At 47.0% G+C, this 121896-nt stretch overlaps 1 protein-coding gene across 6 annotated transcripts; it reads left to right on the forward strand.

Annotated features, from left to right (window-relative positions):
• Positions 1-26935: 26935 nt before the first annotated feature.
• ADAMTS9 (ADAM metallopeptidase with thrombospondin type 1 motif 9) lies at positions 26936-113547 on the forward strand. 6 transcript variants are annotated; one of them, XR_012653878.1, is made up of 40 exons: positions 26936-27107; positions 27240-27628; positions 28914-29076; positions 42294-42580; positions 43547-43630; positions 43733-43854; positions 44266-44306; positions 44428-44533; positions 46491-46637; positions 47465-47606; positions 47820-47927; positions 52587-52732; positions 59486-59667; positions 59773-59909; positions 60529-60646; positions 60912-61007; positions 64403-64569; positions 64678-64807; positions 65394-65520; positions 67110-67320; positions 68085-68249; positions 69390-69554; positions 70428-70547; positions 72328-72432; positions 72578-72745; positions 72941-73225; positions 73878-74039; positions 74643-74819; positions 88584-88751; positions 93947-94120; positions 99719-99889; positions 101402-101596; positions 103612-103744; positions 103980-104074; positions 104232-104326; positions 104420-104519; positions 106094-106185; positions 108211-108315; positions 110265-110359; positions 110684-113547. XR_012653878.1 is itself a non-coding variant. In XM_075053443.1 (40 exons), the coding sequence occupies exons 1-39, from the start codon at positions 27014-27016 to the stop codon at positions 110352-110354; spliced, it is 5796 nt and encodes a 1931-aa protein (XP_074909544.1). In that variant the 5' UTR covers positions 26936-27013; the 3' UTR covers positions 110355-110359; positions 110684-113547. The 6 variants fall into 6 exon arrangements, 5 of the variants coding, with proteins under 5 accessions (XP_074909544.1, XP_074909545.1, XP_074909546.1 ...); XM_075053443.1 differs by having other exon boundaries at positions 104420-104553; XM_075053444.1 differs by lacking the exon at positions 88584-88751 and having other exon boundaries at positions 104420-104553.
• Positions 113548-121896: the final 8349 nt, after the last annotated feature.

Below are 121896 nucleotides of genomic sequence, written 5' to 3' on the forward strand. Positions count from 1 at the left end.
TGCGAGCTCACGTAACCCAGAGCGTGCGCAGCGCCTTTCAGTGCGACGGCCTTGGGGTTACCCCGAGCTGTTCCTGAGGTGTCCCTCCTGCCCTCGTCTCCGAAGGGCCCCTGCCTTTCTGGGGAGCATGTTAGTCGTGCTTCTGCTGGCCCCATCCACCCTCGGAACTGGGCTTTTTCCGCACGGGAGGAGTGACAGGCTCTGCTGTTTGTGTGGTAATTGCATGTGTTGCCTTGTCCTTGCTTCTCTGGGCTTAGTGGTTTATTGTAAAATGGGAATAACTGCATTACCCTACCTGAAAAGCGACTAGGTCTCACAGCAGCAATTACTCTTCTAATGTGGGCTGAATGAGCGAACTCGTTAGATGCCACTACCGTTTGTATCACAGGAAGGTCCAAGGGACGTCGTGCTGGGCACCAGGAGCTCAGCACGGCGTTCCCACCGGGGTACAGTGGGGTTGCCCGTCTCTGGAGCAGGGATCCTGGCCCAAGTAACAGCCCTCTAGACTTTCAGATGCTTGACACTTGATATTTCCCTTATGGAAAAATAGTCTGCTCTGTATAAACAGTATAACAAGATAAACATTGCGCTCAGCGTGACAACCAAGAAAAATACTGCAAGGTCAACTTAAAGGCTGGGTTCAGAAGACAATGCCGACTTTGTGTCAAAATCAGGGGAGACTCATTGCACAGGTCCCAGCAGTTGCAGGAGATAACGCAGCACTTTCTATCGCACGTGGGTCAGCTAGCATGGACTTGTTCCTTTTGTTTATTCTATATGCTGGCTAATGACAATACAGTTATTGTTCTTACACCTGTTTGTAAAGGGAAATGAACTGATGACAGAATTTTAGTGCCTCTCCATGAGGCAAATGGGTCAGGTTTCTTTTTTTTTTCTTTTTTTTTTTTTTTTTGCCATTTAGTGCAGTACATCTGGTCTCGCAAATCTGAGCTGCAGCCCAAGATATATATAGGCAATTCAGAGCCTTGTTTTATCATCTTCTAAAAGACGATAAAGTCAGTCATGAAAATTTCTACCAGGGTGAAATAAGAGGTGAGTTTCTGATAGTTGTAAACCAGGCAGCCAGCTAAGGTGAATCCAATTATTTGTGGCATTGCAGGTTTTTGCTGCAGAAACACATCACACGTGGTAGCCAGCAGCACAAAACTTACTTCGCTTTGGCTTGACACTTGTTTTCACAATTGCTATACAAACAATAAAAATGCATCATCTATTACTGTTCCACCCTCCTTTCACCCTCTTTTTGTTGCATCGGAAAAGATTTATCTTCACCCTCTATCAGGTGCCGCAGTGGTTGCTGCGACTATTACTTTACTATAATTTTAATTGCCTATAGATGCTGCACTGATTTTCTTTCTGACAATGAAAGATTTAACAGTGGACTTAAGCTCCAGAATCGATGTTAACAAGTCTTTATTTGGGACTATTTTATTTAATAGACTCTCGTAGCTACTAGGGGTGATTTACAAAACTGACCTTCACCGACTGTCTGGAAAACCAGAGAATCAGCAAATACATTTCTTCAGCAAGTAATGGATTCTTCCTTACAGGGAATCACCCTGGCCCCTAAGTCATGGCCACCACTTTACCTGCCCCAAAGCATTACTGCTCTTTTAACCAGATGATTTATTGCCCTGTGAAGGGCAAAATAAAACCAAGCTTCTTGTTCAATACACTTTAAGATGCAGCAGCAGAGATGGAAGTAGCTGATTACTCGCAGTGCAGAGCCTCTTCCCACGTCTAGCTGAGCTGATAGTACAGTTTTAAATGTCTCAAGTAATAGGAGTCTGAACCAAATGCCGTAAAAGATATGGTATGGAACAGCAAGGCTTTGATGGAGACATGGCTGGCTAACCTAACAGGCATTCTTGGCTTTAACAACCCTGCTACAAAGCGCAATGATTTGTGTGGCTGTGAGTTCAATATGAAGGTTTCTGCTTTAAAAAGTAAAGGTAAAAAAAATCGCATTGGCGTTCTGTTCCAGCAAACAACATGCCATCGGGACGATGCTCCCCAGTGAAAATGCCATAGAGACAATCTGTCCGCTCCTACCCATCACATTGCTTTCCATGCCAGTGGCTGGCAGGGCACTTCTATCTGTACGCAAAAGCCAGGCTGCCAGCTGCAGTGGTATTTGCAAAGGTGAAATCATGCAGCTGTTAGAGAAGATTGCTTGCTCCAGATCAGAAAAGTCGATGAGCATTTTATGCATGATAGGTTTGGGCAGTTCCTCTGAAGTGACTCCACTCTGCTTCCTTTTGCCCTGTGATTTGACTGTGGTAGATGCTGTATGTACTTCATAGTAATGATTTAATAAAAGGCTATTAAGTGATACAAGTGTGTTAAGAAGTGCTATCCACAAATCAGTATAAAATATTCCAGGTTATTATTAGACCCTATTACAAGAAAATTGAAGGATTTTGCATCAGTTGATTAACCAATTATGAAACTGCCTCTTGTTAAACTTTCATATGACATACTAAATGTACAGCTGTAAATGAAAGGCGACTAGGCTATTTATTGCAAAACAAATGGATTGATATGATAAAAAGGGGGTTGTGCTTTTGTGTGGGGATACTGCCAAGAGGAATAGGAAGAGCAGTCCCAAAATGAGAACACCACAATGTGCTTTTACTCCAAAACAGAGTCCTGAATTTGCCCTGTTAGAAAAATCTATCGCGGGGACTTGAGTGAAGTATTATCTAACCATCTGAGACACAGCCCTATAATTCATGGGTCATTGACACAGTAGAGAAGATCAGTTCTGTCTATTGTAGCAGCAGAGGGACTCTTAATCCATGGATTATTAACGTGGAAAATTGAAGGGGCTGTTACAGGCTTGTGGTTTATTAGACTATTGTGGATTTAGGGAGCTTTAATTTGAAGATTATGGACACAATGGAGTGCAACAGATCCCTTGACAATGTCAGTGGCAAGGCTTTTGTACAGAAGAAAGCTTCTGCCTGAATTCTGGCCTTCCCTATCCCACAGGATACTGCTTAGGGAAACGCTTATGGGGCTGTAATCACCTTTGAAACTCATTCGATCAAAGCAACTCAGAAACCCACTTCTCTTAAGATAATGTTCCCTGAGCTCTCCAGTCTGGAAATTACTTTGTTCTAGCAACGGTTTTCTTGCTAGCACTTGATTTGCACCCGCTGTTGCTGTTTTGTCTTGCAAAAACTTGATGCTATACATCATCAGGTCCATGGGATGTTTTGCAGTCCTAGTGAGCTGAACGTATGTCACGTGTTAGAGGAGGATTAAGGAGCAAAACCTTGGACTTCCACTAGCAACAGCTTTAAGAAATACCCTCCTGCCCCGATCACCACCTCAAAGGAACTGAGTGAGCTTATCTCTGCTCTGCAAGTCCCCCGGGGAGAGTTTCTCCCCTGCCCGAGCATCTTTCAGGTTGCATGTTCTCCTTTTGTCCTCTTCTGTTTCAGAAGCAGGGAAGGGAACCAGAAATCATTACAGGAAACACTGCGGGAAGGGTTGGGCTTAAAGTGTGGGGAGTGAGACTCGGAGTTGGCATTGGGTAAGCTTTGTAACTGCAGTGGTATTTGAGAATGGAAATGGTTTGCCCCTGGAGGGCATGGACCTCCATCACTGGCAGTGTCTGAGAGCAGGTAAAACATCTGCTGGGAAGGTCTCAGCAGTAATGTGCTCCGCTGCAGAGCAAAGGCATGAACCGGACAACCTTCCCGCTCGATTCTCTGATTTATGCGTGCAAGGGAAGAGGAGGGAGCTGTGAACAGAACTAGCATAAAGTGGCTGGTTGGATCAAGGGTCTTGACGTGTCTTCTGTGCATGTACATGCTCAGCTCGGGGAGTCTGTGCTTCCACGGATCGGATTTGCAGCTCTTGCGTGAATGTCTGCAGCTGTGGGTAGACTGAGGGGAGCGGGGAGGAAAGCCAAAATGCCATCTGTCCCTGGCATTGTTCGGTTTATTGTACTGTTTTCCAGAAAAAGCACGATTCGGTCGTGGAGCCTCCTTGCTGCTAGAAGTTGAGGAAGCCTAAGCATGAATGGGATCAAAAGGAGCTACACATGGTTAATGGGTTGTGAATGGCTTTTGAATGATGGCTCAGACACAACCTCAGGACCAAGATTTCTAGTAAATGGGGAGGACAACAGGAGAACAGCCATGCTTGTCCTCTTGTCTAGGTTATTTCCCTAAGGTGTGTATTGCCTATTCTATCTACAGGATTTCATTTTAGGGCCAGACAAAACCTTAAAAGCTTTCCCAATAGGGAAAGGATGAAAGGAAGAAGACAACTATACAAAATAAACCATAAGGTATGTGAACTGGGGAAGGGGAAGAGAAAAGGAAGTGAAGAGCTCTTCCAGGCCAAGCGAGTAGCAGAGAGGTGAACTCGAATGCTCCCATTTTCTTGCCCAGCACCAACAGGATAGAGTCGCAGGGAGTATGCAATGAAGTTCACAGCATGAGGACAGGCTGAAGTCAGCAAAACTCTGTTTCTCATATGTGTCTCTACTTTGCAAGAAGGGGATGCTGGAGGAGAAAGCATGTGCAGGACTTTAGAGACTGGCCCAAGAGAGTTTCTAGGGACAGCCTTGGGCACTGGGACAGTTTCTATCCTCTGATGCTGCAATGTGTACTAAAGGCTTGGTTTCTATGCAGAAGCCCAGCAGTCATACAGAGCCTGGATTGTTTGAGGTATTTCACTAGCTTGAGTGATTATTTTAGTTGAAAAAATATATATTTACTTGAAATAAACTCCCATTTCTCAACTAAGCTTACGTTACACAGTTAGCTTGGTTTATATTTAAATAGAAAATGTTTAATATTCAGCCTGGGATAGTTGTTTAGCACAAATAACTATTTCTTCAATATTAATTTCCACTTCAAGTATTTACATTTGCTTGCTTCCCCTCCCTTGCCCTCTTCCATTCCCTCCCCCCACCAAAATTTACTTGTATTTCCAAGGGAATATATGTGGTTTAGAGTAACGCAAAACAAATGATGGAGTGAGTGTATTTGCAATGGCCTTTGAAAACTGTCCCAGTGTCCAAAGACTGCTCAGTTTTATTCCTTTAAGTGTTCTGTGCTTACTGCTGCAACATGTCATCTACACAGCCAGGAAGTTGTACAAGATAGACAAGATTCAAGCCAACAGGAAAAAATCCAAGTGATCTTTTGGCCAGCTTTTAAAATGAATAGAATTTTGTGACCCAGAACTCCAGAAATGAATATTAACTGAGTGGTCAAGCACAGATGGTCCATATGAAGTTTTCTGTGTAACTTCTAATTTGACATGTGAAACGTTTTATATAATTTTAAAATATACAGGGATTTTGAGCACTATGCTATTTAAGGAAACACATATTGTTGCAAAGGAACAAGGACCTTCTGGGAAGTGCTCAGTTTTAGAAGACAGCTCGGTTTAAGCAGCTTTCAGAATTTGTGTAGTGCAGTTATTGAGTTAATATTGCAGCCTTAACCTACGGATGTACCAGCAGTGAGATATTCTGAAACTGCAGATTGTAAAGTCTGCTCAGTTTGAAGATGTCCTACAAACTTGAAGATTTCAATGTTTGGATTTGTGAAGGTAGGACATGACTACGAATGCTTCTGCAAACTCAGGTCTGTAGTCAGGCATCAAGGTGTTCAACATGAAGCTGGGGATGTGGGCCAGGGCTCTTGCTGATAATGGTGCAGAATCAATGCCAGAAAGTGAACTTGCGCCTACAGACCTTTCCAAAGGGAGGGGAAAGGCTCATATCAGATTGTGCCTGAGCCCCCTCTGGCCTGCTTCACTGAGCACACGTATCTTCTGCTCAAGCCAAAGATGCCTGACTTTTGGCAAGCACTGTACGTGCAACTATATGAAATGGGAGTGCACCTTTTAATGGTGATGCACTGGACACCTGCAAGGAGTTCTTAAAATTATGGTTGCTCTGAAGCCCTAAACTCTAAAGTAGTGGGAATCTTTCCTTTGACTTCAGCAGATGAGCCCCACAAGTATGCAAGAAAATGTTTGTCTTAATATTACCAGTCATTTTTAGGTTACGAAATAGCTGAAGGTCAGAACTTCATTTTCTCTTGAGCGTGGTGCTAAATGAACAATACCTGAATAACTTTTATTTGGTATTTGCTGTCGCTGATTACAGTCCCTCAAGATATTCTCACAATCGCTTATTCTTCCAGTTCTGCCTAATAAAGTGGCTGGAGTTTGGTAAACAGCTGGAGTGAAAGGGGTGTGGGAGGTAAAAACACTATAAAATCGAGGTAGGTGAGATGCTCTCCTGGTGAGTATATGAAGGAAGGAAAGACACCGAGTTCCTGGAGCTCCGGGCATCACCCTCCCTGTGAGAGGATTGTGAAATAATTCATGCGTTGGTCATTTGGCTGCTAACATTCAGAGTAGAATTATACCCTAGCTGTAAGTTTTTTGCCAGCCCATGAAGCTTTCCTACTGAAGTGTAGAAAGCGGAATGGTCCTGTTTGACACTCACCTTCAGAGGGGATACCTGGGGCTGTTTGTTGGACAACTCCTCCCCGCTCTGCGTGGCGAATAGGGGGTCCCCTTCCCATTGCTGTGTAAAACACTGAAACTTGTCCCTGAGGGTGCAGGGGAAAAACACTGCCTGGACAACTGCACCAAATTACTCCTACTCAGGCTACTGCTCTCCTCTGTCTCGTGGCCTTCCTGTACAGCAGGGTCAGATGGAGACCCATCAGGAGACTGCTGACACTAATTCAGAGCAAGCCTAGCCATTTGTCCTCCTCAGCTTTGCCAAGACAACCATCTCTGCTGTAGAGATCCAAGGTGGGAATTTCCTCTTCGCTTGATCAAAGCAGTCCAATTATATCCTTTTGGAGCTTTATGTATTAGCATCGCATAACATCTCTTTTCACTTAACTGCTCCAGCCATTCATTATCCATCCAAATGGAACCTGGCAGCGCTTTCTGTATTCAAGTTTTTTTGGATCAGCAGTTATATCTGTTGTTGGTCCAGAAAACGTCAGCTTTCATCTGTCCTCTCCCTCGCACAGAGCTTTTCCTTTTAAACCGAAATTTTTGTTTAAATATTTAAACATTTATTTGTTTAAGTAGCAAACCGATGCATCCTCTACTCATGTCAAATTTCACTAGACTGCATTTCTCTGGCTTTGCTTGTTGTCTTATGGCTCAGCAGATAACGTATTAATGGCCTGTAAGAAAACCCAGCAGGATATATCCTGGGGAGAAAATAGACTATGTCTGGATTTTCTGATGGTCCTTCATTTGGAAATGTTACTCAGAAAGATGTTATGACTCTGATGGAACAAATACACCTGCTTTTTTGCAGGTACTGCATCCACAAGGCAAGATCTTCCATGGTCACTTCTCTTGTATCAAAAGTTGCTGTCATTTCCTACAGGAACGCTAAGCTCTGTGTTTATTAGTCCAATAAATGGCTGTCATTTAATGCTCCAACCAATCCTCCTAGTAATTACAATCAGCAGGGTTCCCATGCTGTGCATCAGTGATGGTTCGTGAACTTGCTTCAGTAACTTCCCATGAGTCATCAGTAGAGTTGACACAGCTGAAGAAGACAAGTGAAACTACAATTACATAGTTTTGCTGGGTTTTTTTTTTAAGCCTGGTTTCCTAAAAAGATGATTTCCACCATCACACTAAATCACACTCTACATCTGAATACGTTGCTAAGTTTCATCCAAATTTGACAGACAGCTAGATATGTCAGCAACAGCCAGATAAGCAACTGAGGAGAGATTAAATTCATGCCCCCCAATCAGGAACAAAAGTTCCCCTCTAACCTCAAGTAAATCTCCAGACCCCACAAACTACTCATAGGAAAAGTATTCCCGCTATAAGAGATGTTATGATTTGATTTTGTGCGTTATGACCCAGAGACTGGCCCAACCCTGAGCCAGGGAGCCAAAGGAAACAAGGCTTTGCAGCTCCTGTTGCTTACAGATTGGCTTCTTGGTAAACGCTTTCCTAACTTCACCGTCAGAGATGCTTGTCAGCTTTTGGGTTTTTCTTTTAAACATGCAAAGATGGTTTTTCCATTAAATATTGTGCAACTGTCCTGGGAGGTACATTTCCAGTACTTTCTTTACTAATAATTCTTGAGTACGAAAGGGAAATGGAACCTGAGGGCAGGGAGCACAGAAAGCTTTATTGCATTAGATAGGATGGCAACCTGAGAACATCTCTGGTGCAGGGCAGAGGCTTGTGTAAGATCAAAACACAAACATGCCAGATTCATATGATATGGTGCGATGTTTCCGTGAGCCCAGAAGTCTGCCTGGGACATTGGCGTTTGGACCATAATGGTCCTCTGATGAATGCTGATAAAACAGTGAGTGTTTGCCAGACACCAGGCCTGTTGCATGACGGGGAACAGACGGGGGTTGTTTTTCAGCTCTACGGTTTTAGGAGACCCTTATGACCAACTGCACAGCCTATCGCTGCTGAGAAAAGGTGTTGGAGCTGAACCCTACTTTCGGGTGTGAAGCTCTCCTCCAAGCCTGCACAAGCATTTGTTGCGAAGTGTAAAAGAAGGAAAGCAATGTATAGGAAACAACAATGCTGTATGGACTCTTACCTATAGACTCTATAAGTAATGTTGCCTAACATGAGGACGGTGCTTCTGATGATAAATATTTCACAGGTCATTCACATCTGGTAAAGGTGAGCAGCAATACATTCAGCTTTTCATATTCCTTCCTCTAACTCCTTTTTTTAGCTGACTTGTTTGTTGGAGCGCCTCACTCTCCTGACGGGGGAGGAAACCACTGGTTTTGACATTTTCTAAATAGGAAGAGCTGAGGCAGAGAAAACTGCATCTGTTGAAGCAAATTACGAGAGAAAGAGGCACACAGAGCATTTCTCAAAATTCTCCCCAGATGTCCAGTTCCCCTTGGCACCAGGCATTAAAGAAATTCCTGTAAGCTTTCTATCTGCATCTTTGCAAACCTAAATCCCTCTGAATGTCTGGCACTAAATCATCTACCCATGGTTACAGAAGGAATTTGCAGTATCACAGGGAATTGATCCTTCTTCAGCAACAAAAATGGTGTTTAATTGCTGCCCTTTCCATCTCATGTAGTGCATTCAAGAGATTTTGCCAGCTTCAACTGGGTGAATTTCAGCTGACAAATTCTTTGTTGAGGGAAACTCCCAAACTGCTTTGCATCAGGAATAAGTGTATACGTAAGTGTGTGTATATATACATAAAAATATACATACCGTGTGTATGTGTGTATACAAAATATATTTACACTATCAAGAAAATAAGAAATGAGACAGCTTCCGAGATTCCCAATTCTCCTCCAGAGGAGAATTATGCCTGTTGCTAGTGGCTCATGAAAACATTTGAAGTGCAAGTGCTAGGTTGCGCTACATCCCTCCTAAAACTTAAGGATGGTAAATGAACACTAGTAAGTTCCAAGTAGCTTTTTTCTTTTTTAACTTTTTTAATGTTTCTAGTAACCTCCCTCCCACCAGAAGCTCAGCTGGGACTGCTTACTTAAATTTATTTTGCTTAAAACAGGAACTGAGCCTTAAACCCATTATTAATAAACAGTTTATTTTTTACTGTGAGGCATCCAATACAATTCATAAATTATTGTCCATTTAATTAAAGACACTCACCTTTCCAGCTGTTTCTCTAATCAGCTTAATCTAAAGCCAATAAATTCAATGGGTGCTTTGCCAGTAATGTCAGGGACTTTGGTGCAGGCACAAACACTTTCAGGGCTCCTTCCCTCGTCACCCCAGGTGTTACCGGCTCCTGTGGGAGCTGATTTGCAGAGACCCTGAGACATGCTTGAACTTCTGGGGACTCTGCTTCTTCACCAGCAGGTTGTCCAAGGTGGGGGCTGCCATGCCTGGCCAACATGGTGGGCCCACCTCTCATCTTTTTTTTTTTTCTTACTGTCCTTGAATTCAAAAGTGGACCTGTGAGAAATTAAAGTAACTTAGCCACAGCTACCCTAGAAGAACAAGTCTGCCATTGACATAGCCAGCAACTTGCTCAATGACCCTTCAAGCTAACCCATATACAAGATCATTCCCTATGAAATGGAGTGGGATGTTTCAGGCAGCTGGCTGGAGAGAGGAGCCTGTCTGTGACTATTACCCATAGCAAAAAAAAAAAAAAAAAGAAAAAAACCAGTCCTTTCTACAGCTAGCTCTCTGTGAGCCTCCTGAGCTCAGGAGTAACCAAATGAGTTCATGGAAAACAATTCTACTGCGGGCTGTGAAATACAAATACAAAGATACCACCCTGACTCCAGAAATCACCTGTGAAGTTTGTTACAGAGGCTTCAGGAGAAATGAGATGGGAAACAGAAGATAAAGGTAGCTGGAAATGTCTGGGTTTTCAGAGTGACCTGCAAAAGAGAGGGAAGTGGGTTAACCTTTATTTATAGAGATGTGCCAAAGATGTGCATTTTTCTTCTCTGCGTCTCACCTTTAATTGACTTCTATTTCCAGTCCTCATGTGCTCTAGTGGTGTCTGTGATTCAAACAGGGCTAAGAGAGAGCCTGTGATGCCTGCAGATAGGAGAAATGAAGACGTGTCAGTAATTACAGGTAGCTAGGTATTATTCTGAAATAAAGCAGAACATGACCAGCCAACTCTGTGATCTGCTCTAACTGTGTCAGGCCCCAGAAAGCTGCCTTGATCCTCAGTGTTTATGCGTGCATGGCAGGCAGAAGAGGGATGAATTGCTCATTCTGCAATGTTTTTTCAAGCATCTGAGCCATCTTTGCTCACCAAGTAGCTGCACTTTAGTGACTGTATCATCTGCACGGTGACATCACCACTGGTTTGCCATTAGAGAACACTTCTCAGAAAGGGAAATTTAATCTCTTGGATTACTTTTCCAAGTAATTGGGGGAAAAAATACAAACAGGGAAGCTTTGCAAGGCCAGAGTTTGTTTTTACTTATGACGTCCTTTAAAATAAAGGTTAACCATCTGCTCAGACAACTCCTTGTAGGGCTAAGGTTCAAAATTGAAAGTAACAGCCCAGCAGAAGTGTGCTAATAGCAGATGCGATTGAGTGCTGTGTAGCAAGCTGGGGGCTAAGATAAATCTGAATTGTTACAAGAATCTGTGAGGGCTTGAGTGCTGGCTATTTTTGGGTTAGTTTCTCACTTTCTGAATTTTTAATGTTGCTTACTATTGCAGTTGAGTGGTTTGTTTGTTTGTTTATTCTTTATGAACCCTATACAAGAAAACCTTTTTAGGTTGGAGAGAGCTGGAAGAGAAGGATGAAGGCAGCCTGGGAGGCTGTCCCCAGCCCCTCTCTCCTCGGAGGCAGATGACCTCTGAGCCATTTGACCTGGTTCGGGATTTTTCCCCTTGGCAGCCGTGTCCCGGGGTTGTTCCCATGAGGCAGGACCACTAACAAAAGCCTGAAGGACTGTGTTGGGACCGGGGACTTGCTTTGCAGAACGGCCCCTTCGTGCACTGCAGCAAAACAGGAGCTGGTGCCACTTGACTGGATTGGGTCCTGCGTTTGTGGATTTAACCTCATTTTCTGCTACAGGCCTGCTGGTATGTAAGAAAGTAAACTCAAGCATGCCACTGTGTTCACTGAGGCAGCAAACTTGGGAGGGGGAGAAAAATTCCCTTCCTTCTGCAGTTCATGGTGTTCTAAGCTATTTATAAATAGGTCTAGCGTCGCCAGTGTTTGCATTTGGACGGCTTCACTGTTCTCGTTTTCAAGGCTTCTCTCAGATCTGAAAGTAAAGGTCGGGTTGACTCCCCTCATTTGAAAGAAAGAGGGGTATAAAGTTAACCCTGTAGGCAGGTGGCTCTAACACGGTAATTCCCAGGAACTCCCTCTTGCGTGGCAGGGGCAGAGTTCTGATCCTGCGCTCCCTTTTGCTCCGCTTTCACTTCCCTGCCCTCTTCATTAGCTGATGACAGTTCTAACTTCCTGCATCCTTTTAAAGAGATCCCCCTGCACGTCATCTGGGATTCATGAAACGCAGAGATCTGGTAAGCAGCACAAATCACACGCTTCTGGCCCGCACTTGCCAGAAGCCCTGGATAAGTTTTCAGCTGAGTTTATACTTCACCTGCCTCCGCTCTACAGAGCAATAATATATGGCTCCATTTTCTCCAGAAAAACTTGCACCAAAACCCAACAATCTATTTTGTGAAGGATTATTTTTTGCTGATTGAGAGGTGTTTGGAGATGACAGGCACCTGATCTCATCTTAAGCCTTAAATTGCAGTAAATCCTGTATTTATTTACTTTTTACTTCAACCAAATAGGACATTATCCTGCCTTTGAGTTAACGCTTTCAATGCTTGCCTTAGCTGAGTACTGTGTGCCAGAGGCGTTATTGTCTACCATCACTGGACAAGGAACAGCACAGAGCCACAGATTCATGTATGGAACAGCTAAAACACTAAATAGGATTCCATGGCTCATAAGACAGAATCAGAACCAGCCTGTTAAGCAGTCTTTAAATTGTACTACATATATGTACCAATCATTTTGCTTCTGCATGGGGCAATTGAAGGACAGGTAAAGCACTTTGAGACAGCCTGAGATACTGCGTTGTGTGTATGGGCAGAAGATGCGATGCCTCATCACCTTCCTGATGTTGGCATCCAAAGGCTGGGAGTAAGAAAGGTCTCAGTGGATATTTTCTTGAGGTCACAACCGATATCTGAGTGAAGAAAACATGGCTTTGAAAAAGGGTATGCAAAAGTTCACTTCTGAAATGGAAAACACTTTTTTGTTTTTGTTAAATAATCAAGAGCATCTTGCCCTCCCGTATCCACAGGACCTGGCTAGCAGCCTTCTTCAGAACAGACTATCTTTGACTCAAATGGTACATTTACTTTGGGATGGGTTACTAATAAATAGAGGTTTCTAGGTGTTCTGAATGTGGGGAATGTATGTGGTAGGTTGGCACATCATGAACCTAAACAAAGAAGACTTACAAGACTAAATATTGTTTTATTGCCTATTTAAGACTTTGAGATGAAATGTTTGTATAAAAGAAGGTGCATTCTCCCAAGACAGGGTTTTATTTCTGCTGTTAGTAACACAGTGTTACAGAGACCCGAAAGGTCTCTGTAAACTCTCTGCTCTTACTGAGCTATGAATTAAGGCCAAGATGAACTTCTCCCAGTAAGCCCCAGTCACTGAGACAAGGCACTTGCCTTCAAACAGGTGTCCTGGGCGATAAGGCTAGAGGTGGTCAGATCAGTAACACAGCTAGTTCATGTGCATTTTTACCGATGTATGGTTTTTACACCCAATGATAACGTGTGCGGGTGTAATTTATTTTAGTGCAGAAGCATTACGAAATTAATTGCCGCTGTTCTCCTTGGATGTGTTCAGCTGCTCCTTGTTCTGCACATCCCATGGGCTCTGAGGGACGGCTTCTGTGCAGGCAGTAGCTGTTACTCTGGCAGATAAGTGTTCACCCTCTGTTTAGAAATCTAATTTTCTTCCCTTATTTGTTGTGGGAAAAAATTGTATGGCATCCTTGTCACAGAATTCCTTTTCTAGTTTTCCTGTGTTTTGCACTCTCGCAATCTCTGCAATTATCTTTGGCACAGCAATTATTATTGTACCAGCTGTAATTTTTGCAATAGGTGATCCTAATGAAACATTGCTAGGTGTCCTGTGAAATTCCAGCACTGGTGAGTACAGACCCCACCAGAGCTTTTATTATGGACTTTTGCTAATTTGTTTGGGTACGCACATGAAGGCTTTGATGTGATTTAGCTCACATGCTATAGCAAAGTGAATTGCCAAAATTATTTACCTCTGAACTGTGATCTTTTACCTAGGAAAGTGCAGTTTATGGCAGGTATTTAGGGATGAGTTTCTGCACAGTGTGTTTTTCAGTTGCTTCGTGCCTCAGCTGAATGGCACAGGTTTTAGTTTTACACCTCACTAAAGAAAGCAAACTTTGAAAGCATTGTTCATGAGAACTATCTCTGTATTTCAGCAGCTGTTTTTAATTATTACAAAATCATTTATTTTAATATATTGTCATTGCTAATTTATTTTTTGTAGATCTATGTCAATTATAGAGACTAGTCAGATATATATATTCATGGAGACGTTAAAAGTTGGGTTTGCTTTTATATTTCTTCCGTTTACATTGATTAAATGTCATACACTAAATAATTCCCATACCCATTAACATATGATTTGCCCACTAGTAATTACTTTGTCATCCTTACTTCCTCAGGCTATTTTCAACTTTAAGCCACTGTTAATCCATGACCTTAGTGCTTTTGTCTCCAGGTCTGAATTATATAAGTATTATGGAACAAGGATTGAAATGAACTACTCTTGGCTTTATTGTACAATTACAGTCAGCTGATTGGCTTTTCTATTTCCACTAACTAAAATAATAGAGTAAATTTAATTCCTTTATGAAAGGATCATAGGAATTTTTTTTTTTGCAGGGTGGCAAGGCCAAACAAGAAATATTTCTAAGGGAAAAGTATAAATGGAGGAAAATAGCAACTGTCTGCTTTTCTGGGTGTTCAGGATTGCTGCCAAGTGGACACAAAGACGACTGAAGCAGGAATGTACCCCGCACTCTGCAGTGGCCACTGCAGTGGTAATTGAATAAAATCCGCTGAGACCAAAAAAAAAAAAAAAAAAAAGCCGTTTGGTCATGGAGCTGAAATGGAAAAGTAGGTGCCTTTAAAGGACCTTTTTGTAGTGTGTCTCCTCAAATTCTTTCTCCCTCCATGAGACTACCCAAAAAGCAGAACACCTGTTGAATGTCAGGTTTCCTTTTGGATGCGGGAGCGCAGCATTGGATAGCATGGTCGTGTCTCTAACAGGCTGGGCAGTTTGCTATTGCTCCTGTTCCAGGCAAGCCGTCTGATTCTCATTTGAAATGCTATCTCTAAGCTGCTTTTGTTCAATTGCTAACTTTCATGAAAGGTTATAATCAAGAGGCCAGACTTTTGGAAGAGTTTGGCTCCCTTATATGATACTGCTTTCCAAGTGGCATGTAAATAAGGGGTCACATTTTCCAAAGAGAGTACTGCCCCACCGCCAGTGCTGTGAGAAATCTGCTTTGCAGCTCCATGGCTGTATTTAGGGGGAAACATTGCTGACAGGCTGAGTCAGTGGCCTAAATTTTCCTCCCTTTATCCATATAACCACATGAAAGCTTGTGCCTCCTATCCACAGAGTGTGCATGAATAATATGCTTGGCATGGGACTGGAGCTAGCTAGCACAATAACTGTGCTTTTGTAGGCTCCATATGTCCCTTGCCTTGGAGCTTTTCAAATGATACAAAACTCTGGTACTGTGACTAAAATGAGAAAAGCCTGGGCAATGACTTCAGAAGCAATTGGGAGTGACCTAAAGCTCATGAAAGGACTCTTGGCTTCAATGGTGTTGACCCAAGTCCATGAGACTTACAAGTTGCATCCAGACCCTATGGAGATCCTGGAATGACCCCTGCAGTCTGCAGAGAGTTTGAGGGTTTAATCACTGCAAGTGAGTCCTAACTTCCAAACGCTTCAGAAACACCGGGCTCTTTAACTGTACTTCTCAAAATATGTTCGAGAAATAAGTGTGCACACACATTGCTTATCCCTCTCCTCCTCTATACACTGAACATTTTTGGTGTAGGAGAGTTCAGTAACGGAAGCATAAACCTTCTGTTTACATCTATAAACTAGATAAGGTACAAATTGCTGCAATACAAACTTCCTTGCTTTGGCCGCCCACTGACCTCAGCTATAAACGACAAGGAGCCTCCTTTCTCGCAGCTGCAGGAGACTCTAGGACAAAGTTTCAATGAGCAAACGTGCTTGCAAAATCTTCTGTGTGAATTTTTCTGATTGCCATGCTATTCATACACCGCCTGGGGCTGGACACTCATGGCTGTGGCACGAGGACCAGACACTGCTGTACCCACGCTTGCAGGGTACTCCAAACATCTCCGACTGCAGGGTGAGGCTGGTTGCGTTTGCGCATATTTCCTGAAATCAAGAAACGAGCTACACACGCTTTTGCCGAAGGGCTTGGATAGAGAAGTGCACGCTGGTACCACATTTCAGACTAACTGACAGCAGATATCCGTGTCACTGTATCACATGCTCATGTCTTCTCCTGGAAGCTCTTTGCTGGGTCAAATAAATTGGTTGCAAAATATCTAAGATTCTGCCAAGTAAACACAAGTATAATTAGACTAAAAAGTTACTCGTGCATTGTCTTATTTTGATAGATTCGATGGACACAAAGAAAAAGAACTGCTGGTAAGAGAAGAGCTAGTTTCTAGGTATGGGAACCCGACTCCTTAGTGACCTGGAGAGATGACACATGGCCTGAAGGAAGGACACAAGGAGAGGGCTGGGGCATGAGAAAAGTCTTATGGAATGGGGCAGAAAAGCGAAAGTGACTTCTGTCCTCGACAGCTGTAATTATAGCTCCATGCACTGAGAGATCTCGCAGCCCTTTTTGCTAAAAGCTCACAGCCATTGGCAATCCTGGTCCAGCTGCACACACATGCTACTGAGACTATGGTGGGGTTTTTTTTAATCGGAATTTGTTAATCTGGGATTTCCACAGCCCTGTCCCTTCTGGGTGCTTAGTGGAAGCTAAACTATCATGTTTGGTATCGACGTCAGACCGTAGGGCAGCGCAAGGTCAAGCTTTTCAACACCAACGCTACCTTTGCAAAAGGGTGAGAGTTATGATGATGTTGGTTTCTCCCCAGGCAGGACTCGGGTCCCTCTCCTCCTGGAGCAGCTCAGCAGAGGGGCGCAAGGCCATCACTGCTGGCGTGGGTCACCCAACAGCACATCCCGCAGGACGGACTGGTGCTCAGGTACGGCACTGCTGTAAACTTACCTTGTTCTGACCCTGTCACCATCGAATGGTCACCATTGGCATGCCCCGGAGATGGCATGAAGTGGCCCTAACAGGGCAGCAGTTCTTACGTGTTTAAGCAATGCAGAAGCTCCTCTTTTTGTTCCTCGTGGTGGGCAGTGGGTTGCAGGAGAGTGGTTTGGGGGTGGCTGCAAGAGAGAAGGGCCACGGAGACTGTTCTTGGTCAGAGCTGTCATGTTGGTACCAAAGCAGCAGAGAGGTGGTGACACTGGGTCCCTCCTGATGCTCTCAGTAGAAGCACGTCAGATCTTGACAACTGCTGACTCCTGGCCCAGAGGCCTATTTTCTCTTCATAGCGGTGTTCAAAAAAATGTCATGCAGCCAGTTAGATACTGCTGCTCTAAACCAGATGGGTTTATATACACATCACCAGGGCTACAAAGTTACATTCTCACTGTTCAGAGGGGTTAATTAATTCACAGAATCAAACAGGATAAGCATGCGTTTGTTTTAATGAGCCCAGTGCTACGCATCTGTTCTGGCAGGGGTGCCCTTTTGGCTCTTGGGGTGTTTGGTTGACCCGTGGGTGCTGGGAGATGCCAGCATGGCTCACAAGCTATGATGGGACCAGGGCTCCCAGCCATGGGCCAACATCTCCCTGTCCTGGTGTTAAATGAACACAAATGTCCACCTTGCTGGTAGATGAAATGGCTCAGGTTTGGACAACTCTCTGGTTTGAATATGGGCTTTGAGTTACAAAGAGCCGTGGGCAGAAATCTGCTATGAAAACAGTAGAGAGAAACAATGCTGCTGCTATGTATGAGTTTTCCCTCTCCCTGTAACGAGTGATACTCTTAGCTGGCTGGTTAGCGTGAAGTAACGCATTAACTGAGTGTGATAAGGCAGGGGAACTCCGATACCAGCTCCGTTTTCAGTCCCGTGTTTGTTTTGCAGTTAGCACAAAGGGGTCTTGGTCCCTCGGTAGGCCCTGTCATGTCAAAACAATGTCAGTTAAGTCAACAAATCCATTCATGTTACAGTCATTTCCAAGTCATGCTTCCTCCCTTTAAAAATTCTGGATGGAAATGCTAGGGATATTTAAGAATTAAGCTGATAAAACATGGGGAGAAAATGTGGAAACAGCTGGCTCACAAACGTGAGCCTGATTCCCACCACCAACATTCAGTAATGTTATTTATATTCTAGTGTGTAGAGAAAGTAGAGAGGCCAGAAAAATACGACATGTACATCCCAACATACATGCATTGTAGGACAGAAAATGACCTTCTTAGCAGAGCTGCCATATCTCCAGGCATACGAGACATGCTGACCATGCACATCTCCTCGGGTCTGCCACGCACTTGCAGGTGATGAGGAGCTCTGGCAGGGTTGTGGTTACCTGGAAGGCCTAAATTGTCCAAATCCTCTAAATAGATCTACGTAACACTTCTGTCTGGCAAAGAAATGTCATGCCCTCAAACTGGGCATACGGAAGCTCTATTCCTGGTGTCATCAAATTTAGCCCTTAATATTGTAGGTAATAGTGCTATAATCCTTACTGCAAACTGATCACACTTTGCTTTAGACGTAAGTTGGGTGTTTGAAAGCAACATCTAGATTACTGGCAGGTTGCTAGCTAACTCTTTCAGCCATACTGCTTATTCCTACTGGCATCCTTACGGATCCTGTCCCAGCTCATCCCTCCTCACAACAAAAAGACAAAGTAAGGCTTGGTTTAAAAGTCTTGGGAATTTTGAGGACTGATCCATGTTTTTGTGTGCTTAGAGTTGGCAGAATAAGCTGCTTACTTCGCTGACTGAAAGCAGATAAAAAAAAATACCTGCTTGTGCAATGAATAATTCATCAGTGAAAGAAAGTGCTGCAGGATAGTATTAGGGATGAAAACTGCATAATGTTAGTCTCCACGAGCCAATCTGCTACCTATAAAGGAAGGGATTCCTGCTGGCTGTCCTCTCTTCAGGAAAAAAATGAAGATAGAAAAAACCTCCTCTTAACACTGTCTGCATTTAGAAACAGCCCACATTTTAAGTAATTAAAACTGATGATCCTGACAAACACTCACCTCCAAAGAAATAGTCTATTGTAAAAGTAAACTCTCAAGATCCTTCCAGGCATACCAGCACAACTGTCTCCTAAAAATTCTTCCCAAGCCATCTGGTGCCTTATCTTTGTAGCCAAGCCATACAATAACTTTAAAAGAGGATTGCTGCTAGCAGGCTTTAGTCTCAGGACTACGGATTTCCTTGGAAGTATCGCAGCTAGCTCTAAACCCCGCAGCCAGGCAGCTCTGGCTGCGTGAATGTTCCACTTCTTTCTATCGTGACCCAAAACGTCCAGCTGGGACCCTTTGGGGAGATCCCTTCCTCGTGTGGTTTGCGAAGGGAGTGAAGGAGTTACAGGGAGAAGCTGGAGATGCTGTGTACTTCCAAACAGGGATTTACACTCCATTAATTCTCCCTACGGCGGCCCAGCCTGAGTGGCATGACATGAATGTGGTTACGAAGGCTGCAGCCAATTCACATCATTCGTGGAGCTCTCCCCGCACCTGTGAGGGGAACGAACAGATTCCAGGTTTGCTCCTGCACAGCCTTTGCTATCAAAAAGGTATTTAGTGAGCGAGAAGGCAGGAAGGTGTGGAGCAGAGATGGCTGATGGAAAGAGCTGGGAAGGAGAGCACAATTCTGCTTCAGCTCTGCAGATCACCCAGAGATTGCTCTCCCTTGGTTGCATCCCGCAACTGAGCCTGCTCCTTAACACCTCGCCTAAACTCCATCATTTAAGAAACACTGAATTCTTACTGTTAAGCGCCCTATTTTGGTTGCAAAAGCAGAGCTTGACGGTGAAGTGAAGTCACAAAGCCAAGGCTGCAGCCACCTGACAGCAAAGCAATGATCCAGGCGCAAACCGGAGCGAGGGTTCCTCTGTGCCCAATCGCTCAGGCGAGGCGACAGCCATCGTGAGAAACAGGCAGGTTGTTGCAGAGCGTACGGCTGAAAATAGAACTTGCTCACTGCTCGCTCGTCCAGGGCAAACACAACATAGTTGGGGAGAGACCAAGTCCCTTTTTAGATTTTTGTCGCGTGTTTATGTGCTGACTCTCTACCGCCTAAGCACCCCCGGTCTGTTCCTCATCAATGCTGCTTTCAGAGGAAACGAGGAAACTGGGTGCAAGAGCGTAGGAGCACGTGTAGGAGGAGAGCTCCTTCCTCAGCACATCCTGCACTCAGCGAGTTGGAGACTTGCTCGAAGTTGCATCTGCAGCATCCCGTTTGAGCAGCGTCTCTTACTCCCTTAGCATCGGGCGAGCAATCCCACATCGCTGCTCTGATCCGGTGCACATTCTGGCTGTAGTAATGATGTGATGCCAGCAGTTGTACCAAGTGATGGAGCTACTATTGGATTATCTTCTCCCTCCCTGTGCCAGTCTGTGCTGGCAACCCTCAGCTACCTGGGCGGCATTTTAAAAAGCTCTGGTTTTCAGTGCTGCACCTTAGGGAGCAGAGCCATTTTTCAAAGTTAGAGAGAAATGCTTTTTCAAGCTGTTGCATCTTGGTAATGAAATATTGGGTGTTATATATGCTTGTCAGGTGGATATTAATGAGCATGATGTGATGCTGTAAAATAGCTCCTGGAAACGACACAGAGGCCCTGATTCTGCACTTCTCCAAGTCACTGGGAGTTTTGTTGATGAATTTTGACAGGAGCTGGATTAGGCCTAAAACATTCTCATTTTTTAGCTATTGACAATTTTTTTGATGGTTTTATAACCCATACAGGCTTCCTACCACTGCAGAAAAACAACAACATCACAAAGACTTCCCCCAGGAAGATGTCTTTGCTTTTAGCTAGCTACCTTGTGACACCCCTAGGGAAATCAAACACTTTAGGGGAAAAAGAACTCGGTATCTGTAAAGCTGCTTAGCTTTTTTCCTACTCTAATGGATATTTGTATTTTATTATCTCTGGAGACAATCTACTATTTGGGGAAAGAATGAAAATAACCCTCCTAAAATAGAGTTTTACAGTTTAATGATCCCTGCACTGAAATATGACATTGTACACTTACGCTGCATGCAGGCTTGGGGGTGGGGGGGCAGAACTGATCACAGAGTCAGAGCTCCACAGCTCTGTGTCCTTTGCCAAATTGACCATCTCAGTCTCCTCTTCATATGGTGATGGTGATACCTCACAGAGCTGTTATGATAATTAGTTTATATGAATAAAAGTACATGGCTCGAGGGGTAAAGCTTTTTGTACCTGCAGATCTTCCAACATTCCCAGGTTGCCTTTTGGTGTGGGGCTACAGAACATCTGCTCTGGTTAGTCCTCCTAGTATTACTGTTAACATTTTGGCAAAGGCACCTGGAACACAACATAGATGCACATGTACATAATATCCCAAGTCAAAAGGAGTATATTCAAGTCTTGTTTGATTTATAGCATGTCAAACACAAAAGATAAACCAATATAACGTTGAGCTTGATGGCTTAATTTGCACAAAAATGGGAAGATCCAGAATTAAGCCATCAAGCTTAACGCTTCTCAGCTACTTTAGGACCTGCCTCAGATTGCTACCTGTAGTAAAAAGGGTAGGGGATGGGATCTATAATGCTCGTTAGGCCAAAGGAACTGCCAGGCTGCAGCCAGACCCCGAAGTTGGGCTACTCTGAGCATGCATTTTCCACAAAGCAGATAAGAGGTGTAAGCAAAAGGAGCAGTGTGTGAATGTTTGGAGCAATGCTGGGAACTGGGGAGGGGCGAGCTGGAACCAGCAGTTTTAAGTGGAAAGCCTCAAGGGATCATTATGTCCATCCATGATGACCTGAAACCGAAAATCCCACACATTTACAGCCTCTACGTGGGCTTTCCTGTTCCACCCTCCCAGTCCCTCGTTCCTACTCACGTATCTGTTTTCCAGGGTCAAAGTTGTTTCTAAGGCAAACTGAGAGCCAGTTTCCTTGCATGTGAGCGGAGCCATACGAGAGACTTGCTTGCTTTTCCTCTTTCACCTTCTGTTCCCAAATGGCGATTCCCCACCCAGGCAAGGAGCAGGGCTGATGTCTGCAAGGACAGGGTTATACTTGCATTTTCACTGCACTCAGCTTGTGCCTCTACGCAGAGGGACGGCTCCCACAGGACACAGCTCCTGCTGCAGTGCACTGGCTGGGAAGACATTTGAGTTGCACTTTTTGACCCAGGAGCAAGCTGAAGGACATTTGGGTCTTATTTGCCTGGGTGACCTTGGATTAGTCACTTCTAGTGCACATCTCGGTATTCAGTGGACCAGGATAGGACCGAGAGTTTAATTCTGCTCTGCAGCATCCTGGCACATCTCTTCACATCTCCCTCTGCCAAAAATGGGGACTTGGGATATGGGCCCGCAGAGGGCAAGCTGTGACAGCACTGGTAGCAGTGCTGTGCTGGTATCGCTGTGAATGCAGGTACCACTTCTCAGCCCTCTGCAGGTTGGAGGAGCAAACCCCCAAACAGCCAAGAGACTCAGACCTCGCTGGCAGCAGCATGCTACATGGGACACGGCTCGGGGTAAGAACAGAGAGCCCCCCCGGAGGAAGCAGGAGCTTAAACGGCTACCGTAGATGAGTTAAACTGTGTATTTAAAACCTTTTAATGAGGATCAAGGAGTTGGCTTGGCACAGATAACAAGTTTGAAAATTATGTATACACCAAGAACTTGCAAGTCTTAGTCCCTCCAAATAAATGCAAAAGGCTTAAAACAACTTAAAAATCCAGCCTTGACACAATTGCTGAAAACATCCTTTAAAGAGAAGCCTTTATAGGAGCAGAACAGCTTCCTAAACTGAGAGAAAGGCAGCACAGAGTGGTATCCTTGTTACCAGCATAGGCAGATGAGCAAGAAAGGCTGAAATCCAGCCAGCAAGCAGTCAGCTGTTTGAAGGGAATGAAATCTTTCACTTTCTGACCACACAGATTAGACACAAGGAGAAAATGTTTGCTATCTTCGGTTATCTTGTGGCATTGAAGAGCAACCATCAAAGGGAAACAGTCTGCCTTCTGGGATAATCCCTGGGCAAGCGAGTGGATGCGGCAGATAAAGGAAGATGATGCTTACCCGGGGTAGGGCGTGCGGCAAAGAACAAAGATCAGTGACTGGGGATTGCCCTCACCTACAGGGAAAAGGAAACGGTAAGGAGGGTGAAAAGCAGTGCAAAAAACTTAGGAGATTTGGGTTGCTTGAGTGTACTCTTGCAGCAGCTTGCACTGCCTTGAATTTCCCACTGAAGCTTTGCTGTTGTGATCAAGTTCTCATTTTGTAGTTTATGGAAGAGGCATTTGCGGCTCAACTTTTGCAGTATTTATGTAGGCAAAACTCCCAGTATTTTAAGGGGATTTTTCCATGGGTAGGTATGGGCTCTTAGGGGTTACTTTTGACTGGGTGAGGACTTGGAGTCTGCACAATTACCATACCGTAAGTATTAATAGATCCTTCCTAATAGGAAAGTTATTTGAATTTAAGATGGTAGCTTAGTTTCTCTAAACTCCACATAATCTATTTACTTACGCTACAGCTTTCCTTCTGCACCTCCTAATCTCCAGCTGAAAAGATTCAAAATGCTGCACAACATTCAACTTTTCTGTATATCAACAGAAACAGCATTGTAAGTAGGTAATGCCACGCTCCTAGAATGTATTCAGTGCCATTGCAAAGCCAGGATTTGGTCCCGGGAGCACTTCGGTCCACTCCCAACTCTGCCCCAGAATTGAGACCTAATTAGTCCCTCCATGGGTCAGCTCCGTTCTTCTGAAAGATGGGGGGGTTTGTTTCTTGTCTGCCCTCATGTCTGTACGTGCCAAGGTTTCCGATCAGTGAGTGAGCCCATGAGGATGCTCCTCTACAAGACGGCCTCATTCCATTCAGCTCAGTGCCCAAAAGAAAAGGGTCCTACCCACCCCAGTAGCAGGTATCTGCTGCCACTTCTCACCCCATGCTGGCTCCTGAGCTCCTTTGAACCCTACTCCAGAGCCAAACTAACTGGTTACCTTGTGGTAAACTAAAGAAAAAAACCAAAGCTTTGCTAGGTTTTCCTGTGTCAGTGAGCTGAACGGAAGCAAGGCAGCACCGGACCGGCACAAAGGGATGCTGAGGCTGGGAGCAGTGGAATGCGGGGTGCTCGTGAAATGGGGACGGCGGCTGCCCTGGGGCACTCTGCAACCCAGATAAAACAGCAGCAGACCTGTTTCCCAACACCATCCCGATCCGAGGATGAGGAGGCGAGCGAAGGCTGCGCCCCTCTCCCCCAGGACAGCGGCAGGACTACCTCCACGTAAGCCTCCCCCCCTCCCCTCTGACTCAGCCCTAATGCTATGCTCAGCTTTTCACCCTCTCCTTCCTCAGGCAACTCGGTTCACTTCTCTTCACTCCCCCTTTGCTGACCGGCAGCTTGATATCGCTCAACACGCCCAACTGGCAGCGCCGGCTCGCCCCGGCACTCCTGGGATACGTGTCCGCACCCACCCGAGCACGGGATGTACGGCCTCCCCCTCCCCTGCCGTGACTTCTGGGGCCGTATCCCAAGCTCAGGTACCCTTTATCCCTCTCCCAGTGAAGTCTGAAAGTTTTGGGGCACACATGGAAGTTGTGGGAAGGCGCTAGAAGAATGTCAGGGGTTCAGTAACGTAGAGGGTGCTCCTGCTAGCCTGGTGGAGCAGCACCGCAGCTCAAGGAGCTGATATTACTCCTGCTATGAGTTAAGTCATTTATTTGATGACGAGACAGAGAAAGCCTGAAGAAAAGAATCGGAGTGAGAAAACACGCCTGGAAGGAAGCCTGGGCTGCTATGCGATGATGTTACGAGATTCCCCTTTTTGTTCATCCAGCAGCCCAAGGACCTCGGTGGCTTTTCCGACTCAATCAGGACACAATTCAGTAGGGGACGGGTGGGGATGCCATGATCTTTCATGCCGAGCCAGGAAAGGCCATGCAAGCCGAGGGTTTGTGTGGCAGCCCCAGTAGGCTTTGCAGATTGAAGTTATTTTAGAACAGTTTGGTCTTGCTCCTCTTCTGAGGATTTCTTTCTTAATGTGTGTGCATGAGCAAGCAATTGGCTGCAAGGATAGGAAGATGTCACCATGTGGAGCCTTTTGCAGCATTAAAAGCAAATTTGGTCTGGGTCCGCCCATAAACAGGTGAGTGCGTGGGGATACAACCACGTTTGGCTATTGGGAAGAGCTGCTCCCAGTAGTAGGTGACACCTACCAGAATGGGCACATCGCTGCTCCTACACACCCACGGTGGAAGCAGGGAGACATCTCCGCTCCCCAGAACTGGGGGACCATCAGGCAGCCGTGGCTGTGCTCACGCCAGCCCTAAGGCTGGACGCAGCGAGAAGACCCATCGCCATTGTCCGAGTTGACTGCACGTGAGGCAACTCAAATCTGGAAGCATCCCAGCTTTGCCAAGCCCCTGAAGCCAGTATGGGTGAGTTATCTTATTGTAAGCATCCGAGACTCAAATTAAACATGGTTTATATGCTATGCTGGGAGGTTATGTGCCATTACACCTCGCCCCAAAAGTGTGCTGACTTGGGTCTCCACCAACGTGGAGATTCCTGCACGGTGCTCTGCTGTGCAAAACTGCTGCCGAGGGCCTGCCTAGCAGCCCTGGCCAGCCAGCCGCAGAGTCGAAGACGCGTGGCTTTGCAGGTGATGCTTCGCTTACTTTGACTTTCATATTCGTTGTACAAAATTAATAATTTAATGCTAATGGTTGAGGTTTGTAGGGCTTCACCAGTTAGTTTAGAAGAGCCTGGAGGTGCTATTTTGCCCAGAAGTGGATTCTGAATTGATGTTTTTTTAAAGCTTTCCCTTTCTGCAGCAGATACTGGCATTTCTGTTCTTTGTCCCAAAGTTGAGTAAAGAAAGTACAGAACTTTGAAATTGCCTGTGGAAGTACAAATACAAACCTCCAACTACCTATTTTCTTTTGCCTTGCCTACAGGCTTTAAATTTCATTGCACCTTCCCCATTTTGGAAAAAAACACACCAACCCCCCTCCCCAAAACCAAGGTTTTGGGTTTTGGTTTGAGGAAGTGTAGAAGACAATGCTTAATTACATTTAGCTCTAAAGGATGTCTTTGAATTTTTACAGAAAACTTCCAAACTGTAAAACAAAACAAACTAAACTCAGATAAGGAAATAATCTTTCTTTTCCCTCAGGGTGCCTGAAAACTGCGCAACATAAAAATAACCCTAAACAAAAGTTGCTTTAAGCGCCTCATATCCAAGCAGCGCAGAAGAAAATCACTGCTATAAAAAACGTCACGCCGGGGGGGGGGGGGGGGATATTCTTCGATTGTCGGTACGCTTCTTTGAGCTGCCTTTTAAAAAAAAGAAAAAGAAGGAAAAACATCAATTATGTAAGAAAACTCGGCTCTCCTCCTGGTGAGTGACAAAGCGGCTCTTCCCCCCCAGGACCTGGCAGATCGGGCAGCAGCCGGTGCTGCTCTGCCCGGGCCACTTTGCCTTTTTAAAACCACTTGTAAGGAGCCGGCGGGGAGCGGCTGCGCCCGGGCTGCGGGGCTGCGGCTCGCCCGCCCCGTCCAGCCACCAGCGAGGGCTTTTCTTGGCGAAAACCTGCGATTCCGGCGTTCCTCGGGAATGAAAGAAAGTGACATGTTGGAAGTGGGATGGAGGGGGGGGGGGGGGAGAAGAGGAGGAAGGGCTGTCCCTGCTCCTGCAGGGCGGGATCTTTTCTCCTTGCTTGATCTATGGAGCCCGCCCCCTTAAATTGGCTCCCGGGAGCGCCCCGTCCACCAGCCCGACGGGGGGAGAGGCGGAAAGCGAGGGAGAACGAGGCAGGCGGGCGGCCGGTTCCCCCGTCCCGGCCCGTCGGTCCCGGCCCCGTCCGCCCCCCGCGGACCATGCGCGGCCCCCAGCGCCCCGCGCCCCGCCGGCCCGCCCGCCCCTAACGCCGCCCGGTTCCAGCGCTTTGCCCCCCCCCGGCAGCGCACCGGGGAGGGCGGGGAAGGGGGGGGGGGGGGAGAAAAAAAGGAGAAGGGGAGGAAAAAAAAAAGGGGGGGGGGAGGGAGGAAGAAGAAGGAAAAGAAGAGGAAAGCGGCGGGGGGGGGGGGGAAGGCTGGTCTCCTGCGAGGACAGCGCGCAGCACCATGCAGCTGGCGCCGCTGGCGCTGGCACTCACCACGCTCTTCATCGACGGCTTGAGGACGGGAGCGAGGAGGCAGAAGCTGCACCCCAGGCAAGGTAAGGGGGAGCCGGGGGGGTGCTGGGCTGCCGGCCCCCTTCCCGGGTGGGGGGGGGGGTGTGTGTGTGTTGGGGGGGGGGTTTGGTTCTCGGCCTCGCCGCTCAGGGGCATGTGCTCCTCTCCCCTTGCAGCCAAGCTGCTGGAGAAGCTCAGCGAGTACGAGATCGTGACTCCTACCCGGGTGAATGAGTTCGGCGAGCCCTTCCCCGCCGATGTCCACTTCAGGCGGCGGCGGCGGAGCACCGGCGCTGCCCCCGACGCCTGGACGGCGGCGGCCGCCGCCTCCCCCAAAGCTCACTACAGGCTCTCCGCCTTCGGGCAGCAGTTCCTCTTCAACCTGACGGCCAGCTCGGCCTTCATCGCCCCCCTCTTCACCGTCAGCCTCTTGGGAGAACCCGCCGCCGACCAACGGCGCCTCTACGCCGAGGCGGCGGACGCCGACGTGAAGCATTGCTTCTACCGGGGGCACGTCAACGCCCGCCCGCACCACACCGCCGTGATCAGCCTCTGCTCCGGGATGGTGAGAACCCCCACCGACCCTGCCCGGCTCCGGCCCCGGCCCCGGCCCCGGCCCCGCCGGGCGCCCAGCGGCGGCGCGCCGGGGCGGAAGCTCGGAGGAGGAGGAGGAGGAGGAGGAGGAGGAGGAGCAGGGCGAGGGAGGCTGGGCAGAGGGATGGGGACGGCCTCTTCCCTCCGCCCCCCCACCCAACCCGGCTGGGGCTGCCGCTTGGCCCCGGTCGGTTTTTTGTTGGTTTTTGGTTTTTTTTTTCCCCCCACCCCGATTTTATTATTCCGTCGGGTTCACGGTACCGGGGGTGAACCCCTCCTGCTCGGTGGGGTTTTGGGGGGGGGGAGGTCAGAGCCCGGGGACGGACACCCTCCTGCCCCCGGGGTGCCGATGAGGGCTGTAAAGGGGTGACTGGGGGTCCCCAATAGCAGCGCGGACCCCCGGAGCAGCCCTGCAGCCCGGGAGAGGGGCACGGCCCGAGGGGAGATGAGGGCAGGGTTCCCGGCAGCCCCTCCTGCCATCCCGGTGCTGTTCTGTGCAGGGGGACGCTGGCAAAGGGATGAGCAGAAGGTCCCGGCAGGGCTGATCCTGCTGGCTGCCCTGGTGCCTTCCAGCACCCCGGGGTGCTCGTCCCAGGTGCCCCCCGGGAGGTCTCTGCTGGCTTCAGTCTGGTCCAGGAGCTCACCTGGGTGAGCGTGTTCATGTGTGCGGCTGGGCAGGCCTCCCTCCCGCTAACTGGTCACGCACCCTAGTGTAGAATGGCTGAGGATGTTTTTTTTCCTCTCGGCTATCTTTTATTGACCTGCCAAATCCCTACATTTGTAGTCACGTGCAGCTAGGAGCGTTGGTGTCTTCTCATAAGCAGGGCTTTCACTGGCTGGATGCCTCCCTCTGGTCCTTACATGGGGGTTTAAAGCCTGTCTTGGGGAGAGCTGCTCTACAAAAACCAGCACAACGTGGTGGGGTTGCACGGAGGTCTCCAGCACCCTGCAGCACCAGCTCCCCTTGGGCAGGGGTGGCTTGGTAAATGTCACTGGCATAGGGATCAGGGTCTGGCAGACGTGCTCCCTGCCTACGGATTAATAATTTGCTTTCCGTAAGTTCCCCTGGGATGGCTGTAGGGAGCAGTGCAGCTTGGGGTGGGTGTAAGCGGTGTGACGGGGGCTGGAGCTCCAGCCTGGGCAGAACCGGGCACTCGCGCACCTCCCTCGCTAACCAGTCCTTTTGGAGGGTAGTCCTGCTCCGTGGTTTGTCATCGCCTGAAGCTGACCGCCTGTTCCTCTCTGGTCCCTCTCAGCTAGGCACATTCAAGTCTGACGATGGGGACTATTTCGTAGAGCCGCTGCTATCGCTCGAAGAACAGGAGTATGAAGAAGAGCACAATAAACCACACCTGGTTTACCGACACCGGACGCCTCCAACAAACTCTTCAGGGGACAGGCAGACTTGCGATACTCCAGGTACTCGTTTTGTTACTGCCCTTGATGACTTGGCACTTTATGAAAGGGAACTGATTTGCAGTAAGATGCCAGTAGGTTTGTGTGGGGCAGAAGGGATGCGGAGTCGAGGGACCCCTCTAGAAACGGTACCGTGTGTGCTAGGACCGGGCTTGCAGTGGTACTGCTGTCCTGGAGAGACGTGGTGCGCCTGTGCTTTCTAGTAATCAGTTATAAGGAAGTTGCGGTCAGGAAAAATGTTATGGTTTCCATTTCATCCCTGCTGTAAGGCTGGCAAGAGATCCTTTGGGCCGTCTTGCCTTAAATATCCCATGAGCCTTTAAACTTGCTTTCTGTCCTCTCCTATGTGCAATTCTTAACCATCCTAATCTGATTTGCTCTCTGCCTGAAATTCTGTTTCTGTCCTTTAAATGACACCCTTCTGTCTTGGTCTTGCTGTGCTCCTGGTCTTCCCTCCCCAAATCTGGTTGTGAGTTCCAATGTCCGATTTCTTTCTAGTGGAAATGAGAAGGTCCTAACACCAACCCTGACAGTTCTTCCCCTATTAATCACTTTTCCATGGTTCATTTTCAAAGGCTTTTTTTCCCTCATGGCCCTTCCTCCACCAGCACCATCTCCCTGACCTCCTCGCTCCCTCCTTCTAGTCTTTGCACATATGAAAGAGCACAAACCTTTTTATCTCCCCTTCATGTGCCTTGGTGAGCAATAGCCTTGCTCCTACTGTCCCTATTATCTGCACTGGCCTCCTGCTGCTCTCTGCTTCGTTGACTTCCTGATTTTCACAACTAATCCTCTCCTTTGGCAGCAAATACCTAAGTTCTCTCTGAAGAAGCTTATTCCTTCGGTCTCCTGTTTCACCTGCTGTTTTGCCCTCCTCCTTTGGCCTGCAGCTAGATCTACAGGAGCTTTAAAGCCTAAACAGAGTAGACCTTGACTGGCTTCCCTTGCGCGGGCTGCGAGCCACTCATGTGCTGCAAAGTAGGTGGAGTTGCTCAGGGAGTGAAGGTACCGCTGGAGGAGAAGCGTGGTGCCAAACTTAGACTGCGTTTAGCACGCGTGACTCGTTTGGCACCCATGACTGTGGATCGCGGCCGCGCTGTTGAGCTGTCGGTCTGTTCAGCTTGCACTGATCACGCTAAGTCAGAAGATGCTCTGGTGCTCTGTGACCAGCCAGAGCTGATGCACTAGCGACGTGTGTTTCTTCTAGAAGACGTGCGGATACGTGTCCGCATGCAAACGTGTGCTGGGGGACAATGGTACCTCTCACAAGGCTGTCGTTATTTGTTCTTCCAAGGGTTGCTGCTGGACTATGCCATTCTGGTTTCTCTCTTCCAGCTGTTTCTGCTCCCTTCTTTGAGATCAGATGCAGGAGACTCAGAACAGTTGGAAAGAAACACGGAATCTGGCACATTGCATCAGTAGCCCTTGGAGGAACGGAGCAGCAGATCACAGGACTCATTGAATCAAAGGTAGCTGGGAGGGCTCTGACGTTCACTTGTGGTCTTTACTCTGTGCCGTTACAAGTCTCCTGTGTTTCACCCCACTGTATCGTAGCTTCCATTTAGGGTATTATTCTTCTGGATCGTGATTCACAAGGATAATACTCCATCCGTGAGATTACCTACGTGGTGTATATCTCTTTCTCCTCTTTTCCAACGTGCTTTGCCTCTTGTTTGTCTTTGTTTCCTTGCTTGTCTCAGTTGCTTCGTGTAGTGGAGGGAGGACATCTCGCCTCTTACATACAAGCTTAAGGGTTCCAGACAGGCGTGACGGTCTTACTTGTCCTCCTGTCCTCTTCCCGCCCATCTCTCCCTCTCCCTTTTACCGTTGTCCAAGTTTTTGAAAGGGAATGATGCTTTGGTCATACGTGTATGGTGAAGAAGTCTTGGTGGCTTCATTTAAAGAGCAAGTACAGGGTAGCTAGGGCGATGCTGAACCTTGGTCTTCTCCGTGGGGTTACGTCTGGTGGAGAGAAGGTATCTCACATGTCTTTGGAGCAGAGGGGAAAACGCAGAATCTAGCAGCACTCACTGTTCTGGACAGGGCGCATCTGTCCCTCCTACCGGAGAAGAATGGTTTCCTGAGAGTTTGGGAGTTTGTTGTAGCTGCAGGGTGTTGTGCGAATCCAGTCTTTTGTCAGAAGAACGTGTGAAAAGCTGTGTTTGCATTGCAGGCTTCTGGCAGGGATTGGCTTTTGCTCAAAGAGGAAATTCGTGCAAGGGAAATCTTAAGTACCCACCCTGCAGTGAGCAAGGGAGCCCACGTTGCTGGGCAGTGGTACTATTAAGAATGGCTTTCTGATAGTCTTCTTCCTGGAAGTGATTAATAAGCAACATACTGATGTGCCCTTGCCACGATGATGTAATTATAGACTTCTTGCAGGATCCAGGAAAAGTTTCCCTTGTGAGCTGACTGACAGATTGAGTAAAAGCTTTCATTGCCAGCAGTCTCCCTGGTGTTACTTTTAGTTTTCAGTGTCCTCAGGTCAGCTTAGAAAAACAGGTATTTGATTTTGTTAAGTTTTAATTAGCAGTTTCTGATAACAGTTTTAGGTCCTCTGACATATGAGATACTCTGCAGATGTTCTGAAAAAAGATCTTTCTCCTCTGAATGCTGATGGATATCAAATGCAAACGGTGCTCTGCATATGAACTTTCATAGCACAACACCGGGGTCTCCTGGCAATGCACTTCAGCCGTCTGGCGTATAGCTCAACTGCTGCAATAAAAACTTTTGACAAAGTTTTCCTTGGGGTAACGAGTTAATGTAGTTTCAGTCATAGGAAATGGTGCAATTTCTCCTCCTTCCCTTCTTTTAGTTAGTACCGTGAATCAATTTGTCATCTGGTCGAGGATCTGGCAGAATAATTAGTTGCATTTTACTGAATAGCCCTGACGGGATGAAGACTTGGCCAGGCTGACAGCGTGATGTCACTAGGTGCAGCGCCGCTACCACCCATCGCTTCACGATAGCAAGCTTTTCCGATCCGAATTATTAAATATCCGCTTTTTTGAGGTGGAGGAGGAAGAGAAAAGAAATTCTGATCCTAAAAAAAGAAAAAAAGGAAGTGGCTTATTGCGAAGCTGGAGAGCGGAGCTTTCCTGCGCCCCGTGGAGGAACAATCTGACTCCAACGATAAAAGGCGCGGAGCTGCATCCTGCGGTGCTGCGGGGAGCTGCGCCCACCGTGCCGGCTGGCTTCGGGAGGTTGGCAGCAGCTCTCCGACCCCCCCATCCACTCTGACCTCCCACCAGGAGCAGACTGGTGAGCTCTACCCACCGGTTTCCATGTGAAACCCCGAAGGTTTGGTCTTGCAGAGAGATGTGCAGCTCCACATGCCAACAGGATGCTGCTGCTGCTGGTCGTCACTTAAATAAACCACTTTGGGCCACCTCTTGCTCTGCCTCTTGTGTCCCTTTCTGCTGTCTCTCCTTTCTCTCACGTTTCCCACGGTTTTTGTCATTGATATATTTATACCTCTGTTGTGGTTGTTGGCTTCTCTGGAGCTCTTCTCCTCCAGTTTTGTTGGGTTTTGTGATAGCTGCAGCCTTTTACTGAACTTCACCCCATCCTTCTGCCTGTTGGCCAACCCCTTGTTCTGAGACAGACGTGGCCTCCACCTGCCTGGTGGCACCAAGCCACAATTGCCCTGTGGCCAGGAGTGTAAACGCAAGAGTTGGGCTTTCTTGTCTCCCCACTTCTGCTGCGTGTTCAGCTCTTTATTGCTCCAAACTTTGCAAATCCCTTACAGCTTTTACTGTGACGCTGGTGCAGGAATCCCGAATGAACTCTTTTGGGCAGCTCCTTCTTTGTTCCCCCTGCGTTCACTTTTCTGCTCTCCTGATCTGTGCTTTCCCTTCCCTTCCCAGCTTCCTTATTAAATACCTCCCTGTTCTTGCCTGATTTGTCATAATTCTTTTCTATTCAAGACCCACCTGTGGCCGGGATGAATAAATCAAGGACTGACTATATAGCGAGCGCTAGCTGTTCCCATGACTTGTTGCTGGTCAGCCGTGCCTGTCCTGAGACCTGGGCTCTGGGGCTGCATGTGAGGATCTTGCGCAAAGTCCTGGCTCCTTAATGAGAGCGCTTAAAGTGGGAATATCCACCACGGGCAAAATTCCTCACGCAGAAGCAGCAATAACACTCTGATGGTGCCAAACTAGTAGGAAGATGATTAGAGCTTTTTCTATTTCTGGAGGAGAGCCAAGGGGCCGTAGCCAGCAAAGAGGCCTTCCAGCAATTCGCGCTGAGGTGGTGAGATTTTTGGAAGCGGGCTCAGATGAGCGCAGGACGGAGCAGATCCTACCTGCGCAGAGCTGGCCGTGCCCCTACCCGCTGCCGGCGGAGGTGGGAAAACCCGGTGACTCAGCCACTGAGATTGCTTTCCAAAAACCACCAAGCATTACCAGCACAGAGGGCTGCTGGGCACAGCCTGGAGGCTTAACGCATCCCAGTACCCACCAGAAACGGATGCAGAAGGGTCTCAAATTTGCAACTGGGTATTCAGTTGCAAGGCGTTAAAGCAGCTTGACTACTCGGGAGGCAGCACGTGTGCAGCCAGGCACAGCAGCTCTGAAAAGTCAAGGCCCATGTACTCACCCGGGCGAGGAGGAGAAAAGAAGCTCTGTGCGTGTAAGTTGTGTTGGGAAGGTTGCTATAAGGAGCACAAGACAAATCAGCAGCGTGAACCGAGTCTTGCCGCCAAGCTAACATGACACGGGCATAATCAGTAATATGTCACTGATTTTTGAGTTGCATTAATGAGTAATTTGTAATAGATTACCCTTTCATAGTAACTTTAACAACTCTTCCCACTGAACGTGACGCTGGGAGGCCACCAGAGCAGAGGAGCGCTGCCCTGTGTCTTGAGCAACCAAATGCCAAGCGCTGCCAGCTCGATGATTGCGATCTTGTTTCCTTGTGATAATTAGGACCAGCCTGCTCAGCCTTTACAGATGGTTGTCATCTCTCTCCCAGTGCCACCCAGCTGCACGGGAAGTCATCGGTGAGCCCGCGGCACAAGCAGGAGGTGGTCCTGCCGCCGTGTTCCCACGTGCTTGGGAAGGGGTGGCCGGGTTGAGGTTGCCAGGGTGTGGGTTTGTTAATAAGTCATCAGTGTCGTGACCGGGGAGGTGACCTGGGGGAGGATGTGTTGGGGGTCTGGCACCGTGGCTAAAGCCTGACTTTGTCCCTTTCCGTGTAACGTGGTCTCTCGTTGGCACAGGTGGGTGATGAGCTCTTGTTCCTGCCTGAGCTGTGGTTCGAGGTGTATACCCGGCGTTAGACTTGGCAATGGTGGGGAACTGGGCCAAACAGGCCAGAGGTGGAAAATTTCATGCTCGTACTACAGACCATTTACATGTGTTACATTCTTATTTTATAGCAGTTTTGAGGCAGAAACTTTGAATGTCTTTTCCACAGGACTCGATGTTTGTACTCTTGTGAGCGGTCTGTGGTGAAATCCCAGATCCTTTGCAGTCAAGCTGTTGGTCTAGAGCCCTTTTGTAGTCTTGCTATTTCTTTTGGACTGCTTGTCTTGCTTCCAACTGCGACCTTATTTTGGTTTTCAACTTCTTCATCCTGCAGAACTTCACATTCTAGGTGTCTGGTTTCCAGGCAGGTCTTCAGGCAAATTCTGTACTGCTGGGTCTCACGTAACCGTGGGGTTGCAGAAGATCTTCAGGGAGGTTTTCCTAAGCCTTTGCTTCCAGGTTGAGCAATCCTTGAGCTCTTTCAAAAGTCTGTTTAAGCTGTCAGCTTTGCTTTTGGCCTCAGGGTGAAACATTGACTTCGTTCTTTCCCTCAGAAAAGTTTCTCATCTTAAGGAAGTGAATTGTAATTTATAGTCAGATAGTAATTATTTCAGGTTTCCTTCCCTCCCAAAAACAGCAAATGAGAGAGTTACGTCACAAGTCCCATATGCTAATGTAATTAATTCTATTTCTGGCTTCCTATTGAGGTAATAGTGCAGTGACAGTCAACTAGTACTTGGTCAAATGGGCCTGGGATGTCGAACACAAGCTTTTCCCATACTGAGTTGGGAAAGGGCGCAGGCTGTAATGTTTGTGCTATCTTGCTGTGGTGTTGGCAAGTGAAATAAGGTATGAGACTGACTTCAGTTAAAAATCTCGATCGCAGCCGATGATACAGATCCCATAACTGTGGTTCTGTTTGAAAATTTCTTAATGTGAGTTATGAGCAAGGTGCACGCGTTTTGTTGTTGTTACTCTTAGTATTGAAAGCGTGTCAACCGTCTATCTGGCACCCTAATGGTGGAAGACCAAGATTGTGACTAAACAAATTACTATTCATCAGTTATTGGTTTGCAACTTAGACGTGGTAAATCAACAGAGTTAAATTTTTCTCCTGGGATCAAAATGGATGTACTTGCAGTTTTGCATCTACTTTTACGTCGTCTGTGTGGACATCCACTGAAGAAGGGCAGGTGGGAGAAGCAGGGAGGTATCACTTTGATACTTTCCATCTGTATCCCGTGGCATATGACACCGAAATTAAACAGGCTAACTATTCTGTGCCTTCTCTTCCCATGTGCCTGTATTGTCATCCCTGCGGCCAATTGCTAAGCAAAGTTTCTTTCTTTCTAATGGGATATTTTTTTTCTCATCTTTCACTGAGTGTCAGTACAAGGATCTGGTGATCTCAGTGTTGTTCTTGTTGGCATGGTACTTCATAGGTATCACCAGACACGGGTGCGGCTAAAGCGTTGGCATAATTGCGACTGTTACGCATTGAAAATTGCAAATAAGTAAATAATTTGCCTTGAAAAAGGAAACAGGTTCAATTAGCCCAGGCAGCACAGGAGGCAGCAGCTCTGGCTGTTTTTCTGACGTGCTGAAATGCCACCAGTGTATGTCAGTGTGCCTGTGGTATATTCGCACCAGTTTGACCAACAACCTGGCTCAGATGCGTGTCTACTCATAGGTGAAACACTGGGATGTACTTTAGCAAACTGCCCAGTGCTTTGCAGCATCAGGATGGTTTTCAAGGGTAGTTTGCCACGGTTTTTTTAGTCATTCTACGGGGCTAGTTTATTTTTCTTCCTGAACCAGTGGATTATGGAACTGGTATCAGTGATTTTTCAGCACTGTAGCTTTCTGTCAGCCATACCTTAAACCAATTTTGTACCAATTCAATGGTGCTTTTGTGCCTTGCGGTTGTGAGGTGCAGTTATTTAGTTATTTTGTCTGTAAGATGATCTTGAATCATTTTCTGCCACATGCTCAGCTCACATGCTACTATCTGCTTTCTTGAAGATGCAATTTATTGTTTTGTTCATTAATCTAGTTTCTGTCTACTGTGCAAAATTGATAGTTTTCATGTACAACTTTTTACCTTAGGCAGAAAAAAAATTCTTTAAAGCTGGAATGCATTCTCGCATACATCATCAGAAAAGGAAACGTCTAGAGCATGTGTGGTCTTTGCTTGTTTGCATGTTATAAAACCAGGGAATGTTTTCTTCCTAAGGGATGTTGATTGGTGCAAACTGCAAGTCGTGGTTCTCAAGCGTTCTGGTTCAAGCAGCAGGAAGAAAAGCAGATTCACCCCAAAAGGCATAGGTGGGTTCAGCATCACCTTGAGCTTTGGCGCTTCCAAGGATGGAGTCTCCATAGCCAAAGCCACCACCCTGCTCGCTCCCGTGCACAGACCGCAGTGGGTGAATGGAGATGGGGCTGCTGATTTTGGTACCAGCCATGCTTCATGGTGGTCTCAGCTGCTCATGGCTCTATAGCTTTGCTTGCTGGCCTTAGAGTATTTTCACATATTACAAACCCAACTGCCAGGCTCTGGACTTCAGCTGACTTTGGCAGCAGGTCCTCCAGGACATGGACCTTTCTGAGGATCTGAGCATTGCTCCAGTTGGGCACCTGGGAAGCTATTTAGTGAAATATATATGCAAAATTCAAAGTGGAGGAAGGCAAGAAAATTAACAAGCGGGTGTGCCTGGGTCATGAGGGCTTATGATCTGTTCATGCAACTGTTTCTCTTAGTAGCAAAGAAGACTTTTCTGTAGAAGCCCAGTATTTTGATTCTCCTGGAAGAGTTTGGGAGGGAATTTTTCTGAGCCCAGATTATTTCCTAATTTAAAGGGAAGTATGAACAACAAGGGGAAAATTAAAGTTTCCCTGCTTTGTATTGCTTTAATAGTGGCACTTCAGAAAGGTCTGATATTTTACTGCGTTTTCAATAGTTCCAACCATGAAAGTTTGGTCTATGCAGTTTTGTCCAGCTCTTGCTGACGAAGGTTGGAACTCCAGTTGGTCTCTCTGTTAAGTGGGTTCAGATTAATTTGTATTTGAACAGTTTCCGGTTTGCAGATTAGAAAAATTGAGCAAACTTTCGTTTTCACCCTTAGTGCAGAATATCTTTCTCTTTGCATCCTGGCTGGCCCAGATCCTTCATTTCCCTTCCAAATAGGTCATTGCTCTCTCTCCTCTATCAATAAAGCCTATTTTCCCTTTCTAGCTATAGCAGCAGCTCCGATTGCACAGTCAAGGCGCTATCCAGAGGGAAGGCAGGATCAGTCCTGCTCATAGGACTGGACATCTCGGTGTGGTACAGAGCAAGGCAGTTGCTGCTCCCCTGTTATTTTACCGTTCCTGGCTGGCATCCGAGCAGGGCGAGAAGCTGCTGGCGGCGAAGGGGTGTTCAGCTCTGGGTTATGCTGGCCACAACAGCACACCCACAGTAACAGAGGTGAGAATTTGGCCTCGTGCAAATTCGTCTGAGATATATCTGTAGATATATTGAAAGATAGATAGAGACATAAAACCTATCGATACAGAATTAAAACAGACCCAGGGCTAGAAAAATCCTTTGGTCCAACTTAGGACCTGTTTGGGTCCTAAAGAGGAGCCAGTTTCCATCCCATTTCCTGGCATGAAGAGCCTAAAAATACAGTTTGATTTCAGCCAGTCTGACCCCTGCATGAAGAAAATCCATTTTGCCTCTTGCCTTTCCTTTCCAAGTGATGGCAGTCACTTCAGCGGCTGCCGTTGTACCAGCTACAGGCAGCAAATTCAGGCCAACCAACTGTAGCCGGAGCTTGTACCGAACCATTTGGGCAGGGTTTACTGCTGCGGCTCGTGCTTGAGTCGAGGGAGGCAGGTCGCACGCCGACTGACTGCCTGGAGGGAGCTCAGCTGAATTTTGGTCTGCTTTATGGAGGTGTGCAATAAATAATTAACTTCCAAATGATAGTTTTATCATTTGCGCAGCCGGATCAGAGCAGGTCTAGGAGTGTTATGGGCCAACTGCTGAGCAGCAAACTTTGTGGTAAAAATCCTAGGTCACACATTCAGAAAAGGTACGATAGTGAGTTGGTTTGAAAGAACCGTGCTCCTTTTCTAGCGGGGAGAAGCTGTTAATGTCATTAGCTTGAGAAATAGATATTTTTTTTCCCCTTCTCTTTCTTGCTCTCTCTTTTACGTCTGTCTGGTTTTTTTTATTCTCCCCCCTGCTATGTGCAGCTCTCGTGAACTTGGAGCTGAACTGGAATTGCTTGCATTGTCACATGTCTTATTTAATTGTGCAAATTGCTTTCTATTCCAAGGACAAGTTAATGTAGAAATGGAAAGGATTAGAACTGTTGGGATAAGCGATCGCTCTTTCTTTTAATTTTGGGGTTTAGCATAACAATAGCTACTATTTCAAAAGCAGTCCCTGGCTCTGCCTTGTCACCCTTTCATGCAGGCAAAGTACTCACGTAGGGCCTGAGTCTCCCCTGCCCTCTCCCTTCGGATAGATCCAAAGTCCATTAATCAGCAGGAATCATCCATAAATCAGCTCAATGGGTTCTAGGCTGAGGCTTCTTGCACAAGCAAAACTAAATGGCACAGGTGGGAAGATGCCATCAGGAAGGAATATCCCTGTCACAGGACAGGATCTCTTTTTTAAGTCCCATGTAACAAAGAAGAAACCGAACAGGGGAAAAAAAAAAAGAACATACACTTCCAGGTCTGTCTAAACACGGTGCAAATACCATAGTCTTAGTAAAGCAAGCAGTAAAATTGGACATTATTCCAGCAGCCTTTTAGCCTCCTCTTTAATGAATATTAACTGTTGAATAAGTGCATAGGCTTGCCTAATACTTGAATTATTGATCTGTACTTTACTTGATTTTAAAGTGTTTGTCTACTCATTGGGGTTTGGGTTTTCTGCAAATTAAAGAAAATGTTCTGTTGCTTAAACCCATCCAATTACTGCCATGTGTAGGTAGATGTTTTTCAGGTCATTTGTAGAGGTTGAGAGCTTGCCAAGCAAACCGTTTTCCTTCCTGATTTCTGCTAGTATATTAACACAATAGGAAAAAAAAAAAGGCAAAACCAGGTGGAAAAATATTACACCCTTTTTTGGTGTTGTGTGTGGCAGTAGGAAGCTGTCACTGTAAAACTGTGGTTTTGTTGTGTAATATGAGAGATTTTCACTTCTGCTTGATTAAGCGGCAGTATGCTGCACCATTCAATAAGAGCATTTCTGTTGTGGCCATCGTAATGGGGCGAGATATCAACAGCATCAGGGACATGGAGTACTGGCAGTGCCTGTATGCAACTCCCATTAATGCTGATGGGGGTTTTATGGATGGGTTGAGAGCAGTGCGCTGCCATCAGTGTTTAATTTTTTACAGGTGAATGTGCACCATCTCTGAGTGTAGTTATATGCAAGAAAGATGGGTGAAGATAACAGCTCACTGCTATCAAAGTCCAGGAGTGGCTTTCCATGCAATGGATCCCCACTCATTTGTGCTTGGTTTTACAGTAACTAGGCTGGCAAACATACTATACGTGACTTGTCCAAATAGTGTGCTGTAAGTGTTGGAGTGACTTCATACCTGGAAAAAAAAATGTTGTTTTTTAAAGGGATGATGTGGCTGACTTGATTTGTGTGCTGGATGGGGGAAGTACACTGATATTGTGCCGACACTTGGCAGTGTTAGGTTAACAATTGGACTCGATGACCTTAAGGGTCTTTTCCAACCTAAATGATTCTATGACACTGTGCCAGATCTCTGCAACAGAAAGAAAGGTAGTTTTTCCTCTGTGCTGGGTGTACCTGGCTGTGTTGGGCTCTGGTTCTCCTGCGGGGTTGATCAGGTCAGGGCTCTCGGAACCAGACCTGGCATTTCATGTGGACCTCTCTGGTTTTTGGGTGGGGTTCTTTTTTTTTTGAGTGTCTGACAACACTAGCTGCAGGATTTCAGTGCAAGCCTGCTGAATATCAATTAATTTCTTTTAAAAGCCTGCTGTATAACATGTGTCTCTGCAAAGAATCCTTTGCATTTCCCTCTTCTTTTGCCATCTAACCTCCCTCTGCCAGCCTGGCCGGAGGAGAAGACGCCTGAGCCCCATGGTCCCATTTGGGGCTCTGCAGAGCCGCGGTGGCAGATGGTGCAGAGCTCTGCCTCCGCACCGCAGCCTCGCCTTCAGCCTCGCTCGAGCCCTGTTGAGCATCTCCCCATCCTTAACACATTTTTCCTTGAGCACCTGCTTCTTTTGGAAGTTAGTTATTTAAAAGGGAAATGTAAGCAACTGGCTGAGGGCGCAGAGAGGAGGGGAACTGGCTGAAGGGCTGAGGTTAGCACTTTCTCCTCCGTCTGGTTGTCTTCTCACCTTTAAGTTATTTGTATGCATAGTTGGCTTCCCGTGCTGATTGGCACTGAACGAGTCGGGATAATGTCACGGTTGCCCACGAAGCCGTGCCAGCATGAGAGCACAACCTTGCCAACACAAGGGCATTGATTAGTGCAGAGGAACTAGGGCAATCCAATTATAGCCACGAATGCCATTGGCTTTCTTGAATTCTTACTCAAATAACTGCGGGCTCTCTGCTGTATTAAGGTGGTCTGGACTATATTGAGAAAGGGGAATTCGTAGGACTTAGGTAGCGCAGAGTAAACAGGAATTAACTCTTAGATACTCTATTGCCTATTTACACATAGGGCAAAAGGATAGTATTTTTCAGAAAGGTAGAAGCTGGCTGACCCCCCTTTGCCTGCCTTGATATTAGAGAATATATTTTATTTTTTCTTTTTTTGGAAATTATTACAAAATATCCTAAAAGGAAGCTACACAGGAAAAATAGCCAAGAAGTTTCCTATCGTTTCAATCTTGTTTGAGTATTGAATATTCCTTTGTTCCCTAATATTATGCTTCCTCTAACCTACTCAGTGGGTCAGATAAGGAAATGTGATATTTTTCACCACCATGACGAAATTAAACTAAAGCTACAAAGAACGTGAGGGTTGTAGCCTGGAGTCTTAGATGAGTAGTTCAGATCTGGCTTTATATTAAATGCAGAAGCGAACAGTCTCTCATGGATGAATCACATTCAATTAGCTACTTCCTATGATAAACTGATTAAAAATTAAGTGGCATCAAATAAGACTGATTTTGCTCTTACATTTAAATAATGCTATAATTACATACTAATCAGATGGTAAATCTTAATTGTACACTTTCCATATGTTTTATTTGCCTGTTCTCCCTCTTCACTTTGTCGTCTTTGTATCAGCATGGAGTATATTTTCAGGCTGCTTTTATGTTTAGCCTAATTGAATATCAAAAGCAGTATATGTGAAACTTCCTGAATTCTATTCTTTAGCCAGTGGCAGCTGTGCTATTAGATGACCTTTACCATTCCCGTAGCACAGAATAATAAAGGGAGGGGGGGAATTGAAGCCCAGCCGTGTTATTGTTAGAGACAGAAATAAATCATATATAATTGCTTCGCTATGAAGGCCAAATCCTGCCGTCCTTCATGCCTGAGTTAGAAATACAGGATTTGGACCTTTGTTTCCTGTGGTTTCTTGGCCACCTTGGACGTGCCCAGAATCCTCACGCTGCCGTTGCGGTGGCTAATTACCATCACGGGGCTCGTGTCGCGTTCAACTGAACTGCAGCCCGGGCTCCAGCCCTCCTGCGCGGGCAAGGAGATGGCTCTGGTGCAGGAAAGCCTTTTTGTGAACGTTTGCCTTTAAGAGCCGTTGGCTTCCGTAAGATGACTCTAAAAATTAAGAAAAGCCTTAGATGTTGGATTGCATGGTGGGTTTCCACAGAGCGCTTGTGTTTTGGTTAGCTGTTTGGAACAAGGCTGCTAACTCTTCATTGAAGTAAATAGGTGTTTTGACATATCACGCATGTAGTATTCACTTTATTCACTCCAGAACGTACTTTATGTTTTTGCCTGCTTTTTAATCATAGACCATGAACACAGTCATAAAAAGAACAAGCGGAAACACTGGAGAAGGCAGTGGGCAGAAAGCAGCTTATTATCCGACATGGAAATATTGAAACACAGCCTGGAAGTGAATTCGTTTTCTGCGGATAGCAACAAGACTGGGAACGTCAGTGAAAAGAAGAGCCACAAACGAACAAAGCGGTTTCTCTCCTACCCTCGGTTTGTGGAAGTGATGGTGGTGGCTGACAGCAGGATGGTCGCCTACCACGGAGCTAATCTGCAGCACTACGTCTTAACGTTAATGTCAATAGTGAGTATTCAACTAGGGGTAGTACATTCACCCACGGATCATTGTCTAGTGGCATCAGAGCACCCTTTCTGCTGCGTTCATATTCAATACCATCAGGTTGCCTCAGCCGGGCATGGAGATAATGCTGGGATTAGATTAAAGCTTGGTGAAATTTGGCTGGGGAGCACTGGTTGGAGTCTTCCTCCTTCCCAGGTTCCCACATCTCTCCCTTCCAGCTTTCTGAATCCCAGACAACATGAGAAATGTCACCAGCCCTTTAGTCCATATGCTGTACTCTTCTTTTTATTTAAGCCCATGTGAAACAGCAACTGAATTAAAAAGGTACTTCGGGGGCTGTGCCTTTCAAGGGACTCACGCTAGTAGGTTATGCAGTTGCCTGACTTCCCTTGCTGTGGCAAGGAGAAGGAGCCTGTGGTCACCTTGATCCTTAGCATAGTGCTAGGGTTGGCTTTCCAGGCTGAGGACAAGCATTTTAGTAGCTGCTGGTACTAGGATGCAGTAGTCCAGTCCCCAGACAGGCAGCTCCGTAGATGCAGAGTGACTGGAAGTGAGTATCCAGCATAGTTGTGTCACTGGAGGGATTTTCATCCCATTTGAGGGCAGAAGTGCAGTGAATATGTGGTCTAAAACTGTCCATGTCAAAATGAGGCACTTGAGAGAGTAAGTTGTTTTTGACAGTCTTGGTTGGTGGTCATTGTATCTTAGAGCAGAATGATCCTGTAATTTGGTGAAATGTGCGCTAAAGCAACAGGAAATATTGGGCTTCTGCGATACCAGCGGGTTTGTTTCATTCTAAAATTGTGCTTCTGGCAGGAGGTCTCTCCAAGTAGCCTCAGAGCACTGAGTGGCTCAGAAGAGCAGCCTAGGAGAAAAGCAGTTGCAAAATGGAAAACACGCGTGTGTTGTCTTGAATTGTTTGTTTCCTTGAATGTTAGCAATAATTCTGAATATTTCTTTTTGAAACAGGTGGCTTCTATTTACAAAGACCCAAGCATTGGAAATTTAATTAATATCGTTATTGTGAAATTGGTCGTGATACATAACGAACAGGTAATGGAAGGAATTTTCTTCACCTTCTGTTTGACAGTGGCATTTGCAGTGAGCATTGCAATGAATAATTAAAATACCTGCTTTCTGTGTGTTGCTTATTAGGATGGTCCTGCAATATCTTACAATGCCCAGACAACATTAAAAAACTTTTGCCAATGGCAGCAATCCCAGAACCACCCTGAAGGAAGTCACCTTCAACATGATACAGCCGTGCTTGTTACCAGGTATGGTGAATATTCGCATGAAAACTGTACCCGGTTGTGTGTCAGAGGCTGTGAGCATGTAATATATCCAGCTGTGGGAAATGTTTGGGTTTTGATGTGGGTGTAATGACATTTGCAATTGTGGGAGCAGCATAACTGTGAGCAGAATTGGGATAATGTGTCCACCAATAGCGGTAGATGACTTTGAGAGGTTCAGGACCGTCCAAGGTCTGCCCATGGGTTCAACTTAAGATGAAGAACTCTGACTATGGTAGGGAGTTGGTTCAGACTCTGACTGGACAATGTGGCAAACCAGCATGAGAAGGTCCGTTTGAGGACCAAGAACTGCTTTTGGATGTTTTTATTATTGTGCTTGTACCTTAACTCACTGCTGCATTGAAAATTAATGTGTCAGGTCTGTTCTGCTTTCAGACAGGATATTTGTAGAGCGCACGACAAATGTGATACTTTGGGTAAGGAAAACCTTTTCTTTGTCTTTTAATAACTCTTTTTTGTAGTGACAATGTTAGTTGCCTGTGCTGAACCGTGGGCAATGTTTCTTTTTCTATTGTAAACCTCTTTGTTCTCTCCTAGGTCTGGCAGAGCTGGGCACAGTCTGTGACCCATACAGGAGCTGTTCAATTAGTGAAGATAACGGACTGAGCACTGCTTTCACAATAGCACATGAACTTGGCCATGTGTATGTTTTATGTAAATACATTTACATTTAAATAGCCTGAGATTTATGCTAGCTAGGGCTTGCCAGCCAGGCTGGGACTTGGTACCTACTGAGCCTAATTATTTGAGAAGATAAATATACTTGGGTAGAAGATGCACCACTGAGGAAGATTAAGCTGTGGTGTGACTCTGGGAGGTGGTGGGGTGCTCTGGCGCTGATCTGAGAGCAGCAAAACCAGCAGATCCACACGTTGGGGAGGATGAGTGACAGGGTACCCCAAACGGCACCTAAGCAAGGGAGGAGAGCTAACAAAATGTCCCTTATTACTGCATCTTCTCACATCTACACGTGGACGTCAGCAGAATCTGCCCCAGCAGCCATGATCTCCTGGCCAAACCACTGGGACTAGCCAGGATTTTGGCCGGAGCTGGGTGCCTTGGGGAGGACCAGGGCGAGGGGCACGGGCACGTCTCACCTGGGGTTTGGGACTGAAGTCTTCTCCAAAAGCAGGTCCTCAGCCTGCCGCAGCTCGTCCCACCGCCACGCGTGCTGCTACTGAAGGCAGGGAGGAATTTACCCAGGTGATCAGGATGTGTAAGTGAGCCTGACCCACCTCCTGAACTATTTCACGAGGGAAGATCTCATGCTGCTGCACATCCCCAGAAGAGATGCTGTCATTCAAGACGCACCTCCTCCAGTGGAAATTTCTTTTAACTGATTTTGACTTTTTTTGAGAGTGGTAGTGGGACAAATCCTCTTAGATCACATAGTCCTTTAGCCCTCAGCCACAGCTCTTAGGCAGCTGGTTCAGTCCCAAACCACCTCACGCCTGGTTTGCAGTGGAGATCTGTAGGTGTGGGATGGATGAGTACTTGGGAACAGATCCCTCATTGTTTTAGCCTCCCTTTTTCTTCACGGAGAGCTGGCCGAGACGGTCTATTTTTAACCACAGTAGTATTTGTTTAAATGAGATTTCCTGACAGAAAGTCCCCGAAGGTTTGGAGTTCCCCACACCTAACCTGTGGCCAATTCCTTCGCTAATGCTGCCCCAGAGCTGCCGGAGGGGTTAGCGGCGCTCCCGAGCGGGAATACCTCTTTGCTCTTTTACAGGGAGCAGAGTGAGAAGGTGGTTCATTGGAGGTAATCTTAATGGGATATAAACTTCCCAGCCTTCGAACGCAGGATCACACCGGGTCATTTCCCCTTCTCCACTTCAAACAGCAAAGCGCTTTAAGCCGTTCTGTCTCCGTTAGCGTATTTGCCGCATTCTTCAGTATGTCACGTGCTGCAAACTTCGCGTGGGTTTCTGCTGATATTGATGCTTGGTGGCATTTTGTAAACCTAACACATAAAGTATAGGAGCCAAGTCTATCCCCGGTGCAACCCTATTTAGGCAACAGCGTGAGGGATCAGCGTGGCCCAAGGCATTCAACTGAACCAGAAGACCTTTTGCAGCCAACGTAGGGTGCTGCCAACGTACCCGAGGGACTTTGGGCACCGGTGGTCGGTGGGCTCAAGTCATTCATCTCCTTCAGAAACTTATTCCCCGAGATCAACTCTTGGCTCTTTGGCTCAATTCCCAAGAATTTGCCATTTTTATGAAGGGGGGGCCAAACTCCAGCCTGCCTGCAGAATCACAGCTGTCAGCTGAAAAGGAAACTGCAGCTGAAATTGCATCTTTCTCCAGGCTCCCTCAAGGACTTGTCTGGCTAAATACATGCAGTCACGGTGTGGAGAGCTTACCGGGGTGCTACGTAGCTTTTTGCAGACAAGTGCTAGGAACCCCGTTGGAGCAATGCTTGTTGACACTTATGAATACGTGCACGTTAATACTTCTATTCTGTAATATCTGCCAGTAGCATATCTAGGAAAAATTCTTGGGTTTGCTTACATTTAGTTCACGCTGTTGCTCTTGCTGTGCCAAATACTTGACATTTGCCACTTAACTGACTGCTTTTCGCTGCTGTTTTTCTCTTAGATTTAACATGCCACATGACGACAATCATAAGTGCAAAGAAGACGGAGGTAAAAATCAACAGCATGTCATGGCACCAACACTGAACTTCTACACCAATCCCTGGATGTGGTCAAAATGCAGTAGGAAATACATCACTGAATTTCTGGAGTAAGGCCTTGCATATGCATGTTGTTAGGCTGTTTTTACATGTGCGTGCATCCCATGGGGTTCATCAGTTAATCTGAAGTCCCAGTGTGCAGCGTTTGGGGGAAATCAGAGGGATTTGTGTGTGCACGCATCCTTTACGTAAAGCAGGAATGCACCCCTGGCATCCAGTGCCTGCCAGTTCAGCCTCATGATAAGCTGGCAAGGACCGGCCTCTCTATGGGGAGCAATAAGTCTTCCCCCATGGATATTGCTTTTAAGGAATGTGCGTTCTCCTCGAACCTGAAGAGCGAGTTTTCCAAGCCCGGTGGCCCAGACACGGAGCCGTGTTTTAGGAGGCAGATTGAATCTGCCTTTCTGCTCCACAGGTCAAGATAAAGCCCTGGCACTAGTCCGTGGTGGGAACGCTGCTCCAGGAGCCCGCGGGTCGGTTTGATGCACAGCGGTCACCCGTTTTGCTGTGATGCCTTCCCATGTGTTGTGATGGGGACGGGAACGAGAGCCACGATGGTGTGCTGGCAAAGCCAGGAGCTCGGTCCCTCAGGCAGTTCTTTTGCTCATCAACGATTTTCTTTCTAAATACGTCCCAGCGCTTGCTCAGCAATTAAACGCAGGTCGTGCACACTCAGAAACGCTTTTGCCAGGGTAGCGGACTGCACTGTGGTGGATGGTCATTAGCACAGCACGGGGGTCTGCAGTAGCTGTTGTAGTGCTTGCTAAATACGGCAAGTGTGGTGTGCCTCTGCCCTAAGGCTAATTCAGGTAAACACCAACGGGTTCTAGTCTCGTTGCCTCCTGTTTAACACCATTTTTTCCCATTTGTGTTGTAGCACCGGTTATGGGGAGTGTTTGCTTGATGAACCTTCATCAAGAACTTACACGTTGCCTCAGCAGCTCCCCGGGCTGATTTATGATGTCAACAAACAATGTGAGTTAATTTTTGGACCCGGATCTCAAGTGTGCCCGTATATGGTAAGTGAAATTCCACACCTTGGTTTTCCTGGTGTTGCCAGAGCAAAATAAGACCTGGGGTTGGATGAATGGGAAGCTCACAAGCCATCAAATTGCTGTCAAGCTTGTGAGTTAATGATAAATCCAAAGGGGATAATTTCATAAAGGATCATCTACCTGGTAAGGCATGTGGCACGTATTTATTTAACATTTGGATCTTTTCAATAACTTCAGCAGATGCAGTGTCGGCGACTTTGGTGTATTAACATCGATGGCGCACACAAGGGATGTCGTACCCAACACACACCTTGGGCTGATGGGACAGAATGTGAGCCTGGAAAGGTCTGTAATACCTGGTGTTTGTGCCTCGTAGCTGTGTTTCCTAGGGCTCAGGCTAAGCACATTGGTAAAAAATCATCCTGTCCCAATGGCCAGTTGTATTGAGCACAGCTTCTGACTGCAAGGGTGGAAGCCCAAATCAGCTCTGTGTATCTTAATGCCTGGTGTGCCTGGGTCAACTCTACCGCAGATAATGTGATTAAAATCGATCGCTTGGCATAATGTTGTTTAAAGCAGGTATTCCTTCTGGAGCGCTTATCTTTTTAAATTAATGCCCTTGAGTGAACTCTTGAGCAAAACTTTTGCAAAGCTTCCCTAGGCTTTTATTAGAGATTTCCTATGTGATGCGAGCAATTAGTGATTTAGTGTAACATAAACTTGCCAACTGGCTTCTCATCTCGACAACTTCAGAGTAAAATATAGAACTGGTTGACATTTTCTGTATGGAACATTTTTGGCAGTAATTCATAGAAACTTTCAATTTCCATGTGCAATGTTAGTTTCCAGCTAGCACTGTGGTTTCTAGAATAAGTATTTAGTTTTTATTCTCCAGATCTGGAGAAAAATAGTTGAGAGGATTTTCCTTTTTCTTTTATTGAGATACTGAAGCTTTTAAAGAAAAAATGCTAATTAGTTTTCATCATTTTTGTCTCAACAAATATATTCTCCATCTGGGTCTATTAAAAAAAGTGTGATATTATTCTACAAGGTATAGCTTAAAATTTGCTTTTCTGGCTGTTAATGATCAACAGTTAAAATTTTCTTTAGAAAGAGTTAACGTTTTAATTCATAGTCTTTCAGATGTATTTTAATTAAAATATCTGGATGCTATTTTAGATATAATTTTCCATACAGGCTGTGGATCTCCTTAGTAATTAACCTTCCGTTGCATGTGTCGGAAAATTCAATTGTTCAATGACACTTGACTGATTTCCTTGAAGACAATGGACATAATGTATCAATTTGCCTTCCTTTCTTAGGGAATAGAGCAGTCAACACATTTGTTTTTATTGTTGAGAATGTGCATTAGAGATGTGGTTGGAAATCCTATTCCTGTGCTACTCCCTGGAGCCAGTGGTGCACCAGTATTTAATGTTTTTATGTAAAATCCCCCCATTTTTGAGACTCAGGATAAAACTTAGGCAGCTGTGGAGTCCCTGTGTCTTGAGACCTTGTGTCTTCAACTTCTCTGTTGCTGAGCTTGGGGTCTGCTCACTGCTGGAAGCTCAGAAATAACTATTTTCTTGAAATTCCCAAAATCTGGGCTGCAGGGTTTTTTCCGACAAACCTGTTGTTACCCTTGGATGTGACCAGAATGATGTGCAAACAAGTGCAACTGAGCAGATTAGCACCTCCTTAGAGTTACCCCGGGTCAGCCGAGAGGCAGTGTCCAGCTGCATGGCTCTTAATAAACACTGTGTAAGCAAAAACATTCCAGTCCACAAATTTAGACAATTTGACAAGTTTAGACAAATTAGACAAGTGTGACCTGAACTTCTCAGCTGAGAGCAGATGGGCTCTTAAGAAAACCTAATGCAGTCCAATCGTGTTCAAGCATTTGAATGTATTCTCACAAAAAGGCTTTATGCAGTAATTCTTGTATCTGTGTGTTGGTCTAATTCAAGCTTAAGCTTTTGATCATTATAAACTCTCTTCCTCAGTGTTTACTTGGGCTCGTAAAGTGCTGAGGTGCGAGTCTGGAGTGCTTTTCGTTGGAATAAATCACTATTTTGGTACTCTGCTGTGGCCAGGAGCCCCATCAAACTGCTGCTTGCTGACTAATGCCTTGCCTCAAGTCTGCATGTTTAAAGCCTGTGATATACGGGTTGGCAGATGGAGAAAATACCATGCCATTTTTTATGGAGTTATCTTTGGAAATGAGGAAGCCTGAATAGCTAAAAAAAATTCTAGCTAAAACTACTGGGATGTAGATTTAAGCAGGCTCTAAATTTATTCTTAAATCAAGGACGCTAAAACAACATGGGAGTATTATCTTATGCATATTTTGCATGTGAGGACACTGAATTTGATATCGCTAAATCAAGCAATAAGCCCAGCCCAGAGTTTGGCCTTTGCTGGGCGAGCACCAGTCATGATGGTTTACAGTGTTTCACAGCACCAGTGCATTGTCGGGTGGAAGTAAATCACTGAAAGAAAATAAAGAGGGTTGTAAACTTGGGCCTCCATCTCTTGTGGTTTTCAGGGTTGTTTAAAGAATGATAAAAGAAGAGTAGGCGAATAGCGATCATTTCTGTCTTCTGCCGTATGGCAGCAGGTAGCGTATATGTTATGCATGCATGAAGCTTCACAGCACTTGTCTGCCCCCTGCTAATCTATTCAGCCAAAGTCAGCCCAAGGATGGGAGCTGGATTTGGTGAATTATCTGGGACTCCAGTGGCAAGACAAAGGAAAGGAAAGTCTGTTGTAGCGTCTCCCATCCCTGCCATGGCTCTCCTGCTCAACTGTGTGTCTAAGTTATTTTGAATTTCCTCCAGACAAAAACTCTTTTATTCTCTTCATTCTCTGATCTGTAAGCTCATAGGAAAGAGAACCCTGGCAGGCTTTTTAGTTTTTCTGTTGTAACTCAACATAGAAATTATTTTTAAAATAGAAAAGGCATGAAGGTTGCACAGCCAGACTATTCACAGTGTGGTTCCAAGAAACACCATTGCGTTTCCATAAGATAATCTTGCTGCTTATTTAAAACAGCTGCTCTTTTTTTTTTCCCCTTTGATTTACCATCAAGTCATACCCCCCAATTTTTAATAAAATCAAGGGATGTAGGTGATTTCCTGGTTAATTCTCAACCATTGGATGGGAGACATATAGGTCACGTCACGGTCTGTTAGGTGTGTGTACATTCACTGGTTAGCTATTCAGTCGTCTCCTCTGGGTCAGTGGTGCCAAGCATGACTGTGGTTATATATTTAGCTGTGAGTATCAACATCGCTGCGAGATGTTCACCAGGACAGCACTGTTGGACTAGCGTCATGTATTTTTGTACATTGATGATAGCTGTCGGACTTCTTTGTCCCTGTACAGGACTGGCATAGGGGTCCCCATCCTACAGGTTTTCAACCCTCTAAATGCCAGGAGGAGTTGTGCATCGTAAGGGTTTGTCCTTCAGCAAGGAAACAGGCATTTCAGCTTATTTTATTCCTGTTCTTTACTGTAGCAGATATTTTTCAGCCAGTTTCTATCCGGGGAATCAAATCTTCAGCTGAAAGCAAATCTAGGGCACATTGCAGCCTAGAGACCATGCTCATCTCTGAGCAAACACCACATTTAGGGCCCAAGCTACAAGTTGTTCAGCTGTCCTGTAAACCATGCCCATAAGCAAATGCGCCTGAGGTCAGCTTTCTTCATCAGCAAAGCAATGTGACAAGCCGACCATCGTGGGCAAAAGGTGATAAACGTGCTGCAGAGCCAGTCTCCTATGGGCTGGGTGCACAGCCCCCACGATAGTTTGATTTTGCTCTGTTTTCCTAGATAGATTTCTCTAAGGTGGTTTATAAGGTTGTCTAAAAAGGGGGGATGAGCTCATGGTGTGTCTTGACACAACCTTGTTCCGCTATTAGTGAAAGGGCTGGAAAAACGTGGTACATCAATAAATTCAATGCCATTCCCATGAAGATCATCAGGTGTTTTCCTGCCTGAACAGCATCTGGTGCAGAGAAATATTGCAAGGGAGTATATTAATGATGCGCTGCATGTTTTCTTCTTTAAGTCTGTAACCTCTTCTAATCTGTGAGCAATCAGCAATGTTTGGGCTTCCCATAATTGCAAAGATTTAGGCATCTGCCAGCAAATGAGCACGTCTCTGCGTTTAAATCTGCTTTAGCGAGCAGTGTTCAGTGAGAAGGAAGCCCTGCTCTCACGGGTCTTGGGGACACTTTTCCATCCACTCTGGTGGGGCCAGAAGAAGGTGACTCTCCCCTAGATCTCACCTCTCCAGAAGTCTGTGTAGTCGAACTAGCAAACGTACCCCAAAGGGGCACAATTTATACCATAAAAATGGGGGATGGGGGCTTGCCAAGATACTTTAAGCCAGTTTTCCAAACAAAAGAAAACAAGAGTTATAGCTGGAAAACAAAAGTGTAGGCCAGGCCTTGGCATGCCTCTTGTTATGGCTGAGTGAAAAAAAAAAACCAACTTTGGATTGAGGAATTCATTCTTCTATTTTATTTGCCCTTTGGATTTGGAAGTTTCTTTTCCTGCTTTGTTCAGCTGTGGGGAGGTTTGAGTTTTCCCTGGTGTTTTCCCCATTGCCCGTCTCCTCCTCTGACACAGCACGGTTCCCGCTGCTCTCCAGGAAATCAGATAAGCCGCTTTTTGAAAAGCCAGCGCCGCGAGCCTTGCCGTGCTGTTCGGCACCAGTAAACAGGGAATATTCATTGCTTGCTGTTGTCTTCAGTCTTATTCCCGTAAATCACTCCCTTGGACGCCATGTAAGGGTGCAGAGAGGAAAAAAATACGGGGGTGACAGACAAAAAGTAGAGAAGTTCAATTTTATTTGATTGCAAAATCTTTGCTGCGTTTTGCGAGGAGTGGTTGAGAAATAAATAAGCATGGGTGTTGGCGTTCGGGCTGGTCGCTGGCGGTCGGCTCGTAATGCAAAAGCAATGCAAACCCACCTTTCCCACCTCTCTCCTTCGCACGCAGCACTGCCGATTTGGGATGTGCGTGCCCAAAGAGCGAGAGGCGCCGGTGATAGACGGAGCGTGGGGGACGTGGAGCCCTTTCGGGACCTGCTCGAGAACCTGCGGCGGCGGCATAAAGACGGCGATACGAGAGTGCAACAGGCCCGAGTAAGTGCACGGAGGGGAAGCGCCGGTGGGTGAAATGGGGAAAAGCAGCTGGTTTGCCCAAATGGGCTGAAATCCCCTTCGGTTGTCCCCAGCCCATGTGTGCCCCGGGGACGGGTGGCTTTGCCTGGCACGGATGAGGCGGCATGGGAGCCCAGGAGGAGCCGGTCACAGGTTTGGTTTGTGGGTAAAGTGCACTAAAAAGGGATCCCTTCGATGGAGAGAGAACGAAAAAGCTGGTATCTGCGTGGGTTTATTGCCTTCTGTTTTCCCGGGAAGGCACAGCTGGGGTCCCACTTTCAAAGGTGTTTTTCTTCCTCCAAAGCTGTGGATCAGAAAGGAGGGAGAAGGGAAGGAGCCATGTTTTTATCCATTTTTCACTATTTTACCCCTGCTTTGGCTGCTATTGCAGCTGTTCCTACAGGCCAGATCCTTTATACAGTTTTCTACCATTTTACTCCTGCTTTGGCTGGTTTTGCAGCTTTTGGCTGCTTTTGCAGCTGATCCTTTATACAGTTACATGTCAGCTGGTGCAGACTAGCCAAACCTCAGCAGAAATCTGTGCCCCATTAAAAAGTGGCACTCAAAAATGTTTGCCGTCAGCCCGGAATGCAAAATCCTGCACCCTTTGAAATGGTAGGGAATTTTGCCGTGGGCTTCAAGGAGACAAATGTGCGGCTGGCGAAATATTAGTAATAGGTTGAGCAACTGGTATGAAAACAGCCTGTTTACACAATTTGTGAACCGTGCTGGTTTCTGTTTAACTGCCTCCTTTCAGCCCACGAGAGCAAGGAGAGGTGGGCAGGATACTTTCTGGGCTCTCATTTGGGACTGAGGCACAGAAAGGAGAGGGGTCTGCGGAGCTGGTTGGACTGAGGGGTCTTAAAAAGGTTGAGCAGGCTCATTCCGTTTTCTTATCATTGGTGTTGGCTGGCTTATTGCTGAGGAAATTGCCATTAGTGATGCGCCAGTGACAGTTTCATCACTGCTAATGGGAGAAGGGAGAGCTTGTACCAGCAGCACCGGTGGTGAAGTGACGGGAGAGGCTGGCTCAGCGCGGCTGGGCGAGTGTCAAAAGAGAAGAGAAGGGCTGAGGCTAAGGGAGTTGGACACCAGCACGTTAATTAAAACGATGCTGAGAAACACACAAGCGCAAAGGAGTTCTTGTCTCGCTGTGCTGACTCAGCACATGCCATATGGTCTTCCTGTAGCCATGGAGACACAAAAATAAAATATCTTTCCACATGCAAAAATAGCTATGCTGCCAAACCTTTGGATGCTGTCAGTGAGAAGTATTCCCATCTTCTGGAGAGGCATCTGTTTGGACTGATAGCTTTTTGTGATAGAAAATCTCTTTTATCCTAAAGGCTAGTCAAGGTATTTTAAATTCCATCTTCTCTTATAGCTTGTGTTTTGTATCTTGGTGTTTCGTGAGGTGTATTGCTTTGGCTGGGATTTGCAAAAGCACCTAAATACGCTCGGCACCAAGCTGCCTGTGAAATCCCCGGTGCTTATCGTTAATAGCGGTTATTTTCCAGGCCCCCTTTCGAGAGCCATGTAGCTGGCACTGGCCTCTTCTCCAACCCCTCACAAAGTCTCTGCGAGGAGTTGTCTCTCCTAGCCCTGTGCACGGAGCTTTACATCAGGTCTCTGGTTTTGTCCCTGTAATTTGACATCGTAGCGTGGGCTCCCACCACCTGCATCCCCGTTATCGTGGGGCTGCTGATTCGATACAAGTGGATGAAACACTGCTGGGTACTCTCCTGCCTCTCCAGCTTTTCAAAGTACTTTGAAAATATAGTTTCTCCTCTGTTGTAGAAGGCAGCAAAACCAACCCAGATACCTTGAGTAAGGTCTGAAATAGTTTTCAGTAAGGCTTTTATATTCAAAGATGGTTTAGCTTTTTCTGTATATGAGGATCTGGGGTGGGATCTTGCATGCCAATAAAATACTGTATTAAATCCGGCATTGCAAGTGACACACACACTCACACACCCCTCCCATGGTACAGAAAATAAGGCTGCAGCTCCTGCCTCTAATGCGCTCTGACACATACATGGATGAGTATCTCGCAGGGCTGTAGGAAGAGCTGTAAGCCTCTGAAATGGCCGCAGACTGTGTTTTGACATACACTGAAGGAATGTATTAGCTAACCAGACCAGACCCTTCCAACCAAGATTGCCCACTTGGGAATTCGAGGCTGGCTGGTACAGACAAAGCCCACGGCTGTGGCACGTCACGTAGAGGGTCTGTGGTGCAAGCCCTGGTTTTCAAAGCAAGGCATAGCTGCAGAATTACGGGGAAAAGGCATATTTCATAAGATGTCAATACCAGGAGCCCTGTTTTCAGGAATGGCCTTCTGGATGGGGGAGTGTTATCTCTGGATGCGAGTTGGATCACGTCTGCATTTTGGTGCATCACAAAAGTATCCACCTGTGCTGAAAGCTGTCTGAGCTTCCCGTGTGAACACATCTATAGATAACTGTGCTGGCCACTGGCAGCACACCTCCCAGTTCCCATCCCAGGGCTTTCTGGGATGCTGCGAAGAAGATCTCAAACTGATCTGTGCACGCGAGAGCTTCACGGATTTTTCCCGCAGTCGCTGCATGAGCACAGCCACATAGGCAGACGTGCAGACGAGCACGTGTGCCCTGCAGTTAATTCTCCAGGGGCTTTTCATAGTGGCAGAGTGGCTGCCCGTGGGGCTGAGCACGTGCAAAGCACCCCAAAACAGTGCTTCTTGGTGAGGTACCTGTACCCGGTGCTCCTGGACCGCTTGAGAGTTGGGTGCTGCCTCAAGGTCTGCAAGGGAAAATGTTCAAGGTTAGTAATTGCAGATGATGCATTAAGCATTGCCTATTTAAGACCTGTTGGGGTGGGAGCGGGGATAAGACCCCACCGTTCCCCAAGCCTGGCTGCTGTGTCCTGGGAGTTGCTGGTGTGCTGGGAGGAACGCAGCGAAGCCGGGCTGTGCGCAGGAGCTTGTAAGGGGAGCGATGGTAGATCGAGAGCGGGTCCACACCGGCTGTTAGTCGATCAACTAGAGGATTCCGAGAGAAGGGAAATTGAGGCAGAACAAGGGGCTTCCTATGCAAGCACTGCTTTCCCTTCTGTCTCTGTGGTACATTGTTGATGATTATCCATAAAAATATTACATAGCGGGAAGTATCCCGTATTTCTTTGTGACACTGAAAATCGATGTTATATGAGGCCGACTTATTTTTTCAGGGTCACCTCTTTCTGTTTACTCAGACTCTGTGAAAAGCAATGCTGGTTTAAAAACACCCTAAAACTGTCAGGGTGGTTTGGGGCTGTTTTGAAATGTCAGAAACGTGAGTGTGCTTCAGCCCCAAACACTGTTCTGTGGGGAGATTTACTGCCACAGTTACAAAGCTGACAGTTTGCAACACGATGGCAAGTTTTAGCATCCTTCAGTTTGTGGTGCGTCCATGTGTTCAATATTGTTTCAATCTCACGGGTCATGTCTATAGAAAAGGAAACTATACAGTAGCTTGGGATCTTTGAATTTTGTTAGACGTAGTCTTTAAAAAAAAAAAAAGGCTCCTGCATGTTCTTCTTAACTAACTTAATATTTAGAAGTCTCATTTTAATTAAATTGATTTATACTGGAAGCAATGTGGTTACCATAAAAATGTCGTAATTGCAATTTTTTTTAAAGAAATGCCCTGTTAGAGGTTTGCATAATTTAGAGCCTTTGTCAAACCGCAACAGTCCTGCTGCGACGTAAATGCTTTTGAAATGAAAATGATGAATCCTGTGAACTCCCCCATGAATACTTCGGACTCACCGAGGTCTGCAGTGTGCTGCTGCCACGGCTAAGAAGTTTCCCCATGTGCTGTGTAGGTACATGGTCGAGATGTCCCTTTGTAGCTGGAGGTAGATAACTCCTGCGTGGGAATAGTCCACGGGATGGGCTCCAGCAGTGGGAAACCCCCAGGAATCGCCATCGTGCCTGCAAGGCAGGAGGAGCCCGGGATGCATCCACAGGGACTGCTCGCTGGGTTGTCTCTGGAGCAGTCCCAAGTGTAATCAGTTAAATTATTTCAAGTTGTTTGTCGTACCAAGGTGGAGAATAGACTAAATCGGTAGAAACGGGGTTTAGACTTGCTCCACTAGGAACTGGTGTAAAATCAGTCTGTAAACAGGAATCTGTGCTGGGCACTGTGTGGTTGCTTGGGCTTTTTATCACTGGTACTTGCTTAATTGCAAGCGCCAGAAACCTTTGCAAGTGACACGTTTAGTTTCCAGATGGCACGTGAGAGCTGCCCTCAGAGCAGGTAGAGCTGCTGTTACCAGCTATTGCTCTGGGCTGTGCCTAAAGACAAATCATACCCCTCGGCTTTTAGGATAGGACTTGAGGGGTCTGCACCACAGCAATGCGTATCTCGGTGAGGAGAGGCTGCTGGCAGGAAAAATCCCCTGTGTGTAGCTGGTGGTGCTCTGCATCTCGCCCGCGGCTGCTGGAGGAGGTAACTCCTTCTGCCAGACGTGTGAACACCCCTAGTACGGTGCTGATGGGGTGGTGGGAAGTCTGCCTGCCCTTTGCCACTTTACAGGTAATCTTTTGGCAAGTGCAAGCTGCTCTGTGCCTCTGTCTCTCCACTTATTTCACTCTGCTACTTGAGTGACAAATAGTTTTCAAACGTAAGAGTGAAGAATTTTTATTTGTGGGAGAAAAGGCGCTGCTGGGCTTCCTAGGTGGTTGATGTGTCGAGACGCTAAAAAAAATGTGTTCAGGAGTAGGAACTTGTTTGACTCACTGTAGAGACCTTTGTACGTGTGTAGAGGATTTCTGTCTCTGTTACATTAGGAGACACTGACTGCATGCAATGTGGAGAGCTTATGGTGGGCACCTCCATGCTGAGGGCAGGGATGGTTCCCGTTTATCACTTGCCGGTTCACGTTTTGGAGGGTCTCCAAGTGTGCAAAGTGGCTTCCTTCCCGAGGAGGCTCAAAGGGAATACGGGCTCTGCCAGCGTCCCTGGGGTGCCGATGGGCATCGGGTCCTGGGGCGAGGCAGAGCCGATCCTGAAGAAAATCCCTGAAAGGCAGGAGGTGTGGGTGCCAGGACTGCAGCGCCTGGCGAGTCCCTTTTCTGACCTGCCCTTCTTGCTGGCGCAGGCACTTTTTTTGTTCAGGGGTTGGGTCGAAGATGTAGGTTTAGTGGTTATTTTGCAGAACAGGCTGGAGCTGGGCACAGATGTTGTCCTGAGCTTCGAGGGCCACTCTCTGCCTCTGTACACGTGCCCTGGCACAGCACGGTCAGGACGCGGTGGCTCTGGCAGCTCAGGATGCTCTTGCCCTCCGCTGACTCCTCTGAAATGGTCTGTTAAAGGAAGAGGCTGGGGCTAACCTCAGCCAGTGGAGGCTTTCCCATGCTGCTGGCCGAGATGCATGTTAACTTCGTCTCCCTTGAGTGCAGGTCTTAACTGGTATAATTTTTCCTTTTTGGATAATTACAGCTTTGCCCAAGTTGACCCTGGCAACATTTCATCCAGATTGCAATATCTTTCCTTCTGTAACATCAGGCAAAAGCAAAGCTGCTTGGGTGGTACTGCAGTTTTTATTAGGCATGTTAATAGTGGTAGCTTGTGGAAGCCTCCACCATGCCCTCCCAATTTCATTTGAAGTTTCGGGAGAGAGCAGCAGAAATGGTGGGGGTTTGTTTGGAACATTTAAAGCACGGTGCATCCTTTTTTATTTTATTATTATGATTCATTATATACATAGAAGGCTGCACATAGATGGGTATATGAAACCTTACCTGAGTTCCTAGAAGAAATGTCCTTTGAATAGACTGTAAATAGGATAGCTTGTATCCCAAGGGTATTTTTCTTTGCAGCATTACTATAGCTGAAAATGAGTCCTCACCGGAAAAGTGCCTTCTGGGCACTTCCAATGCTGTCCACGTGCAGCTCATTCCCGCACCACTGCTGACAGTGGCTGGAGTGGGAGAGGCTTTTTTGGTCCCCAAAGTGAGCTGTTACCTGGGAAAGGGTCCATCTATATACGAGGACAAAAACAGCTTTATGACTACAGCTCTGAATCTGGGAGTTGGGAAATTCAAAATGACAATTTCTCCTAGGCTTATCCGATGGCTTTTATGTGGCTTGGATGATATCGGTGTCCCCCGTTTATACCACAGTCATCCTACTATAAAATGAGGGTAAAGTATTTATTGGCCATCTTTGGTGCTTTCTGGAATACATGGAGATAAAGTTGTTTAAAAGTGTCTAGCATTACCGTTTCTACCATTTGGGGCCAGAAATCCCGAAGGACTAAGTGCTGCCTGGCCTTTCAGCCTCTGCAGGGAAACCGTTTCTCCTTTGATGTTTAGTTATTTGCAACCCAGTAGATCAGATGCAAACTCCCAGCCACCAAATCCATAGGACCGATGGGGTTGTGGAGGGATGGTCCCGTATGAGATCCCTCAGTGTGAAACTAAATCCTCCGGTGGGGAGGAAGAAGTTCCTCTTCCTCTCTGGCTTCTTTCACGACCACTGCATTCATCAGAGAGCAAATATTCCCTTTTTCATCCCTTTTTAGCATTGCATATATGGTCTTTTTTTATTAGACACCTGCAGCATGGGATATTAATTAAAAGACATGCATATATGTAGACAGAGCCATCAAAATGGTGCTGCAAATACTGACTGTGCTGAACAGGTTGCAGAACCGCAATTACATCTCATTTCCAGCTCGATCCCAGCCAGCTTCTCTTTCTTGTTTTTGCAGGCCTAAAAACGGTGGGAAATACTGCGTGGGTCGTCGCATGAAGTTTAAATCCTGCAATACCGAACCGTGCTCGAAGCTGAAGAAGGATTTTCGGGATGAGCAGTGCGCTGACTTCGATGGGAAGCACTTCAACATCAACGGGCTGCCCACCAACGTGCGCTGGGTTCCCAAATACAGCGGCAGTAAGTGAGGGGGGGACGGATGCGGATCCTGCCTCCTGCATCACCACGTCGGGGTGATGGCATTCAGATAAACGTGCTTCTGGTTTTCCTCCCTGCCATGCCCAGTCCTGATGAAGGATCGGTGCAAGTTGTTCTGCCGAGTGGCTGGAAATACGGCGTATTACCAGCTGCGGGATCGCGTCATCGACGGGACGCCCTGCGGCCCCGACACAAATGACATCTGCGTGCAGGGCCTTTGCCGGGTAAGTATTTTTCCCTTCTCTTTAGCGAGGGCGATTGCCGTTTTGCCTTGGCAGGATGGTCCTTCTGCACCTCGCTCCAGCCGGTCGTTGGCGTGTCCTCTTCATTTGGGGGCTGCCGGCAGCATCTGCGAGCCCCGGCCGGTCGGGAGCTTGTGCCAGCCTCCAGGTTTGCAGAAGAGTCGTGCGTGGAGGGTGTCTGTACGTCTGCCCTAAGTTACTGAGGGCTGTGGAGGTCCGAGCTTGAATCCAAAGGATGCTTCCTTCTGCATTCTGCCCTGGTTCTTCCCGGTCAGGCTCCGGAGCACTTTATATTTCCATTCACAATTATTTTTGATGCTTTTCTCTATGGGAACAATTGATGCAAGAAGTTTTCTCTAGCAAAAGCATCACCTGGTGCAAACAGCAGTTCTGATTCTTGCTTTGTAAAAAAAGCCTTTTGTCTGAAAATGGTGTGGGATGGCCACACTGTAAATCAGCAGAAAAATGTGGGGAAGCAAAACAATTTGTCTCACAGCAGCCTTTTGCATACACAGCTTTTGTGTGCCTTAATTGGGAGGTTTGTAAATGCTGTTCTAGTCTGTATTTGCTCAATCTAGTTTTTTCAATTTTTCTCCTAAAGCAAGCTGGATGCGATCATGTGCTGAATTCAAAAGCAAGAAGAGATAAATGTGGTGTTTGTGGTGGGGACAATTCTTCATGCAAAACTGTTGCAGGCACATTTAACACGGTGCATTATGGTAAGAATCTGTTGCTAAAAACTTTATAGTGAAAAATGCAGGTCTATAAAAGCCATTACCACAACTTAATCTACAAAAACACTGATGTAAAATGCAAAATCCTTCTAGCTATAGTATATTCCATTTTATAACTATTTATGCTATCCCTAAATGAAAAGTATCGGCTTGTGTAATGTGAGGTAATTTTGCTCATTTCCCTTCCCCCCGTAAAAAGCAAATGAAATTTCTGTGTAATAGCCTTGACTTTCCGTTAAATCTTTTCTAGGCTATAACGTTGTGGTCCGCATCCCAGCTGGTGCAACTAATATTGATGTGCGTCAGCACAGTTACTCAGGGAAACCAGAGGATGACAACTACCTGGGTGAGTTGCAGTCCTTGTTTCAGTCCAGAAATCTGCTTTATTGTCTGGTTGTGGTGACATATCTACTGGCTGCTCTCTGCTAGGGAGGATGAAGGGTTCATTTAAGGGAGATGTTTTCTTATGGAGAATTTCTCTCATATGTCTACCAAACATTCAGCCTTATCTTGTTCCTTCTTTTTGTTCATGCCTGCCTTGATGCAAACTTTGGGAGGTTCACAGTTTGTAAGAAGTACCCCCTTGGAGTGTCTCTGGGGCTGGGAAGGACTATCGAGCCTGGGCTGTGGGTGGGAGCTGAGGCACAAAGCTGAGAACCAAACAGGCTTCTGAGTTCTGCTGGAGTCTCCTCATCGCAACTTAACACGTCTCTGCTGTCACCGTTCCTTGGCTGGAGAGTAAATATGCCATACCCTGAAAGACGTGTGTACAAGCAAATCCAAAGAGAAGTTATTTTCTATTCCTCTCAGAATAATAATTCTGATTTCACTTAGACTGAGCCCTTCTTGTCCCTGTCTGACAGTGATATGTAACTGTAAAGAAATACCCTGCACCAAACACATTGGTTTGATTTAAACCTAACAATAACTTGGCCTTTGGCTGTCAGACATTCATAGTCACTGTTTTCTCTAATCTGTGGGTATGTTTCTAGAGGCAGATGAAGATGCTTGTGGTGCGGTGTTAGACCAGTCTGCTGCATGCACATACGCTTTTAGCACGGCCATGTGTCTCTTTTCCACCATGCTGATCAGTAATTCACCCCACAGAGAGTTCTGTTTAGGTTCAATAGCAGAGATAACACAAACAAACGTTAGGGGTGAAGTTACGCCTGCCAGTCTGTCGTGGTTTAACCCCAGCCAGCACCTAGGCACCACGCAGCCGCTCGCTCACTCCCCCTGCACCCAGTGGGATGGGGGAGAGAATCAGGAAAAAAAGTAAAACTCGTCGGTTGAAATTAGAACAGTTTAATAAGACAGAAAGGAAGAAAATAATAATGATAATAACAAAAATAATAAGATGACAATAATAAAAGAATTGGAATATACAAAACAAGTGATGCACAGTGCATTTGCTCACCGCTTGCTGACCGATGCCCTGTTAGTTCCCAAGCAGCAATCCACCTCCCCAGCCAACTCCCCCCAGTTTATATACTGGGCATGACGTCCCATGGTATGGAATACCCCTTTGGCCAGTTTGGGTCAGCTGCCCTGGCTGTGTCCCCTCCCAACTCCTTGTGCCCCTCCAGCCTTCTTGCTGGCTGGGCGTGAGAAGCTGAAAAATCCTTGACTTGGTATAAACACTGCTTAGTAACAACCGAAAACATCAGTGTGTTACCAACATCATTCTCATACTAAATCCAGAACATAACACTATACCAGCTACTAGAAAGAAAATTAACCCTATCCCAGCCAAACCCAGGACACAGTTGAAGGCTGGTTTTGCCATTAAGCCCTGTTCGGGTCCCTCAGAGTCTCTTTGGGCCGCTGATGGAGCAGGGACGCGGGCTGTGGCCCCTTGCAGTCCCAGGGGGATGGCCGCTCTCCCGGCTCTGTTCCTCCTCTTTTGCACGCCCCGTGCCTGGCACTGCCCGCTGTGCTCCCGTAGCACGGGGTCCCTTATTTACATGTCTGAGCAGGGCATTTCATTTTGTTTCATCTCACAAAATCACTGTGGATGTTGAGCATTTTTGCAAAATATGGGACTTGCCCAGTTACAGCGAGCACTTGGGCTATGTTAAAAACGGGACTAGGCTGGTGGTTCCCAGCCCATTGAAGGTAAAGGAACTCCCTTGAGAAACAAGTAGAGGAGACTATCGTGCACCAAAGGGAAACGATGCTGACAGCTTTGGCTGTCGCTCTGAAATCCCGTCCATGTGGCTGGACCCTTCATTCAGGCAAAAAGCTGAGCGGGTCCTCCCTGTCCTCATTCCCAGAGCGGGGTCATGCAAGGCTGTCCGTCCCCGCACGCGAGCAGCCGTTCACTTACAGCCGCGTTGCATCGTTTCTGCACATTCACAGCACTGAAATGAGGTGGTGCAGCACGAATGCACGTCAGTACCAAGAAAACCTTCCTGAGGTGTGATAGTTTTCTGTCCTGGGGGAGGGAGGGAGGTACGTTTCGTTATTCCTCTTTTCTAGAAAGAGAGGAATGCGTTCTGCCTATTCAAACTGGTTCACCCCAGAAGGAGCCCCAAAGAACTTCTCAGCTCTTCTTGGAGGGCCTTTAATCTTCTTGGGAAGCAATGAAGGCAAATCTTCTTTAATGTTGCTTTAATATTGCTGGGAAAGCATCTCTTCACATTAGGCCTGACTAGAAGCAAATGAGAAGTGTGCATGTGTCCACTTATTTTGCAGCTCACTGAGTGTGAAATCTTGGGCCCTCAGTACTGTGAACCTTGTAGTTGCTTAACAATTTAGGAGGAATTTGATGTTGTCATCAAGTCCAAGACATGTACCTACTGTTGTAGGAGATACAGTAAACGGGAAGGAATCCTTTAATGAGTTTTACTACTGCCTAATGACATTAAAGCCTCCAAAGTGTGGAATTTGGTTGAGTATAGCGTCTGCTTTGTGCGTTTTTCTCCGTCTATGTCTGTCTGCTACCGAGCAGGGTTTTGCTTCATTATCTCTCCTCATTCGGTGTAAAAACCTTCCCTTTGGTGTTTTGGTGTTAAGTTTAGATTTTTCTGTACAGAGGCTTTGTAGTAATGTAGCTGTGATGGGTGAAATGGTGGGGAAACTAACTTAGGAAATTAGCTACATAATCGCATTAGTGTGAAGTTGTGCAGCAGACTGCTGTTTTCAGGAAACTGTTCCTTTTATAAAGCATTTAGGCTTTAAGCCTTCAGTGCTTTCACATACCTTAAGATTTGGAATAATAAAAAGTAGGGGGGGAGGAGGGAGAGAGAGGGGGGAGATACTGACCAAGCTCCCTGTAATTATCTACTAGAAAATGACATTTGGGCAATTAGGGTACATACATTTACCCTAAGAACGCACCTGGAAACAACAGGGAAGCCACCCTATCCGCACGGCTAACAAAAAGATTTGGGCAGGATTATTTTTTGCGGTATACGAGGGGATACAGACTGTGTGTGCTGCATACAGCAGCCGGCCCGGCATGCCTCTTGGGTATCTCTCTGCCCTGGGTTATGGGTGAACTATTTAGCAACAACTTCAGGCATTCAGCCTTCATTTAATGAGGCTCTCCGGTGGAAAAAGGAGAAGGCACGATGTCTGTAAGAGCTCTGCTGCTCTCTTTACATCCTTTCTGTCTGAGAGTGCCAGTGGGCTTTTCCTCCCACCCCAATGAAAAGGAGCACTGAGAGCGCATGACCCACGTTATTATGTACGTATGAGTTAATTCTGCGTCTTTAGTTCTTGTTTTTTGCACCTATGCAGCCTTATCTAACAGTCAAGGAGACTTTATATTAAATGGAGACTTTGTCGTCAGTATGTTTAAAAGGGAAATCAAAGTTGGGAATGCTGTGATCGAATACAGCGGATCGGATAATACTATTGAAAGGATTAATTCTACAGATCGGATTGAGCAAGAAATAACACTTCAGGTGAAGTATATGTTGTGCGTGTGGAAAAGTCTGCCCAGCATTACTGGACTGAAAACAGTGGGCAGCGAAGTCTGTTCGTTTACTCCGCTCCATCTTTTTTCCTCTCAGGTTTTATCAGTGGGCAATTTGTACAATCCTGATGTTCGCTACACGTTTAATATCCCCATTGAGGACAAACCTCAGCAGTTTTACTGGAATGCATATGGCCCGTGGCAGCCCTGCAGTAAGCTCTGCCAAGGTGGGTGCTTGGGAAAGGCTTAGTTTTGTCCTGGATTTGCCTGGGATCTGGGTAGTGCTGTCAAATCCCTCTCCGTTCGATTTCTTTGAGATTCTCACATTATGGGTGTAATTGTTTCCCCGGGCTGTAGTAGTAGATAACATTGTAGAAGGTGTAGCACTGCTCTGCTGTTCTCGGTTTCGGAGCAGGGCACCTTCACAGCCCCTCTTAGCCAGGTAAACCTTGCGACCTGGTTTGCACGTGAGGAAGCTCAAGCACAGAAGAGATTCCGTGGCATTTCCTAAGGCTGCAAAAGGCATCGGTGTCTGGTTTTGGGTCTGACATCCCATCGTTGCCACCTGCCAGGGCTGCGAAACAAGCAGAGCCCGCGCTTGCAGGCGTGCTGCAGCTCCACCTGCGTCCATCTCGTCTGCGTTCAAGTCCTTCTGCTCTTTTTAGAGAGTTTTAAGCCCCTCCCTGTTTCCGGAAGAGATTGAAAAGTGTAATTAAACGTCTCTTAATTGCTACTATAAAAGGAGTAAGAGAAATAACTGATTTGATCACTTTCCTGTATGACTCAAAGAATGTGCCGCTATTTTCTGTGTAGGAGAACGAAAAAGGAAACCTGTGTGTACGAGAGAGTCGGATCAGCTCACAGTGTCGGACCAGCGATGTGATCGAATTCCCCAGCCTGAACCCATCACCGAGCCTTGTAGCACAGAATGTGAATTAAGGTGCACTCTACTCAGCCCTATATATACGTTACATTGTATATTTATTGTTTACTCTTCTTTCCTTTCACCTCTCACCGTAATTCCTTTTCTCATCAGCCTGTATTAGATTTTAAAAAAGAGAAGGATTAGCAGTTGCCTCTTTGTCGACCAAGCGGGATTGGCATTGACCAGCTGTGTTTTGAGAGGCACTTTTCTACGTTTTCACATTTCTCTCGTTGGATTAAATTAACGCTAACTATACAAAAATTCACCTAATGTTGAAAAATCTCCCCATGCAATAGAGTGCCTGAAATTTGCAACTGCCTGGATCAGAAATGCTCAGCACCATCCTACAAACAGCCTGCAAAGAGGGGAAAAACATATGCTCAAAGCAAAAGAGTAACTAAGGCTTGGATTTATCATCATTTGCTTAAAGCGAAGAATAGGCTTAAAGTGTAGAGCGGGTTCAGGGCTGTCCCCAGACAACTCCTGGCGAGCTGGAATTGATGGAGCACGGCCTAAATCATCACAACCCATTTTCCTTTAAAAAGCAATCTGTTTTCCTTTCTGGAGCTTAAATATGGTGGCATTAAAGGGCTGCTGGTGAAGCAATTCAGATGGCCGTGTTTCCCGAGGGGTTTCTCCGGCTGTGTTAAACCGGGGGCTGTATGGGGGCTGTATGGGGGCTGTAGGTCGGGTTGTCGAGGTAACAGCTGTTGCCATTGCAACAGGTTGGAAACTTGAGAAGGGCAAAGCAGGAGTTTGAAAAGCAGGCAGGGACGTGAGGGCTCCCGCCATTCAGGAGCTATTGACTCCAAATCCCCTTGATCTTATTCTTCTCCCGGCTGTGCTGAAGTTTGCTGTCTCGGCTCTGCACTCCCCACACGGGTCTCCAGGGGACGTGGCTGTCTCCTTCCCCAAAAGCCGCCCCCGCGAGGCGTGGGGGGCAATCGGCTCCTGTTGGCTCCGGGGTCTCCAGCATCTCCCTGGATCAAGCCTCATGTCCAGCATCTCTTGCCCAGAGCTGGGGCTGGGGTTGATGCGAAGCGGGGGTTTGTCCCCACGGGGGTCCTTGAGGGCCACCAGCCCCTGCTGCCCATCCCGGGGAGGAGGCAGCAGGGTGGGAACATCCCTAATCCCCGCTGACACCTCCGGGGCTCGTGTGTCATTCCCTCGCACTTAGAAGAACTGAAACTGTTTTGCAGGCATCCTGCCTTTCAAGCCTGTGCAGATCGTTTTCCGATGCTGTGTTTTTCAGCTTTTAGTTTTCAGAGGCCAAGGTGGCACTCCTGCAGGGTGGTGTGGGAATCCTTCAAAGCGCTGCTCCTCGCGTGGCCGTGGACTCCCCCGTCCTCCTTGCCACCACGCGGGGTTGCAGTGTGGCTTTGCTGCCTGTAGGAGGGACGCGGTGACGGTTCCTTCCCTGCAAGGAGCAATGCCAGGGTCAATTCCCTCAGATTTTTAGAAGCCACAAAGCATTGGGAAGTATTACAGAGAGCCAAAACTTGCAGTTCAAGGGCGTCTATTCCTTCCTTACGTCAAACACCCTTGAGCACATTGCGGGCAGAGTCCCAGAGCCCCGCAGCTGACGTTTGCTCTCCTCGGCTCAGGTGGCACATCGCGAGGAAGAGCGAGTGCACTGCCCAGTGCGGGCTGGGGTACCGCACGCTGGAGATCTACTGCTCCAAGTACAGCAGGCTGGAGGGCAAGATAGAGAAGGTCGACGACCGCTTCTGCAGCAGCCAGCCCAAGCCGAGCACGAGGGAGAAGTGCACGGGAGACTGTAACGTGGGAGGGTGGAGGTACTCGGCTTGGACCGAGGTAAGGGATGCTCGGCGGTACGGCGAACGCTGTCTCCTCCTTGCGCGGGGATATGTCAGGCTGTTTAGCTTGCAGACAGCATTTATCTATAAGTTGGCCGCAGTGATTCTGCTTCCGTTGCTTTTCCTGGAGGACACTGTAGTCCACATCAGCCTGGTACTCCTTATTTTCCACTGCAATTAATTTATGCTTTTAGGCACCCCAAGGCCTGTCTTCATTACCCTAAGCTCTGCTGACCGTCTTCTCCCATCAGAGCCTGCACCGCTGCCGGGAGTTGGGGAGGACATGTTACCATCAGCAGAGGACTTCTGAAATTTGTTTCCTTTATACTTTTTAGCTTTTCTATGAACAAGAAAATTCCTGAATGCAGGCCTGGCACCGAGAGAATGCCGAGCCTGGGGCTTTCCAGGGAGGGCACGGTGAAGGGGAGCTGGCTGGTTAGAGGGAATTAATCTCTCCTAAAATGCGAACGAGCACCAGCCATTTGGGAGAACTGAAAGGCAACGCTTGTAAAAGTAATAATGGGGTTATAACCCGAAATGAATTTGTGAAACTCATTGCCGCGAGATTTTATTAAGCTTAGCAAGATTGGCTTTTTAAAGGAATATATAAAGTAACAGCCTGTTACTTAAAGTACAAATTGTTCTTCTGGAGTTTTTCTGTAGTCCCTTCGCAGTCCTGACTGCAAAGGAGAAGGCAATAAATGGGCTCTCGGCCTGTAGCAGGGTGGCAGAAAGTATTTACTCAGTGTCTCTCCCTCCCAGTGCTCTAAGAGCTGCGGCGGGGGCACGCGGCGGCGGCGAGCCATGTGCGTGAACACCTACAACGACGTCCTGGACGACAGCAAGTGCAGTCAGCAGGAGAAGCTGACGGTCCAGCGATGCAGTGACTTCTTGTGCCCCCAGTGGAAAACGGGCGACTGGTCCGAGGTAGGTGCTGGTCACCAGGGTGGGCTCACCCTGCTGGTCCTCCACCCAGAGGGGCTGGTGCCTGCAAACAGAGATCGATCTCTGTCCCTGCTCATCCCTCGTGTTTTGGTTCCGTCCCGGGTCGTGGTGACACCTTGCAGAAGGTCTCCCTGAGCCCGTGCGGAGGCACCGAAGTCACTGGCCTTGTGGCCACTGGTCAACTGGCCATTTGCCTCCCTGCAAAGCCACACGGGGTTAGTTCCTCTCCAGCCCTGCAGTAACTTCTCCCCAGTTCTTCCATGGTTCCTCTGCACCTTTGGAAAGAAGAATACCTTCTTTCCTCATTTTCCCTTGAGATTGTCCTCGTGAGCCCTGACAGCTCTGGCTGTTGCTGGAGGGCAGGATTTCACCCTACTGATACCTTGCTCAGGTCTCTCTCTGCTGTTTATTACCATTACCTCTGCTGCTGCTGGTGTCCTTTGCATTGCAACAAAACCGTATCTTGATAGGCTTTTCTGTGCAGCAGGACCAGGGATGCTGGAGAACAGTCTTCAAAAGCTGCTTGTCGCCTTTGTGGCCAAATAGCTCTCGTTTCTGTGAATCACTTTCTTTTAGGAAATGATGAAAGCAATGAAGTGGGAACAGGGATTGTTCTCTGCAAAATATCTGTCTTCTGGGTCGAGCTGCCGGCAGCCCAAGCCATGCCAGGGCAGTGGAAGAGGCATTTGCAGTCCGCGGGAGCCGAGACCCTTATTGCACACACTGGGAGCCGAGGAGGTTTTTTGCAAGCCTTCGGCACCCGGTTGTGCAGAGCTGAAGCCCAGTCGGGCAGTGCTGCGACTTTGCCGTACGTCTCACAGCTGCTGGAAGTCAAGAGCCTTCATGGTCTCGCTTTGCCCGTTGTTGAAGGGTCCCAGCCTGGCTGTGCTCTCCTTGCTCCAGCCTCTGCTCTGGACCAGCTCCTCAGAGCAATCCTGCCTCACTGCGAGACGCTCGTCTTTTCCAGAGCACGTGGTCATTAGCTAAAGAGCTGCCTATCGGCACCAGTTTTGAAGCAGCGGTTGCAGCGGGTCTCCAGGTTTATTTTTCAGCGCCGGGGCGGGTGCTGAGCTGGCAGCGCATCCCCAGCACCGTCTGATCTTGCGCTTTTACTCCTCGCAGTGCTTGGTCACCTGTGGAAAAGGGCACAAACACCGCCAGACCTGGTGTCAGTTTGGAGAAGATCGATTAAACGACAGGTTTTGCGATCCCGAAACGAAGCCGGAGTCGGTGCAGACGTGCCAGCAGCAAGAGTGTGCTTCGTGGCAAGTGGGACCGTGGGGCCAGGTACCGCAGAGCCGTCACGGGGCTCCGGGCCGGTGGGACCTGGGTGCTGGTGGCCGAGGCTGGGCGCTACCCTTTCCTCCAAATTCAGTGGCGTAACTGTGTTAATTGATTTGCACACCAAAGCAGCCCTCGGTTCGCTTGGGTTCAGCGGATGGGCAGCACTAACAGTACCTGCCCTTTGTGCTAAATTTAATCTGTGTCATACTAAATTGGCTGCGATTTTCAAAAAAAGCGTCTCCAAGGTTATGCTCCTAAATCCTTATTTAGGCATGTAAATGCATGGCCTAATTTTCACAGAGAATCTGCTCCCATTGAATAGCTTTTGTTGCTTTTAATGTTTTCCAGTTTCTGGGTTGGTGAGGGTTTTGTTTTTTTCTGTTAAAATACAAGTTGCTCATTTCTCCCAGAGTGTTCTGGCATCTCCTTTTCCACAAAGCTGTTAGCTGTTGACTTAAAAAAACAGCAGCAAACCCAGACCAGTTGTCCCAGTCAGACTTATTTCCCACCAGCAAAATTATTCATTTGCCGCTTGTGCTACTGTGGGGCTGAACAACCAGTTTTAAAGAAGGCTCTGATGCAGGTTCTACCAGACTATGATTTACTGTGTGCAGCAAAGTAAATCATTTAAATGCTTGCACCTTCATTCCCGAGGAAGCAAGTGAAGCGTGCAGGGCTCTGGTGGGCGCAGTGAGTTAAAACTTTGACCTAATTTAAAGCTGAAATGCATGAAGTGGAGAGAAACCAGAAGGGAAGCTGGGTTTTATTTTTGCTGCTCATGCTACATGCCTAAACACAGGCTGGGCTGATTAATACTTTCTAACCGAAGCAGCTACTCAGACCCAGCACTTCTTTTTCCCGTCTGTCCCCTCCCAGTGCACGATGACTTGTGGCCAAGGCTACCAGATGAGAGCGGTGAAGTGTGTCGTGGGCACCTACGTGTCAGTGGTGGATGATAACGAGTGTAACGCTGCAACCAGGCCAACAGACACCCAGGTAAATCTTGCTGTCCCGTCTCCATCTTTTGCCAGCGTGTGTACAGAGGCATCCAGGCTGCAGCTTCAGGGGGTGACTTGCTGCAGCAAAGGTTTGCCCTGAATGCAGTGTCTTGGTCTGCTGCATGGCTGTTGGGAAGGTGCAGCCCAGCACCCTGTTTTGGTAGAAGTGGGACAGAGAAGCTGTATTCGGGGAGTTCCCATCCCGAGCCTCTCCATGTGGTTAACCTTACACTCTGAAGCAGCAGGTTGCCAAAAAGGCAACGGATGACTTGTTATGAGGGCATCAAGACTTTGTGGGGTAAAGATTACCTTTGCTTACGGTTTTTATCCATGGAGCTCTAGTCGTAGGACGGGGTGTGCGAGGGGCTGTCCAGATTCAGAGCTAACGCTGGTCTCTAAGAGCCCGTGAGCTAAAGAAGCAGCACTAGATGAACATGGTAGGACAACCAGAGACCAGAAGGGTAAGATGGCACAGTATTTACTTGCCCCAGAGGCTGGGGTCTGGACACAGCAGACTTGCGTGGGGTCTGGGGTGCCTGGCTGCAGTCTGGGCTCCCTTGGTACAAATGACAGCTAGGGGCCATCATTTCTTCTCTGCTGCACGTGCCAATATAGCGTATGTGCCAGCTACAGTTCCAGATGCATACCCCCTGGCCGGATAAATTGAGAAATGTTGCACAGCCTTTGCAAACGTGCTGAAGACGCTTTCCATGCTGTGTTCGCTGGTACTTGGAAGCAAAAGTGTAAATTCCTATTTCAAGCAGAAGATGTGTCCAGGGTGTCTGAAGGAGTTGAATAAAACAGAACGTTACCATCTGTCTGTCATCTAGGAGAGTTGTAGTGCTGATGCCCTGCCCAGCTTCAGTCGTGCATGACTTCACAGAGTTTAACTAAGGCCACAACATTTAGAGAAGGGCTGTTTTTCCCATGTATGGAGATCAATTGCACTATAGTCAAGGGGTAACAAACCCGCTTGTCATCAGCCATCATTTGGCATGCACATCTCCAACGTAAGTAAAATCATAGCAATGCGGAAATCATTTCTGCCATTTGTCAAGAGCCGCTCTTTTCCCTCGCAGTGACGATCAGTATTAATTTCATTTTTGGCAATGACTACTTGTAGGCTCGTGGAGGAAAGTCATGGCTATTCATCACTTCTGTCGCCAGACCTCCCAGGAGGTCCAGACAGGACCAGAGTCCTCCTGTTAGGCACCGTACCAAGGCTGAGCAGAACAACATGCCTGTCCCCAAAACCTTGCATACTTAGTGTGTGGTGAAGATCAGCACATGGATATAGGTGGTCTGGCGAGCTGCGGGGAATCAAAAGGCTGCAATCAGCTCAGCAGCGTAACCTTTATTAAGTGGGCTGCAGGCCTCGTGCTGAAGGAAGCGAGCTTTGAAGGGAGATGAAGTTGCTGCTTTGCAGATGTGTGTTCGTACCAGAGCTCTCGTAATGAACTTTTCATATTTTGCCTCAAAACCATCTGGTTTTAATGCATGGAGATGGCACATGGTTATGGGAATCCCTTTTGTAGAGTTCCTCATAACTCAAAAGTCCACTGAGGGTTCTGCATATGAAGCCCTCGGGGTATCGATACCAAGTTTTGCTGGTTTGCCAAGAGGACGCAAGGAGAAAGCCTGCCAACATGCAAGCATGCAGGTCACAGATTTTCAGGACGTTGCGTGTTGTTCATAATTACATTGAAGAGGAGGTGGTTTAACTGAAACATCTGCAAATTCTTTATTTCCCTCTTTTCCCTCATGTATTTCGTGTACAGGACTGTGAAATAGCAGCGTGTCCTCCCCATCCAAATAGTCCCGAAACCAAGAGATCCATATCAGGCATTCACAGGACACAGTGGAGATTTGGATCCTGGACACCGGTAAGCGTGTGTCGTAATACTTTCAGGATTATTTTACAGTAGACCACGTGATATTTTTAAGTGCATTTGACCAACTTTTCATTCTAAAGCCCTTGTAATATATGTCAGGAAACTTTCTAGCGGAGTGCTTGTTGCTCTTCCCTAGTGTTCTGCAACATGTGGGAAGGGTACCCGGATGAGATACGTCAGCTGTCGGGATGACCAGGGCTCGGTGGCCGACGAGTCAGCTTGTTTCCACCTCCCGAAGCCGTCAGCCACAGAAATGTGCACCGTGACGCCGTGCGGGCAGTGGAAGCCCTTGGAATGGAGCTCTGTAAGCATCACGCTGTCCCTTGCAGGAGAGCCTTATAGACCTCATTGCTGGAAATGCGTTTCGTTAATCTGTCACACTTGCCCTTTTCTAAGTGGGGAGTTTAAGGTTTTCTGCTGTTCATTATTAGCAATAGCTGTCTGTCTGATTTTCAAAGCTGGAAATGTGACTGTGTCTCCTTTTCCCACTGTAATGCAGTGCTCGGTGACTTGTGGTCAAGGTAAGGCAACGCGACAAGTGATCTGCATCAATTACAGTGACCAGCTGGTGGATAGGAGTGAGTGCGATCCAGACGACCTCCCTGCCACCGAGCAAGACTGCTCCATGTCTCCTTGTCATCCAAACAGCCACGACTACGGCAGGCCCATCCACCCTTTCCTCTATCCGGATCATCGCCTGAAACTGCACCCTGGAGGCAGCCCGAACCGAAACCGTGCGCATATACCGGGAGGCAATCAGTGGAGGATTGGCCCCTGGGGTGCTGTAAGTGCTCTGATTTTCTTATTGCTGGGTTTTGGGTGTTTTTTTTCTTTTTCCTGGGCTAATCCAGGCTTTTCTTAAAGTCACCATGCAGGGAAAAGAGAGATCCTTCTCCCTGCTGTCCGTTCACACGAGCAAGTGTTGCGTTAGGGCGCAGGCATCACTTCTCAGCCTCTCGCCCCTCGTACCTCCAAGGTTCTCTAGGCAGAAAGCTGATGGCATCATTTTCCAGGAGGCAAAGGCCAACCTCTGCTTCTTGGCCGTCTCCCGGCACATCTACAGCTGTGTGGAGCTGTTGCCAAAGAACAGCAGAGCCTTAATGCCAGCTCCTCTCACCCCAACCAGTTCGCAATGCTTTATCACGGAAGTCCCTAAAGGGAATTAAGCGCAAATGGGATGTCAAACACTGCATTCCTTAAAGGCAGTGGGGATTACTCACCTGCTTAAAACTAGGCTCGTGTTTATTTTCTTTGCTTAGTCAGCACCTAAGTCATTGCACTGCTATTAGTAATAGCTGGGTTTTGAAGTTAATAATGCCTGTTAGCTGTATTAAATTTCTAGTGGTGCATTCCCACGGTTCAAGGCACTGGGAAGGAGCTGGGAATGCAAAATTATTCCTGGACTCAACGAAGCTGCGGGCAATTGTGTCTTCCAGTGCTCTAGCACGTGTGCGGGTGGGTTCCAGCGGCGGGTCGTGGTGTGCCAAGATGAAAACGGATACACCGCAAGTAACTGCGATGAGAAAAGCAAACCCATGGAGCAGAGATCGTGCGAATCTGGCCCCTGTCCTCAGTGGGCTTATGGCAACTGGGGAGAGGTGAGTGCACCATTCATCCTGGGCTCCCTGCCCAGGGAAGGCTTTCATTAGCGGGTAGCTGAAAAATGGGAGAAGAGGGGGATATGGCAGTGGCATTTATTAGAAAGATTGGAGCATGTAAGGCAGCCCCTGATAAATGAGTGAACCCTAGCAACTGCTTGGTGGTGTTTTCCTTTCCATTCGTGATGGGAAAATTTTCTTCCCAGGCAAAAGCAAATTCTACAAAAATCGAGAGGTGGGGGTTTTTTTTGTCTTTTTAAGAGAAGCCTAGTTTAAATGAAGGCCCTTTTTCTTTAATAAAAACACTGCTCCCTTCTGAAAATTCATCTGAGATGAACAATTAGAGACATAAACCTCCAGTATCATGTTGGGTCTGGCAATATCATTGTGGAGCAGCATGAACAGCTTTGGGAAGAGAGAAGCTGAAGGAGCTGATGCCCCATCTGAGGCTCATGCAGCATTTGGGGGGGGATTTGGCCGGAGTAGGTTGGTTGGGAACAGAAACCACCGTCGGGTCTCGAGAGGTGCTAGTGCTTCGAGCAACCGGTTGGCAGTATTTTTGCTGCCCAGACGGTCATTGCTCTGTCCTCTGCTGACTTCCAGTGCACAAAGCCATGCGGGGCAGGGACAAGAACACGGCTGGTGGTGTGCCAGCGCCCTAACGGAGAAAGGTTTACGGATCTGAGCTGTGAAATCCTTGACAAGCCGCCGGACAGAGAGCAGTGCAATGTGCAAGAGTGTCCTAGAGATGCTGCCTGGAGCGCTGGTCCTTGGAGCTCGGTACGACCATAAACTCTTTCTCTTTGTGAACCGTTTTGTGGATATCCCGTAACAACAGATTTAATTTGCTTCAAACCAAGGTGCTAATGCTTCGTGTCTTAAAACTGCACTTAATGAGGATTATTGACAATATATTCAGAATAACATCTGTTCAGGAAGGGCTTACATTAGGGGAGCTCAAGTCCTTTAATTTAAAAGGCACTTTCTGCTAAGTAGCCACCTTTGTCCATTTTATTACACTGTGTGAGCGCTGTGCATTATGAGTCTTGGTTCTGACTGAGTTCTTTGCATATGGATTTAAACCTGGCATTTAAGCAGTACATTTCCATGAAGTTACATTGTTCTGATACTTAAAGGTAATACTGCACTGTGCACCTACTGGCTTACCAGTTGTGTGTTCTCTGCCAAAAGCAAGATGACGGGGGAAAACGTGAACTAGATCGCATCAACTCCCAAGCACGTGCAAGTGTGTATAGATGTGTGTGCGTGTCCCTACCTGCCCACACACACAGCTATATAGAAACAGGTGTGTATTCACACCCGTGCTCTATTTCTGTTCCTGTGTGTATATATACTAGAGCGTACTGTACTGTGCAAAGGCACCTGTAAGCTATTCTCGTGCATCTCTCTCGTTCTGGAGAGTTATTGTCTGGCCTGATCTCCAGCTGCCGCTCTAGATGTCATTAAGTCAGTAAGGGATCAGCAAGGTGGTGGAAGGCTTAAAGCCCTGGGAGTTTTCTCATAACAAAATAGCGTTTGGAGCGGAGGTGCCTTATGCTGCTCCTTTGCCGCTGGAGGAGTCTGCTACAGAGATGCTCTTGTGAGGGCAGAGCAGCCCTGAACCGCAGGGCTGGGATGGTATTTTGGGTCCCGCAGCTTTGAAATCCTCCCTGCCCAGAGCAGCACCTTCTGCTCGGCGCGCCAAGGCGAGCGCTGCCTGGGGCACTTCTGGCGCGCTGGAAACCACGGACCTGCCGGTTTTGGAGTGGCCTTCAAACAAATGTCAACCTTTATTGTGTATTTTGTTATAAAAGTATTTGAAGAAGATTTTAAAAAAAAAAAATTTAATCTGACTCAAAAGCACTTTATAGGAAAAGAAAAAAAGAGGCCTGTTTGTAATGTATTGGACTTCCTTAATTGTCACGGTTTGAAAAGTCGTCTTGCTAAAACGTAACCGCACTCTCGTTTCTGCGTGTGCTTTCAGTAACGTGGATGCCTTCAGTAACGCTCCTCAATATTTTTATCATACCTCAGTGAGTTATGCAATAGCCATAAAACTGCTGAACTGGTGTTTATACGGTGCTTCACCAGTACAAGGGACAGTGATATGAAATATTTCATTTGAGGTGCTAATGGATCACTTGTACGCTGATATAGTTGGTGCTAAAAACGAGCGAGGTGAGCTAAGCAGAGCTAGCAACGCGTGCGGTGGCTTCCCCGCAGAATTACCGGCTGGGAGTTGCTGCCAACCTTTGTTACCTGTGCTGGACCATTTGCAAGAACCAAAGGTGGGACAGAGTTGTGTTGCATTTTGGTGTCTCTCAGCGTTCAGCCTCTTCACAGCTATTCAGGAACAGGCTCCAGGGCTGCGTCTGCTCCTCTTTGTTGGAAATGCAGGGTGCAGTCCTGTATTTTGGTTTCGGGTTGGGTGTTTGGTTTTTTTTTTCCACCCAGGAAAAATACCCTTGACTCTACTAAGTTGTATTAACCTTGGTGGGCTGTCCTTGCTCAGTCTCCTGGGAGCGGGTGGGATGTGGGGCAAACAGGCAGAGGGCAGGGGCATCCTATCCTGCCTGCGGCATCTCCTCCGTGGGTGACAGGGCTGCAGAGCTGAGCCCCGGTCGTTGCCACAAAGTGACTTGATTATTTTTTTTTAGTCTTATTACCAAGGTGTCCTTTGGCTCTGATGTAGGGGACCCCAGAGCTGTTTGAAGACTGAATTGTATCTATGGGGTCAACAGGGTTTCATGTCCCTCCTGCAAAATACTCCACATGTATGTCTACCTCGTGCTACTACTGTAGGTAGTAACGTCCAAACTTTTTTTCTTTAGTGTGGTATCGCCTGGATTTGCTTTAGCTCTGTCATTGGTTGCAAACATCATTCTGTAGCTGTACGTACTTCATCTGTTGGGATGGAGTGTCACTACCATATTTTTTTGGTCACTTTTGAAACAAGAGTATAGTATTAGCTGAAACTTTTCAGCAGTATGGATTTATGTATTTATGTAAAAGTGTATTTATTTTTCCAATATTGTTATTTAATTTTATATAAATATTGCATACATTTACAATGTTTAATGTTAATGTTGAACAGTGAAAATTAAAGACAAGTAGAATGTAATCATAAATGAATTTGTATAATGATTTCTTGAGTCTTTCGCTAAATTAAGATCATATACTTAGTTTTGGTAACTTCTACTAAATTTTCTGAAATGGTACTGCAGTGTTCCATCTCTTGACTCACTTTTCTTTTACTTGCTTTGTTCTCCAACAGAAACTGTCATTTTCAATAATTAAACAAACACAGTTAAAAGCATATGAATTACGAAGTTTGGATAACTAATTTCTTGCAAGCATCTGATTGGCTTAGCTTTACTTGAGTTTCAGTGAAATTAGTACTATAAAATACATACAAATTAAAGCAGAGAGAGTCTGAAGAGTCCAACCCACAGTCCTCAGGCGAAATTCCACTGGGAATTTATACAGTAAACAAGTGATTTTATCTGGCTGGTTAAATCCAGGTTTTAAAGACATAATTAAATGAATAAACAGATTCTGTATGTAAATGATAATTTTATAACAGGAGACTGGTGAGATGCCTTGTCATTATAATGTATGTTCAAAGAGGACTAAGAGGAGGTGACACTTTTATTTCCGTGCTTATTTAAGAACATGCGGAATTGTACGCCGTGTGATAGACCTGACCTTTTTATTAAAATAATGCTTTAGAAAACATGCAGAGACTGTCACCAGGATACAGAGAGTGTGTTTTCTCCCCTGAATGCCTTATGGTATGAACACAGATCTCCATACATGCTCTTGAATACTGAGAGGAAATCTCACCATGCTCTCCAGAATGAGGGAGATATTCACAGGGAGTATGGCCCATCGCTTCACTTAAAACCTGAGGCTGAATCCAATTCTCTCGGAGCAGATCTGCTCCTTGCAATGATCTCTGTGAAATTTGGAGTTTACCATAATATCCAACTGTATCCTGATACAATTTATGAATAATGCTGAATTAACTTGTCGTGGGCTTCTCATTCTTTCCAAGTTAGGAAATGAGCACAGATAAGGTAAAACAATTATATCTCACAGCACCCTATCCTGGTTCAGTCGGGTGAGTCATTTGAGCTTCGCGGCACTGGGACAGTAATTATTTGACTTTGATTTGTGGAAAATGAGCAGGTGGGTTGGGGGATTTTTTGGTTGGTTGTTTTTTCCCGAAAAGTATTATAATCTTAAAAGTAATCTGCTTTGTCAAGTACTTATCAGTTTGGGGTATCAAAAGTTCTAGCTGCTAATGCAATGGTTGTGTAGCTCTTAGTGCCTGCAGAACAGCGGTCTGTGCTTCCCACCTCCTTATCGAATAGGCAGAAATGCTGGTATCTTAATCTTTGAGGGCCCTTTGATCTAACAATGAAGAATTGGAAGCTTGGCGTAAAATAATTAGAATTTTAGCTGGCTAAGCTCCAAACTCTGTTGTTATCAACGTGAATTCAGGTCTGGGTTAGGACACCATCGCTGTATCCCCTTAGCTGGAAGCTGGTGGCATTGACGGCTTTGCAGGGCTCTTCGGCTGCACACAGGGACGTGGGTAGCGGCGAAGGGGCTCTGGGCTCGGTGGGAAGCGGGAGGGCTACCTGGCCAACGTCTGTGTCAGGGAGCCGGCACTCAGGAGTTTTAATCTTAGAATTGGTGTCAGTGGAGAGTTCAGGTTATTTGTATTTCATTCTGTCAAAGCCCCGACACGTTGTTTACAAAATACCTTGCCCGCAAAGCTGGCTGAAAATAGACTGTTCAACAGCAATATTTTCCACGTCGTTGTTCTGGTAACATTCTTAGCAGGCAGGATGTCAGCTCTCGCTAAGGCAGAAGTGATAACCAGGGGCAGATTTGGTTGCAAGTGTTTATAACTCTGCTGTTCTCTTACTCTCTTCTGCAGAAAATGAATTTGCTGTGACAGCAGCATTACTGAGCTGCTGCATGATTCCTTACACATGTTTTGCAATAACAAAGCCATCCTTGAAGATGAACTGATAGGCACGCTGAACTCTCCAGTCACTCAGTGATTCACGTTGCTTTTTCTGTCCTTCATTCCTATGATGATGGTTTAGGCTCTGAGACTGCGACAGCAAGTCTGTATTTCTCTGTAGTGCCAGGTATTATCGGAAAACTAATAAAAACAATCCTACCCCGAGAGCCTGTGGGGGAAGGACAAATGTTGCCGCAGCAGAGGAAGGCTGCGCGAACGGTCCCAGCACCCATAACCCAGGCAGAGGGATGCACTGGGTGGCTTTAGAAAAACAGGTAGAAATAGATTGAATAAAGCTGATCCAGACCAAAATGAGAACTTGGTAGCCTATGCATATCCCCAGCTATCTGTCTCAAGCTGTCTCCGTCTCAGAGCTGTTTACTGGATGCTTAGGCTGGCCCACCAAGGCTGCTGTCCCTTGGGTTCCTGGCTGTCTCCCCTTTAGCATCAGTCAGACCGCCTGACTCCGGGGATTCCCAGTTCGGTGTGCTGATGAAAGGCAAGCAGTTGTCTGCTTTGGTTCCCCAGTCAGAAAAAGGCCTTTGACAGTGCAGACCTCTTTGCTTCTGTTTAAAAAAACAAAGCAGATCCATTTCAGCCCTCCCCTGTACTCCCTGCTGCGTGTCACCAGTCCAGAGCATCCCACCGCCAGTGCCCAGCTTCAGCCACCCTCCAAAACCGCACGTCCCTGGGTGACAGCTGGGGAGGGCAGAGCCGTGCCAGCCGTCTTACCATCCACATATTCGCTGCCTCGTGCCCTCAGAGCTCATCTCAGAGGGTAAATGCAGTTGGGGTTTATGTTTGAAGAGTTTCAGCCTGTTGCTCCTCTGGGGCAGCAGTGATGGATGCTCCTGCAGCTCTTTCCTCAGCTCAGTACCCACCGTCCCTGCCGAGGCTTAGAGCCACAGCTGATGGCTCCAAGCTGGTTACAGGTGCATGAAGCCAGTGGTACCCAGCTGTCTGGTAGAGGAACATCACTTTATTCCTCTCTCGCTAGTCTAAAATCTCCAATTTTTATTTTCCTTTCCATTTTTGTTGTTTGCTTTTCATCACCATCTTTCATTGCTACTTCTGTTTCTCCTTAAATAAGGAGAACTATATAGGTATACTTTTGCTATTGGTTCTGCTGCCTCCTGTTTGCTAGTGTTGATGCTCCAAGAGCAGGATAACAACCACCAAAGCCCATCTGCTACACCGCAGGTGAGGGACCACCCTGTGGCACCGTGTGCTTAACGCTGAGCCTGCACTTAAGTGCTTTCCTGGATCGACTCCTCGCAGGACTGATCTCCTGCAACTTCATGCTCAGCTTTTGCAATCCACAGTCCTCCCTTGCAGGCACCTGTTAGTCTTTGCACCCGTTGTGATCTGACCTGGTGGTTAAATCGAGTGTCTTTTAGTCTGATGGAGAAGTAAAAGGACTGGGCAGCAGTGTCCCCTCTAACCTCCCTAATTCCCTGGGAAGTAGCAGGGTAATGAGCTGCAGAGAATGGCCAGTCTCATCTGCTCTCCTTTGATAGCCTCTTCTATTGCCCCTGCCTGGACAGATGTGAGCTGGACTAGTGGTTAGACTCAGGAAGGTTATTTTCTTATATCTAGAAACTCTTCTCTTCCCCCTACTCCCAGACGATGCATCTTTCCCAAGTTCCTCACTGCACCTTCCCACTTGGAGCAGGTAACTCTATTAGTCCTCACTGATGTTTCTTACCATGCATAGTCCAACCCATGCTTCTGTCCTAACTTACTGTAAAATACTTGTCTTTCTCCTCCCAAAGTACAGTGGCTGTTTGGCTGCCTTTGTTGTGCCTTCCACGGTTGCCTTTTTACGCCTCCTCTCTTACACATTTTCTCAATGCGATGGTCATTCTCTAGGCTGTGTACAGCTGGCCTGAACTTGTACAAGTGGTGGGACTGCTCTTCAGCGATGACTGGCTTCAGCTTTTGTGTCATGGGTGGCCCATCCATGGCTGCTGACTTCATAAAGTCTGCAGACCTCCTATACAGGCACACATGCGCACGCTCACACACCCGGGAGAAATAAAGCAATAAATAAGAGGGCAATTGCTGGGAATATTTGTCTCCCAAAGCACTGGCTTTGAGTGCAGTAATTGAAATATGCATTAGACTGCAGGAGACACATTAGAGCAGTGGCACGCTTTCAGGGATGAGCTGTGAAGTTCAGCATCATCAAGCAGATCCCTGAGCTGGGCGTTCAGAAGTCTGCACGCGTTTCTGCCCATACTCCAGATTCACACTGTATACCCCAAACTGCAATAATTGCTGTTGCTCAGATCCTAGGCATTGTGGCATTTAGAAACAAGGATGTGTGATGATGGGGACACTAAGCACAAAGACATTTACTGTGTTTCTAACTTTCCTGGTGAGCGATTTGTGAAGTCATTAAGGAAAAATGATGTAGTCAGTCTTGTTCCAAAGGCACTTAATGCTCTATTCATGTTTTAATTTTTACTAGCTCACATGGGAGGCGAGTGAGCCAGCAGCATGGATGAAAATCTGTCTGATGCCCAAGACCGTATGCAGGCTGACAGGATTTGATCCCTAGTGCATTAATCTGAGATTTTTCTTTATAAAACCTGGGAGCAGGAAACCTCCCAACACTCCTGCAAACTCCTGGTGCGATGCATGTCTGTGAAATAGGGCTGACGTTCCTTTGCAAGCTCTTTACTTTGTGTTTCACTCCATCCGACACGGAGAAGTCCTGGTTTTGATTGGGACTTCTAAATGGCGTTATAATACAACCGTTCACTAAAAATATGAAGTGTCAGTTAGCCTAGGCTGCTTGCTGCTTCAATTGCTACTCTCCTAAAAGTGCCACAGCATGGAAAATAGGCTTCATCAGTGCCTTCCACATTCCATTATACCGGTGTCCTTGGGTAGCTCACACATCTTCTCCTAATTTGAGGAAATGCCATCTAACGCCTCCCTCCCTGGAGAGACCTGCCAGTGGCTATTTAGGGGCTTTTGCTTGTTTGTTGTTCAAGTTAAATAGCGTGGAGCGGGGCAGGGACGTAGCTTTTAAGGCAGCTTTGCGTGTTCTGAGCCCTGCTGATTTCTGTACCTGGGGAAGCCTTTGTATGGGATGTGACAACAGGGCAAGTGAAAGGCGGGGAGAAGGTGCTACTTACTAGGTGGATGCTGTAGAAGAGGAGATGCGTGGCTTCTCCTTCTGCTGCAGTTATCTGCTTTTCTCCCATGTATCTTGTGAGGTTTCCCAGCTCAGGGAAATTACTGTATTGATTTCAGAGCTCAGGCCCTTAAATCTTGCAGGTGTTAAAGAGCGCAAGAGCATCCTTTCCTCTGGGCAATCTGCGCTGCTGGAGGAATGGGCTCCAAACACACCAGCCTCTTCCCTCTGCTGCAGTAAGACATCAAGTTGGACCCTTTTCTTTGAGAAATTTTCTTTTTTCCTTTTTTTTTTCTTTTTTTAACCTGTTACAAGACATCATCTGAGGTCACTCACCAGTCTCTGCAGCTTGGTTTGGCAGCAGGAAGGTGAAGGTTTAGTGAATTGTTTTATTTCTCCCTTTTGCAAATAATCACTTGGGAAAATCTGTGCCTCTGCTGCAGAGCTGAGCAGCACAGCTGGAGGACGGAGACCCCACATGCACTGAGCCAGCATGGATGTTCTGTCTCCGCCCGTGCCTGGGGCGAGGAATGCTCCTGGGGACAGTGGGGCAAAGCCTGCTCTTGGGGACACCACGGGCTGCCCTCCGACTCCGCCAGGGCTCCTTGGGACGTTTCCACAGCGGTTCTGGGCAATGCTCACCAACATACTTGGGCTACACACTCCAAAATCCCTAATGCTCATGTCTTTTTTTTCAATCCTCCCATTTCTCTGGGGAGTCAGCACGGATTAAGTGTCTCTAAAGCCTCTTTTAAACTGCAGTGCAATGCTTTGGTGTGTTTTGCTCAGGTCTCTGGTCCAGTTGCCCTCCCTTGAATGCAGAGACCACTCTTCCCTTTTAAAGGTACAAAAATCAGATCTATTTTCTGGCCTTGTACCAGCTAAAATCACCATGACCACACACTCCTAGCAGCCGTGCACGTTAAGGTATGGCTCCCTCTTGCAGTTTTGCAGGAAAGGAAAGCCTGGCTGGGTGAATCCTGCCCTGCACTCTGTGTTCCCACCCCGCAGGCATGGACTTCTCACCGTGCCGATGCAGCCGGGTGCGAGACCGCGCTAAAACAGATCGGTGGAAGGAACAGGATTTCAAAGCGGCGACAAATATTTCCTAAATATCTCCTAAAGTGCCGCAGCCACTGGAGAAACCATAGCATGGAGCTGGGCCCTTGGTTTAAGCCTTGTTGCTTGTCTCGCTGAAGCCAAGAGAGTTACCTGCTAAGATACCTTGCTGTTGTGAGGCTAATTAAGTTAGTTTGGATGCCACAGAGCCTCTGTTGCTGGATAATTCACAAAGGCTCAGGCATTTTAAGACTTCTAGTGAAGGTTCAGCTGGCAAGTAACGATCCAGGCTTTCCTCGGTGGTGTGTCTTCTGATGTCCCTTGTGCTCGAGAGACTTCAGAGCTACAGAAGTCACAGCGCTGTGATTTCAGCATCTGATAGCAGCAGTGTAAGTTATAGTAAGAGCTGATGTAGGCTATAAGGATGCTGAAATGTAACTATGAGGATGCACGGTTGGGCTCTTCTCGTAGCTGGAGAGGTTTGCTGACATCCAGGAGCAGAGCCCCCCACGGAAAGGGGATGTAAAGCATTATAAGGCTCTGTCATTTTTCTGCTTTATTTCATCCAGCACATGTTTCAGCTCAGATTGTTGGAAAGGATGAACGAGGGCTTACTTACGAGCGCTTACTTTCCATATAATCCTTAATGTGTGGAAATCTAAACCTACAAGGCTTGATTTTAATTTCCTCCAAAAAGTTGCTCCTGGCAGAATCTGCCATTTTTAGACATTTTTAGTCTAATTCTTCCCAGCCCCCAGCCCTGCCCTTGGTGAGCTATCAGAGCATACCTATCTTTGCGAATTCATTTGGTGATCACCGCAGCTTGCATTCATTATCTCAAATACCTCCCAAATCGTCCGCGGATGCATGGGGGGCCTGGAAAAGTGGTCTGACAGCATTTTCTGAAACTTTTCATTTTGGGGAGAGAATGTGTCCAGGTTCTTTCTGGTGGTTTGCTTTTCTGCCCCGTGTTAAGCTGCCCCTTCAATGCACAAAGCTAAGGGGAAGCGGAGCAGCTCCCTTTCTTCTTGACTTCTCTGTGCTGCCTCTTCACCAAGATTTGCTCATTTGTGCCCAGGGCTGTTGAGTCATTTTGGTGCCAGACAGACCTCGCTCCCAGCCTGGCAGCATGAGCTCCCAGTGCAGAAGAGCAGGTCACGGTCTCCCACAGAAGGGTCAGAACCTGGGCCCAACCAGCCAGAAATTTTGTACAAATTAAGAGCTTTTGCGGTACATATTCTGGGGTTTTTTTCCTGGTACCAGCCCAGTGAATGAAGTAGCAGCCTTTCTATTTTACCGAGGTCTTAATGAACAAGATGTCCAGTCATCTTCCAAAATATCAGAATAGGAAACGCAGCAAGGGTTAGTTTAAAGCAATTTGCACGTACTTGGTAAAACAGAATGATCTTCATCATTCCTGAACTCTGAAACAGAAAACAAATTTTTGTGGAAACAAAAACACAAGCTTCCCACTGCACTAGAGCAGAGTGATGCGTTGCAGGAGAGATTTAGCATCATGTTCTGACCTTTCTGGAAACAGTTGTGGAAATATTCTTGTCGTATTTATTTAAACTTTTTTCTTGCATTTAGTTAAACTAGGCAGTTTTATTTGAAAAAAATCAGCAGCATGCCAATCCCCGCTTCTTGGCATGTTAACAAAACTAATCATGTAATAAACATAAAACCATTAAATATGTGCTCAAATGCTTTGATCCTAATGCTTTTAGGAAAGTCCTTTTGTTCTTATTCTCCATGTAAAGCACTAGGTGTGACTGCGGTGGTTTTAGGAGATAATAAAGGTTATAACAAGAGGAAGGGTTACAAGAGTCTTTAGTGTGATGGCTATAGCTGATTTTTTTGAAATAGTACTTCTCTATTATTTTATGTGCCACAATCATCCTGGGTTATTTAAAAAACAACACAACATGTTGTTTTCACACCATCCTCCGTGCCTGGCTGTCCTCCCGGGTTCACCCAGGGGTGATATTTGCTGCTGTGCCTCAATCACAGGCTGGAAACAGCATTTCAGAGCAACGTTTTCCCACATTTGAGTGGAGGCAGAGGGAGGTTGACCATGGGCATGCCCAAGTGCACATGATCCTCGACTCTAGGAAGCTGGTTAGTGTGAAAAGTCAATACAGTACCTTGGCTACTACTTCAGGGCTGGATCCAGAGGCAATTAAAACCAGTAGAAGTCTTTCTGTTGACTGCAGAGAGCCTTGGATGAGGCTGCTATTCCAGAGAGACCCACCTGTCCATCCCCAGTACTTGGAAATATTCTCTATGGGGATGGGGGATAGGAAAGAAATTTTTTAAAAAAAAGAGAAATATGAAAGGAGTGATTTTGTCTGTGATATTCAAATGTTTTAAGGAAGGCAAGGTCAAAGCTTACCTCACTGTGGTACTGGTATTGTTAGATACCGTAAGCAGGCAGCAGCGTTTGCAGCGATGAAGAGTCCTGCTAATGAAATGCAACGTTTCTCCAGGGTCTGAAATAAATGATGAGGCTGATGGCAGTAGCTAGGTGTATTGCTTCCCTAAGTCATATGGCATTGAGATGAAGCCCACTATTAAATTATTTGCTGCATGTGGCTCACATATGCTTAAAATCTACGTACCAAATGAAAGTTGGAAATACCTGAGAGGAATTAGAAGGCAGTTATGAAGTAGACTCGTTGCAAAGGAATTTTCAGTCTCTGATACTTGGTTACATTAGATTATTCAACCTCTTTTGTGTCAGTGCAAATGAGATCATAACTCACATGTACATGAAAGCAAACGGGTGGTTTAGATCTAAAAATGCACAGCCACCTAACTTTGATTTATATTAAAGACAGACATAGAAATCGTTAATTCCAACATCTTGGGAATTACATTTAAGTATTAACAAAATTAGGCAAATTATGCCTCAATCTCTGAGTGCACCAAGGTATGCATGCAGTCTTGTTTCATCATGGGCTGGCAAGATAAATGTCAGAATCGGGCTCCACGCCAAAGTTAAGCAATTTGTAGAAGGGGTGTAGTAATTTTGGAAATTACTAGCACCATATTATTTGTGAGATCAAATATTTATCGACCAACTTCAGGTCCCCAGAAACGTGCTTGTGTTGTTGCACAATGTGAGTATTCTTCCTTTAGAATAAGTAGCGGATCCAATGTATTTTTTAAATCGGAGAGATGTGCAAGGCTGTACTGGCTTGGGATGTGGGGGCAAGAGAGAGCGCTGATCAAGTCAGTGAATTTACTCTTTAGCTTTGTCTGTCACAGTAAAGTGGCATCAACTTGTGTGGAGAGCGCTTACGGAGAAGCACTTGAATTTTCGCTAAAGCATCGGTGTTGGTATTTAGTCCAAAGATAGAGTAAATGGATGAAAGTATTAGAAGCTTACAACTGGGTTTGGTAGGATTTGACATTCCTTCTTGCTGCTGACGTTCATTGCCTAGGGAGAGACATAGAGAGAATGAAAAAATGAGCTTCTGATGAAATTTGAAAGCTTATAAAAATAGGATAACATTAACTCAATCTTTTTCCTATTGATATTAAAGAAAAAAAAGTGAAGTTTATGAATCTGGGTAACTCATGAGAGTCTTATTTTAGAACAAGGGACAGCATTTCCTCTGTTTCTCAGTGCAAAGTTGAATGTTACTCGCTGGGGGTTTTGGCCTATCTTGAAATTGGAGCTGGGCTCAGGAAAATTCAAGAGGCGGCCATCCCTGCTGCAGGCTCGTCTGGCTTCCCTGCCTCTCCAGGAGGAGCATCATTAATGGCCCTTAAACCCTCTTGATCACAAGGGACTGAGCTACCTTTTGTCAATCTGTAAAGGTCTTGCAGCAGGAAAACAGCCTTTTTCAGAACACTGCTTATGCAAGCTTTTAAGCAGCAACGTCTGATCTTAGGAGTTACATCCAATTCTCTCTACCTTGGTCTGAACTTTTCTATTTTGGAGCATATTACTGCTCTCTCGCTGGTTCTTTGTGTACCTCTTAACACAATAGGGACAGAATGAGTTGGAAGTAATGCTGTAATTTAAAATAAGCACAGCTGTCAATGAATATGCCGATTTCTATTCTAATGGATCTTCCAGAATTGCTACGTATATAAATTGTAGTTTTTTAGGTTTGAAATGTTTTCATAGACTGGGAAGAGCTTGGGCTGTAATTTATTTCTTAGGAAATATACTGATGGGGTGGCTCTGAAATGAAGGAAGAAGCCTCATCTCTGCATGTTTGCTGCATTCTGAAAAGAAAGCAGAACATTTTATATTGAGAGATGGTTGAACCAGGGTGTTTGTGCTCAAGGATTAAACCAGGATGCTTGTGACATAGCATGTAATGACTTGCATAACATGCAATGAAGAAATTGAAGCTGAGTCTCTGGGTGCATCATGCTGAGTAAGAGGCTTGTTCTACACGAAACTGTCATATTAAATTCTTGTCGCGATTCCAGGCCCCTTTGATTCCTAAGTCTTTTGGAGGAGACTAATCTGAAATCAAAGTGAAGTTGCTTGCGGTTTGCATGCCAGAAGTGGTCACGTTTGAAAAAGTTCAGTGAACCTGCAGAGGGAGGTTGAAATTAGTTGCTTCGCTACAAAGCTTACAGCTAACTTACCTGCTGATCTGCTTTTCGCTTTGATTCTTCAGGCTCTGCCTTCTTGCCACCTTCTGAGTTGTTTTCAAAATGCATAAATCTTAAGGATGAGCATGTCCTGGTTTCAGTCTGTTTAGTAAAAAAAAAAAAAAGTAAATCAGTCTACACTGGTAAAGCAAACAGGAGCTTTAATACAGAGGACATGGAAAGTCTGCATTTTTCTCTTCTGCCTTGTCCTTTGTGCAGTTATTTCCCTCTGTAAAGGTGTATATCACACTTTACTCTCCTGATTTACCAACATTTGACCTCGCTTTGTGCCTAGGTAAATGGAAATGGTTCCTTTCAAGTTCTTCGAAGTAGATACTGAGGGCTCCTCTCTTGATCCCTGTAAGATGACTCTGCTTCTTTGAAACCACTGGAGCAATGCCAGGAATCCAGCCTGTTATCCCTGCTGAATGTCAGCTGCTTTCTTTAATTTGATGCTGGCATTTTGGGGGGCTTTGACCAAGAATATCATGCAATATTAAGTGCAAATGGAAGCATTTCCAGTGGTTTAATTCCACCCTTCCGTATCCCCTCCAGCTTTGTGTAGGGTGCCGGGGACCTGGGGATGTGCTTTTTGGTCCAGTTAAAAGAAAATGCCCTGGGTAGCCATGGCCTGTGTATAACCGTGTAGATGGCCCTGTGTGAAAGCTGATCTGTTGTTACTTTATATTTACAGTGTTCTGTCTCCTGTGGAAGGGGCCAAAAGCACCGCAGTGTGTACTGTTTGTCAAAGGAAGGGAGGCATGTAGAAGAAGATTATTGCAAGCACCTTTCTAAGCCCAATGTGCAAAAGAAATGCAGAGGGGGCAGATGTCCGAAGTGGAAAGCAGGAGATTGGGGACAGGTGAGACGTGTTGTGTACCCTTCTGCACCCTTTGATATTCTTCCTCTGTCAAATTGGTTGGAAGCTGGTTTTCCCATCACTTCTGTCCTCTTGAATTTTTCACGGGTAAAAGTTTTGGGCCAGATCCTCAGGTGGTGTAAAACAGCGTAGCTTCATGGACAGGAGTGGAGCAGCAGCTGAAAACATGGCAACTTGCTTTTAGTGTCTATCTGAAAGCAAATTCCTTGTTGTATATTTTAAGTTTCTGCTAGAAAAGGCATCAGTATATAATATTAAAGAGAATCTCCTATTTATTCGTGATTTTAATATCATTATTATTTAAGTATGTCACATCCCAAGCAAAATCTTCCTTAGTTTTGAGAAATCTGAAACTAATTTTATTATCAGCTTCCTGAGAAAGCCTAAAGAATAATCAGAGCTGTTCATGAAAAATGCTTTTCACTGCCTTTTGTTTCTTAACAAGCTCATCGCTTGATTTTGCTTCATTAAAAAGTCAGACACTGATGCATAGAGCAGAGGCTGCTGGAAGTGTGAAAGTGCTTGAAGTTACTAAGCATCTTGTTTGCTGAAAGCGTACCTTGAATCCTTGTTTTCCTGAAAATAATGTCTTTGTCATCCCCTTGAATCTGCTGCATCACATTTTTGTTTCTGAACCTCGCTTTCCCCTCTACCTCATTAGGGTGCTAATCAGCAGAATTATTGAAAATCCCAGACTAAATGAACTGTTAACTTGTAAAACATCATGTTCTCTTGTGGTCTGTCTTCCAAATTAAGGTACAAAACACCAGTTCTCGCTGTATGCAAGTTCCCTGAAAGATAAGCCATTAACACTGCTACAGGCATACATGCAAATGTTAGGACTAGAGCAGCATACTGTTGTTTAATGTCGATTATTAAAAAAGACAATAAATCCATTGAAGTTCTATGATTGTTTTCAGACTTGTATTTTTTTTTAATGCTTACCTTTATATTCATAGGATAGGAGTCTTTGCCATTATGTGTGTAAAGGACTAAGTGTGCATTCACCATGGAAGTTCAGTTACTGAGGTCTGGGTCCTTTACCCAAGGCATGGCTGGGAGCACCCAGGTAGCCCTGCATAACCCTGTGAAATGCACAGTACTGCTCCCGTATTGGAAATTAAGTTGCTATGATTACCTTTATTACCTGCAGGACCGAAACCTCAATTTTATACAGAAGCTAGACTGAAAAGAAACACGAGGCCATTAGATAGTCTTGTCATATCTGATTTGCATCTTATTTAAAGTGACTGTTCCTGAAAGCAATTTTTTACAGCTAATAATTGTAAACATAATAATGTAATGGTCTGTCGATTGCGTTAAAATACACTGATGTTAATTGGTAGAAGTGTTTTAAAATTTCCAACATTCCACTGCATGATCAGAGTTAATTTTATGCAAGTGGAGAAAGAAACTCAAGTTAATAGGAGGATGAGGTGATTTATGGCCTGAGGTAATCTCTTGTGACTAGGCAATTAAGGAATATTTGTATGCTAATGATAAGGCTAAGAATAGGCAGGCATTTCCAGGGGTAGCTCCTCAGCCCGTGTCCCTGATGCTGGAGGTGCTCAGCCAGCCGATATCTTGCTTGGGAAAAAAATAAAGGGGTAGAAACACTCATTCTGCAATATCAAACTGGGCTTTTTAAAGCCAGATGAAATGCTCTGACGTGGCTTCCTTGTGTCCAGATCCTCACTTGTGCTGACAGCGTTTCTTTGCCTGCGACAGATGAAGAGTTGGGGCTGCCAGAAGTTTGGAGCACCAGCCTTGGCCATCCCTGCGAGATGTGTGCAGGGCTTGCACGGCTGTGCGAAAGATTTAATGCCTTAGAGCCGAGGTAGATTTAGGTGCTGAACTTCTCATAAAGGCTATGAAACAGGCAGGGGTTTGGCATTCTGAATACCCCGTAGATCAGGATCTAAATGGGCACGGAAACTCCGTGTCACCTTCCCCATCACCGGTGCCACTGTTGAAAATAGGAGCCGTGATCAGTTTGCACTTAGATACTATCAAAAAAAGCTTTCTGAAGGTCTAATTGCCTCTGAAAGATAATCCCAAAGCTAAGCTGCTGTGAGCTGGCCGCCTTTTGTCCTGGGTAAACCAGCAAAAGTCTGCGTGAGAAATAAGCCAAGGTTTTCCCGTGGAAGTGCATCTTCCTTGTCGCAATATATGCGCAGGACCTGTTGTGTGTACCTTTAGGGGTTTTCTTTCTTTCCTTCCTTCCTTCTTTCCTTCCTTCCTTCTGGGAAAAGGAATGATTCAAAAAATCAGGATTAAAAAAAAAATACGGGAATGGTTAAAAATGAATCCCAGTCAGCAGTTGGCTAAGCTGGTGCTCTGCTCCCAGGTTTTTTTCTCTCTGGATGTTTTGTATTCAGAGGCTGGGTTAATTCTTTTCTAGATTGTTATGAATCCACTTTCCTGTAGCAAAGCATGTTTAATATATCTGTAATAATCAGAAGGAAAGAAAAAAGGCTTTTTTGCCAAGTTTTAAATGTGCTTGGGTCTGCACTGAAATATCAGATTTAATGTGTTTGCATCTCCTAAGCGGTATCAATTATGGTCATTTACCTTTCACTTAGCAAAAATACCAATATTTATTCTGCTGTTTGGTATTTACATATTTCAGCTACAGGCTGAAATCCAGCCCTGTCTAAAAACACAGGTAAAGTTTCCCTGTAGCCGCGCTGGCACTCGGCAGTTTGGTGATGGACTTTCTCAGTGGAGAAAGGAGCACTCCTGGGAAAACGTATAGACTCCATTGAAAAGACAAACGGGCTGCCTGGCTCGTGGCATCCCGTAGGGGAATATATAAGTACAGCAAAAGTTGGCTGCCCCTAAACTGAATATCTTCTGGCAGCGTCAGCCAGTTGTATTCCCCAAGGTAGACACAGGTTGGCTGACCAGTATTCTGGATTAAAATAGCCAGGATGAAAATGGTGTTAAAAACCCACCTTCTCTTGCCTCTGTAATGGGGCATAATGGTGTTATTTCGAAGCCAGCCATAAATCGAGCCAGAGCCACAGCAATACTGATGCTGCAGCACAGGCAGCGGGAGCAGAAGGAGATGCCTCAATCCCCCACGGAAACTCCCGTGACCCCAACTCACCAACTTTTGCCCAAGCCGGGCGCAGCCGTCGCCCCCTCCTCATCAGGCCCCCGTGCTCTGGCAGCAGCAATTCCCCGCGGTGGCCGGGCCAGCCCCACCGCAGCCCTCCTGTGCTCCCAGGGCTGGGCTCACCTGCAGCTTCGTCTCTTCGGGTCGGGACCACGCCGGTATTTCTTCCTCCTGTGCCGTGGCCGGATCGCGCTGCGGCTGCCCTGCGTGTCTGGCCCCCAAGTGCCCTTAGGAAGCTCGTTCAGCCAAGAAAAGCCGCCCCTACGTGCGCTCTTGCAGTTAGCCCCAGGGAAAGCTCTTTGCTTGCTTGCTCTCTTGCAGGAAGGGGGTTCAGATCTCTTCCAAGGGACGGTCCGGGACACAGCAGCCCTGGCCTGGGGTCCTGGGGCGGCTCGCTCCCCCACTGCAAGTCCTGCCACCGTTTATCCTCACGGGCTTACGCGGGGGCAAACTTTCCCCCAGGCGCACGGTGAAATGAGTCTACGGCTTTGCCCAGTGCCGTGCTTTGCCCTGCACAGCCGGGGACCAACCTCCCTCTCCCCAAATCTGCTCTGCCTGGGTGTCACACACAGCACAGCCCCCCGTGACAGAGCCACGGCGTGACTTGCGCTCCCTTATCGTAACATACCCGGGCGTGTGCTTTTTAGGTGGGTGATAAATGCAAACCAAAAGGCGTTTTAGAGCATGGTATGCATCCTGGTATATATGTTTCTCCAAGTTTGTGGCCATTATTCAGTTTAACCGTCCCCTATGGAATGCGTAGGACAAACAGCGCCGTTAATCACAGGGAGGCAGCGCAGCATATGGGAACCATTTGCATCACCGGTGACAGAAATCTCTCTGCTACTTTCAAAAGTTACACAAAAATACTCCCACCTTCTTACAAATATCTGAAGGCAGGCGAATATTGACAGTCAGCTTTTCTTTGGTCCTCTTGGCTTTATGGGGCATTTGGATAGTAAAGCAAACGGAGCATTATGGAGGAATACTCTGCAGAAGAGAGAATTGCTTCCCCGTTAGGCGCCCCTTAATTCCCTGCCTTAAGAAGGCTTGCTTTTATGGGTATTGCAATAATAGGCAGTAAACTTGTTTTCTTAGTTCCTGATGTATTAACTAAGGTTGCTTATATTAATTGTTAATTCAGCAAAAGGCTAATCATAGTAGTTGTGTTTTAAATGCAAACTTTTGATTTTTACAGGCTTTCTTCTATAAATGCAAACTCTTTTTATTCCAAGTCTGTATCATATACTTTAAGATCTAGCAAGGAAGAATCCATACTGGAGGGACATTAAGTACTGCTAAACTTATTACACTGAGCAGCCACAACAATAAGAAATGTTGTGTGAAAGAAAAAACAAGCTGTTAAAAGCATTGTAGTGTAGATAATAATTTGAAGATGCCTGAGAAACAGAGAAGTTCAGGCTTTTCTTGCTGTGCCTAGGAGCACGGAGAAACGTGCCGGCTGTATAACAAAGGAAATGTGAAATGCAGTTAATTTAAAGATGACATTTATTTTCACAAACTAACAGTATGCCCTGGCTTGTGTGCATGTGCACGTTTAGATGCATGCTGAAAGCAATCCCAGCTGTATCATACCTTTACCTCTCTATTGCTCCAGACTTTCTTCTATATAATTCAAGTTTGCTTTTCACTGAAGTCCACTCTAGTGACACTTGTGGCATTTGATATATTTTGAACTATTACTTTTTTGAGCCGAGCGCCCGAGAAGTCCTGTGCAGAGCCTCGCCGCCTCTGGCGTGTTGCAAGGATTTAGCAGTGCCTCTACCTCCAGAAAGTTTTGCAATAAAAATCCCGTCCGGGAAATCCTGACCTCCCTGAAGCCAACAGCAAAAATTCCCGCCGGCTTCAGCGGAGCAGGGATTTCAGCCTGTCTGCTCTGCCCTCGCAAAATTTTTTCCCTCGTGCAACGAAAAGCCTCCCCTGGAAGTTTAAACTCCGGCGTTAGAGCGTTGCTGTCGCCGCCGTTGAGGCGAACCCCGGGAACTTACCGCGATGGCCGCGACGGGGACGGCCGCTCACCTTTTGTCCCTTCCTCTAGTGCTCGGTGTCCTGCGGCCAGGGCGTCCAGCGCCGCACCGTGCGCTGCCACGGCGGTACCCCGAAGGCAACCGAGGAGGCAGAGTGTGACCCGGCCGGCCGGCCCCCTCCGCAGCGGGACTGTCACCTCCCCGAGTGCCCCACGCACCGCTGGGCAGCCGGCGAATGGCAAGCGGTAAGCGGGGGTCCCCCCCTTCGCCCTTTCCCCAGGGTCACGTCGCTTGTGCTCTCGAGCGTGCGGCGTGGGATGATGCTGGAGATGGGGGGGGGGGGACACGGGACCACCGAGGCCGGAGATGGGTGCTGGAGGGCTGCGGTTTTGGGGTTGCAACCTGGGCTTGCCAAAAAAAAGAAGAAAAAAAAAAAAAGCAGAGGAAACGCTCATGCGTGCTGGCTGGAAGGGGGGAGCTGAGAAATACCACTGTAGGGTTAATTTATTGCTTCGTGCTGCCCTTGTTTGGCTGGGACCTACGCAAATATTGAGCAGGTTTTGGGTAGGGTGGATTTGGGTCTGTTCCCAGAGGCTGAGCCCTGCCGCGCTGCTCTGGCAGTGACCCCCGTGCCTGTGGGTTTGAAGGAATTGGGGAACATTGGGAATTCCCGCTTTCCTGCCCCATTACCCCTGGTTCCTTCTGACAGCTCTCTCCTTTTGCCGAGCTCCCGCTCCGTGCTTTTTGCCAAACCGTGAGCAGCGCTGAGATAAGGTCTCCCACGGGAGACGGTGCTTTTCTGAGTGATGGGGATCGGTCCCCAGCCAAACCAGCCCCTTAGGCTGGAGCAGGAGATAAAGCTGCTGCTCCGGTGGTTCAGGGAGAAACTCCGACTCACCTGTGGTGTGGGTGATGGGTGGGCAGGAGGACAAGGGGACCGTGGGCAGGAGGAAGGGGTCCAGGAGGAGCTCTCCCGTGGGCTGCCCGCAGGGTGCCGTGGCAGGCTTCGATTGCCCAATAGGTTTGGGCATAGAGAGTTCAGACCAGGCACCAAAATGATTGTTTTCATTCTGGTTTCATTCCGCTCTTAGCCATCCCTGGCTAAATCCTGCCCCAGTTCTCCTCCATCCCTGCCCTGCTGTGGGGATGCAGGGGATGGAGAGGGGCAGAAGAACCCAAAACCATTGCCGGCCCCAGTGGCAGGGCAGCAGGGGCTCCATCCTGAACCCTCTGAAGAGCAAAGGTCTCACCGACTCTGGAGGTGGATGACCAGGGCCTGATCCTGGTCACCCTGACACTTGCAGTGATCAATGCCGGGCAGCAGGAGAAATATTAATCAAACGGGGGCCCGGCTTTCATTGGCACACAGGCCCCTTTTATATTGCTCCTGCGTGGCCCAGGGAGGTCTTGAAGGGGGACAAAATTTGTCGAGGTCCCTTCCCCTGCTGAGCCCCTGGTGTAAATGCAAAACAGAGCCTCCTGCTCCGGTGTCAAAAGATGGGGAGGCACCGCCGGGTTCTTCCTCAAAGTCTTGGTGTTCGCAGACACTTCCAGAGCCTGCCTTTATTGTGTCAGCAAAAAAAAGAAAGAAAGAAAGGGGGAGGATAGGAAAAGCACCTCACGTGTGCAGAGGCTGTGCAACTTTTCCGCTTTTTTAATTGCAACTTTTCCGCTGCAGCAAGAAGAAATTCAAGGTTAAGGCAGCGTGTGCTTTCCTCTCATCTTGCCTTCCCCACGAGCTCCTTCTTGGCTCGTTACTGCATGGAGCATCCCAGGCTGCAGGCATTATCTAATATCCCTCTGCCCGCGGTACCTCAGCCTGTCGGGGATGATACAAACAAGTTTAGCTTCGTTTCCTCGGTCTTGGCAGCGCTGGGAAGTTGGGTTTGTAATCCTATGTAACATGGCCATGAGTACAAGAGGCCCGAGAGGTCTGTGCCCCTATTCCCACCTGCCCGGGAGCCGAGGGGCGATGGGAAGCAGCAGGAGGCAAAGCCGAGCTGACCACGCAGTGGTACCCAACGGAACCACGCCAGCCTGGAAAAGAAACACAGGAACAGCCGAGGGGGCTCCAGCAAATTCCTCGCAATGAACTTTTTGCGTTTACAGAGCCTGTTAAATTTCTTCAGCTAATAAATTTACAGGCGGCAAAGTAGGTCACCAAACAGCATGTAGTTGCAGTTCTTACCCAACAGTGTAATTAGCCCTGAAAAGCCATGGCTCCTACCCCGTCCTTTCACCCTCTTTCCCTTATTTTTGCAACTCTTCAAACCAGTGGCGAGAGGCCCCTGCCTGCCCCTACCCTGCCAAGCCCGTGGTGGGAGGTGGATGCTGATGTTTTCCTAAGTTTTCCAGGGCTTCCCATTGCACTGGGGAAATTTTTAACGTGTTAATGGAGATTTTTTTTTTCCCCCAGGGGAGCTTTGCTAGGGGAGTGGGATGGAAGTTTCATCCCCCATAAATAACCATTAGTAGAAACATGTAGGAGATGTCCAGTGGGAGCTCGCCCCATGGCTTCATTCTTCTTCTGAGCACTTCTTATTTTGTTCTGATGTACCTGGTGAAAAAAAGTAGTAGCACCTTCTCCCCAGCCATTAATACTGGCCGCATGTTATTTATAGCGAGGAGGCAGAGATTGCATTAGTATTCTGTGGGCAGGGAACAGCAATGAACCCTAATTGACATGAAAGGCGGGATGTAAAATAACATCCCAGTGCTGTCTTGTTCTTGATTTCTTATCTCTAAAGGGAATCTGTCAAGACGGGTTTTTTTATTGTTCCTTTTTGTTGTTGTTTTTTAGAAAAAAGTTGGTCTTGCCAATGAAAAGGAATAGGGAACTTATTGGAAACCGTTTATTGCTCTGTTGGTGTATCACCATTAATTAGCTGTTCTCAGTGACCACACCAGGGAGAAGAAAGTCAATAGAAAGGGCCTTGCTAATGTCAAAGTAAAACTCAGACCAGGGTCACAAAGAAAAAGGGAAAATTGGGAGACAGAAGGAATTTTTGGTTTTTTAATATGAACCTCTGTGGAAGGACAATGCACGGCTCTGGAAGCTGCAATGCAATTCTTGAATCTTTGACATTTGCTGTTTGGGGGAAAATCGTGCCATCCTTGCCTGATTTGGATTGCAGAGTTACCCAAGGCATGTTTGAAGTGTTTGTGGTGTGGGGGTTTGTTTCATCTCTGCGTCACATTTTGATTTTTAAAAAAAGGAAAACAATGAATACTTTCGCAAAGCAATGCCTTTGGGCTTTTTTAATTAATATTATTACTCTTCTAAAACAGTTGCAGAAGTGCTTGAAATGGTCCTTAATTTGAACTGCCAGGAAAATAGTTTAGAATTTGGGAAATGAAGCAAAAGAGACAAATATTGTCAAATGCCTGACCTGTTTTTCAGCTCTTGCTATCAATAGCTGTGATACCCTGGCCCTGCTGTTTTATGTGAGATTTAGATCAGTCACGAACATGAGATTTCATACAAAATCTATCACCGTATTAAAAGGAAAAATAGCCTTTTCATGCTAGCCGAACTGTCCACTTTCTACATGAATAATGTTTTATAACCTTGGGGTGGCTGATTGGAACCTCTGCGGCGTTTCTCTTTGATTTATTTTATGATGGTCTCACTGTCTTTGAGCCGTATTTAATATCGCAGTGGGATTACTTTAATTGCCAGTTGTCCCTAAAAATACAAATAATCAAACGTTCATTTATTGATGATGACAAAACATGCAGAACTGGCTTAGGTTTATTTGGCCATACAACCATTATTTGCAGAGAAACCCAAAGCAGGCTGGCGTGCGCTCGAGAGTGTCAGTCAGCAACTAATGATTTTAAATGAGGATGGGCTTTTGGTATGATAGCTTTTCACGGCCAATGTCAGAAGGTGCGTTGATGGCGTAGAGATTGTTCACCCTCCTAAAATGAAGCATGAGCCAATGTACTTGCAAATTTAGGCTTAAATATACGTTAAGGAGAGGAGACAAAATTGGCCTTGAGCTTCCCACTTCTTGCAAGACGCCTCCTTCGGCTGTGGGGGGCAGAGGGCTGGAACGATTCACCCTGCACAGGTGACCACGTCCTGGGCTGGTGTACGCCAATCCACAGACAAGGGGAGCTTGGAGCATCCCGTAGCCCCGTTCCCACCGCGCTGGAGAATCCCTCGTTAGGAGGGAGCGGGAAGTTCGGGGTTCGCGCTGCCTCTGAAAGGCGCCGCTCAGGGAAGCTACGTGATGATGGAGCGCTAGCGATGCCTTATTCACATGCAATAACTCCCTTTCAGATTTTACTTATATAACAGGGAGATAGCAGAGAAGGGCAAATATAGCACAGTGTGTTTGCTCTCTGAGGAAATCATACTCCAGCAAATTCCTCCAGCCCCCATAGGATCGCTGTGTTTCAGCACAGACCTAGAAGGAGCTTCCACTCCAAGGGCTTAAAGCAAGAGAGTAAATAAGGTTGAAAGCACACGAAGCCCTTGAGGTCTTTCGGCAGACTGGATTTTGCAATGTTGACTGTTGCCTAAGAGCTCCTAAGTTATTCCTTCGGAATAAATGCTGCTTTGTGGGGCTGCCTCTCCTTCCCTGTCCCCCTCCACTTCACTCAGTTACTAAATATTTACGACCAACGTGACGTTGCGCTCACGGCTCTCCTGATTTGCTGCTCCTGCCCCGGATTGATCTGATTTTTCAAAGTTCTCGCATAATTTGCAATCTTGGTTCTAACAGCTAATTACAGGAAGGGGGGCCTGACAGTGCCTGCGTTTTGCAATTAAGTGAACCCACCAAGATCTTGCTAATGGTGGGCCAGCCAGGAGAGCAGGAGCTGCTTCGGGGAGGCTGGAAATGATGTTCGGAGGGTGAGACTTTAAGTAGATTAAACTGGCACGGTCCTCCGAGCCTAGGTGACTTCAAACGGTGTTTCTGTACAGATAGGGGTGGTCTGATTGAATGTTTTATCCTTTTCCTTAGGGGAAGACATTTCCTGTATGTTATATAAAATGATTATTTTCATGCATTTTTCTCCTTGTTAATCCAGTTAGTTGAAAGTGTTAGAAGCCCATTACAGGCGATAACTTTAAGAAAATAGGGTTTTATCCAGACAGCTGCTCTTATGCTGATTTATTTTGTTTTATGTGTGTGTTTCGTAAGACACGCTCTGAGCACAGAGCCCGCTCCCAGGAGCACAGCCTCACAGCCAGGCTGGTTTCTCCAAGAGGAGCAGAGAAAGAACTGAGTCCTTAAAGTCTCCAGAAGCCCCCGGGGGGCAGCTGTGCTCGGCTAGCATGGGTTGCTCTTAATACTGGGCAGGGCAGTGTGCTAGCAGGGACCGGGCAAGGGGCTCTCCCCGCACCAGCCCCAGCCAAGGGTGCGACGGTGTGTATTTTGGAAGGAGGATGGCTGGGTCATCGTTATCCAAGCAGCTGTATTTACTAGGGGCTGAAATAAAAGGGGTTGGCCCCTTTCTTGCCCCCTTGCCCCATCCCCTGACCCGGTATGCCCACCCCTGCATCTCTCGGTCCCATCGCAGCTGGATCCCACATCTGGCCCATCCCAATACCTGCTGCTTTGGTTTCTCCTCTCTCCCTACATCTGCTGTTTGGCTTGGTACCTCCAGAGGATGGGAGCAATTTGTCAGTGGACGCTCCCGCAGTGCCTGCCACAGCAGGGCTCTGGTCTCAAATTTGCCCCCCAAGTGATAGCAATGAGAGATGCCAGCATGGGGCACAGAGCCGTCCGCTCACTCGGGCTGCTGGGAGGAGGGCTCGCTCGCTCAGCAGATGCAGATTAATTTGCTGAAGTCCCTCATGGGTTGCATGAGCCGTTGTTTCTTGCAAACAGTGCATGAAGACGTGCGGGGAGGCATCTCGGTACCGCAAGGTGGTCTGCGTGGATGAGAACAAGCAGCTGCAGAACAGCGGCTACTGCGACGCCAGCAAACGTCCCCCCGAAATCGAGAGCTGCGGGCTGCCGCCCTGCGAGTACGTCTGGATCACCGGAGAGTGGTCGGAGGTGAGTCCCCATCCCCATCCCCGCGCAGGGACCGCTCGGCACCGGGCCACGCTCTCCTCCTCTCGCCGCCGGCCTCGCTGAGATATTGCAATGCAAATCAACAGTGGCAGGGCAATGCTGCGTGGTTTAATTATTATTTTTTGGTTTGTTTCTGTGTGCAATTTCCCTCCTGGAGAGAAAGGAGCAGGGTTGTAGGAGAAGACCAGGATATTAAAGACTAAATGCCAGCATGCTCAGAGTCCTAGCTAATATCTAGAGGCAATTTTCTTCCGAAGCACATTGCATTCAGCAGGCACCCTATTTGGTTTTGTGCTGGTTTATTTAATTTATTTATTTATTTGGTTTTATTCCCATCCCGGGGAGCTCCAGGTGAGCATCCTGGGGGAAAGGCGAGCTTGGATGTGACCACGGGGACACGTCCTTCCTCTATGCCGCCTTTGGCAGGAGCGAGGACCTGGTGTGAGCGAAGGCAGCAGGTTCACCCTCATGGCTGGGAGAGGGCTTAGCAAGGAAAATAGATGAGTTTTCTTTGCAGCAGGCACTGCATGTGGGAGGACCCGGGCTAATCTCAGCCTGTTTCCTTCTGCAGTGAGTGAAGGATTGCTTTCCACTTGGAGGAACAGCAGAGGGAAATGACAAGGCAGCTGCTGACACAGCACTGATTAAAAAGAAAGAACAAGAAAAGGGAAAAAAGAAAACATGCCGGGACTGAGGGGGAGGAGAGACAAGCCACCTGAGATAGCGCAGGAGGGAGAAACACGGAGAGATGAGAATTTCTCGGAGCAGTCTGGTCTCCTGGGTGGTTTCCTAAGGGAAATATTAGGGTGCCTGTAAGGCTGGAGCCCCGGCTGCCCCTTGCCCAGACACCGTCTACCCACTCCCACCACCTGTGACCCCCCCCAGGAGCACTGGGACACATGAAGACAGAGAGGTGGGCGAGGGCTCGCAGAGCCGGAGCTCAACTCTCTCCAGCTCCTGCTCAGCCTTTTGGCGAGGAGGGCAGAAGCACTGTTTGTCCTCTAACTATAAGGAAAACCTTCCCTTTTTTCCAGTTGCTGCCAAGTACCTGCTATTCAGGGTCAATCTTGACCGTTTTCTTTCCCTGTGCATCCCATGGGAAAAAAAAAAAGAAAAAGGGGAAAAAAAGAAAAAGGGGAAAAAAGAAAAAGGGAAAAAAGAAAACCCAAATAATAGAGGCATTTCTGAGTTCCAAAGGATCTTCTGCTCCTTTCTTTGCCCTTGGAGAGAGATAACATGTGCCCAGGAGCCAACCTGGAGTCGGGAATCCTGGAGCTGTAAGGGCAGCACAGGGAGGAACTGGATGTTCAAAGACAGTGTTGGGCACCAGCCCACTTGTAGCCACTCACAGTACTCATGGCTGGCTTAAATAGTTAACTAGTGATCCCTCGGAGCAGCTTGCTGAGTTAAAAGCTGACAAGCCTGCTTTTCCTTCCCGTTTTGGGCAGCCTTCCCGAAGCGCGGGGTGCTAACAGGCGCTTCCTCTGCCCTCAGTGCTCCGTCACGTGCGGGAAGGGATACAAGCAGCGCCTGGTGTCCTGCAGCGAGATTTACACCGGGAAGGACCACTACGAGTATGGGTACCAGAACACAGTCAACTGTCCTGGCACACAGCCGCCCAACATCCAGCCCTGCTACCTCGGGGAGTGCCCCGTCTCGGCATCCTGGCGCGTTGGCAACTGGGGAAGCGTAAGTTTGGGCAAACTTCTTTTCTTAACTGAAAAAATTGGAACAAACTTATTTTTCTTTACACTGAGGACACAGTCTGAAGGTTTGGAGGGGGAATGTTTAAGAGCTGCGTAAATTAATGCAATGAATACTCTCGTACAGCGGCGGTCCCGGTGTGTGTAGGGCTCCATGCTCCAGACTGAATCCCATCGTATGGGGGAGTCCCAGCAGCTACAAGTAGAGTCACATTCTCTATGAAGATTCAGGTGTAGCCAAAATTTGTGGCAGTGTTGATGGTCATGCTGAATGCTTAGTCAGAAAGTGGGGTCATTGCCAGAAAACAGGGGTTTGAAAGTCTTGTGCTAGAAGGATCAATGGATAGCTGGCAACTGGGATTGATCCCGCTTGGCCATGTGTATGACCAAGACTTGGGACCTACTAATAGGCAAAAAAACTGGTAATTTGAGCCTTCTTTCTTCCTTTCTTTCTTCCTTCCTTCCTTCCTTTCTTTCTTTCTTTCTTTCTTTTTTTTTTTTTTTGCCCCCTCCTTCTTACAAATGCTGGGATGGGGCAGGGGAAAGAACTGAGCCTTTCTGCTAAAGTTATTTGTGTTGAGCCTCTTCTGGGGCCTGAACTACAAGATCAAATTTTAGTTAAGGTGATAACATTTCACTTCTTTAGGCTTCCGACATTCTTTGAAATGTGGTGTTTCTCCCATAAATTTGATTTATTAACCCAGCTCAGGCATTTGTGGGAATTTGTCAAACCTTTAGAAGGCAACGAGGGTCAAGTCAAACAAAATGTAGTGGAAGTTGTCACAGTAAATGGCAGAGCTATTTGAAACCGAAGTTCCTCCTGCCTCATAGGAAGCTTCAGATCCTCCCTGCAAGTCAGAGCAGAGGAGTTACAGCAAAGAGCTCAGCCTCAATTAATTGGCATTTTCCCCCAGAATTTCAGTGCAAAATGTCCAACTCATTAATACAACTTCATTGCAAAGAGTATCCATTTCAGAGAGGAAGACCTTTCTCCTCGCTTTGGGCTGCTGAACATCCTAGTGACTACCAAGTGCCATGACCCTTCTCATCTCTGATTTTCAAAGAGATTGAATGTAAAATACCATCACCTTTGCTGGACAAAGAGAGTCCTGCTCAGCTCCTTAGTTAAGCTTTATGGATTTGGACCTGATAAAGAGTAAACGCCAAGTTGTGAATACCGTGAGGTGTTGAAGACTGTCTCCTTCATGGTGTGCTCCTTTAGCCTAATAATTTCTAAAGAGATGAGCAGCAGCATTTTCTTGGCAGCCTAACCCGGTATCTGTAGAAAGAGCTGATTTTCAGTTCTCAAGTACTGAAAGAACAAGTTGCAGAGGAGGAGCAAGATGCTCCCACCTCCCTTCGCCCGTGCTCAGCGGCAGCCAGCGTAGACAAGCTGCTGCTCGGTAGCTCCAGTCACTTGTGCAATTTCAGCCTTAAGATTGCCCTTGATTTGGGCTGTTTGAGGATGACTCGGTGTTTGCGCAGATCTAGCCATTTTTCCAGAGGGTGAGGGGAGAAGGGGTTTGGAGGCTGTGGAAGTTTTGGTGCAATTTGGGTAGAAAACAACAAACCATGTCATGTTTGCTCAGAGGCCCCTGTCAGTCCCAAGAAATGTCTTCCAGCCACCAGGAAAGGATTTCTACCATTCAGACCTTCTGGTGAACATTTCTCTTTTGTATGACCTTCCAAGTGTGAAAAATAAACAATTGCACATGAGCACACGGTTCACCTTAACCAATACTGCCTCATCCTGTAAAGCGTTTAACCGCTAAGTGAAGTTCAGTAGTCTTCTTGAAATAATTAGTGACGACGATAATAACGAAGGGATTAATAATAAAAAGGGATTACTTGTTTGATTAAAATTAAGCCTGTGTTTGAACACTTTGCAGGATTGGGGCCTTTGCTGCTGTCCCTTGCTACAAGGGAAACAGGCTGTCTCTGTTCTTCTGGAGCCCAGCAGCCCTTGAGATAAAATACGAATCTCTGTCTCCTGTCTTGCAGTGCTCCGTCACCTGTGGAGTTGGAGTCATGCACCGGTCGGTGCAGTGTTTGACGAACGATGACCAGGTCAGCGGCTTGTGCCACGCGGATCTGAAACCTGAAGAGAGGAGGACATGTCACAACGTCCATGACTGTAAGTCTGCAGATTTGCACCTTCCTTTGCCTTTCTCGTGGCTTCAGCATTTTTTCCCATCAAACTCCTAGAGATAAGCAGTATTTGCAAGCATTGGGAGCCATCCGACTAAGCACTAAGGCACTTCAGGGAAACCTCTTAAAAATAAACAAGGTGTTTTGATGCTTTGGATGCCTCACGGTGTTACAAAAGAAATTTTGATGTACAGTTGCTCAGTATTTCTGTTTTGTTTCAGGTGAATTACCAAGGAGTTGCAAAGACGTTAAAAATCTCAAAGGTGTCACTGAAGATGGCGAATATTTCCTTCAAGTCAAAGGAAAGACATTAAAGGTGCATTTCAGCAACAGATTGATAGTTAATGCATTTCCCAAAGGGGCAAGAGGACCCTGCGTGTGCTCTTCAGTCCCACTCTTGGACTTTCTACCTTCGGTTTTCTCAGCGATCCCTTTGCACATGATGCCTGACAAAATTCTGGCTTCTCCCTCAGGTGTATTGCTCTGGGATGCAGACTGAGAGCCCAAAGGAGTACGTGACCCTTGTAAATGGGGATGCAGAGAATTTTTCAGAAGTGTATGGATACAGGTAAGAAATCCCTTAATCCTGAGCTGCACAATATTTTTTTTTCCATGGCAATATTTTCCAGTCATGAGTAGAAAGGGTTTTCTTTTGATTTAGATTGCATAACCCGACTGAATGTCCATATAACGGGAGCAGACGAGAAGACTGCCAGTGTAGGAAAGATTACACAGCAGCTGGGTTTTCCACCTTCAGCAAAGTAAGGCTGGACCTGAACACTATGCAAATAATAAGTGAGTAAAAACAGGGCCTTGCCATTAAAAAAAAATAAATAAATGTTTATTTTACACAAATATAGCTGTAACTACAAACAAGGAGTAGTACTCTAGTGAGCAATATTCCTGAGCTCTCCTGTTAAAAGCTGCTTTTAAACTCGGTCACCTGCTTGCTGCTTTACACTTAGAGACTGCAACTCGAGTACATCAGAGATGCTTATAGTATTTCTCTGTAATATGGGAAAATATTAAGACAGTTGCTGGTGCATCTGCTATACAGAATGAATATTTGCATGCTCCCGGCAGGCCAGTGTATTTTTTAAAGGATTTTATTTCATTTGGTCTCCTATTTTCAGACTTGACTCAGGCAGAAAGCTTAACCAGAGAGGAACTGGCCCCCCATTTTATGCACAAATGTGTCAGGAGATCCCAGTGCAGGGGACTCGGCTGGGGTAGGGATGCTGCTCCCTCCAGACCGGTGCCGGCATCGGTGCGGTGGGGAGGCAGAAAAGGCTCTCAGTGGAGTCAGTCCATGGGGAAATAACTTGCATTGAGTGTGATGGAGCTGGGGCCATGGATTTGCAGGGGAAGAGGACGGGGCTGTAGCTGTGCAATAGGAGTGGTACCCTGTCACTCCCAGCAGCATGCGTGGGAGCTGGGAGCCATCCCGCCAGCAGAGAGCCTGCAGCATCCCATAGGGTTATAGTTTATGGTTTCAGTCCCCTTGACTCCAGGGATGCTATCAGTTTCCAACAAATGTTTTAAAAATACAACATATTGTTGGGGGTTCATTCAGTAAATAGCGGAGATTTTTTAGCAAATCAAAATCCTTCCTTGTAAAATGACTCTTTATCTGATAAGGTTTTTTTTATCACTTAATTTTCAAGCCATGAGACCTCCCAGTCTATCAATCTGTAAGAAGCTACTAATAGTCTGTAAAAGCTCCTAGGTAAAGATCTCAAAGGAACCATCGTTGGGGAATTTGATACCAGCTCCCTTTGAATTTCAAAAGGAGCTGGGCACCTACCTCTGTCAGGCAGGAGCTATCTCACATCCCCATCTAAATGAGTCTCAGTTACTTCAGATCTCTCCAGAGCAAAATACCCCAATTCCCTTTGAAACCCCGACCCCTGGGCTGGGGCAGCCAGGAGAGCACCGAGGTAGTTGGTTGCCTTTGTTTAAAAGAGAGATTTAGGAGGTCCCATGGCCTTCTTGAAAGTGGGGAATTTTCTGATAGAGAAATAAAACCCAAGTCATGGGTTCGAGTTTTGTTGTTATTTATACCTAGGTCCTAAATCACCAATGCACTTAAACCGTGCTGTAAACGTTGAATATGTAAGCATCCTGTTAAATTCAGTGCTCACGTGCCAGGGAGTCACATGTGGGATGAATTGGGGATTTAATATTCAAAATCCAGCAGATGAGGTCCTGACTCTCAAGATTAATATATGAAACCAGCTTTAATGAGTTTAAACATTAGCGAAGAGCATGTTTACACTTACTTTGTGTCTCTCCCTGCATCTCTCTTTCCATGTTATTCACCAACTATTCTCCACAGCGACTGATTTACAGTTCGCACGGACACATGATGGACGACCCGTTCCGTATGCCACTGCTGGGGACTGCTACAGTGCAGCCAAATGCCCACAGGTATTTGACAATAGCATTTCATAGGAATTGGCGCCATTTGTTTTGTTCAGGCCCTCTATTAATTACTGCTGATCGCATCAGCCCAACACCAGCGAGTGTCACATTCTTATCTCAGTGGTTGGAAACTTTTCCCTTTGTCCGTGCAGAAAGTCATTTCCATTTTCCATATGGGAAAATGTCAGGTTATTATCAGGCCGGTGTCAGGACCGGCTAAGGGACATTCCCCAGGACTTCAGTCAACAGTAAAGGAGAAAAGGAAGAAGAAATAAGCTGTGGGAGAAGGGCTGGGCTTGGCGTGCGTAGTTGGAGGTGGGGGGATCGGTCCACAGCAGGGCTTGGTGGAAATGCTGGGCTGGGAGAGCAGTCGTGAATCAGGCCATTGGGATGCTCTGGGACCCTGCCTCTGTGCTCCGCAATCTCGTATCTGCTGAAACCGCTGTTTGCCGGGGTGCAAGAAGATGGGTGAGATAACCCCTCCGGATGGAGAAGGCAGCAGACAGACAGTGGGACTCCTACCGTGCCAGCTCAGGGGGGAGATGCCCGAGAAGGAGAAGGCATTTGCGGGGCAGGAACAAGTCAGGTTTCTGCCGCAGGACGGACAGACCCTGTCTGTCAGAGACCACGGTGGTACCCGCCAGCTGCTGCCCCACCAGCCTCACACCCCGCTGCGTATTTTCACAGCAGCCCGGTGGGACCCTCGCTCACTCCACTTTGGAGCTGGGAAAACACTGACAAAACGAAGGTGGTGCCTGCACATCAGGGCAAATCCAGCCTGTCCCAGCACCGCGAGGTGCCCGGCCATGGAAGCATGGAGCTGGGCACAGGCTAAGTTGCCTCTTCAGTAGTTCTGGGAGGTGATGTAGGACATCTAGCCCAGTTGCTTGGAAAAAACATGCTTTCCTGAAAGTCATTAGGAGTCTACTTAACACTGTGCTACAGGTGGCTTGCTCCACGTCTTCAGCACACCTAGCTTTTGTGGAGCTGGGGGATGGATGACGAGGGATATATTTGGCTAGTCCAATGTATTGGGTGGCCCATATTTGCCAAGGGCATTAAGCAGGGAGTCACAGCAACAGACGGCAGAGGGCAAACCTCTCCATCTCCTTCCCTCCCTACTTTCAGAGCTGACACTTTTCTGCACAGCTCAGCGGCTTAGGGATTGACTTCTTACCTCGGGAAGGCTCATAAATATTAATATCCATCCACCTGACCCAGACAGTTTGCTCCTCGCAGAAAATCAGCATTCCTAAGGCAGCCAGGGCAAGGAGCAAAGCTAACAGCCATCTGGTACCGCATGGCCGTGCTGGGCTGCGGGTCAGCCTGGGGATGTGGCCACAGGATCCCTCCTTGGGTCCAGAAACAGGCAGGGCTGAGGTCTGCCATGGGGGTAAGGGGGAGGCTGGGGGGAGTGTGTGTTGAGTGCAGGTATAGCCCTTCATTTTCCACCCATTTTGTGCATTTTGAGACAGGGTGGAATGAAGTAAAGGACATTTTTAGGAAATAAACAAATGAAAGAGTTTTGATTTTACTGACGTCTAGGGGGAAGAAAAAAAAAACCAAAAAAAAACCCCACCAAGCCCAAAACCATACCAGTGGAAAATAAGGAAAATAAGGACAAGTGTGCCCTCTCCAGTTGAGGAGGGAGCAGTGAGAGCGGCTGCAGCAAGTCCCTGGGGTACCTTTCCCATCAGCTGCTGGAGCACGTCAGGCTCCGCAGTTTGCCATGGAAAAGCCAAGAATGCCCTCAGCCGGCAAACGGCGAAAAAGCAGTGCAAACCCGAGAAAAAAAAAAGCAGTGAAAAACCAAGATAAAGCCCCTCCTTCCCTGCAGCCACCAACGAGAAGGAAATTCCTAACCAGAGGCATGCTGTGATTTGTACAATATGTGCTAATCACTATCAGAGCGATGGAAAAAATTGAAAACGCTGCTGGCAAGATCCTGTTAGAAAAGTGACACTGTGCCAAGCCATGGGCGGCCAAAGCACGGTGTTTTGGGATAACCGGGCTCATCTGCTTGTTTTTTAGGGTCGCTTCAGCATAGACCTTTATGGGACAGGCCTGTCCTTAACAGGAACGGCAAAGTGGCTCTCGCAAGGGAATTACGCAGTGTCGGAAATTCAAAAATCCCCAGTAAGTTGTAATTTTAATTATGGTTATACCCACTCGTGAGAAGTTTTTCATTGCCGTGTTGTCTTTCGTGACAACGTCATCCAAGTAGAGACTAACAAAAAAACTAACAACTGACATTAAAGTGTTGCCCGTATTGTATTGGGGGGCGGCTAGCGGGTTTAACTTGATCTGACTTGTTGCAATTAATTAGTGAGCATCCAGAGAGGGTCTGGGCACCAGGCGAGTGCCTCGAGTAGGAATTGTTCCCAAAATGTTGCTAATAAAGTGTGGAGGACATGGACCTTCCCTCTGGGCTGGGTTTATCTCCTTGGGTGAGACTCGAGTCACCCGCGCTCCGGTGGGCTGGGACTGCACCCCAGAGCACCATCCCCTGCGGCCGCCGGTGGCTCTGCTGACCTGAGGCCTCCGGGTAAGCCAAGCAGACCTTCAAAATCACCCCACAGCCAAATTTGAACTCGTACGGCTTAATTTGCCTGCCCATTAATGCCTCTGTCACTGCGTGCCTTTGCACTGTTGCTTCTGTGTCATGTTCTGAAACTGGAAAAACCCAGGATCGCCTTTTTTTTTTGGCTGTTACTTCATGTGAATCATCCCGATTGCCCCTGTTAAAACTGTCCAAAGGAGGTCACCATAACCATTTGACAAAAAGCAATTTGCAAAATATCGTCTCCTGTGCTGTTTTCAGTCTCCCTGGCTCTGGGGAGCCCCTTGAGTCCATGAACCTCATCAGTGCTGGTGCTCTTAAAGAAGAATTAAATGCTACCGGTCCAACCAAGCTGCAGCAAAGCACCCTCCAGTGCAGGTAGAAGAGGACCAGCACAGCCCCCACATGTTAGTTCTGGCAGGTGCTTTGCTCTTCTTCTCCCCTTCAGAAAGGAGAAGGCCAACTTTGGGGTTGCGGAGAGCAGACACCATCACGGCTGGCAGAATTAAAACAAGCTTTAAGGGACAGGGTGTCTAAGAGACCACTCTTACCTCCATCACCCGGTGGCATCTGTCAAGCGCTGTTCTCAGGGTGTAATTGCCCGCAGGAGCAGAAGAAAGAAAAGCATAGTGAGAAGAGATGATAGCAGCCTGCTGCAATCACAGATCAATAGTGTCAAGGGCAGGATGGAGCTCGTTTAAAAATAAATGCCTTGTGCAAGCTTGTCCTGCACTTAAGTCCAATTTTCTGGTAACTGAGGGTCGAATTCCCCTCAAGGACTGTCTATCCATTGTAATGACCAAGAGGAGGAAGACTCTGCAGAGGAGGGATAAGGAAGGCCAGGCGGAGGTATTAATCTCCTGACTCAAGACCAGAGTTGCGCCACACGTGCTGGGCTCTCCTGGAGACGGGGCCGACCCCAGGACCACTCCACATTTTCCTTTGTCTCTTCTGGCCGTGGAAATGCAGAGCTGAGGAGGGACAGCACCTTAGCAAGTGGCGTAGCTTCACCCCATCACTCTCCCTCTCATCTTGGCTCTGGAGCCACTCCGGTCCTTTCCCTTCCAAATGGATGTTTCTTGGTATTGCCTGCAAATATCCTTCCTGTGCCCTTCGCGTGCTCGGGCGCAGCTGACGACCTGTTGTTGTCTGGGTGTGGTTTTGCTCTTGCATGAGCCGAGTTTTCCACTCATTACAGTGATTCACTGTGGGGCAAATTGGAGAAAGCAAATACCCTTGAGATATCCCTCCAAATGGCCTTCTCCTTGGGCATCTTTCAATGTAATAAATCAAAACTACCTTTTCTTATTTGTGTTCACTATCTGACCTGGTAGCACTAAAGAGAATTACATTTGCATGTATTTAAATACAACGGTGATTTCATAGATTGATTTAGGCATAATTTGTTTTCCTTCCAAGACATTTTCTATTAAAAAGCCTGGCTAGAATAACCTAGATCTGGCCCTTCCGCAGCATGGAGTTCGTGAGCCCTTACATGAGATGTTATTTCTGATTTTGCCTGCAGGATGGTACCAAAGTAGTAGGAAAATGTGGCGGTTACTGTGGGAAGTGTACTCCATCATCTGGAACAGGCCTCGATGTTCAGGTGTTATAGCGATGGTGAGTTCCCAGCTGCTTCTGCATGACGGGAAATCTTCCCCAAAACGTCCTGAAGGAGCAGATCAGGCCATGCTTGTGAAAGCACTCGTGCATCGGTGACAGCCTCCCACCCCACGCAGCATCCGGGGAGCGACGGGATCCCGTGCTCCCAGTCCCCGCTTCTCCCAGTAACCCTTGTGGGTATAACAGTGTCAACTGGAAACGCACTTCCCACCTCGCTGGCACCCGCTTTGGCTCCGCTCTTGTGCCGATCTCTCTAGTTAGAGGTTTCGGAGGCGAAGATGATGATCTGACTCTAATGTGCACCTTGTCTGTATTTTCCAGGTTCTCTGAGAGCAGTCAGCGGAGATGAGACGGATGAAGGATAGCGATGCAATACCTCTGCCTTCCACTTTTTTATCTGTTTATGTGTGTATATAGATCGCATATTCTTAATGTACAGTATAATATTTATGTTTGGAATTATTTATTTTGATTTAATATTTTTGTACGTAAAATCATTATATTAAGGCTGCTTTTACTATTTTTATTTTTTATTGTTAAATCCTGCAGTCAAACCACTGCATTTTGCGTACTCTACATTATATGTAGCATTATGACAAGTGATACTTTATTGTCACTGTATTCAGTTGTTTACTTTCAATCAGTAATTTTCCTTCAGTTACGGGCTGCTTTGGCCCTCTACGGTGCTACACAATCTGCGTAGGGGTATTTTTGGCATTTCAATCTATCTTTATGTAAGGAAAATAGACAAGATGTGCTTAAATTTTATTTTTAGGGATTAGGCCGACAGCACTCAAGGAAAACATGACAACGAATACAGTGCTAGTTGCATTAGCAATCTTTATCTTTTAGGTATGTTTTGAATTTCACATGACCTCTGTGGCCAGTGCTAAAAGCGCTGGTTTGGTGCTAACATGATATTTATTACTGCTCTGTAGGTTTAGTTAATCCAGTGCCTTTATCAGTGAAAAAGGGAAGAAAGCAGAAAAATTGTCGGGCGATTCAAATAAATTAAGATCTGCCTCCAGGTTCAGGAAAATTCCCGCAGATGGATCTTGAGCTCGAGCCCCTTTTTCGTAGGGCTCTGAAGTGAACTCGCTTTTTTTAAAAAAACCATATCTTTGTCTCCTAATTGCATGTGCCACTGTGCTTCCTGGCTCCATCTGGAAGCGGGGTATTAACTCATCCCAGACAGGCTGATCAGGCCATATGTTTCCCTTGGGCTGCGCGCTGAGAAGCGAGGCAGTTCCTTACGGAGGTTGTCGCCAGATCCGAAGGTGAAGCCGGGAGCAGCCCTGCGGTGTTATCTCGGGGCCGGCGGGGACGGCAGGGTCTGCAGAAGGGGCTGGGGGACAGCACGCCCAGCCAAGCCGCCCCTTCTTCTTGGCCGGGGGACTCCGTTGCGGACACCTGCAGCGTTCCTCCGGCTTCCTACTCACTCGCAGACCATCTGCAAGGGGAGGCTTCGGCGCCGGCTCTGCCTCGTTTCAACCAGATCACTCTGTACTTACAGATATCTCTGCCTTCCCCCCCCTTCAAAAACAAGCTGCTTTACGCCTACTTCTGTGTTGCTTCGGATCTTCCTGGTAAGGCATCTGCGCTCCTTGCCTATCCGCCGTCCCATGTACAACCAGACCTTTAGCGTTGGCTTTTTTTTTTTTTTTTAATATATATAAATGGAGGAGACATCTCCCATAGGCGCCGAACGCGGCCGTGCGATGGCTCCTGCCTGTACATAGCCCGCCGCTTGTGGCACGCCACGTTTTCGCAGAGCTTCGTAGCACGTTGAACGGGGGTGATGTGACCAGATTAATTTTGTAGTCTATGACTATGTCCCTTATCTCTTTCTCCACAATTTTACTTAGCGATAGGAAGATGCTGCCCCTTCACCTTATATGTCGGGGCAGCCAGGAGCACAAAGTACACGGAAAGGAAGCTTTTCAGCACAAAATTGCCAGCGGTTTGGAAAACTAAAGAGGCTTCTCTGCTACTTCAGATAAGTCTTGCAATTTTGGATGCAAACAGTTAACAAACGCAAGCTCGGGATCTTGTGTGAGTCTCTTGCAGGGCTCCCCAAAGGATGTGTAATTAGTCTGTTACAAAATAGTCAGATCAATAGCGATAAATGATCCGATCCCTGGATTCATAACCCATGCGTGCGCCGGGCTGTGTTCAGCCTTCAGAGTGAAACCTGGCAGTCGGGGATCGACACGTTCACGTCAGCTGGGAGACATCTCGCCGGCGAGCAGGGCTGTGTGACAGTCCAGCAGCTAAAGAACTGGTGCTCTACACTCACTGTGTGTGCCTCTGCTGCTCTTAGGAATATTCAGGCTTAGAGGAAAGAATGAGATTCTTACCCATAATTTGGGGGTTTGGGCTTAATAGCGCATAAGTAGGTGTGGTCGTATCTTAGGAAGACTAAATTTTCACCAACGTTGTATGTCTATGCATAACCATAATAAATTCTACCTTTCTGAGAAAAATGCCAAAAATACCATTTCAAAGGTGAAAGAAAAGAAAAGGGAAAAAGGGAAGGGGGAAAAGGGAAAGAGAAAGAGGAAAAAGGGAAAGGGGAAAGGAGTAGTAACGGAATAGTGATTTGTTAATGATAATTGCTTATGTATAACTTCTGTAGGGGAAAAGGGAAAATTGCACTATGAACTTTAGAAAGAAACAGTGGTGCTTAGAAAGTACAGGCTTATTATATTTTCTCTAATGAAGTGAGTGGCTATTTATAAAAAGAAATATTATTTTGACCTGTACACATTCATTTCTACCATATAGTTTCATAGCAGCTATTAACAGAGCAAGAGAAACCTAAAAAAATATTAAGTAAACTACAAGGGAAAGAAATGATAGAGCACTGATCTTGTGGTTCATTAATGGGCTTCATTAAACAGGAACAGACTTTGAGGAACAGAGACATTAGACTTTTTTTGTTCAGGAAACAACTCTGGGTTTTGTATATCAATGCCATTATTTTTCTACAAACTGGGGGTTTTTTTGCAAGCACTTTCCTGTACAGTGTTTCTTTTCTTTCTGCTTATACTCAAAAGGAAATGAAAAGACCCATAAGACATGTCTGTATGGTCTTTCTGCATTTGCCATCGTATTTCAATACCTGTGTGCTATTATAGAGGCAAAATACTTTGTACACAAGGGAATAATACATTGAATGGTAAACATTCCTTTCTGTGCTGGTGTTTATTTCCAAGCTTTGGGTTCCTTGTTTGGTTGTCCCATGCAAAAGGAATGAGGGAGGGTAATAATGTCGTTTACAGGGAGCCCTGCCCCAAGCCCACGTTGGAGTCTGTGGACCAGGGACCATCTTGCAGAATGGCCACGGCCATCCACTCGTGTCCTGCCGGGCAGTGAGACTGATGGTCCCCAATTTCTATCCAGGAGAGAAGTGCCCCAAGGTACAAAACGTACACGAGCACATCTCGGAGGTGCCCCGTGCACTAGTTGGATGTGCCAGCTGACCGGCTGGTGCTGCCATCCACGTACCAGGGACATCCCTTGCCATGGGACAATAAGGGAGCCAAACAGTTCATTTTGCAAATGTTTTTGAAGGGTGAGCTGGGATACTGGACCTGGTCCCCACCGCTAGCAGGGCTATTTAAAGAAATCTGAAAAAAAAAAAAAAAAAATCAACTTCTTCAAGTTTGAAAAAATAGTATCAAATCTACAAGAAAATTCAGGTAGAAGAAATTTGGATTAGAAGGAAGCAAATGTGGGGACCAGCTCCCAGGAGGGCAACCAAGTGACAAACTGCAGCCAGAATCTTACATCGCCTCTGCCCCAGAGGCTGCAGGTAAGAGTGAAGAAGTTGCATTTTTCTGTCCTCCCTTGTATGTTCTTCATGCCTTGTCTCAGAAAATGCAGCAGATCTCCCAGTGCTGGCAGGTCCAGCCTTTTTCAGCTTTTATGTTTTCAATCCAAAAGGAGAGAGGATACCTTTCTCATGCTGTCTAAAACACTGTCAGATGCAGAAAACAGGACATGCGGTATTTCAAGAGCTTGATTCTTAGTTTAAATGACCGATATCTTAAAGGTGTCTTTCTTTTCTATCGTTTATCCTTAATAAATGATTACAAAGACTTTAAACGTGGGCTGCTGTGGAATTAAGCCAACAGGGGGGCTGTGCACAGCCCCTGAAGCATATTTAACCTTCCAGCCCTGTATAATGAAAGGGTCATTTTAACACTTTTGATGCTCGGGTCCAGTTATTCTATAAAAATTACAGTGCTCTTCTTCAGCCTTGTTGTACAGCCTGTCAGACTAATTGCTGCAGAGACAGAGGAGATTGCTTCATCTCTTCAATGTTCTCTTCTGCCCCAGAAATGGGCTTTTTTTCCTCTATAGAAAAATAAAATGCATTTTGTTGAAGGCTCTTGGAAACACACAACTCAGGGAGCTAGTCTTAAATCAGGACATTTGCTAGAAAACCTTCTCCTGCATAGCCATGCTTTAAAAATCATTTTGAGAAATGGGGAGCGGCAGAAAAGACCAAGGAGGGAAGTCTGGGCTTGCAAGACAATTTTCCACTGAGGCACTTCCAGACCTGATCTAGTGGGTCTTTCCAACGCAACTCCTCTTCCCAAACAAATGATTGAGGGCTGACTTAGAGAAAGCATTTCTGCCAGGGCAACAGCATTGAGGTGAGACAGTTCTCCCATCTACAAGACAAGGGCACAGAAATTCAACCCAACCCAGGAGTCATTAACAGTTGAAGCAGCTCAGCCCACGTGGTAAGTTCTCCCATCGCTTGAAGTCTTCAAATCGAGAACTCCTCAAATCAAGTCTTTTTAAGAAATACATTCGAGTTCATCCAGAAGTCTCTAACCTTAGTAGCTGTTGGTCATTTAGTGGGAGGGGACGAGTCCCTTTGCGGTACAAATTCCTGGAGGCAGCTCTCCAGCTTACATTGTGCAGGAGGAAGGAGCTGATGGCCAAAAGTGGTGCCTGTCGGTCTCGCTTCAGCATTTTCCAAGTATTTTGCCTGTGCTGGAGTAATCCAGGCAATCGGAATTGTAGCCTTGCAGAAGCAGATTTAGTTGACAAGTTTCTGACCTCTCTTTGCAATAGCGAGATGAAGAATGCTGAGAAGTTATTTTTGGCCTTCACAGAAGAGTCTGAGTTTCCACTTCAAAGTTGGCTTAATTTTTCAGCTATTTTATATTACCAAACATAAGGCACAGTTTTTGAAAAATCAAAACGAGAAGAGAATAGTGTTTTGACCTAACCCATATGCTTTTTATACTTTATTTCCTGGGGTTTTTTTGGTTTGTTTGTTCCAATTAAAAAACAAAACCCAAAAAACAAACAAACCTGCGCAATTTTCTGTGAAATTACTTCTACCTCTCTCCAGTTATAAATATTACTTCTGAAGTGTTTGGAGGCATGATCTGTTGATTGTAAGTACAGGGAGATCTGATGTAGGTACCCTTTTAAGCCAGGGAAACGTAGAAATACATTTCTCCTTGGTGAAGCTGATTCAGGTCCTTCAAGGCAGCGGCTGGATATGAAGTGCAGAGGCTGAGGCCATGCACATCAATCCATTTCCACCAGGAAAGCCTCCGTTCTGCTGGGAGCAGGAGAGCCCAAATGGTTTTCACGTCACGTCTCCCCACAGGCTTGGGCGCATGCCTAGCTTTAATGCTCTTGCTCAATCTGAGCTGCCAGCAGTGATATCAAGCTGCAGCTACTTAAACATTTGTTGGTCGTCAGTGTCTCCATCTCTGAGAAGATGGCGTGAGGAGAAGAGCCCAAAGTCTGGAGAAATCCCTGAATACAAACCCCTTTGTATGCAGGGCAGAGGGTGCAGGGGGAGGCAGGGCTCTGTGCATTTTCTCCCTTAAAATCATTACTTGGCTCCATTCATATGCTTATAATTTCTTCATCCTTCTTTAATCTGTGACTACATTTCAGACGAGCAATTAAATTAAGCAGGTCTTTGCTGCATTGTCCTTTACTAATCCATCCTCGCTGGCTTGCTGACCTTTCTCTTTGAAGCTATTCACTGCTTACTGCCTGCCTCCCCCCATCCCCACGCAGAAAGGAGTATTTGCCGTGAAATGCTTTAATTGCTCCCGCTCACGGTAGCAGGGAAGCGGGGATGGCTCCCTGCGAACTGACTGGCAAGAACAAACGTGTCCAGGTTAGCTGCTGTGACTAGCAAATACAAGCGGGGGTTTATTTGCTCCCCTGCCTCTGTGATCCCCCCCAGCAGGCGTGAGCGATGCCGCCTGCAGCAAAAGATGCAAGCAGGTACCAGATGCTGCCAGGGGCTGGAGCTCTGGCCTCATACGTGGTTTGGGCTCTCCTGATGAAGTTCTCTCAGCTGCGGGTCTCAGATTTGCCCAAGGCCTTTGGAACAAGGGCCAGATTTGTGGTGTTGGGAGCGTGCAACCGTGCACTTGCCCCCGAGGCTGGCGCCTTGCCGGAGCTTAGCTGGAACAAAGCGCGTACCCACCGGTGGCGATAGAGCCCTGCTTGAGAAAATGCAGAAAAAACAGATAAAACATACCCGCATTAGCTGAGCCGGCAATGTGATTGAGCTCTGAAATAATAAACCGCATACAGCGTGGGCCAAGCGGCTGGAAGGAGGCGTAGTTGGGCACTTGCCACCGAGGTTTGCTTCCCGGCAGCGGCAGGGAATGGCACGGTGAGTCCAAGCCTCGCCTTGTGAGAGCAGGAGCCGGTGGCCTTTCTGCCCATCTGCGCTGGGGCTCAGCTGCTGAAGGACTTTGCTGTCTTCCTCTCTCCTTCACCGCTCTCTTCCCGGAGCATCCCTGAGCGTACCAGGTCTCTTCAAATCCAGGTGTCTCAGGGGAAAATCCATGCAGACTGGTGGCACGGACGATCTAAGGAAACCTCAGCCAAGGACATCGCGGCAGACCGCTCTGCTGACTCTCGCTTGAGCTGCCGTCTCCATCCAGGTGGGGCAAACGGCGAGCTGATGCCCTTCAGATCCATTTTTGAGAGACATTCCTAAATTCTGCTGACTGGATTGCATAAAGCGGAACGTCCTAAAGTCCTTCCAACAGCTCCTGCCGACATCCACAGCTTCATCCCGCTCCGTGTGGAAAAGGCAGCGGGAATGCCTTGTGCCGGTGCGTAGCTCACCTGGAATAACCCCCGAGAGCTGCGCGCCCGCCCTGGGAGAGGCTGCCTGCCTTAGGTGCCCGAGATAATCTGACAATATCCTCCTCTTCATCAGCTTTCCTCTGTGTCCTGCAAGTGGTATGTGGAGCTTTCCAGATATGCCTTGCATTCAGATTTCGTTAGCAGCATTTTCCCGTTTGATCATTCCTAATGGCCTGGGCTTTTCAAGAGCCTAAATGTACAGAAGCATTTAACTTGGGAGTATTGGAAGCTTTAGGCAGCAGGTAGGTCCCAGGCTGTTTGCCTTGGCCAAAGAACCGGTATCTCCAGCAGGTAAAAATAGCACAAATGTAAAACCTGACAATGTTGGTGGCTGGCAGGGAAGCCATTTCTGGCATCTCAGGGACCATAGACGTAGTTTTCTGAATTTTCCCTTAGAACAGCTACCTAACTTCTGCCTGATTTGAGCTACTGCCCCACCGCAACCACTGGCAGCCTGGTTTTGTCAGGTATCTCACTCCCCTGTTCATCAGCAGGTTTCAATCTTGTGGAACAGTAAGAAAAAAGCTATTTTCTTTTCCCCCAATGAGAAGAGATAATAAAACAGCTTTAAAAAAATTGTAGAAGGACCTTGCCGCTTGTGGGATGACAAATGCATGATTAACGTGAGGGACTAAACAACATCTGTGATGCTTCCAGTGTCGTTGCAAGCAAAGGGCAGGATGGATTTACTCCTGACAGCTCATCTCTTGCCTTGGCTGCTGACATTTGCCTCTCTGGGAGTTATCCCAAATAGGTTTGTTGTTTCTCATCTTCAGGAATGGTCCTGAAAAGTGAAGGCAGCATGGAAGGAGTGTGAATTTACAGCATAAAGCAAATAATTCTGCTGGATTGCAAGAGAGCTCGAGGGAGTGAGGGAGGGATAGTAGAAAATTACTTGTTGCTATAGCGCAAGGAGGTTTTGTGCAAATTGGCAGAGCCCCACTTGATTGCTTTGTTTAGCCTCAAATTGAGGAGCATTAAGGAACCGCATGAACCAGGGCGATCTACCACCCACCTCTCCTCCAAGAGAGGCGAGGTAGACCTGCGCCTGGGGAGTCTTGAGCTTGACAGCAAAGAAATCCGGTTCTGGGAAAAGCTGCAGCGCTGTCATTTTGGGGAGTGAGTTCCAGCCTGCAAGGACGAGGAGGGGGCTGGAAGAGGAGCAGGAGGAAGAGGAGCGGGGCAGCAGCCGGGATGCCCGTGCCCCAGCGCCGATACTTTGCCGTGCCGGCACCGGTGGCCGGGGGAGCCCGGGGTCCGTCCAGCACCCCAGCGGTGCACAGCCTGCCCGGTTTGAGAGGGGTAGGGCCCTTTTTTGGGGGGGAGTAAGATTTATGTATCCACTTGGCTCCGTGTTTCATAGCAGGTGCTCTTCTCCGCGGAGTGGGACTGGGCTGCAAGTTTTTATTGGTGTGGACTCCAACTCCCAAATGCTATTTACAGGGAAATTGAAGACTGCCTTCAAAATTAACAATAGATGGCTATAAATCTTACTCAGTTACCTAGCAACTAACACAATAAAATCCTAAGGTTAAAAGGAGAAGGGTTATTTGGAGATACCTTGGGGAGCACATAATGGCCATTTGCATTCCTGGGTGGGAGGACAAAAAAAATTCTGGGATATTTACAAATTACTGTATTGATGAAGGAAAAAAAGGTGAAATTACTCAGTGCGCTTTTAATCAAAATATACCTCAGAACTGACAAATCTAACAAAAAAAAATAGTAGTCAAATGGCTGTGATAAAGAGCACTTGGAAAATGTATGGCAATCTGCAGAAATGATGGAAGCGTTTTGTTAAGTTGCTAAGCCCACTTCGTTACTGTTTCTGACATCTGAAGTGTGTGTACTGTGGACTAACAGTGTAATAAATGTTCAAAGTGAATTTGACCGGTATGTGCCTGATGGAATATGCCCTAGAAAAACCTACGCAGTGCAAAAAAAATGTAAAACTGAAGTAACATAGCATGATTCATCCCGGCCTGGGTTCCTGTTATGCACAGCACAGATTGAAATTCCATATCCCCACCTCAAACTGGGGTTTCTGCACAGCCTTTTCTGCCTGCAGTAACTGCAAAACTCGAAGCCGGAATAAGCGGAAACACTGAATTGTTTCCCTCCTAAAAGACCCTCATGGGGGCACGTTTACCCAGGAAGGAGGAGGCTCGGTGGAAGAACTATGCAGTGAAATAGATGCCTGGTCCCTAGCAAGCTCCTTCAGCAGCTGTGACACTTAGAGGCAATTTTTAAGCCCTCCTTTTGTTGTTGAAGGGCTTCAGACAATAACTGCCTAATAACAGTCAAACGTTTATTACCTTCAGGGTGCTAGATGGCGACAGGATTCATGTTGAGCTGTAATTTACCTGCGCAGGCTGCTGGCAGGAGGAACCGTGAGGAGACCGACTCGGTCCGTAACAACTAAATTCACCCTGACATTGCAGAGGGGAAAATGTATGGGTCCAGAAGACAAAATGAGAGCTGCTTTCTGCCTTACTCCAGTGTTTTCTCTTGGTGGTACTGCTGCCCCGGTGCTGATGGTCAGGGCTGGAGCGCAGGAGGCACAGGGGTGTCAGAGCTGATGGAGGGATGCTCAGAGCTTTCTGCAGGTATTTTGGAGGTGATTTCCTAACAGGAGACACGGTTTGCAGGATAGATGAGCTGGGGGCACTTTCCTGGAAAGACTAGCAAAATTTCCTGGCTTAGTACACAGAAGTGTTGTGTCTGCCAGCTTTCCTGAAGTGGTGGGCCAGAGGTGAAGGCACACACTCTGTGATCTTTGGTGGCACAAGTTATCCCCATATTTCCCATCCCCTGGTTTAAGCTACTGCTGTGGAACTGCAGCTCCTGGTCCTGGGTGGTAAGAGGTGCCCGTTGGGCTTGCAAACAGTGACCGCTCCTGCTATTTGCTCAAGCTGGTGTCCCAAAGGCGATGGAGGTCACCAGGTGAGCAGAGCCCTAACAGCATCTCCTCTCCCCCACGTGCACCGGTTGGGCATGCTGCAAGGTGAGACTCGGCAGAGCTGTGAGGTTGGGCACATCCCTGAGACCGGGTAGGCAGAACAGCTCTGCAGCAACGTGGGTTTCTTCTTTCCACCTTCTGCTGCCAAAGGCTGAATTTGCTTGAAGAAGTGCGTTTTTCTGATCAGGAGGCACAGCACAATGTGCATGTTGAACCAAGATGCTCTGCAGGGCTTGCAGCCAGACCTGCTGAGCCACGAGGGATAACGCAGCCCGGGTACACTGCGCCCGCTGTAATGCCTGCCCTGCGTCCAGGGCTGCTTTCCTGCACGGATCCCACATCAGCCCCTGCACCACCTGCCTTGGGACCGAAAGCAATGCAGGAGCTGCATTTTACCTTCCCCTGAGCTCTCTGAATTTAATCGTAATTATTTCTGTGGTATCGGGTACAACGGGGAGCAGGAAAGCAAGAGCATCCCTGTCATTTCCTCCTCTCAGCCATTCGTAACTCCATAAAGGGAAAGGGGGTCCATCTCATAGTGGACGAATGGAGCGAACTGCATTTTAAACCAGTTTAGCCACGAGAAGGGCTGGGAGAAGTGTCATCTCTAGGCAGGTTTGGTTGAAACAGAAATGGGAGGGGAAGATGACGTGCGGAACAATTTAAGTGACAGCAGAAACAATAATTTGTCAGACAAACTGTCTGGCATACATTATCCATGTATCCCTGTTTCTGAGCCTATTTGACAGCAGTATCTGACACCGCCCCCCCCCCCCACCCCACCTCCAAGCTGAGTCTGTCTCCTCTCAAGAGGAAGATCTACATGTTTATAAAAACAAAACCGCAAACCCCCCTTTTAAAAGTACCTGTCGTGGTAGCACAGGTAGGGCTGGAGCTGTGTTGCTGTCCCCTGCCCGCCCAGCCATGCCAGGCTGTGTGCATCATCCCCTTTGAACATGGTGAGAACAAAGGAGTGGGAGTTTATTTCCTGAGAGATCTTTACTCTTGGCAGCTTTTCTGGGGGAGGAAAGAGAAGAGGAGCGTTCAGACCAGTGAGATAATGTCTCCCCTCCCTTTCCCAATACATCCCAGAGATGATGTTCTGGCCTGGCTGTTTCCTTATGTGGATGCAGCATCTGAGCAACCCTAAAATGGGGATCGAGTCCTCCTGACTGGCCCTTCGTTTGTCCTGGATGTCTTGGACCAGAGGGAAACTGCTGTCCCCGTGAGATATTTAGATGCCGAGCAGTCACGGAGGACCTGACTCCACTGGGGTCTTTGGCACCTGAATATTTTCATGGCTCTGGGTGTACGTGATTTCCCCGGGTCCCCCACCAGGGCAGAAGCAGCGAGGCCCCCCCTCTTATCTGCATCTTCTGCACTCCCAGGCTGAGCCCTCATCTTCCCTCTCCTTTCCAACACGCTG

The sequence above is a fragment of the Buteo buteo genome, chromosome 21 (genome assembly GCF_964188355.1).
Source record: "Buteo buteo chromosome 21, bButBut1.hap1.1, whole genome shotgun sequence".
Classification (NCBI taxonomy): Eukaryota; Metazoa; Chordata; class Aves; order Accipitriformes; family Accipitridae; genus Buteo; species Buteo buteo.

Coding starts and splice junctions, on each gene's coding strand:
- ADAMTS9 (XM_075053443.1), top strand. CDS start 27,014: ATGCAGCTGGCGCCGCTGGCGCTGGCACTCACCACGCTCTTCATCGAC. Junction 65,521..67,109: donor AGCACAGAATGTGAATTAAG/GTGCACTCTACT, acceptor TCCTCGGCTCAG/GTGGCACATCGCGAGGAAGA. Junction 88,752..93,946: donor AAGCAGGAGATTGGGGACAG/GTGAGACGTGTT, acceptor CCCTTCCTCTAG/TGCTCGGTGTCCTGCGGCCA.